Source organism: Gopherus flavomarginatus, chromosome 1 (genome assembly GCF_025201925.1).
Source record: "Gopherus flavomarginatus isolate rGopFla2 chromosome 1, rGopFla2.mat.asm, whole genome shotgun sequence".
In the NCBI taxonomy this organism is placed as follows: Eukaryota; Metazoa; Chordata; order Testudines; family Testudinidae; genus Gopherus; species Gopherus flavomarginatus.
This window is the reverse complement of record NC_066617.1, coordinates 83,821,342-83,965,520: the sequence shown is the minus strand read 5'-3', so window position 1 is coordinate 83,965,520 and position 144,179 is coordinate 83,821,342. Positions and strand designations below refer to the sequence as shown.

The 144,179-nt window shown below is 42.0% G+C and overlaps 1 protein-coding gene across 1 annotated transcript; it reads left to right on the top strand.

Annotated features, from left to right (window-relative positions):
- The first annotated feature begins 43,353 nt into the window (after positions 1-43,353).
- On the top strand, positions 43,354-126,642 carry KITLG (KIT ligand). The gene is made up of 10 exons (XM_050935852.1): positions 43,354-43,578; positions 80,192-80,305; positions 94,251-94,313; positions 103,305-103,475; positions 105,897-106,059; positions 108,091-108,174; positions 114,978-115,087; positions 120,745-120,821; positions 122,599-122,679; positions 123,919-126,642. Exons 1-9 carry the CDS (start codon positions 43,564-43,566, stop codon positions 122,636-122,638), a joined length of 837 nt encoding a protein of 278 aa, XP_050791809.1. The 5' UTR covers positions 43,354-43,563; the 3' UTR covers positions 122,639-122,679; positions 123,919-126,642.
- Positions 126,643-144,179: the final 17,537 nt, after the last annotated feature.

Below are 144,179 nucleotides of genomic sequence, written 5' to 3'. Positions count from 1 at the left end.
ATAATATCATATGTCCTAACTATGTGTCCGATCTTCAGCCCCAGTCAATTGCCTGCGTTCTGTGAACATGTGTGCCGACGACCAGGTGGCAACTTTACTTATGTCCATGATCGGTACATTGTTTAGAAAGGCTATTGAAGTTTACAAGGGTCTAGTGGAGAGGGTTCAGATCCCTGCTGGGGGTTGTAGATCCTTCTGATAGTAACAAAGATGGATGCACCCGGAAATCCATTTAGACATAGCGGAGCAATTAGATCATTCCGAGGTTGAAATAAAGAGCTTCGGTGACTTCCTGAAGGGTTTAGTTCTTTCAAGAACACTGGTGTATGTCTGATGTCTAGAGCGTGGGAGTATTGAGTCCCGTTTTCTCCCATGAAGTTTAGGGAAGAACAAGGGAAGGGGGACTGGTTGGTTCAAGTGGAATAAAGAAGGTATTTTGGATAAAAATTTAGGATGAGGTCTTACGGTGACCTTGTTCTTGAAAAAGATGGTATATGGTGGATGTGCCATAAGGGCCTCTAGCTCTCCCACTCAGCAGGGAGACATGGTAGTGACCAGAAAGGCCACCTTTATTGAGAGATATATCAGAGAGCATGTTTCTAATAATTCGAATGGAGGCCCAGTGAACAGTGTAGTCCTAGGTTCAAGTCCCAAGCTGAGGTAGGGACTCGTATTTTGGGATAGATGTTTCTGATATCCTTAGGCAAGTGTTTCATGATAGGCTGGGCAAGTATAGATATTCCATCCACCTTGTGATGAAAAGTGGTAATAGCTGTCAGGTGGACTCTGACTGAGCTAAGTGATAGGCTAGATTTCTTAAACTCCAATATGTATTCTAATACTATTGGTAAGCGGGTGGTAATGGCCCTAGCTTGTTTGTTCTAACACCATATGGTGAATCTCTTCCATTTATGCAAGTAAGCATTATGTGTGGTTGTCCTTCTGCTGTTTAATAATACGTCTTTCAAATCTTCCAAGCAGATCATTTTGTCATGATGGAACCACGGAAGAGCCATACTCTCAGGTGAAGCTTCTCCAGGTTTGGGCGGTAAACCTGTCTGGCATCCTATGACAGAAGGTTCAGCAGAAGGGGAAGAATGCACAGTGTACGTACCACTATCCTCAACACGTACGAGTACCAAGTTAGTCTGGGCCATGTGGGGGCTACCAAAATGACGCAGAACACAAGAACAGCCATAGTGGGTCAGACTAATGGTACCTCTAGCCCAGTATACTGTCTTCTGACAGTGGCCAAAGCCAGGTGCTTGAGAGGGAATGAACAGATAATCATCAAGTGATCCATTCCCTGTTGCCCATTCCCAGCTTCTGGCAAACAGAGGCTAGGGACACCATGCCTGCCCATCCTGGCAAATAGTCACTGATGGACTTATCCTCCATGAATTTATATAGTTCTTTTTTGAACCCTGTTATAATCCTGTAATAGTCTTGGCCTTCACAACTTTGGCCTTGCTGGTTCTTATTTTATGTATTACTCTCAATAGCAGGTGGGTAGGGGAAACTTGTATAGCAAAGGCGCATTCTATTTGAGGAGAAAGGCGTCACCCAGGGATCAGAACCCCAACCCTGCCCTTGAGCAGAATTATGTGCATTTGTAATTTTGGCATGTCACAAAGAGGTCTATGGATGGGTGACCACAGTGTTTGAATATACTCTTCAGGACTGTGTTGTTTAGCTCCCATTCATGGTCCTGAGAGGATTCTCTGCTCAGTGCATTTGCTGCAGTGTTTTGACATCCTGGGAGATACAAGGCTGATATGTTGACGTTGTGCTGGATACACCAGGTCCATAGTTTCATGGCTTCGGTGCATAGAGAGTGTGATATTGCTCCTCCTGTCGGTTGATATGCCTTATGGTCACGTTCCTTATCAAGAGCAGGAAGTACAAGCACACATTACAAACTGCACATAATTCTAGAAGGTAAATATACAACAATGCCTCAGAAGGGGCCTTCTGTCCCGATTTATATGGTGCTGTAAGTGAGCCCCCCCAAGCCTATCAAGGAGGCATCTGTTGTGAGTATCATCGAAGATGGAGTCTGTGTGAAAGGGACTCCAACACATACATTGTGGGGTTGAGTTCACCACTGCAAAGAGTCTTTGACTTTGAGTGGCATGATGAGGAACTTGTTCAGGCTGTGTCTGTGTGGAATGTAAATGCTTCTTAGCCATCCCTGAACGCAGCACGTGCGAAGCCTTGCGTGTCATACCATGAATGTGGTTGCTGCTATATGATCTAACAGTTGCAGGCAGGTGCTTGCCGATATATATGGGCTGTTCAGTACTGTTGAGATCAGATTGACTACAGTGATTAATCTGTTTGGTGGTAGTGATGCTTTGGCCTCCAGGGCGTCAAGCTGGGCCCAATGAAATCCAGTTTCATACAGTATCAGCATTTTTTTTTGTATGTTTATTTGTAGTCCCAGCCATGAAAATACGGAGATTGGCCCATGAGTAATATCCAGGGCATCTTCCTGGGTGGGGAACTTTAGTAAATAATCGTCCAGATAGGGAAATATTTTTACCCCCTGCTTGCGGATGTATGCCACCCCTACTGCAAGAACTTTGGAGAAAATCCTCAGTGCTGTCAAAAACCCAAAATGTTCTATCCCCAGAGTAAATCTGAGGACGCTCCTGAGATGGGATGTATGGTTACATGGAAATAGGCATCTTGAAGGTCGAGGGCCTAGAACCAGTCCCCCTGTTCCAGTGCTGGTATTGTTGTTGCTAATGTGACCATCCTGAACTACTGGACCTTTATGAATTTGTTGAGTTTTTTGAGATTAAGAATAGGTCTCCATCCTCCATACTTTTTCTGAGTTCATAAGCAGTGAGAATAAAAACCCTTCCCTCTGTGTTGTGATGGTACTGGTTTCACAGTGCCCAAATGTAGGAAGTGGTTTACTTCTTTTTGTTGAAGGTGCTCATGAGAAGGGTCCCTGAAAAGGGATGAGGAGGGAGGGTGGAGGTGAACAGTATCAAAGAACCCATTTGTCCATGGTAATGGTCTTTCACACTGAGTAGAAAAGGGTCAGATGGTGTACAAAACAGGAGATGATCAGTAATGGTGTCAGCACTGAGAATGGGGAAGGTCTCTCAGGTCCTCGATGAAACCCTCAAAATTGTTGTTTTGCAGAGGGTTGCTGGGATGCCAATGATTCAGCCAGAAGTGGTCGAAGCCTTGGAGGTCTCTGTCTATGCTTTGTCTCTGTTGTTGGGCATATAGAACAGAACTTGCATGCTGGGTCGAAGAGTATTTCCTGTTTTTTTCTCTGTGCAGGTGTGTATATAACAAGGGAGGGAAGGGTCGCCCTAGAGGCCTTCAAGGTGTGAAGGGACTTGTTGGTCTTGACAGCGAATGACTTCTGACTATCAAAGGGGAGATTCTCCACAGTCAATTGTACCTCTGCTGGGAAGCTGGACAGGTAAAGCCATGAAGCCCAACACATAACTATGGCTGTAGCCGAGGAACATGTTGCCATGTCTGCTGCATTTAGAGATGCCTGTAAGGCAGTTCTAGCTAGGAGATGGCCCTCCATGGTGATCTCTTTGAATTGTTCTCTTTTGTCCTCTGGTATGCGCTCAATAAAATTTGACAGTTTAGAATAATTTATATAGTCATATTTCACCATCAGTGCAGCATAAATGAGAATCAGAAGAAGAAGAGTGTCCGACGAATAGGCCTTGCAGCCAAAGAGGGGTAACTATTTCCACTCTTTGTCATAGGGGGTGGATCTGGAGTGGCGTTTGCCTTGTTCACTGATGGTGTTAACCAATAATAGGTTTGGTGCAGGGTAAGAAAATAAAAAGTCTCCTTTGAGGAGACATAATATTTGTATCTGCTCTCTTGCAAGTGGGTGGGATTGTTGCCAGGGTCTGCCATATGTTTTTAGCCAGTTCCGTAAGTGGTTTATTTACTGGAAGTGCAATCTTTGATGAAGATAATGTTTGCAGATTTGAAGAATGTCTAGTAATTTATGTTGGGACTCTGGAACTTCCTCTAGGGGGATCTCTAGGGAATCAGCAATACTTTTGAACCGCTCCTGGAAGTGTTTGAAATCATTTGCGATTGTGGGTAGTGGAGGCATTATGGCCTCATCTGGGGAAGAAGAGGAAGAGAAGATTATTCACCTTGTGCAGTAACTGAGATTCTTCAAGATGTGTGTCCCTGTAGTTGCTCCACTTTAGGTGTTCATGCACCCTTGTGCTTGCAGTCAGAGACTTTTGGTAGCAATGCCCGGTTGGGTCGCACATGCGTGGTCCCTGCCTCGCACTGCTGCAGGCAGTTAACCAACGCTACACAACCAACCCCTACTCAGTTCCCTCTCTACTACAGAGACTAATAAGGAAACTCTAAAGCAGAGGGGAGGAAGGAGGGTAGAGGAGCACCAACAGGGACACATATCTTGAAGAACCTCAGTTACTGCACAAGGTGAGTAACCTTCTCTTCTTCACGTGCTTTCCCTGTGGGTGCTCCACTTTAGGTGACTTCAGAGCAGTGCCCTCTGATGGAAGGAGGGACTTCAGAGTTGAAGTCATGACCTCCGATAGTACAGAGCATCCGAAGGAAGTATCAGATGTTGCCTGTTGCTCTAAGGCATAGTGCTGTCTAAAGGCATGAGCTGAGGCCCACGTAACAACTCTACAAATGTCCATGATAGGTACATTATGCAGGGAAGCCGAGGAGGCTGATAAGACTCTAGTGGGATGCAAGCGAATCCCCATGATGGACTGGCAGTCGCACTGATGATAGCAGAGTTTTGTGCAATTATGGATCTACTTGGAAAGTCTTATTTTAGAGATGGTGTTCCTTTTGGAGCATTCAGTGATGGATAGAAACAGTCTGGGTGATTTATGGGATGGTTTAGTCCTGTATATGTAAGAAGCCAATCCCATCCAAACATCAAGATTATGAAGTGTGTAATGTGTTCTATCTGTGTGGGGTTTAGGAGTGTGGTCTGAGGGAGGCTTTATCCACAAAGAAGACCATATATGGGGGTTCTGCCATGAAAGGCCACAGTTCTCCCACAGGTCTCATGGATGTCATTGCCACAAGAAATGCTATTTTAATGGAACGGTGTAGCAGTGATTATGTCATCATGGGTTCAAACAGGAAAGAGGTGAGGATCTGAAGGATCAGGTTCAGGTCCCATGGTGTAGTAGGCTCACGTAGTTCAGGGAAGGCATTATTGAGTCCTCTGAGGAAATATTTGGTCAGTACATGGGTAATGACGGGATGACAATCCACCTCGGGGTGGAATGTTTTGATTGTAGGTAGATGGACTTTTATTGAGCTTATGGATAGGTCTGACTGTTTGAGTTCTAATAGGTAATGAAGTATAGACGGTAATGTCCCTGGGATGGAAGTCATCCGTTTTAGTTGGCACCAGGCCTTATCTCGTCTTCCCTTCAGAGTGTATGGGCAACAGTTCATTTCTGTTCAACTGTGTAACAGTATATTTTGTACTTCCTCTGAACAGATCAGCTCAGGTTCCGTGAGCCATGGAGGAGCCAGGCTCTGAGATGGAGTTTCTGTGGATGTAGGACAGCCTGAGTCCTGGGACAGCGGGTGAGACAAAAGTGGGAGTGCGATTCATGGACATACGGTCATGCTGAAGGGGTAAGGATACCATAGTTTGACAAGAGCATGCTAGTAGACTTACTGTGGTCCATCCAGCCTGATCTTGTGGATCACTCAGTTCAAGAGAGGAATAGGAGGGAAGGCATAGAGAAGGGGAGCATTCCACTCAAGGAGGAATGCATTGCCTAATGACTGCACACCGAGACCTGCACTGGAACCAAAATGAGGGTGTTTGGTATTTTGTGCAGTTTGTAAAAAGGCTTACTGTGGGGAACCCCCAGTGTTGAAATACATGCAGGAGTACTGTGCTGTAGAGCTCCCTTCGCGGTCCTGAGAAATTTGTCTGCTGAGGGTATCTGCTGTGGTAGTGTGGATATTGTGTCTGATGCACCATCGTCAGGGTTTTATGGCTTGCACACAGAGCGACTGTGTATATAATACATACAAGCTAAGGCTTCAAATAGCCTTGTCCTTGATGAGTGGCAGGAATTGGGAGCAAGCATTGCAGACAGCTTGACGTTCCAATGGGTTTATATGTCGAAGGGATTCTGCAGGGGACAAGTGGTCCTGTATAGAATGTGGGTGCAGGTGTGCTCCACATCCCAAGGGTGAGGCATCTGTGGTTTGAATGGTGTTCCCATGCATACGTTGGTCGGGTTTTACCCACCAGAGAAGGGACTCCTTTATTTTGCCCGATATTGGGGGGTGCTTGTTTATGCTGTGCCTGTGTGGAATAAAGCTGATACATAGACTTCCTTGTAGGCAATGGATGTTTAATCTGGTGTGTCTGACAGCAAATGTTGTGGCTGCCATGTGGTTAGGGAGTTGAGGGCAAGTCCTGGCAGATACCTGTGGGGTATTTCGCATAGTGGGTATGAGGCTGGTGAGAGTGAGAGAATGTTGTCTTGATAGTGAGGCTATGGCCTTGATAGAGTTGAGGTGGGCTCTAATGAAGTTCAGATCTGGCACTGTTGTTACAGTGGGCAGATCGGTATTTATTAGGAAACCCAGATTTGTGAAGAGGGTTATCACCTGTTCGGTGGCTTGCAATGCTGCCTGCTGAGTTGACGCTTTTAGCAGGCAGTTGCTTATAGTGTGTAGTGTGACTATCTTGAATCATTGTGTTTCTGAGTATTGGTCTCCATCCACCGGAGTTCTTGTTCAGGGAGGTTGATGGTTGGGATGCAGCAACTTGAGAAGTAGATTGTTGTCCCCTCAGGGCCTGTGTCTGCGAGTCTGTGAGTCATATCACCACTGTTGCTGTGAATACATTGGCCAGTGGTATCGTTGGGATGTAAAGTAAATCCTTTGTTTTCTCTTGGGTTTGAGGTTATAGGTTCCCAAGGATCAGAGAGTCACTTGTGAGTCCGTGAGTGAGTGAGTGGAGTGAGTTGTCTGTCTTTTTGGCAAATAATTTGGGCTGGCAAGTATTCTACCATGGATTACACCTATTTGGGGAAGCCAGAAAGATAGAGCCAGGAGACCCTTCTCATTATACCACCATCGACACAGATGTTGCAGCCCTGTCCTCAGAATCAAGTGCAGTGAATTGTTCTCCCTTGTCCTTGGCAATAAAATTAATCAATTTGGATATTTTTGTGTAGCTTGTATAGTTGTATTTCATTAGTAATGTCGCACAGATGGCTATGCGAAGGTGAGGTGTAGCCAAGAAGTAAGCCTTATTGCCAAAACTGATCAAGTTTTTTCTAGTCCTTATCATGAGTTGTGTTTCTGGGCTGTTTTTGCATTCTACATCACTGGACTGCGTCTATCACTAAGAAATTAGGCGCTGGATGCGAACTCTGCGCCCTTTGTTGGTACACATCTACTGTCGGACCTCCCGCTGGCTGGAGAGGCAGCCACAGGGGTCCACAGAATGACCCTTACGGGGTCCATCAGTGCTTCATTCATGTGAAGGGCAATTTTTTTTTTAACAAAGCGGATGTATGCAAAAAGTCCACCAGCCCATGCTGTATCACAGGGACTTCCTCAAGGGAGATGTCCAGAGAGGGCCACCCTCTCAAATAAGCCATGGAACAGTTTGAAATCATCCTCTATATTAGCAGGAGGGGGCAAAAGGTGTCCTCTGTGGACAACAATGGCAAGTGGGTAGGTGATGTCTCCTGCAGGATTTGGGGTTCTTCCTCCTCATCCCCTGATACCAATGAGGCTGCTGGTAAAGAAGCTGTGAGGAATTACTATGTGCTGGGTCTGGTCATGGCGGGCAGTCCTTCTTGTGTGGGGCATATGACCCATGTATTCCAGTAAGCCCATTGGGATGGGAATGGCATAGGGGGTCCCCATACCACTGTAAGTACCCAGAGACAGCATAATATGCCCCAGGAAAGACTCCTGGGTTGACTGACTCCTGATGGATAGGAGTTGGTGGGGGAATAGCTCCCTGTTCTTCCTCATCTTCCTCCTTCAAATAAAGAGTGAGACAGCAAGTGGTGTTGGGGAGACTTGGTGCCAAGGGTGTCATTCTCGTATCAGTACCATGGATAGGGGATCAGGGGCAGAGCCGAATACCAGAACCCTCTGTCTGAGGAACTGCTGTGCTGGTTTGATTGGCTCCTGTGGCTGCCTCCTTGTCAGTGCCAGGGCTGTGGAGGAGGAGAAGGTGGCACTGCTGGCTGTGCCTCTTTGTGTGTCAGGTATGCCTTTGAAGAAGCCGCCTTTTATAGCGGTGCTACACTGCTGTTTGTAGATCATGGTGCGGAGGCATGGGATTTTGATTTCCCCTTAATGCCTGTGTCGGAGCCTGCTCTTGTAGAGTCTCTGGCTCTAGCAGTGCTGGCAGTGCCAGGATTTTCCACTACTTCGGCTCCCGGTGCTGTTATTGGAGCCTGCCCATGGAATGAACGTACATTGCGGTGCGGAGGCATGGGGTTTTGATTTCCTCTTACTGCCTGTGTTGGAGCCCACTCTTGTAGAGTATTTGGCTCTAGTGGTGCCGAGGTTTTCCACCACCTCGGCTCCCAGTGCTGACAGCCCAAGCGGTACAGGTACTGGATGCCTATCCACGGAGCAGCTGTAGATTGTGGCATTGAGGCACGGGGCTTTGACCTGCCTCAGCGTCTGCACCGGAGCAATCTCTCACAGAGTCTCTGTCTGCAGTGGTGCCAGAGCTCTGAGCCACCCCAGCTCCTGGCACTGACAGCACAGCTGGTACTATTATTATCCGCAGGCAGCTGTGTGTTTTTTTGTTTTTGTTTTGATTTTTGCTGATTCCTGCAATGTGGACCAAGGTCACGGGTGCTTCCTTGAGTAATGCCCAGCAGGGCACTCTGGTGTGGGGTTGGAGAAAGGACCCTTGTCCGAAGCCGCAGTTGACAAAGTGAGGGAAGGTGGTCCTTGAGCTTCATGCTCCAACGCACATCTAAGAGATTTCTCCACTATGTGCCGTTCTGGCCATGAGCCTGAGGCAATGCAACACTTTGTGGCATGCCTGCTTCGCCCAAACAGCAAACACACCGACCGTGGCTGTCAGGGACAGGCACTGCAAGCCTGGAGGCAAGGTGCTGAAAGCCCAGAAAACCGGGCATTCCCATTGGGAAGTGAAGAGGAGTGGACTCACCCCTGCGGCGCCTCCTGCTGGTGAATTCTGGGAATTAGCTCGGTTCCAGCTCCAGAGCGCCTTTTGCAGGCCAGCGATCTGCCTGTCCTCTGGCCCCCGTGTCACTCCCTGGACCCGGTGTCCTTTGACCTGGGGTTCTGCCCCTGGCAGTAACCCCTCAGTCTTAGGGTCTCCCTTCCCCAGGGAACCTCCACCCGCTATCCCCACCTCGCCTCAGGATAAGGCTACTGCCAGTCATCGTCTAGCCCCCAGACCCTGGGGCAGACTGCAGTATCAGCCTACTCATCACTGGCAAGGTTGGGTTTGGACCTGCTGCCTTGGCCTACCGCTGGGCTGCCCTCTGCAACCCCCAGTATCTTTTAGCCCAATGCTAGGCTGCAGCCTGGGGCTTTCCAGGCTGGAGCTCCCTGACTCCTCAGACTTTCCCCAGCCCTGCTTCATCCAGGTACCTTGTGTCTAGCCCCCTGCAGCCAGGCCCTTCTCCCTCTACAGGCAGAGGGTGAGTGCTTGCTCCTGGCTTCCCTGGCCCCAGCTAAAGCCACTTCCCCCAATCAGCCAGAGTTTTACTTTGCCCAGCCCCAGCCCTCTGCAGGGCTTTTCCAACCCCTTCCAGGCTGGAGCGTGTTGTCATCCTGCTACAGGAAGGGGGGGGGGGCTTTCATCCTCAAAATGGCTGTTTTTCTGAAGTTCTTAGCTGTGAGGTTTTTTGTTTGTTTGTTTGTTAATTTTTTAAACCAAGGAGAAAAGAAAAGGGAAACAAGCTAAGTAGCTGCTAACAAGGAAACTAAGTAACTGACTGTAACTAATTAACTACAAAGTAGTGAGGCATTGCTGATTGCTCAAGGGCAGTGGAGAAGGAACTGAATGGGGGCTGGTCACACAGCATCGGTTAACTGCCTGCAGCAGCGCGAGACAGGGTGACACAACTGGGCAGTGCTACCAAAAGTCTCTGACTACGAGCGCAGGGGCACATGAACACCTAAAGTGGAGGACAGCACTCAAAGAAGAAATGCTGTTTGCTGAGGTAGTTTCTCATATCAGGGTCTCTTTCTGTTCTTCAAAACTCTCCTCAGGAGGCTTTGATGGTGCAGCCACTGAGGGTGGTGCGGGAGATCTATTCCTCTCTCTGTAGGAGCTCAGGAGCCTGGTATTGTCTCCTGTATGCCCCCCAGGGGTCTCAGTAGGGACTAGCATAGGTGGTGGCATCCACAGTTGCCCATACCATGTCTGGGTGTCAGCCCTATGGTGATATTTGGGCTGTACAGGTGGACCTAATGTCCAACTAGTTTGGATGAGAGAGGAGTGGCGTGATGAGTTAGCATGCTCCTCATCATCATCTTCATCCTTGCTGGAAATGGAAGGGACAGAGATAAGGTGGGTTGACATGGTACTGTGCATACTGGAGTAACACTGCTGCCAAAGAGTGGTGAGTCTGGTGTTGATGAGACAAGTAAGTCTTTGTGGTGAAGGAAATGGTGCGGTACAGATGGTTGTCAGGATAATTGACTACTTAGCACTAGAACAGATTGTGCACAAGGACATTTTATACCAGGGCCGCTCGGGGGGGGGGGGGGAAGAGGGGCAATTTGCTCCAGGCCCTGGGCTCCGCAGGGGCCCCCATGAGAGTTTTTCAGGGCCCTTGGAGCAGGGTCCTTCACTTGCTCCGGGGCCCCGGAAAACTCTAGCAGGGCCCGGGCCCTCAGAGCTTCTTCCACTCTGGGACCCGGCGCTGAAGTGCCCCGAAGACCCGTGGTAGGGGGTCCTTCTGGCACTTCGGCGGTGGGTCCCAGGGCAGGTCTTCAGCAGCAATTCGGTGGCAGGGGGGTCCTTCTGCCCCGGGACCCGCCACCTAAGTGCCGAGTCTTTGGCGAAGACCCCAAGCCCCCTGAATTCTCTGGGCGGCCCTGTTTTATACAGTTAAAAAGTTATAAGAGTACAGTGGAAGGATAACCTTCACCAGTCCTCCCCCTCCATAGCACTCCTAAGAGGAAAATAACCCCAAGTTTCAGTTGTAATGTTCAAGTATTAGTCCCACAACCAGGGTACTTGAAGGTCGACAATCTAATATTTTGCCTGGGTCAGCCCCCTGATACACACCATAGTATCAAGCACAACAAGTCCTTGGCCAGGTAGGCAAGGATTGAGACAACAGTATCTGCTGGGTATCCTTTAACAGAGAGGTTCAGCAGATACATGGACCAGGCCACATAAGCAACCCCCCAAAACCTAATGATAACACTTATTAAACAAGATTCAATGGATATACGTGCAGTTCTTTGAGACCAGTGTATACCTTATACATATTTTGTTAACATTTGACATCTTATCAATACTGGCTTGTGAACAACTCAATGGGGGAAGGGAGGAAGGCGAGATGGGTGGTAGAAGGAAAAGTGGTCAAGTTTAAATACCATGCAGAGCATAGCAAACAGACATACAACTGTATGCACAGAAAGTCACTGAATGCACTCTATATTATGACTAGTTGATCAAACCATGTAAACAGCACTGTCAGGAAATAAGTACACCCAAAGAATCTGTTCTTTCAGCCAATGTGACCACACCAGAGTTTCACTGCAACCCTCTGTATTGTCCAGGTCTGTGGATATAGCACCAATGAAGAAAGATCAGACACTAATAAACCACGATGTTCATTTAAAAAACCTTACTCCAGGATCCTGATAGTACTCAGTCTAGCTACTGGGAAGTTCCTGCGTAATCTGCATTGGATTTTACATTGAGGGAGCTAGGCTTCCTGACAATGATGAAGCAGCTGAAGATCAAGAATCTCAAATCCTCCTCCTTAGGTAGTGAGCGATACAATTTAAACAGGGCATTTTAGTCACTGAGGAGTACTCAAAGGGCAAGAAGTCTTGAATTGGATTATGGTACCTAATGGATTATCCCTGAAGAGAGCAAGAAAAGAACAGGATGCAATCTTCGCCAGATGGCGATCTGCTGTGCTCTCTCTTTGCTAAGGTAAATTGCAGTACTTTCCCCCCATGGGTTTACAAATTAGAGCACATTAGACATTTAGACTTCTAGGAGCCCAACAGAATAAAGGAAATAGGGAGAGAAATTTAATCCACAGGCCATTAGTTCTGGATAGTTAAATTTGTTAAGAGTTCATTAGAGATCACAAATGTAGTTTGTTTTCTTTAAACTCAAGCAAGTACTGAGAGGAGGGAGCTAATCTTGTTGGAGCCCATCAAGCAAGTTTTCTACCTTTTGAGACTTTTACCAGTTGTGGTCTTCTCTCAGTGCTTTACGTGAGACATGGCTGAAACCTCCATATAGTATTTAAGGCCTTTTTGCTATATTTCTTGAATTATTAAAGGCAGCCCTGCACTCAACATCTCTAGTGAGAGTCTGAAAAATCATGATTTTAGCATTCAAAGCACCCTACCAGAGTTCTTGCCTCTCCCTAGCTTTTTGCATAACAAGCTCATTAACAATACCTTTCAGGAAATTGACAATACTAGCTCTTGGTTTATCCACAGGGCACACCAACAGGGAAGGGACCTTCACGCCCTTTCTTCAAAGGCATAATCCTCTGGCAAGTCCAGAATCCCTGCAAGAAACGAGGGTGTAAATTCCAGGGGTTTCCCGCTCTCAGCTCCCCCCAGAAACCCCAAATTCTCAGATTACTATGACAATCTTTTTTCAAAATTTACACTCTTGCAGAATTAGGCCTAACAATCGACCTGCTTGTTCCCTGACGTCATGCTGTATTGGTCTTCTGACATCTACTACTTTTAAACTGAAATTCTAGAGAAACCATGTTTGGAGTGGTTTTGTTCTAGTTGGGGCCACAGCTGAACACAAGCACTCTGAAAAAAGAGCCTTACCTCACCCTTAGGACAATTCACTTGTGTTAATTTCTTTCTCTGTTTGCTGACAACCCACAAAGGAGCAGACTGTTCTGCCACCTATGACTGCACTGGCATGATGGAACAACTGGACATCGCAGAGCAGATGTCTAGGTGAGTGCAAGGGCCTAGCCTGGGAACACCCTTGGAAAGAAACCCAGTGAATCAGGCATCTGCAGAAAGTTTCAACTTTTGCAAGGTCAGGCATTAGTCCATTTCAGAGTAGATAAAATCAATGATATAAAAAAATCAGATTTTTTTGATAAAATGCTTTTTGAGGGAAAAATCTATCTAAAGATACAGTAGTTTTAATAAAGATACATTATAACTCAAAGATATCTCATCATGGAATAGGGATTATAAATTCTAATTCTATAGTATGAGACAATATATTCATGTAATGTTTAAGAAAAGTCGTGTAAATGAGTTCCAATAGTTCATGGATTAGGGACCCAATCTTATGGGGTTCCAGGGCCTTCTTATAGACTATTTAGGTTAATCTTTCTATTTCCTCAATGGGACTCAGTGCTCAGTCTGGAAGATACCATCAGAGATACTTAGTTTTGCAGTTCTAAAACTGTGGATTTGTGTCTCCAGAGATAACATGCTTGTTAACAGCAAAAATGTTTTTAAATAAATAAATGTAGAGAGGTGAGAAATAACAGACCTCAACCCTATTGCTCCTCTGCAAATTTATGTACGCAGAATCAATCCCTTACCTCTCTCTAAAAGTGCAAAGTTTCAAAAAGTTCAATGAATAGAAGACTTCATTGTTACAGAAATAAAGGCTAATGTTGTTGAAATTGCAAAATACTTCTGTAACAACCACTTTGCAGCAGCTGCTCTGAAAAAAGTGGGAGGAACCAAGCTAACTCTCCCAGAAGACATGCGATGTAACTCAGTAGTGGACTGTTATAAGCACTATATCAAGAACTGGCCTAATCTAATAACAGTTTGTGAACAAAATTGTTAAAAATTAGATTGCACTGTCACAGCCAAAGTTCTCAACATTAGGCTTAAGAGAAATGTTGAACACATGCTGAGTACCCTGAAGCCTATTTCTGTAGCCCTGAACAAAATGCAGGGAAATAGCTGTTTTATTGCTGACACTGTTGAAATTTGGAAGGAACTGAGTGAGATCTTAAAAAGAGAAATATGCAATGACAGAGTTAAATTACAAGCATTAAAAAAATGAGTGGGACAAGCACTATCTCCAGTTCATTTTCTTGCAAATATTCTCAATACTTGGTACCAGAGTCAAACCTTAACTGCTGAAGAAGAGCAGTTGGCTATGACATGGACATCCAGCAATAATCCCTCCAAAATGCCAACTATAATAAACTTCAGAGCTAAGGGTGAATCATTCGAGAAATATATGTTTGCTGATGATGTTTTAAAGAAAGTCACATCAGTGAACTGATGGAAGTCATTTAAGCACTTGGATTCAGAGCTGTTGAAGTGATAATATCACTTTTAACAGCAGTAGCTTCTTCTGTCGGTGTAGAAAGAATATGCTCTTCCTTTGGACTAATTCATTCCAAATTTCAGGTTTGGGACCTGAAAAACCTTGTTTTTCTTTTCCAGATTATGAACAAACAGGAAAATGAAGGTGAAGACAACGGAGTTAGCTGCAGAAGCCCATATTTTAAGTTTCCATGTTGACCTGGCTGACACAGTCGATTTAATTTTTTTATATATATTTAATTTATCTATTTTAGTTAAAAACAATTTTAACAAAAACAAACCTGATTTTAAAAAACTTGAATGTTTAACTAAATTCAAAAATGTATATGCTAGTTTTGTTAAAATATTATATATGTATGCTTGTTTTGTTAAAATATTATATGTTTGTTGTTGAAGAAAAAAATCTAGAATACGTAACGTTGTTTTAGTTAAATAAAACAATTTAAATGTCTGTCTGGTGATGTCCTCCTCCTAATACAGCATGGCAAGAAAATCCTCCAAATATTAATGATTAATCTGTTGAATTGAAGATAATTCATCTCCCAAAGACTTCATAAATATCTGCTTCAATTACCTTTGGTAAATGAAATAACCAAACAATCATTCATTTTCTGATAGAACTGTAAAATAAATCTGAAAAGTTTTCAAAATAAATCACTTTAAAAATGTCTAGTGTGTACCTTCTAAAAATGAAACCTACATCTATCTCTGAGTTGTGAAGAATATATATTAAGGTTATAACAACCAACAAGAATGCACTTTTATGTAGAAATCTATGATTAAATCAAGTCTTCCTGACTAGTGATTTAAATCAAATCCATCCACCCTTTTAATCTCTCTTTTATGCTTTCAATATAATTTAATAGTTTTGTTAGGTAAAGGCCACTCTTTAGCAGCCAGCTATCGCTGAATATCACTTCTGAGTTATAGCTACAAACTCCTGGAGCAGATGATCCTACAAAGAACCTCACACATGACAGAACAACTTTTGAGTGATATGCAGGCAGCTTTCCAACCAAACTGAAGCACCTGTGATCAAATGTTAACATTTACTACATATATTGAGAATGGATTTCAAAAGAAGAAAATTGGAGCTGTCATTTTTGACTTTTCAGCAGTCTCTGACAACATCTGACACACTGGCATACTACAACATAAATAGGTTGTTATGGCAACTGAACTGCTGCTCTGAGGCAGATGTTTTCACGTGGCTCTGGGCCAAAAACAGCACCTGAAGATTCCAGAAAAACAGACTCTCACAAGACTCGGTGATGGCACCAATTTTATTTCATTTATTCATCTATAACTTACTGAACAACATCTGCAGGTGGTTCATATAGACCAATGATATCTGCTTGACCTCAAGGGACTGACATCCAAAAGGTTGAAGAGAACCAGAACAGTGATATGACTGCCTTATGTGACTATTTCAAGAAATGAGGACGGAAACCAAGTGCATCAAAGATCATATCAACATGGTTCCATTTACATCATGCTCAGAGCCAACCTGAGAATAATGTCTTTTTGAATGGTCAGTGGGCTAGCACATGATTCATAGCCAGTATATCTAAGGGTCATCTTAAATTGCATGCTCACATACAAATACTATCTCATTAAAGTATCCCAAGAGATCAAGAACTGAAACTGTCTCCTGAACAAACTGTTTGAATCCTCCAGAGGAGCCAATGAGCAAACACGGAGTAGTTTAGGACTCTTTCTGATACTCAGTTGGCAAAAACAGTGCCCCAGTTAGGTTGAACTCTGCCCTCACTGGACTAGTCGACACAGCTTAATCATACCATGAAAATCACAGGCACACTGAAGCCATCAGAACTTGTACAGTTACCAGTCTTAGCCAATATTTCTCCACCTAATATCCAGCATCGGAATGCAGCCAACAAACAGATCTACAAAGCACAACAATTGCCACAGTTTCCACTGGTCAGGAATACATAGAATGCATTCCACCACCAACTGAACAGTGCTGCACACTTTCCATCCAGATGATACTATGAGACCGCTATGGCAGACAGAACGGGAAGAGTCTCTGCCACTACCAGGAACTCATACATCATCATCAGGTTGGATGAACAGCTCCCTGGCTTTGAGCTCCCATGCCACCTCTGAAGCCAGTTTAACAGATTCAGATGTGGTGTGCTGGGCTGTACCAAGGCCAGACATGCCTGGGACATCCAGAACAGTCCCTGTGCATCTGTGATGCTGTGGATGATGCTACATACAAACTGGATGGTTGCTCTTTTTGTAGTGGGCTCCCCGGAGGTCTTCTAAAGTTGAGCACAGTTGATTCAGAGGCCATTGATTAGCTTGACACCATTTAAGCTGTTTGTTTGGGTTTTTTAAACCTAGCCCTGCTTGTTGTGCTCACACAGAATCACTAGATATAATAAATTTAAGAGTATTCCCTTTTTCTCCACAATTGTTTGCTCACTGCAGTGAGGTTCTACTGTGGGCCAGCTGCTACAGTTATCAGAATTTTAAAATCAAACAGATTTTTTAAAAATTACAAAAATAAGTTGATTTATTGGAGTACTATAGTTTTACTTGGATATGAAAAGAAATAATACTTGTAAGATCAGCAGCGTGAACTCATTGCCAAGGGGCAAAGATTAAGTGTTGTAAAACTACTGAAAACTGACATCATTAACATTCAGTACAAAAATATTGTGGTAAATTATGAGTGTATGAGTCAGTGTATGAGTGTCACCTAGACTGTTTAATTAAACTAAGAGCAAACAAATAATTTGGCCAACCTGTACAAATTGAAAAGTTTACTGGTTCTGAAACCAAGCACTGGACTTAGAAATATATTTTTTCTGATGATTTGTCCACCTCCAAGTTCCAACCCTATCAACCAACCTGATCCCAACAGCTAAAAGCCACAACTGTGGCAATCATTCCCTCCTCCCCCATCAGTATCTGAAGCCTTGCAGCATGTCATCTTGGCTTGTGGCCTGAAGGAACATAAATCCACACCATGTAGAAGTCAAGTATAGGAGGGAGAGGGATAGCTCAGTGGTTTGAGCTTTGGCCTGCTAAACCTGGGGTTATGAGTTCAATCCTTAAGGGGGCCATTTAGGGAACTGGGGTAAAAATCTGTCTGGGGATTGGTACTGCTTTGAGCAGGGGTTTGGACTAGATAACCTTCTGAGATCCCTTCCAACCCTAATCTTCTATGATTACATACAGTGCTGATGGTGTGTTACCTTGCTTATTAGGCTCAGAGACACTGTCAATCAATTGATTACAATGGAATATATGGATTTTCCATGGCCAAGGGAAAATGACAGGGTAGGCAGTTCCACAACTCTGGATAGGTCTAGCAGCAAGACACGATAGCATAGTAGCCAATGGTTAAAAGGTTACATAATGTCTCCACCCATGGTCTCAAGTTAACATTTAATTAATACTTTGATAAAATGTATTAGTATAAAATATATATGTTGAATTCTAATTTGGGGTCCACAGAATGAAGCAACTCCTCTGGTTGTCCAACAGATACATTCCTAGGGGTTAAAGCAAAGAAACAGTGAAGGTATATGGCAATAAAGATTGTCTCCTTTGTGTCTTAAGGCAGGCATTGGTCCCTGGGAACGGGAGGTGGCCATATCTTATACTGACAAGTTCCAACCTTTCATAAACTCAAGGTTGGATATGTGGGAAAAACATCTCCCTACAACAGAAACTAACACAATGGAAACGGGGCTTCTTTGTTCAATTTGCAACTCTGAATAAGATACAATTATTCAGTACTCAGCTCCAACACCTGGCAATTTGCTGACTAGGCTTATTTTAGCAAAGCAAGGTTATCTTTTTACCTCAGCTTTCTCTTAGCTGATCACTATTTGCTAGCCCTTTGGTCTCTTGTCCAAACTCTGGACTTTGGGTCTGGAAAAGAACTGGCACAATCCATATACCAAGTTATTACATAAAATGCACACGGCCTAGCTTATCTACCCCCCTGGTTCTCTGACTATAGATCATGTGCTCTCTGGATGTGCTTTTACTGCACTGTGCAACTCCTGATAATATTAAAGCACTGGGGTGAGATAAAAATCAATGACTTTTTTTTGTTTAAAATTAAATTTGTTTTAATTTAATACAGGTTCACTTTTCCAAACTAAATCCATTTCAAATTCAGTTTGAAAGTGACAACCTATAGTATGACCTAAACTTATTATAATCTATTAAAGTCATTTAAATACAAACAATATATTAATCAGCATATGATTGCTGCAAGTTTTAAAGAAAGTCAAACAACTGAACTGCTGGAAGTCACTCACTAAGCACCTGCAACCAGAGTTTGAAGTGTTTAACCAGATTTTGACAGCAATAGCCTCTTCTGCAGATACAGAAGGAAAATTTTCTTCATTTCAGTTTATTCAGCTACAGTGGAACCTCAGAGTTATGAACATTAGAGTTACGAACTGACCAGTCAACTACACATGTCATTTGGAACCAAAAGCGGAAGTACACAATCAGGCAGCAGCAGCAGAGGAGGGAAAAAAAGCAGATACAGTATGGTATTGTGCTAAATGCAAACTATTAAACAAATAAAGGGAAAGCAGCATTCTTCTTAGTAAAGTTTCAAACCTGTACTAAGTCAATGCTCAGTTGTAAACTTTTGAAATAACAACCATAACATTTTGTTTAGAGTTATGAACATTTCAAAGTTACGAACAACCTCCATTCCCGAAGTGTTTGTAACTTTGAGGTTCTACGGTAGTTCAATATCAATTGGTAGTTGAAAAAGCAAGAAAGTTTGTTTCCTACTTCTAACCTGTGAACAAAAATAAGATCTCCTAATTCTAGAGTTTTGATGGACATGGTGACCAGAAACAATTAGTTCAATTCATTAACCAAAAACAAAAAAATAAAAAACACCTTCCTTTGTTTTATAAATGGGTCAGTTTTAAATGTAACATGTTTTGATAAACTTTTTTCTTAAGTATCTAGCACTTTTAGGACCAGTTTAGTAATAAAATTAAAATGCTGTTTTTGTTTATTTAATTGAATTTTAATCCAAACAGCACTTGATACAAAGAACAAGTAAAAAAATGATCATTTAGTAAGAAATGCATCTGTAAGCAGTGTCTGAATGAACTATCCCCTGACAGTTAGTTTGGGACGAGAGAGGCTTCAGGAGCAAACTGTATTTACATGAACACACCTACTCTGTGCAGGCATCTAGCAGACAGGAGTTGCGTAGCTCCAAGTGATCAGCTTTGGCTGGTGTTGAGAGATACAAATCATTTTAGTATTGAATGCAGGAGTAGTGAAATGTTGTTATCTTCATTGTATGACCAAAGGGGAGCAGAACTGTGATGAACTTGTCCCGATTGAGGGGTTACCTTCAACTGAAAGGAACTCGCTAAGCCAGGGGCTCAAATGCCAGACCCCTGTGAAAGTAGGGGGTAAGGAGCAAGTGTTCCAGCCAGGAGGTGTGGACTCTTCCCCAAGGGTCCCCATCTGGTTAACATGTTCCTCCCCACTGTTCAAAGAAAGTAAAATAGGCTTCATTAGGAGCCTTTTATTACATTAAAGTGCTCAAATGAGAACCAAAACAACTGGGGGGGGGCAGTGTTTCTGCCCAGTCTACAAAGAGCTGAAAATCACTAAGAGATTGATGTGCAGAGGTCTCAGCAGAGAGGCAGGTGGCAGCAGATGACTGACAGTTGGCTGGTGAATGAGCGGTTGGTGAGGTGATGAGCAGAACAAGCAGCTGGCGAGGCGGCCAGCAGAGAGGAACCGCGGCTGTCGTGGTGGCCAGTGGACAGGAACCATGGCTAGTGCGGCAGCCAGATGGAGCAAGTGCTCAAGCAAAGTGCCTTCTTCCCTGGGTGGGAGGTGAATCACACAGATGCACTTCTGAATCCCAGGTCCTCACAGACCAAGGACAACCATTGTGATTGGGGTATGGTGAGGAATCAAGAGGAGCACAGAAAAGGAACTGTTGGTTGTAGAACTCAAGAACATGAGAATCCTGCTTGTGGCATTTTCCTTAATTAATGTCAGGTGACTTCCCTCCTTTCATTAAAAGTTTCTTTTCTACACTCAGAATCTGTGCTTGCGAGTGGGGAGGTATTGCCTCTCAGAGGCGCCCAGGGGTGGTGTGTAATTTTCCCAGGTCACTGGGTGGGGGCTCAAACTAGTTCTGTATTATAATGTTGAAAAGGAACCCCAGATATTGAATCCGGCCCTGGTTGCTGCCAGCTCCATTGGGCAGAATGGTTACACATCATTCACTATTTGCTAACATAATTTAAAAAATAAAAATTAAGAATTTGAATAAATGTAAGCAAAACTACAGAACTGCTTATTAATGTGTATAAATATATTGTATCTTCTATGTTAGCTAAAAGAAGCACAATCAGTGCAAAGGCTGTATTTAGTTACAAACATTCTATGGGTTACTCACTAATGAGAATCAGTTTTTCTTTAGGAAAATAACTAAAAAGTACAAATACAAAACAGTATGAAAACTGACAATTTGAATCAAGATTTCCTGGTTACTGATTTAAACCAGGATTAAAAACAGTGATTTAAATAGCTGATTTAAACCAATCCACTCCGTAAAGGACTCTGAGAAGGAGCAGAAATGGCTTTTCCCCTGACTGCAATCAAACTTTAAACACAGCCAAACAGTGCTACCAAAGGAAAGGTCTCTCACACTAATGTGTTTTACCCCTATCAGGAGTGGCACTGTACAGCACAAAACTATTGAAACCACATACAGAAAATAAAAAAAACCTTTTCCAGTACTTATACTTCCTTCCCATGTGTTCAGTAAAAGCATGTTAGAAAGGAATAGAAGATGAGACAGAAAAAAAGAGAGAGGAATAATGCACATAAATTGTCCAACACGCTCCCCCCACCAACCTCCCTATTCCCCCCCCACCACCACCATACAGCAGAATTTGAATTATATTCAGTAAATGTTAGATAATATCACTTGCAACACTGTCAGGCAACACAAATCCTGCAGTTCAAACTCATATGTTATAACCAATCCTCAACAATAGATGTTTCTGTCTGGAGTTTTACTGATTAGCCTTTATAATTTATGAGTCTGGCCTGGAGGTTTTGTGGCCTGACTTTTATTTTGCTAGTTTGACTTAGTCTTTTTAGCTGAGATTATTAAATCATGTACATATTTAATCTGAATACTGTATTTAGTAGAAAGTAAAAACAGAATCAGTTATTTTCAGTTAAATCAAAATTTAGGATGTGATAATGTGCATGTGAAATACATTACAGAATGCATATGTATGGTTGGTTCTGCATAATTATGTATAACAAAAATAATACTTAGCACTTATATAGCATCTGAGGATCTCAAACCAATGTACAAAAATGGACAAATACTATGAATTTATATTACAAGTGAGGAAAGAGTCACAGAAAAGCTGTGTTCAAAGTCATGCCACAAGTAAGTGGCAGTGTCTGTGGAATTAAGCATTATGCTCAGTACTATTCCCATTAATAACAGTTTTACAGGATTTGTCCCTATGTATGAAATACAGAGTGTATTTCAGAAACCTTAATATAAACTCTATTATATATGTTCACTTGAATATAATGTGAATTAGAAATCATTCTGAAGGACAGAAACTATTCAAATCACAGAGCCTAAGTACATATTTTTAAAAGACACTACTTCAAGCGAGACCACTATGTGTTACAATAATTTAGGACAAAGTTCCATTCTGTAATGTAAAAGGAGGTAGGGGATATCATCTCCCCCACCCCCATAAGTTAGCTATTTATTTACATGTGTAAGACCACAAGAGATGCCCCACCTTCCATTCCTTCCACCCTTGATAATTAATTAAAAACACCACCACTAATATAAACCATAAAAGCAGCAGCAGCAAGCCCATAAAATACAACAAAAATTAAACAAGTCATAAATTGTAGCAAAAATACCCCATCTTTTGTTAAGCATCGCTCTACAAACAGCCTTTCCCTCCCTAAAAGGTCCCTTAATAGATGAGCCTTGCAGTATACCCTCAAAGTCAACACATTCAGGTTATTTCAGAGAGGAGATGTCACACGGGCAAACTGCATATTCCAAAGGAAAGGCATCCTAGCAGAGAACATTGCCAGCAGCCCCCTTCTGTTTTCAGTTTGAGCCCCTCAGTTCTCAGCTGCAGCAATATGACACCAGGAGAGAGGCAGTCTTTCAAGTAAATAGATAAACCATCTACAGATTGTATAGGTCAATACCACTGTAAACTCCACCTGGAAATTCATAGGCAGGTAGTATGGATCCCAGAGCAGGGATGCTGGAAAAATTTGTATAGTGGGGATGCTGAGAGCCATTGAACCAAACTATAAACCCTGTATTGATGGAAAGCACTTCAAGCCAGGGGATCTGGAAGCACCCCCAGCACTCCCAGTTCAAGCACCTATGTCCTAGAGCAGTGCTTCTCAAAGCCGGTCTGCCACTTGTTCAGGGAAAACCCCTGGCGGTCAAGGCCACTTTGTTTACCTGCTGCGCTGCAGGTTTGGCAGATCGCGGCTCCCACTGGCCGCGGTTCGCTGTCCTGGGCCAATGGGGGCTGCGGGAAGCAGCGTGGGCCGAGGGATGTGCTGGCCGCAGCTTCCCGCAGCCCCTATTGGCCTGGAGCAGCGAACCATGGCTAGTGGGAGCCATGATCAGCTGAACCTGCAGATGTGGTAGGTAAAGAAACCGGCCTGGACCGCCAGGGGCTTTCCCTGAACAAGTGGTGGACCAGCTTTGATAAGCACTGTCCTAGAACATTGGCTTAATGTGTTAATAGCCACATTCTGCACTTGTTCCAGCGTCCGAGTGCATTTAAGGTACACCCCCAAGTAGAGTGCATTGTTATACGCCATAGCTCAAATCATAAGGGCATGAATCAGTCTGAATGAGAAAGTAAAGGCAGCCTTCTAGCCAGATGCAAAATAAAGCTATTTTGGTTATAAAATGTGATCCTCCAACAATAAGTGGATATCTCCAATGACGCTTTATGAAAACACACCTTCAGAGGGACAGATATGCCAAAATGTACATCTTCAAATTAATTTACTGGGCTCATCAACATCACCTTTGTTTAGACAGCTTGATATCATCTATGCCCCAACATTCCTTACTTTACTTAGGGTACGTCTACAGTACGGAATTAATTTGAAATTATTCTATTCGAATTTTCGGAAGTGATTTTATACATTTGGTGTCGTTTGTCCCTACTAAAGCATGAGAATTCGGTGGAGTGCATCCACAGTACCGAGGCTAGCATCGAATGTCGGAGTGGTGCACTGTGAGTAGCTATCCCACAGTCCCCGCTGCCGATTGGAATTCTGAGTTAAGCTCCCAGTGCATGATGGGGCAAAAACATTCTCGCAGGTGTTTTTGAGTGTGTGTTGTCACTCGCTCCTCCCTCTGTGAAAGCTACAGCAGATGCCATACTGCCAGCAGACAGTGCAGTATGGTGCACTGCCTGTCTCCTGGTACTATGAATCTACCTCGCATGTCCTCTCATCTTTCTATCTACTCTTTTATCTAACCATTTCCTGCCTTTTTTCAGCCACCGAGAACCGAGCAGCACAGCTTCTGTCACAAACTCTGCTCTCCTGCTCTTGCAGCTCTAGCGAGCTTCCCACCTCTGTGAAAGCTACAGAAGACAACCATTTACTGCCTTTTAATCGGTCATCCTGAACTGAACAGCTCTCCTACGTTTCGTGCCCTTTTTCCAGGATTACCCGTGCAGGTGCCATAGCACAGCAAGCATGGAGCCCGCTCAGATCTCCGCTGCAGTTTTGGCCATTGTAAATACCTCGCGAATTATCCAGCTGTATGTGCAGTACCTGCAAAAGCAGGTGCAGAAGCGACAAGAGCACGTTTACTACACTGATGAGGACATGGACACAGGTGTTCCTAGAAGCACGGCATGTGGCGATTGGGAGATCATGGTGTTGTTGGGCCACATTAATGCCTTGGAACACCAATTTTGGGCCCAGGAAACAAGCACAGACTGGTAGGACCGCATAGTGTTGCAGGTCTGGGATGATTTCCAGTGGCTGTGAAACTTTTGTATGTGTAGGGCCACTTTCATGGAACTTTGTGACTTGCTGTCCCCTGCCCTGAAGTGCAAAGACACCAAAATGAGAGCAGCCCTCACAGTTGAGAAGCGAGTGGCCATAGCACTGTGGAAGCTTGCAACACCTGACAGCTACTGGTCAGTCGGGAATCAGTTTGGAGTGGGCAAATCTACCATAGGGCCTGCTGTGCTGCAAGTAGCCAGTGCAATCATTGACCAGCTGCTATCAAGTGTAGCGACTCTGGGAAATGTGCAGACCATTGTGGATGGCTTTAATGAGCTGGGGTTCCCTAACTGCGGCAGGGCGACAGACGGAACGCATATCACCATCTTGGCCCCGGCACACTGGGGCGGCCAGTACATAAACCGCAAGGGGTACTTTTCCATGGTGCTGCAAGCACTGGTGGATCACAAGGGATGTTTCACCAACATCAACGTGGGATGGCCGGGAAAGGTGCATGACGCTCACATCTTCAGGAACTCTGGTCTGTTTGAACAGCTGCAGGAAGGGACTTACTTCCCAGACAAGAAAATTACTGTTGGGGATATTGAAATGCCTACAGTTATCCTTGGGGATCCAGCCTACCCCTTAATGCCATGGCTCATGAAGCCGTACACAGGCACCTTGGACAGTAGTAAGGAGCAGTTCAACTATAGGCTGAGCAAGTGCAGAACAGTGGTAGAATGTGCTTTTGGACATTTGAAAGCGTGCTTGTGCGGTTTACTGAGTCATTAGATCTCAGCACAACCAATATTCCAATTGTAATTGCTGCTTGTTGTGTGCTCCACAATATCTGTGAGACGTTTATGGCGGGATGGGAGGCTGAAGCAACTCGCCTGGTGGCCAGTTTCCCACAGCCAGACAACAGAGTGATTAGAAGAGTGCAGCAGGGCATGCTGTGCATCAGAGAAGCTTTGAAAGCCAGTTTCATGACTGGCTAGGGTATGGTGAGACAGTTGTGTTTGTTTCTCTTGAAGTTACCTGTCCTCTATATATATGAAAGGAAATAAAGTCACAATTATTTAAAAAGCCTTCTTTATTATTTGTTGCACAACATGTTGAGAGAAATCAGAAAGTAGACCGCAGGAGGGGGGGTATTGGGTTAGGGGGTGGAGGAAGAGGGAAGGACAAGTCCAGAAAACAAATCAAAAGTTTGCATATGCCAGCTTTCTGCTGCTTGGGAGATCCTCTGGGTAGGTGGGTCTCCATAGCCTCCCTCCTCGAGTTCTTGGGTGCCTGGGTGAGGCGGCTATGGAACTTGGGGAGGAGGGAGGGAGGCTATATAGAGGCTGCAGCTGCAGTCTGTGGTCTTGCTGCCTTTCCCGCATTAGATCCACCATACAGCAGAGCATCTCAGTTTGCTCCCCCATGAGCTTGACCGTAGCATCCTGCTTGCTCTCATCACACGCATCCCTCCTCTCTTTGTGTTCCTGTAAAGCTTTATGGGACTCCGCAATTGTTTGTCTCTACGCATTCAGCTGGGTGCTATCAATGGGGGAGGACTGCATGAGCTCGGTGAACATGTCGTCCCGAGTTCGTTTTTTCCACCTTCTACCAGAAGGTATGAAGCTATTTAAGAGCAGTCCCATCAACTCCTGTTAATGTCCTCAGGCAAGTTAGTATTACCTAGGGTGATCAGATGTCCCGATTTTATAGGGACAGTCCTGATTTTTGGGTCTTTCTCTTGGATAGTCTCTTATTACCTCTCCACCCCCGTCCCAATTTTTCACATTTGCTATCTGGTCACCCTAGTACTACCTCATGATCAAAGGGAGCCAATAGGGCTAATAATATCAGTATAGATACTTGATCTTCATCCATCGTTAGGAGGAGAACATCAACTAAGGCAACAAAAACAAACTCTGTACTATATCCACATCAGTACTCAGACACACAAGGAAATCTGAGGTATCCGGATACTGCAAGACTTGTCTCACCACAACTTTTTCAATTATCTTAGCCACAAAGGCAAGACTTGATACACGGTGATAATGGACAAGATCATCAATGTCAAGTGAGAGTTATTATGAGCTGAGCTCATACCAATGCTTCTTTTCAAAAAGCCAGCAGCCAGCCCTCCTTACAGGAGGCACTATCAATTTCTATTAATGCTGGGTCCAACACTTCCCCGTGGGCCTTCCCTTACCCAGGGAGGATATTCTTCTACAACTTCTGAGGTGGACCTAACACCTTCAGAAACTAAAAAAGATACTGTATCATTAGTCTCCTCAAGGCAATACACTATTTCCATAGATGTAGAAAGTTCAAACTGAAACTGAGACATTTCACAAAATACTGTTACCACCAATTTCTTCTTAATGGGAAATACTCGAATCAGCACCTGGGTCGAGACACCAGGTTTCACCAAGCTGTCTTTGCCCAAAACAACTCATGTGCTCACATAGGATTTTCAGGCTTGGATCTTTAGTTTGAATGGTTTATTCAAGTTATATATTCTCTGATATATAATGCAACACATGTGGCAGTGATATCCACATGTATAATTGCATTTATCATGTGCCTTGTGCACTCTGACAGCTAATCCATTTCTACTGAGTCTTCTTTTAACATGCAAAAGATTTGATCACCTTCAAACAGACACTTTTTTCTGTAAACAACCTGTCAAACATTTCCTTCCCCCTTACCTTTCCCCCCTCCCCCACAAAATTACACTTCCAGACACACTGGACAGGCAGTATTCAGTCCTGCACCAACGATAACTGGGCACTGAAAAGTAACAGATTTATGTAAAACAACAAACTCCTGAATGCAATCCCCTTCAGTTTGACCTCACCACCTTCCACAACCTCCATAAACAACCTGTTCCATTTTATAGGGATAGTCCCAATATTCAAGGCTTTGTCTTATATAGGCGCCTAATACCTCCACCTCCATCCTGATTTTTCACACTTGCTATCTGGTCGCCCTAGATTTAACCATTAGGTCTTATCAGAGCAGACTGATGTTTGTTCAAAGAGTGGGACAGGACCAGATTGTGACAATAGGTGTGTGAAAGTAGAATGAATTATATTGTAAAAATAGAAAGGATTAAAGAAATGCTGTCTGTACCTTTAAGCAAAATTGTTGGAATGCTGCAATCCAGGTGTCAGGAATACAGACATTAATATAGAACAATTGCACCGTTTAAGGGCAATTGGTGAAGTATTAGCCTTAAATCGATAAGAGTTAGTAAGGAAGTAGGATATGCATGCTGTGCCCCAGGTGAATTTTACTGTTTTGCTTTCTTTGTCCCTTTGTCTAATTCCCGCTTTTTTATCTGTATAAATAAGACTGTTTGGGTCTTGCATGGCCACTCACATTACCTGGGTGTTATTGGCGGAGCGCTGCGCTTATAAAACAGAGTGGTCTGACAAATTGTGAGTCCTGATTCTAACTTTGAAAGGTGCAAGTAAAATTGTTTTGTTTCTACATTGCATTATTGTTGAAGATGATCTCATAATATTATAGAAGTACAGTCATTTTTTCAATAAACAAAAGAAAGCACAATTTTGATGCACTAGAGATAGTTATATAATAAAGAAAACTTATTTTAAAGACAGGTTGCCTTTGAGACCTGTACATAAGATTTTTCCAGATAAGTAAGTGATGCTATAACAGTCTCTCTCAGCCCAATGACCTTAGATATGCATACCTATTCTATGAGAGCCATGGGTAACACCCTCCCAAAGGTTGTGAACCTGTCTCACTAATGGCCCTACTTGCAAAATAAAAAGTATGTGCAAACTGCAAACAAACTTCTCAGTCCTTCCCCTTCAAATGATTCTCAGTGTTTCCACCCATGAACATCTCAATCTTGTCTAGGTTTGCATTTACCCAGTTGTCTCTCATCCAATTAAAAATATTACCTAGACAATTTATTAGTTGAGAAACAATTAATCAAAAAAGAGGTATAAAGTTAGATGATTCCAGCATAATGATGAAACATCAAGTCATATTTTATATGGTTTTTCCCAGTAGCTGCATGAGCACACATAGCAAAATAAAAGAACAGGATATTACAGCATAGGATATTAGGGTATCCTAAGTGAGGACTAGGAAAGATAATAGTATAATCATGCTCCAAGTCTGCCTGTGATAGGGTGCTGAGAGGGCCAGATGGCCTAGAGATTAGTTCATTTGACCTCCAATTCCATTTCTCTGTCAGTCAGAGGGGGAAAGGAATGTTAGCAGTGCCTGGCTCCTGACCTCAGGCATAGAGTGCTTGGGGCCTCCTTCCCCTGCATCTGGGACTTTCCCCTTAAATGGGGTATAGTAGGGGAAGCAAGGCCCTCCCTTTCCACAAGGTCCCAGTTCAGAGCCCACTGAGAAGTACCAGCAGCAGGTTCCTCCGCACAGAGAGTCTAAGTTTGCTGACTTAGGCTACTTCCTACCTACATGCTCCTTCAGTTTGGGGCATGGCCCTTACAGTCCAAACAGTCAACAGCTTCACACAAAAAGATCCAAATGAGCAAGGCCATGAAAGACCTGATGGTTCTCAAAGTGGATGATAGTTAGCAAAGGCACTGCCTGGGGCCTTACATACTCTGAGGTCCCCTCTCAAGCTCTGTCTGGCTTCCATCTGTCTGGCTTCCCAGAGAAGATTCTTCTCTTCTGAAGCTTGTCCACCACCCCTTTCTTTGGTGTCTGAGTGTAATAACCTTAGTCCCAGATTTGGACCTTAGCGTCCAAAATATGGGGGTTAGCATGAAAACCTCCAAGCTTAGTTACCAGCTTGGACCTGGTACCTGCTGCCACCACCCAAAAAATTAGAGTGTTTTGGGGCACTCTGGTCCCTCTGAAAAACCTTCCCTGGGGACCCCAAGACCCAAATCCCTTGAGTCTCACAACAAAGGGAAATAATCCTTTTTCCCTTCCCCCCTCCAGGTGCTCCTGGAGAGATACACAGACACAAGCTCTGTGAATCCAAACAGAGTGAATCTCCCTCTCTGTTCCCAATCCTGGAAACAAAAAGTACTTTCCTCTTCACCCAGAGGGAATGCAAAATCAGGCTAGCCACTTCAACACACACAGATCTCCCCTGATTTCTTCCTCCCACCAATTCCCTGGTGAGTACAGACTCAATTTCCCTGCAGTAAAGAAAAACTCCAACAGGTCTTAAAAGAAAGCTTTATATAAAAAAGAAAGAAAAAATACAAATAGTCTCTCTGTATTAAGATGACACAATACAGGGCAATTTCTTAAAAGAATATTGAATAAACAGCCTTATTCAAAAAGAATACAAATCAAAGCACTCCAGCACTTATATTCATGCAAATACCAAAGAAAAGAAACCATATAACTTACTATCTGATCTCTTTGTCCTTACACTTAGAAACAGAAGACTAGAAAGTAGAACTACTTCTCCAAAGCTCAGAGAAAGCAGGCAGCCAGAAAACAAAGACCTTAGACACTCAATTCCCTCCACCCAAAGTTGAAAAAATCCGGTTTCCTGATTGGTCCTCTGGTCAGGTGCTTCAGGTGAAAGAGACATTAACCCTTAGCTATCTGTTTATGACACGCCCCCCAAATTGCAGACAGTGGGGAAGCTCACTGGCGGCGATTTCCTTCTAGAACTTGAAAATAAACAGATTAATACAACACATACACCTTTACATATACTCCTAAGTATATAACTAACAGACTTCTACATTTTAAGAACACTTTTTAACTACTGAATTCTGGGAAACTCTCACGGGAGAGTGCATCAGCAACTTTATTAGAAGCTCCTGTGATGTGTTGAATTTCAAAATCAAAATCTTGGAGAGCTAAACTCCAACGAAGAAGTTTCTTGTTGTTCCCCTTGGCAGTATGAAGCCACTTTAGTGCAGCATGGTCAGTTTGTAGTTGGAACCGCCGTCCCCAAACATATGGGCGTAGCTTTTCCAGGGCGTACACAATGGCATAGCATTCCTTTTCACTGACTGACCAGTGACTTTCCCTCTCAGACAGTTTCTTGCTGAGAAACACGACAGGATGGAAGTTGTGATCTGTTGCTTCCTGCATGAGCACTGCTCCTATACCACGCTCAGATGCATCCGTGGTTACTAGGAATGGCTTGTCAAAGTCCGGGGCCCTGAGCACAGGGTCAGACATGAGCGTTGCCTTAAGTTGGGTAAAGGCCTTTTGACACTCATCAGTCCACTTAACTGCATTTGGCTGGGTCTTTTTGGTCAGGTCGGTCAGTGGGGCAGCGATTTGGCTGTAGTGGGGTACAAATCGCCTGTAGTATCCGGCCAAGCCTAAGAAGGATTGGACCTGCTTCTTGGACCGTGGGACAGGCCACTTTTGGATAGCATCCACCTTGGCCTGTAGGGGGTTTATGGTTCCTCGACCCACCTGGTGCCCCAGGTAAGTCACTCTGTTTTGGCCTATTTGACACTTTTTGGCCTTAACAGTTAGTCCTGCCTGCCTGATGCGCTCAAAGACCTTTTCCAGGTGTAGTAGGTGTTCGGGCCAGGAGTCCGAAAAAATGGCCACATCATCGAGGTAGGCAACTGCAAATTCTCCCAGTCCAGCTAGTAGACCATCTACCAGCCTCTGGAAGGTGGCGGGTGCATTTCAAAGGCCGAAAGGAAGGACATTGAATTCATACACCCCCGCATGGGTGACGAATGCTGACCTCTCCTTGGCAGGTTCATCTAGCGGTACTTGCCAGTACCCCTTGGTTAAGTCTATTGTAGAGATGAACTGGGCACGTCCCAACTTCTCCAATAGCTCATCGGTACGTGGCATTGGATAGTTGTCCGGACGAGTTACAGCATTTAGCTTACGGTAGTCCACGCAAAAGCGTATTTCCCCATCTGGTTTGGGTACCAGAACCACTGGAGATGCCCATGCACTGGTAGATGGGCGGATTATACCCATCTGTAGCATGTTCTGGATCTCCCGTTCTATAGCAGCTTGGGCATGAGGAGACACTCGGTAGGGTGGGGTTCTGATTGGGTGAGCATTACCTGTATCAATGGAGTGGTATGCCCGTTCAGTCCGTCCTGGGGTGGCTGAGAACAATGGGGCGAAGCTAGTGCACAGCTCCTTGATTTGTTGCCGCTGCAGACGTTCCAGGGTGGTTGAGAGGTTCACCTCTTCCACGCCACCGTCTTTTTTCCCGTCGTAGTAGACACCGTCAGGCCACTCAGCATCATCTCCCTGGACTGTAAACTGACAAACCTGTAAGTCTCTGGAATAGAAAGGCTTGAGAGAATTAACATGGTACACTTTAGGCTTTAGTGAGGAATTGGGAAATGCTATGAGGTAGTTTACAGCTCCCAGGCGCTCTTGGACCGTGAAGGGCCCTTCCCATGATGCTTCCATCTTATGGGCCTGTTGCGCCTTCAAGACCATAACCTGGTCTCCTACCTTGAAGGACCGATCTCTGGCATGTCTGTCATACCAGGCCTTTTGCTCTTCCTGAGCATCCTTTAGATTCTCTCTAGCAAGGGCTAAAGAGTGTCGGAGGGTGCTTTGTAGGTTGCTTACAAAGTCCAGAATGTTAGTTCCTGGAGAAGGCGTAAACCCCTCCCATTGCTGCTTTACCAACTGTAATGGCCCCTTAACCTCGTGACCATACACAAGTTCAAATGGTGAAAACCCTAAACTGGGATGTGGTACAGCCCTGTAGGCAAACAGCAACTGCTGCAACACTAGGTCCCAATTATTGGAGAATTCGTTGATGAATTTTCGTATCATGGCCCCCAAAGTTCCATTGAACCTTTCCACCAGGCCATTGGTTTGATGGTGGTACGGGGTGGCAACCAAGTGATTCACCCCATGAGTTTCCCACAGTTTTTCCATGGTCCCTGCCAGGAAATTAGACCCTGAATCTGTAAGGATGTCAGAGGGCCAACCTACCCTGGCAAAGATGTCTGTTAGGGCCAGGCACACAGTGTTAGCCCTGGTGTTGCCTAGAGCGACTGCTTCTGGCCATCGGGTAGCAAAGTCCACTAAAGTCAGTACGTACTGCTTTCCTCTGGGCGTCTTTTTTGGGAAAGGGCCCAGAATATCCACAGCTACTCGCTGAAATGGGACCTCAATTATGGGGAGTGGCTGGAGAGGGGCCTTGACCTGGTCTTGAGGCTTTCCCACTCTTTGGCATACCTCACAAGACCGGACATACTTGGCAACGTCCTTGCCCATCCCCTCCCAGTGGAAGGACTTTCCCAACCGGTCCTTGGTTCTGTTCACCCCAGCATGGCCACTGGGATGATCATGGGCTAAGCTTAAGAGCTTCCCCCGGTACTTAGTTGGAACCACCAACTGTTTTTGCGGCTGCCATTCTTCCCGGTGTCCACCAGAAAGAATTTCCTTGTATAAAAGTCCTTGGTCTATAACAAACCGGGATCGATTAGAAGAGCTGAGAGGCGGTGGGGTGCTCCGTGCCGCCGCCCAAGCTTTTTGAAGGCTGTCATCCGCTTCCTGCTCAGCCTGGAACTGTTCCCTTGAGGCTGGGGTCACCAGTTCTTCCTCAGACTGTGGACTTGGGCTTGGTCCCTCTGGAAGCGATGTAGGTGATGGGGTTGTTTCCGCTGCTGGTGAACCGCTCTCCGCTGGTGCACCTGAGGGTATTTCAGGCTCTGGCTGAGCCTTTTGGGTATGGCTGTCTTTTGCTTCTGCCAGTTCTGGCTCGCTGGCGCCCTCTGGCGTTGAGTTTGAAGATGTAGTTGCACTTGCTGGTGCTGGTTGCTGTTCCAGTTCCGGGCCTGGGACTGGAGATGCTGTGGCTGTTTCAGTGGTAGGCATGGAATCTGGGTCCACTACCTCTGTCTGGGTCTCTGGTAACACAGACGGGGCCTCTGTGGACGGCTCAGGAACAGGAATGGGTCTGGAAGCTTGCCTGGTTTGGCTACGTGTAACCATTCCCACTCTCTTGGCCCGCCTCACCTGGTTGGCCAAGTCTTCCCCCAGTAGCATGGGGATAGGATAATTGTCATAGACTGCAAAAGTCCACATTCCTGACCAGCCTTTGTACTGGACAGGCAGTTGAGCTGTAGGCAAGTCTACAGCTTGTGACATGAAGGGGTAAATTGTAACTTTGGCCTTTGGGTTGATGAATTTGGGGTCAACGAAGGATTGGTGGATAGCTGACACTTGTGCCCCCGTGTCTCTCCATGCAGTAACCTTCTTTCCGCCCACTCTCAAATTTTCCCTTCGCTCCAAGGGTATTTGAGAGGCATCCGGGCCTGGGGATCTTTGGTGTGATGGTGGTGTAATGAATTGCACTCGCATGGTGTTCTTGGGACAGTTGGCCTTGATATGTCCCAGTTCATTACACTTAAAGCATCTTCCATCTGATGGGTCACTGGGCCGAGGTGAGTTACTGGAGACTGGTGAGGTTGAAGGGTAGGGTATCTGTGGCTTTACTTGGGTGGTATGTGGGGTCTTTGGCTGTCCTCGGTTGTAGGGTTTATGGTCTGTGTGCCCCCTGGGGTAATCGTTCCCCTTGACAGTAGCTTTCTTGCTTTCTGCCAGTTCCATCCATTTGGCTCCAATCTCCCCCGCCTCAGCGATATTCTTGGGGTTTCCATCTTGTATGTACCGCGTGATGTCTTCAGGAACACCATCCAAGAACTGCTCCATTTGTATGAGGAGGTTCAGTTCTTCCAAGGTTTGAATGTTGTTTCCTGTTAGCCAGGCCTCATAGTTTTTTGCAATGTAGTAGGCGTGTTTGGGAAATGACACCTCGGGTTTCCACTTTTGGGTTCTGAAGCGCCGACGGGCATGATCTGGGGTTATCCCCATCCTGTATCTGGCCTTGGTTAGAAAAAGTTTATAGTCATTCATTTGGTGCTTAGGCATTTCAGCTGCCACCTCTGCTAAAGGTCCACTGAGCTGTGACCTCAATTCTACCATGTACTGGTCTTCGGGAATGCTGTACCCAAGACAGGCTCTTTCAAAATTTTCCAAGAAGGCCTCGGTGTCATCACCTGCCTTGTAGGTGGGAAATTTCCTGTGCTGTGGAGCAATATTGGGCACCGGGTTGTTAGGGTTGGCTGGCACATGCAGCCCAGCTTTTGCCAATTCCAGTTCATGTTTTCTCTGTTTTTCCTTCTCTTCATTCTCTTTTTGTTGTTTTTCCATTTCTTTTTGTTGTTTTTCCATTTCTTTTTGGTGCTTTTCCATTTCTCGGCGGTGCTTTTCCATTTCTCGGCGGTGGGCCACCTCTTCTTCTTCTAGTTTTCTTTTGTGTGCTGCCTCTTGGGCCGCCTGTTCTCTTTGGAAGGCTGCCAGTTTGATGCTTTCTTTCTTTTCTTTCATCTCCATCTGTCGCCTGTGTTCAGCTTCTTTGATTTGTTTTTCGGCGTCAATTTTTGCCTTAGAAGTCATGGTTCCTGTTTTCTTGTGTTGGGGTGCCCTCCGGTGTTTATCTTCTGAACTGCAGGTTCTCTGTTGCCTCCTGAAGTCTGCCTAGCAACAGTGCTTTTTTCCCTTTCTCTCTCTAGCTAATGTTCAATGAAGGGAAACCAGAAAAACCACTTTATTTGCATGCATATAAGTGCCGGTACTTGCCTCCTAATGGGAGGGCTATTGCATGACAAAAGACCCTCAACAGTTTCTTAATGGCTTCTCGCTTAACATGCAAGCCACAAACTGCGAGAGAGAGCAGAAAAAAAAATTCTCTCTGGTTCCCTTTTAAAACCAACTGCTTCTCTCTGCTAAAAAGCCCTTAGCAGAGAAAAGAAAAATATAATATTTCTACTGGCTTCTGGGTTCTGTCTATCTCCCACCAGCTGCCACTCATGTAATAACCTTAGTCCCAGATTTGGACCTTAGCGTCCAAAATATGGGGGTTAGCATGAAAACCTCCAAGCTTAGTTACCAGCTTGGACCTGGTACCTGCTGCCACCACCCAAAAAATTAGAGTGTTTTGGGGCACTCTGGTCCCTCTGAAAAACCTTCCCTGGGGACCCCAAGACCCAAATCCCTTGAGTCTCACAACAAAGGGAAATAATCCTTTTTCCCTTCCCCCCTCCAGGTGCTCCTGGAGAGATACACAGACACAAGCTCTGTGAATCCAAACAGAGTGAATCTCCCTCTCTGTTCCCAATCCTGGAAACAAAAAGTACTTTCCTCTTCACCCAGAGGGAATGCAAAATCAGGCTAGCCACTTCAACACACACAGATCTCCCCTGATTTCTTCCTCCCACCAATTCCCTGGTGAGTACAGACTCAATTTCCCTGCAGTAAAGAAAAACTCCAACAGGTCTTAAAAGAAAGCTTTATATAAAAAAGAAAGAAAAAATACAAATAGTCTCTCTGTATTAAGATGACACAATACAGGGCAATTTCTTAAAAGAATATTGAATAAACAGCCTTATTCAAAAAGAATACAAATCAAAGCACTCCAGCACTTATATTCATGCAAATACCAAAGAAAAGAAACCATATAACTTACTATCTGATCTCTTTGTCCTTACACTTAGAAACAGAAGACTAGAAAGTAGAACTACTTCTCCAAAGCTCAGAGAAAGCAGGCAGCCAGAAAACAAAGACCTTAGACACTCAATTCCCTCCACCCAAAGTTGAAAAAATCCGGTTTCCTGATTGGTCCTCTGGTCAGGTGCTTCAGGTGAAAGAGACATTAACCCTTAGCTATCTGTTTATGACACTGAGCATGCACAACAGGACTGGGGCTGAGAACAGGGGGGTACCTGGGTCTAGTATTTTGCCTTTTAACCCCTTCAGACCCAATATGGAGTTTGTGTACCCCATCACACTCCCCGCACTTGAGACCTTGGACCACCAGGGACTGCTGTTTTATCAACAATTCCTGATGGCCAGTGATATCAAAGGCAATTGAAAGACTTATCATAATCAGTGATGGTAGTTTTTTATTATCCATTAGTATATGAGATCAATCCCTACATTCAGCAGCAGCACAAGGCACCAGCGATCCAAGCATGTGCTTGGGGCAGCAAGACATGGGGGGCACCCTGCTGGTCCCTGCAAGAGCGGCAGTCAGGCAGCCTTTGGCGGCTTGCCTGCAGGAGGTCCACTGGTCCCATGGGTTTGGCAGCAATTTGGCGGAAGGTATGCCGAAGCCGCAGGACAGGTGGACCTCCCGCAGGCAAGCCCCCGAATCCGCAGGACTGGGGAACTCCCGCAGGCAAGCCGCCGAAGACTGCCTGACTGCCGTGCTTGGGGCGGCAAAAAAGCTAGAGCCACTCTGACTACATTAAGGCTGTTTCAATATCATGAGACCATCTAAAGACTGATTGAAATGTGTCAAAATAAACTGATAAGTCCAAGGACATATGATAGTTTTGGGACTATCAATCATAGATATTCAAAAGTATTCATAGATTCACAGGCTAGAAGAGACCATTGTTATCATCTGGTCTGATCTCCTTTATAACATAGTCCACACAACTTCCTCAAAATAATTCCTGGAGTATATCTTTTTAGAAAACTATCCAATCGCGATTTAATAATTGTCAGTGATGGAGAGTGGTAAGTTGTCTCAATGGTTAAGTACTCTCACTGCTAAAAGTTTTCACTTTATTTCCAGTCTGAATTTGTCAGCTTCAGCTTCCAGCCATTGGATTATGTTATACCTTTTTCTGCTTGACTCAAGATCATTGTTAAATACTTGTTCCTATATACGTACTTAGAGATTGTAAGGTCACCTCTTAACCTTCTCTATCTTAAGCTAAATGGACTGGTTTCTTGAGTCTATCACTATAAGGCATGTTTTCTAATTCTTTAAGCATTCTCATGAATCGTCTCTGAATCTTCTCCTATTTTTCAACATCTTTCTTGAATTGTGGGCACCAAAACTGGACGCAGTATTCCAGGAGTGGTTGCGCCAGTGCCAAATACAGAGGCAAAATAACCTCTCTACTCAAACTCAAGAGTCTCCTGTTTATGTAATCAAGGATTGCATTAGTCCTTTTGGGCACACCATCACACTGCAAAGTCATGTTCAGCTGATGATCCACCATGATCCCCAAATCCTTTTCAGAGTCACTGCTTCCCAGGACAACATCCCCTGTAGTGCAAGGGCTTGTCTACATTTATAGTGCTGCAGCTGCACCAGTGCGGCTGCTGCGCTGTAGTGCTTATTGAAGACACCACCTACACTAATGTGAAAGCTTCTTCCATTGGCATAGACACTCCACCTCCCCAAGAAGTGGTAGTTATATTGATGGGAGAAACCTTCTTGTCAACATAGCTCTGTCTATACTGGGGGTTAAGTTGATATAATTATGTTGCTCAGGGGTATGGACTTCAAAACCCCTCAGTGATATACTTATACCAATATAAGATTATAGTGTAGACCAAGGCTCAGTATGGCCTACACTCTTTGTTCCTAGATATAGAGATTAGATCTACTCAACAGAAAAGAAAGACTCCAGATTTTGAAGAGTGCTTTTTTTCAAGACTTTTCACACCATTGTATCATTCTGGAACATTCAACTTCTTCACTGATTTCCAGTTTCTTAGTATAGCCCTTTAGCCACTTCAGGAATTTGTTTTGTTATCAGATAGCACAACATGAACCATTAGCAATGTGTTCGCTGCAAAATTTTGCTTTATCTTTCCACTTTTGCCTTTACAAAACCAGAAGAAAAATGACTATCTTACATTGTCTTTAGTACTAATCTTCCCCCAGGCAGATCTGCACAAGCTGTGAATAGACAATTATAGTGACTCCCACAATTATTATAAGTGAAAATTAAATATCAAAATGGGAAAGTGTACACTGCTGTACTTCAGCTGCCAAGGTGCCTAGCTACCTAGCCAAACAAATATTAACATATACTTTATTTTACAAACACTTAAGGATTACAATCATAAATACCCACAGCATGCCACAACCTTAAAACTACTGCACTGACAATCCCAGGATTTCAAGATGAAAAAAATTCTACATTCCTGGGCCCCAAACCGGCATTCCCATGAGCATAATGCCTTTCAGATGTTTGAACTAGGGATCCAGAAATTGCGAGGCTGAAAAATTGTTTAGGGGTTGCTTACCTTAACCATGATAGTGTCCACGCATGCTATGTCTATTAAGTACATGTAACTCTCCAGAATTTGTTCTGAAAAACCAGTTCTGCAGGGGACAAAAGAAAAAGATTGAAATCCGATAACATGTTATAAGGTAATCATTATGGTTAACCTGCCCTGCCTTAATGAGGAGTATCATGCTGTTCACTCACAAATAGAGGATAGTTAGTATCACATTTCATTTTTCCTACATACTGGAGGTCTGGGTCAAAGAAAACACAGCTGACTTTAGTTTTTTCTTATAGTTCATAATGTAAATGCATTCATAGGTTCATAGAGTTTAAAGACAGAAGGGACCATGAGATCATCTACTCTGTCCTGCAGTATATCACAGTCCTTTAAATTTCACCCACTTACAACTGTATTGAACTCAGTAACTTGTGTTTGACTAAATATATCTTTCTAAAATGCAGAAGGGATGGAGTGGTGCGAAGTAACAAGGCAAGGACAAGAGGGCAACAGTCCAAGGGGGGAGAGGCCCTAGGACCACCAGGTCCTTACTATTCCCTCTCTAAATCTAGGAGTCCTTGTGGCACCTCAGAGACTAAGGTGCCACAAGGACTCCTCATGGTTTTTACTGATACTGACTAACACGGCTACCACTCTGAAACCTATCTAAATCTAGAATCCCATCCTCCCCCCACCCCAACAAAATCAATGTTGTTATAGAGCTGTAAAGCTGGTGTGGAAGCAAAGTTCGGCCAGTTGTCTCCAAAGGGCAAGGTTTGAATTAACACCGATAGAGAATTTGGCCCACAGAAATTCTAAGTGGGAAAGATCTGCCCTTCTCCCTATTGGTGGGACTGGTCTTTACACATATTGTCAACTACTTTTCTTGGCTAACAGATGTATTGGAGCATACGCTTTCGTGGGTGAATACCCACTTCGTCTGACATTACATGCATCTGACGAAGTGGGTATTCACCCACGAAAGCTTATGCTCCAATACATCCATTAGTCTTAAAGGTGCCACAGGACTCTCTGTTGCTTTTTACAGATCCAGATTGACACGGCTACCCCTCTGATAGTTTTCTTAGGCTGCTTTTGAAATGACTTCCCAACAGAGCTGAATAGCCCCAACTTTCATAGCTCTATCTAGGTACTTATATAGCTCCCATCACCACGATGCTCAGAGAAGCTGCATGAACATTAATTAAAGTATCCTTGCAATACTTTTCAAATGGGAAACAAAAGTTATACAGGCAGTTTGTGGAATAGATATACTTCTCCTGAGTTCCAGATGAAGAAGGCAGACAAAATAAATACAGTACAGCACAACATGGTTTTCCTAACCTTGTCAGCTCAGAATCACATGGAAGCATGTGGATGACTCTATTGCAACATGGTCGTTCATGGTTTCTCTTCGCTTAGTAGCTCTAAGTACTGACAAGGTCCCCATCATCATAGACTCATACATTCCAAGGCCAGAAAAGACCATTGTGATAACACAGGCCATAGAACCTCCCCAAAATAATTCCTAGAAAGTCTCTTTTTGAAAAACCTCTAATCTTGATCTAAAAATGGTCAGTGATGGAGAATCCACCATGATGTGTGGCAAACTGTTCTAACAGCTGAAATACTTTCTCAGTTAAAAATTGTGTGCTTATTTCCACTTTGAACTTGTCTAGCTTCAGCTTTCAGCCATCGGATCATATTATACCTTCTCTGCTAGATTAATGAACCCCATTATTAAATATTTTTTCCACGTAGATACTTACAGATTGTAATCAAGTCAGCCATTACCCTTCTCTTCGTTATGCTTAATAGATTGAGCTCCTTGAGTTTGTCACTGTAAGGCAGGTATCATCATAGTATCCCAGTGCCTCCCAGGTATTTTGAAACAACCCTGCCAGGTAAGAGAAATAGCTTGATTAATTTAGAAGGGGGAAGGTGTTATATGTTTCATGTGTGAGATCTGTGTTGTTTACACTGAAACCTTGAAGAGTGGTGTCTTCACCACACTTTTGTTTTTTAATCCCAATCTCTTGTTCTAAAAGCTAAATTATGCCCTCTGATATACTGATGGAACTTTCATTGGTTTCAATGGGAGTGTAGTGGGGGGGGTGTCCCTCGCTCCTGCCCAGAAGGGCTTAAAACAGCCCTAGCAGAGGGCTGGGGCAGGGGAAAAGCTAGGCTGATTGGGGAAGTAAGCATAGCTGGAAGCCATGCCCCAATCAGGCCTCAGATGGCCCTATACAAGAGACTGTGAGCCAGGAGCTCACCAGTCTCTCTCTAGTGGTAGAGGGAAATGGACCTGAGCAGAGTATCTGAGTGGAGCAGGGCTGGGGAAAGGCAGAGCAGCTGGGGAGGCTCCAGCCTGGAAAGCCCCAGGCTATGGCCTAGCAGAAGGCCAATGGGTACTGGGGGTTGCAGGGGGCAGTCCACGAGTAGATAGAGGCAGCAGGTCCAAACCCTCCTTGCCAGTGATGAATGGCTTTTACACTGCAGTCTGCCCCAGGGAATGGGGGCTAGATGAGGACTGGCAGTAGCCCAGCCTGAGGCAAGGTGGGGATAGTGGGTGGGGGTTCCCTGAGGAGGGGACACCCTGAGACTGAGGGGTGTATGGCCAGGGAGCTGCACTCCAGATAATGGGGCACCAGGTTTGGGAGGGACAGTGGGGCCAAGTGGTAGTGGGAAGGTGCTCTGGAGGCTGGATGAGCTAACTCCCTGAGACAACCAGCAAGGAGTGCTGCAGGGGTGAGTCCTGAATCATTTACAGGGAGCAATATCTGAGTAAATCTTCCCTGAAACATTTCCTACACACACACACAGACAGCATGAGTGGCAAGATGAGCTAGCTACCTTGAGTACATATCTAGGGTCTCAGATGGGCTAGCCCATCCCTCTACTCATGCTGCCACAGCTACACACTATTTTTAGCATGCTAGGTTGATCAGAGCTAGCATGAGTATGTCTCCTCAAGCTGGGACTTACATCCCCAACTTGAAGTGTAGACATATCCTTAAAAACTGAAATCCTGCCCACATGGAAGTTGATGGTAAAACTTCTGTCAACTTCAGTGGGGCCAGAATTTCTCCTTAAGTGTTTCAAAAAATACAAAACTACCATAGTAAGAGCAAGTCTAACATGCAAAGGTCATTCAAGTCATCTTAATTACTTCTTTTCTTCTCTCCTAAATCTGTGAAATTTTCCTGCCTTCTCCTCTTCCAACTTCCTGGCTTGCAATATGCACTTCTAGGTTGTTTGTTCCTCTCACCATGTCACTCTGGTCAGTCTTAGCTCATTCACCTGTCTGTTATGCATCTGGTACAGTGCAGTAGCTGTAGCTCACAAACTCGCCATTTCCAGAAGTAACAGCTAAGGGATCTTACAGCCTTTGTGCATGTGTGTCTCTCTCTCTCTGGCTTCTGGAACTCCACATACAAGAATTGTTCTTTCCTATGTAGAAATACAGTAATACACCACAATCCAAAATTTTGTCCTTTCTAATTATTTTTTCTTTGCAGTTCTCTACAAGGTCCTAGTGCTAGATTTCTCTGTACCAAAGCCCAGAGGTTTTTAATTCTTTCATTTTTTACAAGTGTGCAGTTCATGGATTTTAAGGTTATATCCTATGCTACAACCTTAAGAAAGAAGCATTCGCAACTATTTCTCAAGATGCAGGTACATTATTTTCCCCTTCTTTTGCCTGAACCCTCAGCTGAACTGGAACTCTTCTTGACACCACTGAGGCAAGGGAGGAAAGAGGGCAAATATGGCTATAAGCGATCTCTGCACTCCCTCACTCCTCAGGGCTGCCTGGGTCTGGTTCAGTTCCCAGCATGATTTAAAGGAGCCTTAGGGCTGCTCTAATTTACTCTAACTTGTAACAGCTTCTAGGGACCAATAAGCCAAATGGGGACTGCCACTCTAGTCTTGACACCTCTCTCCAAACAGGTGTGTAACCAGTAAAGGCCCTGTTTACTGTTGCCCCCATACCCTGTGTGCAAAGTGGGTGTAAAGGGCAGGGCCACCCAGTGAGGAGGGCAATTGGGGCAATTTGCCCTGGGCCCTGCGGGGCCCCCACAAGAGTTTTTCAGGGCCTCTGGAGCTTCTTCTGCTCCCGGTCTTCGCTGGTGGGGGGTCCCCTGCAGCCGAATTACCGCCGAAGCGGGACGTGCCGCCGAAGTGTAGGTCTTCGGCGGTAATTTGGAAGCGGGGGGCCCCTGCCGCAGGTCTTCGGAGCACTTCGGCGGCGGGTCCTGAAGCGAAAGGACTCCCCACCGCCAAATTACTGCCGAAGCGGGGGCCCCCCATCGCCGAAGCCCCCAGGCCCCCGGAATCCTCTGGGCAGCCCTGGTTAAAGGGCTCCCACTCTGAGCTGTCAGCACCCTGCACTGACTTTGGCCTGCACCAAGTACAGCACAACGGTGTATACCCACTGCTGGAACAATTTGTATAGTGGGGGTGCTGAGAGCCATTGAACCAGCCCGCACACGCCCCATACCTGATGGAAAGCAGGTCAAGCAGCACCCAGGCCTGGGAATTGAACCCAATCAGCAGCAAGCCCCTGGCTAACGCCTGCCCCCAAGGGGAGAGTCGGGTTGGGCTTCCCGCCCGTGGTGGGAGCGGGCAAACTCAGCTTGGTAACGCGTTAAACTTCCCTGTCCGCTGGCGCGGCCTCTGCTCCCCACTCCCGGAGGCTGTGGGAGGAGAGGGAGGGGAAAGGCGTGTCTCGCCCCGGCTCGGGCTGCCGCTGCTCCTACTGCGCCTGCTGCTGGAGGCAGAGCGGCGCTATAAAAGAACTGGCGCGGCGCCGGCTCCGGCCTCAGTCAGCGCCTCTGCTCACGCCGTGGAGTCAGCGAGCAGCGCGGCTTGCGAGCCAAGGGGCCGCGGAGAGAGTGGGCGCTCGCTCCGGGCAACCCCAATGCGTGGACTATCTGCGGCTGCACTATGCTGGAGCCACAGTGCCGCTGAAGGGAGATTGCACGCGGCCGGCTGGGCTGGACTGCAGCGCTGTCGTTCCTTATGAAGAAGACACAAGTGAGTACATAGACCCAGCGCGCTTCAGGAGGCAGGGAGCATCCGAGGTGCTGGGGGGATGGAGGGCTCAAGGAGGCGCGCAGCTCAATGGGAACTTTTCTAAAAAAACAAATTTGCGTGCTGGGGACGAATCTGATCACTGGCCAGACCCATGCAGAGAAAAGCGTTCAAGATGCAGGCGCTAGAGGTAATTCGGGAGCCAGCTTGCCCTACCTGGCTGTGTAACTGGTTTTAGGTGAGATTGGCTGCTGTCCCTTAAGATCTGCTTCAGGCTCTGGAGTATTAAAGGGCTTAGTTTATTAAAGTCTCGATTATTAGAGAGACTCATAGCTGCTAGCACGTGGATTTGGGTGGAGTAGAAATGTAAACCCCTTTTCCACCACCTAAGCCTCGGCAGGTTGGGTGCTTCAGGTTCAGCTGTCGCTAACGCGAGACAGTGCTGGCATGGGAAGCGGGAGGTTCTGGACGCCTTGCAAGGGCAGATCGGTTCCAATGATTAATAATAACATAGCTATTTTACGGAGGAGGGGGGAGCTGAAGAATCCTTCCTATCGGCATTCTCACGTACCAAGCAATTTGTGGAAAAGTTCCAAGAAAGTAAAAATCTTATCATAGAAGATCTCAGAAGTCAGCTGGGAATGTGACCTCAATAAATAAGTTACATGTGTTGTGTGCGATAGACACATTAGAAACGTATGTTCTAAACACAGTGGACCCACAACATGAAATAACTCGAGGCGAAATATAGGTCATGGTCACTAGCTTCATTCAAGTAGCTTGTACTATATAGCATGTCAAATACATTTTAGATGGCTATTTGGCATTCTTCCCCTTGCCCTTTCCCACCCCAGTAATAAAGAATTGCTCTGTACATTTGGTGGATTATGTGCCATTATTTCTCCCAAGTTCTATGTGAGATTACAATTACTGTACTGTTTACATTTTAAAAAGGGGGTGAGGGAAGGCACAGTTGATAAGAAGGCAGCAGGAAAATAATCTTATTTCAAAAATCACTGGAAACTGTTTAAAGGCAAGAGTTTAGGGCCTGATCCTGCAAGGTGCTGAGTACCCTCAACTCCCACAGACATCAGAGAGAGCCAAGGGTATCTCAGAAGATCGTGCTGTTGGAGAGAGAGAAGGAATAGTGGAACTCCTGCCATGCCCTACTCTCACTGCTCCCTTTGGTGAGCAGCTGCTACCCTTCTGGTGACTGCTGGTTCCCCTTTCTCCTTATCTGGAGGCTCCCCACTTTGCTCCTCTCCTCTCTCTGTTACCGCTGCGCACACATGGTCCTTTTCCCTGATCATTCATTTAGAGCCTTGGTGTACATCTAGGACTAATGGGCTATGGTTTAAAAAAAAATCACGCTGAAAAAAATCAGGAAAAATTTCCTCCCTGTGATCTACTAAGAGGCTAATAGTCTTCCAAGAGCAGTGGTGGAACAGGAAGCCCCCATCACTTGGAATGTTTAAAATTGGCTTGGAGATGGCAGTAGAAAATATACTGTGTAGGGACCAAAACTTTCTGGCAGTAGCTCTAGGTGTCAGCACTAATTAATCTTTTCCATCTTTAATGTATGTGACATCCAACCACATGTTTATACTAAAATGATCAAGATGTAAATGGCCATGTCTTAACATTCACTTGTGCTGAATGGGGGTGGCTGACACCTCCAAACTATTGTTTCAAACCTTGTGAGCAAACTCAGCAAAGCAGCAGTGAACATGTTATTCACTAGTGTTGCTTTGCTATAATCTTTTTTTATACTTTTTGTTTAAAATGGGTTGGATACCGGGAGAGAGCCAGCATGTTGCTCTAACCCCTACCAGTTTACTTTTAAACTTGTTTATGGGGAAGAGAATGAAATTGTTCAGCAAGTAGTTAAGAATTATGGTAAAGTAATTTACAGTCCTAGTGAAAGGAAATGTTCAACTTTTTTAAAATATCAAAACATTTTTCCAAATTCACAAATACAGAGCAAAGCAGGCATAATGGATCCCACCCATTCAGCTGGGAAAAGCAGGAAGTCCTGGCATTCCATAGCATATGGTTTAGCTCAGGGGTTTTCAAATAGTGGCTTAGCTTTGTGGAACTGCTTCTGTCACTGATGTGAAGCAACTTGTCAGCCTTCAAGCAGTTGTGCTCCCCTCCCCCCCCCAAACTTAACCCATCCCCCACAAACAAACCACCAAACAACACAATAATTTGCATCCTGCAGAGCTTTTGCGTGTTCTTTTCAGAATTCAACCTGTGAGCTAAGGTAATGGGTTAGCAAACAGACAGGAGGAGAAAACCAAACTAATCATCACCCTGAAGAGATCAAAGCAGAGGGAACTGTAAACTGAAAGATTTTTTCACTAAAACTATCCATTTCTACATACAGAGAAAGAAAACTACAAAATGGTGTGTTTAATCAAATAGTGGAATTGCACTGAAGTGAGTTAGTGTTGTCTTGTTCCTCCCTATTTACATAAACATCCATTATGATTGCTGCAGAGAAAAGGAGGGGGATTGGAAGGCTGGGAAGGAAGTTGTTCACTAGATCTGTGTTAAGAAAGGTCAAGCTGAGCAAGATCAGACTGCCTTGAAAAACTACTTAAATAGAAAAAAAAGAATCTTGGTTTACGTTTAAGATAATGTTACACAAGACTGAGGCCATGGCTACACTGGCGGTTTACAGCACTGCAACTTTCGCGCTCAGGGGGTGTGAAAAAACACCCCCCTGAGCACTGCAAGATACAGCGCTGTAAAGCCTCAGTGTAAACAGTGCCGCAGCTCTGGGAGCGCGGCTCCCAGCGCTGCAAGCTACACCCGTAGAGGATGTGGAGTACCTGCAGCGCTGGGAGAGCTCTCTCCCAGCGCTGGCACTGCGACCACACTCGCACTTCAAAGCGCTGCCGCTGCAGCGTTTGAAGTTTCAAGTGTAGCCATACCCTAAGGTGTTTAACTATTTCAACTAACAGAGTGGTAGCCATGTTAGTCTGTATCAGCAAAAAGAACGAGGAGTACTTGTGGCACCGTAGAGACCAACAAATTTATTTGAGCATAAGCTTTCCTGGGCTTATACTCAAATAAATTTATTAGTCTCTAAGGAGCCACAAGTACTCGTTCTTTTTATTTCAGCTAAGGGACTAGTAGAGGGATACATATCTACAAGTAAAGTGCTGATGGACAGTGGAAAAAATATGTGCTGTTAAAAACTTGGTTCAAAAGAACACGATCAAGTTTATCATTTTATTTTCCGCAGTCATACAGTCTGTGACCTGACAAAATTAGGGATACTGCAAAGAATTGGTTCATCAATAATTTAAATGCTGAAACTGTTTCTTCAAAAACTATGCATTTTGGTAAAAAAATAAAATCTCTATTTTAAACACACCAACAGCTCCTGGCTATGTCAAAAAATGATGGTAATTCTCTTTTTTTTAAATATGGTTTAACATTTAGGGTCCAATCCTTTCCATTTTTACTATGTGACTAGTCCCATGGAAGTAATCTAATTGAAGGATTACTCTCATGAGAGGCTTTGCAGGATTATGCTCTTAGTAATTAAACATTAATACTGGAAGTGAGTCTATATTCTTTTATATTATTTTATATAATATTTTATAATATTACATAATATGAAAACAAACAATATCACTTATGGCAAAACAACCTTTTAAATATGAGAAAATATGGCGAGTAATGATGCTATAATACTGTTTACCAGAATATTTAGTAAATCTCTGACTTTCTTATTCTTTGTTTAATTAAAGGACAATCTAAATTGGTTCAGATTCATTAAGAAACAGTACAGGTAGGGGTCATCACACAGAGCTAACTAGAAAAACTGGAGCTAGTGGTAGTGGCACCCACTATTGAAATGGCTAAATGTTTCAGAATTTTGACCTGCAGCATCAGACTAGACACAACCTCCTGGAGACCTTAATAGTGGAAAAGAGCTTAAGGCAAAATGAAGCTTTTCACTGTTGAATGGGTGCATTCAATGCCAGTGGTTACGTGACCTTCTGGGCTTCGTTCATGGGACAGTCTTAGCTTTACTACATTCTTGGGCACTGGAGAGGAAGCCTGTGTATTAGTATGAAGTACAATCAAACTATATAAGAAGGAAGCTGACAGAAAGCGGAGAAGCAAATTATATATTTCTGTCCTGCATAATAGCATGCTAAAACAAAAAAGAAGATATGTGTCCAGTGCAAAACAATGTATTGTGAAAGCATTCAGAGGCATTCCCAACAAACAAAGGTTGAACTTCTAATCAGTCTCTCCTGCTCTGCACAGTTATTCAAATGGATTGCAGTGTGTAGCTCTTTCTCCTCTTGAAGTCCACAGAAGTAAAGTATGGATCTCCACAGATGCTGCTTGGGAGACAGAACAGAATGTCTAGGAGCTAGGAGGATGCCATACCATAACCAGTCCTCAGAGAACTGAGCTGAGAGTCCAGATAGGGCTTCCTCCCTACCCAGTTTTGATTCTGTCTCTAGAAGACTGGTTTACTTAATTTGTTGTGGACAGTGCATTATGAATACTCTGAAGGAAGGCTTATAAAGAAACACCAGCAGGATGGTCTAAAAGACTGCTGTCTTTTTTGGGGGTGTTTTGGATATTTAATATGGTGATTTGCCCTGCTCGCTTGCATTTCATGTCCATGGGTTTGTGTACCTGTAATTTGTGATCCAGTGTAGGGGGAAATTTCTTGTATAATATGAAATATGTCCCAATAATCTATTTCTGACATGTAAGTCTGACTTTATCACTGAAATTCACGTTGTCCTATTGTTCAACCAGTTAAAACTGAGATGCTAGCTAAAGTTACTGTTGTCCTATCAGTTTGATGTTATGTAGCTTAATGGTACACTGGCTCACGTAATCACCATATGGTGCGAAAGTTCAGTGTTGGCAAAATGTTCACTTTGGCTTGGGGAGGGCAATGCTAAGTATGTAGAATGTAAACATAGCACCCATTATTTAAAGCAAAGCATGAAAAATATCCCTCTATGCAATTGCATTTGAGTGGTGTGGGAACTGACAGAAGAAAATGGAAGCGTTGATTCTATATTTGGTCTTTGGTATGCCAGATTAGTTAACCTTCCAAATACACTTCAAACTGATCTGTTTTCCTGGGATTTGAGATGAAGGAGATGGAAGAATATAACGTGAGTGGAGAGAGGGAGGTTCACTTTTTTTGACTTTTATTGCTGGTAATTATCTGAGCTGGGGCAGTGTATTTAATTGTATTTATTAATTTTTATTCTGTGAGTTTTTAATATATGAAAACACATTTAATGTAGTAAATAAATTCTTGTATACAGCATGTATTGATTGTGGTGGGAGGTTTTAATTATTATTACCAGACGTAAGTGTAAATATCAGATATTTATCTGTATAAGAATGAAAATGGAAAACATAATACACTTAGGATCTGCCAGGAAAAAATAAAATTCTGGGTCAAGTGTTTTTAATTAAAACAATGTCCATGCAAAATTGTTGAGGTTAATAAAGGCTGATAAATTATTTCCGCTGAGATAAGAGTCTACTCAATTTACTAACTTGGATTAGCAAACACTTTGGGTCATGATAACATAGACCATAAACTATATTAGATGAATTGTGGTCATGGATGGGGAAACCATCCTAAAACTATCTTAAAGAACTGTACTCTAGGTTTAGATCTCTTTGGGTCCTTGCACACACCAAACCTCCACTGACTTTAATGACAGTTTCTGGACATGCAAGAACCATAAGGTTTGGCCCCTTCGCTCTGACCTCATCTGCTTTTCAGAAACTACTGTATGGCACATAGCAAGTTATACTACTTAAGTCTCATGACATAATTAAAGCAAAGTTCATTCTTGGAAATGAATACAGGACTGAACTGTGTTGCCAAATCATTCCACATGCTGAAGTCAAGACTCTGTAGCATAGATCAGGAAGATGGGTTTTGTTCTATTTACAGTGCAAGATTGACCATATTTTAACCCTGTTAATGAGCAATCATCACTGTAGTATCTGAGCACCTTATAATCTTTTACTGTATGGATCCTCACCAGGTCCTGTGAGAGATGGAAATACTATTATTATGTTACACGTGGGAAACTGAGTCACAGAGAGACTAAGGCCCAGAATTTTAACGGCATTGAAAGGCCTAAGTGACTTAGAGTGTAATCCCATTTTCAGTAGTGATTTAAGCACTTAGGCTCTCAAGTCTCATTGAAAGTCAATTACTTACCTCTAAAATGGGAGCCTAAGTGAATTACAAAGGGTATGCAGTGGAGCAGGGAATTAAACCCTGATCTCCTGAATTACAGGCTAGTGCCCCAAACACTGAACCATCTTTCCTCCCTCTTGAGGAAAATTCTGTAGTTTCTTCAGTATGAAAAAGACCTCTTACTTATTATGTTAATGTTGCATGCACAGGAATGGTTAAAAGATTGTATTTTTTAACTTGATTCAAATTAAGGGCCTGATTTCGCCATCCTTACTCACATCTAGTAGTCCCATTGATTTTTAGTAAGATATTACACATTGTGAGTAAGGGTAGCAGAATCTGTCTCTAATAATTTAGATATGTTAAACCTATTACTTTTTTTTTTATTTGAGAGTTTTCTATTACAATTTAATAGAAGAGTAATTTAAAACTGTTGCCTAAAGACCATACTCTGTTTCTTCCAAATATAATTGTAATTTTTTTTAAATAATGTGACCTAACATAGTAACTTCCCCAGATATAACTGGTGTTAATGATGGGTAGCTCAAACGATTTGGAAAATTGTTATAGATACTTATCTAATTATCTGATTAGTTTGTGAATTTTTCCAGCTCCCTTTACTTTACAATCTCACCTCTTGTCTCCAGCATTCCTTACTTGCCTTCTTACTTGTTATATTGCTCTCCTATTAGGAGAATGGACCTAGATCAATATACAGTGTACTCTCCAGAAATTATTCTTCCAATTGTGGGCTTATATATCTCGCTGTTTGTGAAGGTTTGAAGATCTCTGCAACTTATATCCTTATAAAAATTATGGCTGACAATTGATTAAAAAATGAATTGTGATTAATTGCACAATTAAAAAAATTAATTGTGAAATTAAAAAAATTGTGATTCATGCCATTAAACGCACTGTTAATAATAGAATACCCTTTATTTATATATTTGTGGATGTTTTCTACATTTTCAAATATATTGATTTCAATTATTATGCAGAATACAAAGTATACAATGCTCACTTTAAATTTATTTTTATTACAAATATTTGCACTGTATAAAAGAACAAGACAGTATTTTTCAATTCACCTAATACAAGTACTGTAATGCAATCACTTTATCATGAAAGTTGAACTTATAAATGTATAATTATGTTCAAAAAATAACTACTTTCAAAAATTAAAAAATATAAAACTTTAGACCAGTGGTGGGCAACCTGCATGGTAATCTGTTGGCGCACCGCGAGAAACTTGTTTCCATTGACCGTCTGCAGGCATGGCCACCAGCAACTCCCAGTGACTGCGATTCGCCATTCCCAGCCAATAGAAGCTGCGGGAAGCAGTGGCCAGCACATCCCCGTGGCTTCCTGTAGCTCCCATTGGCCGGGAGCTGCAGATGGCCATGCTGTGGATGGTCAATGTAAGCAAACTGCCTCGCAGCCCACCAGCAGATTACTGTGACAGGCCGTGTGTTGGCAATGGGCCGCAGGTTGCCCGACACTGCTTTAGATCCAACAAGTCCACTCAGTCCTATTTCTTGTTCAGCCAATCGCTCAGACAAACACATTTGTTTACATTTGCAGGAGATCATGCTGCCCGCTTCTTGTTTACAGTGTCACCTGAAAGTGAGAACAGGTGTTCGCATGGCACTATTGTAACCACCATCACAAGATACTTACATTCAAGATTCACTAAAGATTCATATGTCCCTTCATGCTTCACCCACCATTCCAGAGGACATGTGTCCATGCCAATGGCAGGTTCTGCTCAATAATGATCCAAAGCAGTGCGGACCAATGCATGTTCATTTTCATCATCTGAGTCAGATGCCACCAGCAGAAGGTTGATTTTCTTTTCTGGTAGTTCAGGTTCTGTAGTTTCCACATCAGAGTTGTTTCTCTTTTAAGACTTCTCATAGACTTTAAGGTGAGAAGGGACCATTATGATCATCTAGTCTGACCTCCTGCACAATGCTGGCCACAGAATCTCACCCATGCGCTTCAATAACAAACCCCTAACGTATGTCTGAGTTATTGAAGTCCTCAAATTGTGGTTTGAAGACCTCAAGCTGCAGAGAATCCTCCAGCAAGTGACCCGTGCCCCATGCTGCAGAGGAAGGCGAAAAATCTCCAGGGCCTCTACCAATCTGCCCTGGAGGAAAATTCCTTCCTGACCCCAAATATAGCGATCAGTTAAACCCTGAGCATGTGGGCAAGGCTCACCAGCCAGCACCCAGGAAAGAATTCTCTGTAGTACCTCAGATCCCATAATCTTAACATCCTATCACAGACCACTGGACATACTTACTGCTGATAATCAAAGATCAATTTTCAAATTAATTGCCAAAATTAGGATCCCATTATACTGTCCCCTCCATAAACTTATCAAGCTTAGTCTTAAAGCCAGATATGTCTTTTGTCCCCACTACTCCCGTTGAGGAAGGCTGTTCCAGAACTTCGCTCTTCTAATGGTTAGAAACCTTCATCTAATTTTAAGTCTAAACTTCCTAGGGTCCAGTTTATATCCATTTGTTCTTATGTCCACATTGGTACTAAGCTTAAATAATTCCTCTCCCTCCTTAATATTTATCCCTCTGATATATTTATAAAGAGCAATCATATCCCCCCTCAACCTTCTTTTGGTTAGGCTAAACAAGCCAAGCTCTTTGAGTCTCCTTTCATAAGACAGGTTTTCCATTCCTCGGATCATCCTAGTAGCTCGTCTCTGAACCTGTTCCAGTTTGAATTCATCCTTCTTAAACATGGGAGACCAAAACTGCACACAGTATTCCAGATGAGGTCTCACCAGTGCCTTGTATAACAGTACTGAAAGCGTGCTCCACATCTCATCCCTCTGAGATTTTGGAAGGCACTTCAGATTCTTAAATCTTGGGTTGAGTGCTATAGCTATCTTTAGAAAGCTCACATTGGTACCTTCTTTGTGTTTTCTCAAATCTGCAGTGAAAGTGTTCTTAAAATGAACATGTGCTGAGTCATCATCTGAGACTACTATAACATGAAATATATGGCAGAATGCGAGTAAAATAGAGCTGGAGACATACAATTCTTGCCCAAGGAGTTCAGTCACAAATTTAATTAGCACTTTTTTTAACGAGCATCATCAGCATGAAAGCATGTCCTCTAGAATGGTGTCCAAAGCATGAAGGGACATATGAATGTTTAGCATATTTGGCACATATATACCTTGCAATGCCAGCTACAAAAGTCCCATGTGAACATCTGTTCTCACTTTCTGGTGTCATTGTAAATAAGAAGTGATCAGCATTATCTTCCGTAAATGTAAACAAACTTATTTGTCTTAGTGATTGGCTGAAAGAGAAGCAGGACTGAGTGGAATTTTAGACTCTAACGTTTTGCATTGTTTTGTTTTTGAGTGCAGTTATGCAACCAAAAAAATCTACCTTTGAAAGTAGCACTTTCAGCCTAAAGAGATTGCACTATAGTACGTGTATGAGGTGAACTGAAAGCTTATGCTCCAATACGTTTGTTAGTCTATAAGAATGCCACAGGACTCTTTGTCACTTTTTGACAAATACTGTTTCTTTTCAGAGTGGTAGCCGTGTTAGTCTGTATCAGCAAAAACAACTAGGAGTCCTTGTGGGACCTTAGAGACTAACAGATTTATTTGGGCGTTCGTGAGCTAAAACCCACTTCATCAGAGGCATGGACTGGAAAATACAGAGGCAGGTATAAATACACAGCACATGAAAAGATGAGAGTTGCCTTACCAAGTGGGGGATCAGTACTAACGAGCTAATCCAATTAAGGTAACGAGTGCTATTCTCAACAGTTGAGAAGAAGGGTTGAATAGCAAGGGAGGAAAAATCACTTTTGTAGTCCTAGTGAGGCTGCTGTAATCAAGGTGGCTCATTTCAAACAGTTGACAAGAAGGTGTGAGTATCAGTAGAGAGAAATTAGTTTTTGTAGTGACCCATCCACTCCCAGTCTTTATTCAGGCCTAATTTGATGGTGTCCAGACCCCACACTTGATAAGGCAACTCCCAACTTTTTGTGTGCGGTGTATTTATACCTGCCTCTGTATTTTCCACTCCGTGTGGCTGATGAAGTGGGTTTTAGCCTACCAAAGCTTATGCCCAAATAAATTTGGTAGTCTCCTAGGCGCCACAAGGACTCCTTGTTTTTACTGTTTCTTTTGTTTATCATTTTTATAGTGCAAATGTTTGTAATATAAAGTGAGCACTGTACACTTTATATTCTGTGTTGTAATTGAAATCAATATATTTGAAAATTTAGAAAAACATCCAAATATTTAATAAATTTCAATTGGTATTCTATTGTTTAATGGTGCAATTAAAACTGCAATTAATTATGATTAATTTTTTGAGTTAATCATATGAGTTAACAGCAATTAATTGTCAGCCCTAATCAAAATTTCAAAGAGATTTAGATCACTGCCTTCACGTGAACCATTTCTTGAAGTATGAAGAAAGGACCTTGAATTTTACAATCTTGTAGCTCATGGAAGAGCCTTTTAAGGTATATGAGATAAGCAGGTCTGACAGAGATTTTCCTGCAATGAGTTATCCCTAAAGAGACTCTAACATGGAGAAATACAAGAAAGCAGGATGTTGTGCCATTATTTATTGCCTGCCTTTGCATTACTGTTCAGTAGCAATATCTTTCACTTCTGAAGATGTGATTGTCAAAGAACTGATACTGATTTTATTTTTGGCATATATTTCAGGTAATCTTTTTTGCTTCTTCCAGAGACAAATTACTACTTGTTATATCACAGCTGTGCTCATAGACTTTAAGGTCAGAAGGGACCATTGTGATCATCTAGTTCAGAGGTTGGCAACCTTCAGCATGCAGCCCATCATGGTAATCCGCTGGGAGACATTTTGTTTACATTGACCGTCTGCAGGTATGGCCCACTGCAGCTCTCAGCAGCCATGGTTTGTCATTTCTGGCCAACGGGAGATGCGGGAAGCCATGGGGACATGCTGGCTGTCACTTCCCGCAGCTCCCATTGGCCACAGAACCTCACTCATTCCTGAAATAGATCCTTAACCTCTGGTTGAGTTACTCAAGTCCTAAAACCATGATTTAAAGACTCCAAGTTACAGAGAATCCACCGTTTACTCTAGTTCAGGGGTCAGCAACCTTTCAGATTTGTTGTGCCGAGTCTTCACATGCCAGTAATACATTTTAATGTTTATAGAAGACTTTCTATAAGTCTATACATACAATAGTTTAGTTATATATTAAATAAGATTTTTAAAATGTTTTAGAAGCTTCATTTAAAATTAAATTAAAATGCAGAGTCCCCCCAGACCAGTGGCCAGGACCTGGACAGTGTGAGTGCACTGAAAATCAGCTTGCATGCCACCCCTGCTCTAGTTTAAATCTGCAAGTGACCTGTGCCTCATGCTGCAGAGGAAGGTGAAACCCCCCAGGTGCTCATTCTAATTTCCCATGTGTGCTAGTGGTTGCCAGTATAAAGTCAACATTTGCTAACAGTAACCACATTGTGGTATCTGAGATACCACAGTTTTTCATACACCAAGAATAAGAAATAACTTTAACTGTGTATTAACTGTTGCCAAAGGGTGATTTTTTTTCCCCACAGTGGTGACCACTGCACATTTACTCCCGTAGCATTTCTATTCTGTTGACAATACCAGATAATGTGCAATGATGCTTTAAACTCATGTAAGATGGAATTGTTCAGTTGTATAACAACTGATCATATGTGTAGGCTCGAGTGAAGGGAAAGTGTTCAAATTTCAAAGATCCGTCTTTTATTCTTTCCTTATTTTTTCCCCTCTAAGATATGAATCCCTGTAAGTACCTATCCTGGAATGCTAAATCTTGCTTGCTTTACTGCATAGTCAATTCTGTGAAAGTGCTGTTGGACTTCTTTATAGTGCAGGGACGTGCAAAATGGAAAGAGTGAACGTAGTGCTTAATTTATAATGAAAGAGGTACTGATGCTCAAGCAAATAGGTGCTGGGGCTCAAGCAGTTTTATACATTCATAACTAATGCAGCAATAAATTATGAAGCCTAAAGGTGCTGGGGCTCAGCCCTGCACAAATTAAGCACTGAGTGAATAAGTCTAAGGAAAACTAAAGCTAATATTTTTTCTTGCTGTTATACTGAAAATATTTTATCATGTGGGCTTGGCCCAATGGGAATACATTTGATATAGCACAGTTGATATATCAACAGTAAAATGACATGGATGTTGTACTGTGGAGGGACAGTGCTATTTGAAGCTCTGTTCAGATAAGTATTTTCCTCACTCTCAGGGCTTGTCTTCACTACAGTATTTGTTCCAGGTACAACTTGATTGTTGCCTGTAACCTAACTGCCATCCACACACACAAATCTCTAGCTCGTGCGAACTGATGCTTTAAATGTAAGCTAGTTAGCTCGTACAGGTTATGAGTTGAAGCTGGAATGCGGTTGAAGCTCCAGCTTGTAATGCCGTGGGAATGCAGCTACTGATTACAAACTTGAGTTAGCACAATGTATCAACTGCTTAACTAGTCACTTTGTTGCTGGAGTGATGTGGCTGCTTCTCATTGAAGCCAAGCTAGCTTGAGTAGAGTGTAGTAACTCAAGCTAACTGTTGAGGTGGAGACAAGGCTTCAGATGCAATCTGTTCAGCTACTGTGCTCCCTCTCTCTCCTTCATTCTGCTCTTCTTTCCTTCAACTGATTAATTTCAGGGCCCACATAATCTCTAAGTGTGAATTTTACTCCTTGTTGCACTCTGAAATAAGTAAGACAGAGGGCAATTTTTTATTCTTAACACAGCACAAACTTGGCAGAGTAGAAATTATTTACCTTATTTTGAGTCCTATATGATATAATCTTAAACCACTGTTTTCATTGGTTCTGAACATTTATCTTTGAGTGTCACTATTCTCACTGTGAAACCAGGAATATGGTCTCAAATTAAGACAGTTAAACTTTTTTGAGAAAGAGAATTCCAGTTTGAATGATTGTCAGGTATTTTAAAAAGAGGGGTTTAGGATGATACCTGACTGTAAGTATTAGATCACAAAATTGTTTGCATTGAGGAACAACATGGAAATAAAGTTTTCGTTAAGTTACAGATAACAATATTTCTTCCTTACTAAGAAAGCGATGCATGTTCTCTGCTTATGCGAGCAATTTGACACCCAGCAATTTCTCTGGATGAGTGCTTAGATTTACTAACACGGGATCTTTAATTATATAGTTCCTTTGTTTCTTTTTAATAGTTTAATGTATTTTCTTTATATTTTTTAGCTCTTCAATTATACGTGTAATATAACAGTCAAGTCATAAACTGAAATGGTAGCTATCTTGACAGATTACTACCATTTCAGCACATTACTAACTCTTCACAAACTGTATCCGTGTGTGTGTGTGTTTATGTATAAAATGGGACTAAGATGTCATGATAACTAACACTGACTTTTATGGCCTAACTTTAATAGACTACGGTAACATTGATGAGTCAGGTTTGGTCTACTTAAATGTGCTGCTGTCATAAACAGATAGCTAAGGGTTAACGTCTCTTTCACCTGAAGCACCTGACCAGAGGACCAATCAGGAAACAGGATTTTTTCAACTCTGGGTGGAGGGTTTTTGTGTGTGAGTCTTTTGTTCTGGGTCTTCTGCCTGTATGCTCTCTCGGATGAGGAGGGATTTCTATTTCCTGCTTTCTAATCTTCTGTTTCCCAGTTGTGAGTACAAAAGATCAGATAGGATTTATATGTTTTTTTGTATTTACATGTCTATAGTTGCTGGAGTGCTTTGAATTGTATTCTTTTTGAATAAGGCTGTTTATTCATATTTCTTTTAAGCAATTGACCCTGTATTTGTCACCTTGATACAAAGAGACCATTTTTATGTATTTTTCTTTCTTTTTTATATAAAGCTTTCTTTTAAGACCTGTTGGAGTTTTTCTTTAGTGAGGAACTCCAGGGAATTGGGTCTGCAGCTCACCAGGGAATTGGTGGGAGGAAGAAGTCAGGGGAAAACCTGTGTGTGTTAGATGTACTAGCCTGACTTTGCATTCACTCTGGGTGAGGGGGGAAGAGAGATTGACTCTCGGTAATTCTGTTCTCCAGGCTGGGAACGGGGAGGGTGGAATCCCTCTGTTTAGATTCACGGAGGTTGCTTCTGTGTATCTCTCCAGGAACACCTGGAGGGGGGGGAAGGGAAAAGGTTTATTTCCCTTTGTTGTGAGACTCAAGGGATTTGGGTCTTGGGGTCCCCAGGGAAGGTTTTTGGGGGGACCAGAGTGCCCCAAAACACTCTAATTTTTTGGGTGGTGGCAACAGTACCAGGTCCAAGCTGGTAACTAAGCTTGGAGGTTTTCATGCTAAGCCCCATATTTTGGACGCTAAGGTCCAAATCTGGGACTAGGTTATTGACAAAACTGTATCCATGTGTGTGTATGTTTATGTATAAAATGGGACTAAGATGTCATGATAACTAACACTGACTTTTATGGCCTAACTTTAATAGACTATGGTAACATTGATGAGTCAGGTTTGGTCTATTTAAATGTACTGCATATCTTCAAAGTAATTTAACAGGTGAAGAGAGGTGCTTGGAACTCACAGGAGCTAAAATTGAAACGTGAATGGTTTATTGTTTCTATGACTTAAATTCCATTCCTCAGTCACTAATTGTAAAGTAAAGCCAGGATGGTTTGTGTCATGCATTCAGTTATGCCATTATTTAATGCAAGTTTATTCGCCAAACCTTTTAAAACAGTTACAGATCTGGATGTCAGCTCCCATTTGAACTGAAGTGCAAGCGAACAGATTTTTTTTAATTCAACTTGGAGTCATATGTGGGATTATGAACAATAGGCAACCAATTTAATTTAGAAAACTTGTATAATACTACTTGGCACTCTCCTCTGGATAATATCTAAGCTCCCAATAGGTAATACTGGACAGAATTCCTAGGTTTGGACTATTTTAGAGAGACAAAAGTATCCCTAACATTCAGAATTGCTACCTATTTGAAATTATTAAATTTGAGTGATATACATAGCAGTCCTTTCTCCACAACAAAAACTGCCAGCACAAATTAGACCCAAATCTAACTGAGTCATAAAAATAGTGTTTTCTTCTTGTACATACATGCTTGGCTCTTTTATGTTCAAGGATGTGTGGGTCAAAGACTATCTATACTTTTAAACAGAGCATATTTATATTTGGTTTGGTCCTGTCTTAATCACAGTAAAATAACATGCCCCAGGTTTGACTTCTAGCCATTAAAGCACAGAGGTTTTTAACCTGGCTATACCATGATTAGTCCCAAACATTGTTGACTGACTGTTTCCAAATTGGTGTAATGCTGGACATCGAAGCACTAATCTTGATTCAATTAGTCCATGACACTCTTGCAGTTGTCATCAATGATAGCAGGATTGGGCCCTCCAATCATAGCCAATCTTATACTTAGCAACTGCTAGCAATTCTCTTCTTTTCCCAGTTCTCTTCTTTTCCCAGTGTGTCTTGTCTATTACTAGTTTCTTTTGCTTTTTTTCTTCTATAATATCACTAAAATTCCTTCATTCTCCTCTATCCCCATGGCGTAAGCCTTTGTCACAGATTGATCATCTCTCATTCAATTGCTGGAACATTCTTCTTCCTGGCATCTCCCTATCCATTTATACAAAAAAGCCATTATAAAAGTTATTTTCCTCTCCTGCTATTCCTACAGTATCACCCCCAGCTTTCTTGAATCCTTTCTCTGGCTTCTACCACATCCAGTACAAGTTTCTCATCTTCACTTGCATCTCTGCACCTCTTCTGGCAAATACTCTTTATTATTCTCTTCACTTCCTCTCGCTCTTAGCTTTATGCCTTTATTCATGCTGTCTACTATACTTGCAGTAGTCTGCCAATGACTTTCTCTCCTTCAAATTCCTCCTTTCAAATCCACTGCCATGAATTGTTCCTATGCTGATTTCCTCATCAATGAACTCTCAATATGTACATCAACAGAATTGTTGTCTTCCCTGTGTAAAATTAAGCTCTTTAGGGCAGGAATGATTCCTATGTTTTGTAGAACACTGCACATTACAGAATCATGTGCGTAATAAATAATGTATTATTTAATGCACTTATATTGTGCTCATTACCATTGTATCTGGATGCTATTTCAGTAGTTGACTTATTTCTTATCTTTATTTTTTACATAATATGGCATACTACATTCCAAAGAATCAATCACTTGCTAAGGATACACAAAAGTCTTCTAAGAGTCTTGTATCATCCTGCTTTATGTTACACAGTGAAGCTCAGAGATTCTGCAAACAATGGATTCAATTTTTTTCACACTATTGTTGACTCTACTAGAGTTAATTTCATATTTTCCTAAGGCTAACTTTTCCTTACCATATTCTTTAAAATCTCTTCTCACAAACTAGCTCTAGTGATGTCTTGGAAACTACCAGTAGTAACCAGACTGCAGCCTATACTTCTGAACATTTCTGACTATGCATAGGACACATAGGTGAACAAAAGACAGACACTGGAATGGATTTTAAGTGACAAGCTGCAACTTTATTATCTTTAGGTAGGGGCAATATACCCATCCCATCTCACATACCAGGCATTTAACTGAGTCCAGTTTGGGATTAGAGGGCTCCGAATTTATAACTGATAATTCAGAGTAAAACCCTCAGCCTACTCCCAGGATTCAGCTCAATTCTAAGTCCTCTCCTCCACCCCCTCACTCCCCTTCAAAGTAGATAGAGAGAACCAAATGGGGAGCTCAATCTGCTAAGACTTCAGGCCTTTCCTGTAGGCTTCCAGGCCATCAGCAAAAATTCTCGGTCTTATTTACCTCTGGAAGCTGGCCTGTTTAGCCTTTATTCGCACGGGACGCTGTCTGCAAGTAGTGACAAACTATACATTCCTATGTTATCTCTTAATAGACTTCTAAATCATATTCTTCCTTACCCCAGCTGCACCTCGACAATGCAGTGAGGAAGGTGAAAACCCACCAGATCTCCAGTAACTTGGTCCAACAGGAAAAAATCCTCTCTGATCCCAAAAAACATGCTTTTCTATAGATCAGATCCAAAGCAGCTTAGAAATGCAACTCCCTGCATTACAGGGAGGTAAGGCAGGGCAGCTGAAGAGGCAAGAGGCTTGAGTTGCTTCCCCACCTCAATCAGCTGTCTCCTCTGGTGGGCCAGTCAGATGCGTAGAAGCTGAGGAGGGGGACGGAGCATGGCCAGGCTCTGGCATGTGCTCTTTTCCCATCCCTCTGAGGGCAACTTAGCCCCTTTTTTGGACCAACCAGCAACATGCCCCTGATCCAAAGAGGCTGGGAGGAGGCATTTTCTGGGCATGGGCTTTACCCTCCGCTTCCCTTCTGGAGACAGTGCTTTCTCCCTGCAGTCCAAATAAATGTCCTCCCCACTAAGACAGGGTTGGGGGGGAGAGTTAACAAATGGTCTTGAGAATATGTAAACTTAATCCAGTTCATAGCTTACTGATTTATTTCTATTACTTAAGGGATCCAAAGTCCTAAATTGGAATGCCACCATCCAAGAACAATATCCCACCTAAAGCTGAATGCTCTATATGCTTAAATTACTAAACTGTTCCAAGTATATATCTCACTGTGAAGCTTCACATCAGCACTGAACAGGGTAACTCACTGTAACCTCTTCTTAACACAAAGGTTTCCAGTGCAGCAAGCACTCCTTAATTCAGAATAGTTGGGAAAAATCATAAATTTAGAACCAGGAAGATTATTTTTTCTTATGGCATTTACCATCTTGCAGTTGAGTAAACACAACTAGAAATTATTTCCTAATGAAAACATCTTAGTAACAGCTTTTGAAATCTTACAGCATGTACGTTGAAAAGTGCATTACATTCATATATTCAATGCATCTCAGTGGGTTTGTACTAGCCTTTTATACTACAGCATAGGCTCTCTGTAGGGCTATTCATGGGAGCCAAGGAAACTGCATGTTTTTGCAAGGCATTTGTTCTAAAAAGGCAATTATAGTTGAACAGTGGGAACCAGAGCTCAATAGTCCCTTGGTAGGCCACCTTACAACATGGAAAGGTACTGTTAAAACAAGATTTCTAGCCTGGGTTTTATACCAGTGGGTCTGTAAGAACAATAAGTCAGAGGACTGGCTTCAGTACATCTGGTAGCTGTTCTTTCTAGGTGTGATATGAATACATCTGATTAAGATGGAAATCTTATAAGAAGTTAGATCAGTAAACTAGTATCTCTATTACGTGCTGTGTACGCAGAACTAGTAGAAAACATTGGGTAAAATTAAAGAAAAAAATGCCAAATTTTTGCAGGTTTTTTTATTTTTGATATATATGACCATGCACCTCCTTTCTTAGTTACCTACCAAACTCAAGTTGCTGTAGTGTTAATACTCTAGAATGGCATAAAGGTAGATGCACTAAAAATAAGGAGCTGAGAAAAGGAGCAGCTACATGTTTCTGTAGCCACATCAAGCAGCAAAGTGAGAGACATGGACTTAGAGCTGAACTCCTATTTCAGTATGTCTACTGTACAATTCTTATCCTTAGCTTTTCTCAAAATTATTTATCTTTACTGCAGAGTTAACACAAGCTATCTATACTTAGGTTATTTCTGTCAAGTTTGCCTAGCTCAGGGGAGAAAAAACAGACTGTGAAATAACACTTGAGCTGCTATGTCTGCACTGGTGCTGTACTCACTCCTGTTTGGCACTAAAACTTTTGGGATCTTCCCCAGGGTTCTTTCCATGAATTCTTTCCCAATTAATTGATGGAGAACTTTGTCTGTCCTTTCTAGTCTTGTGAAGGGAATTGTAGGAAGGCACTGGATAACGAACTACCTTGAGTGGAAGTAGCCTGTGGCCACACTACAGAGTGATCGTGTTGGCAGCTGAGGAGTTGTGCTAGCTCCAGGTTTAGTCTAAGCCTCCTGATAAGTCACCCAACTCAAGTTAAATGTACACTTAGATTAAGGGATTTAATGTGTGGACGGTACTTGAGTTAGGAGCATCACTTGAGTTATAATTTGAGTTAACCTTGCAGTGAAGACAAGTCATTAGTAAAAAATGGTTATCATGGTTTGTGACCCCATTCATGGTTTGTTAAACAATTTAATAATCTTCCTGATAATGATCCTTGTCTATAGATTCATGGAATATGGCCTATGCTTTTTTTAAAAAGTTATACTTTTTTGCTATTGTTGTATTACCAATAAATCTTGCTCAATTTGTATCATGGTTAATGTAAGGAACATGAGAGAGAGCATAATATGAATCAATTATGGAAATAAACAAGCACAGCTTCTTGAAAAGAAAATCATGTGTCCCTAATGTACTAGAATTATTTAAATATGTCAAGAAAATAGTTAATAAGGAGAAACTGCTGAAAACTCATTTGGATTTTTCAAAAGACTTTGGTAAAGTCCTTCAAAAGAATCTAGTACGGTAAATAAGTAGTGAAATTATAGAATAGAAGTAAACAAAAGCAATATATTGAATGTAAATTGGCCATTCTCTTTTAATCCAATAACAAAAGAACATTCAAAGAAAGTGAAAGATAGAAAATGTAAAATAGTTAATAGTTTTCTTGCTGTTTTGTGGTTTCTGGACAAATGCACTACAAAACCAAAGAGATACCTGAGATACATCAATGATATTTTCATCATCTGGACAGACAAACTCCCTCATAGATTTCCGTCACAACTTCAGCAACCACCATCTATCCATTAAACTCTCTCAGGAACACACTCACACTTACATCAGCTTCCTGGACACCACAGTCAGCTTCAGCAATGGAACTCTACAGACAACTACAATACAAGACAATATACAAGAAATCCATGGATGATGCTCCTATCTTAATAGATCCAGTGACTACCCGAAACACACCAAGAAATCTGTTATCTACAGCCAGGCACTCAGATACCACAGAATATGCTCCAAGGAGAAAGTCTCAGATATACACTTAACACTTAAAACCACCTTCACCAAACAAGGACACTACACAAGAGAAATAGATTGCAACATGGAGTGTCTCAAATACCTGGAGAGAACCTGATTCAATAAAACCCCCTCCAACCGCACACTCCATGGTGTCACCTACTAACTCGCACTGAAACCCATACGGGATACATTCAAACTGCTACAATCTGTATTTGATGGGGACTGCATCTTGAGAGAAATCTTTCTTGAACCTGCTCTTCTGGCCTTCAGACAGTCCCACAACCTCTCCAAGCTTATCATCAGAAGTAAGCTCCCCACAGACCAGGACACATCAACTCAAAGAGCCACCAGACCCTGCCAGAACAACAGATGAAAAACCTGAAGACATATCTCCACTGCTGCAATGACACACCCTACAACACACCTTTCAAAATCCATTTGTCCATCCATGCCTATCACAACACTAAATGCCCCAATAATAACTATGTGGGTGAAACCAGACAATCACTACACTCTTGAATGAACTCGCACAGGAAAATCAGTCAAAAACACCATATCACTTGTGAGTGAATACTTTTCACAAAAGGTCAGATATAGAGTGATTGATCTGTCCTCATACTCAAAGGAAACCTGCACAACACTTTCAAAAGACAAGCCTGTAAGCTTAAATTCATAACTTTGCTAGACACTAAGGCCTTGTCTACAGTATGAATTTTTTGTCTGCAAAAGGCAGCTTTTATGGATAAAACAGTGGAAGTGTACACACTACAATACTCCTGCTGTCGACAAAACTCTCCTGCTTTGCCAACAAAATAAAACCAGTGTAGAGACTGCGTTCGTTACATCACTGTAGCTGGGCTACAAGAGTTATCCCACAATTCCTCCGTGACTGCTCTGCTCATTGTTCTGAACTCCACTGCTCTGCATCCAGCTACGCATGTGCCCCTCCACTTTCAAAGCCCCAGGAAGTTTTGAAACAGCTCAGCGTAGAGAGTTCACATAGCTACTGCCCAGGTCAGGATGGCAGCTCCCAACAACAAATGCACTCCTGGCTGGACTACGGGAGCAGGGGTGGCTCCAGGCACCAGTCCAGCAAGCATGTGCCTGGGGCGGCAAGCCGCAGGGGGGCGGCCTGCCGGTCTCTGGGAGGGCAGCAGTCAGGCAGCCTTCGGCGACGTTTCTGCGGGAGGTCCCCTGGACCCGCAGCTTCAGTGGTAATTCGGCGGTGGGTACGCCCAACCAGCAGATCACCGGCAGAAATGCCACCGAATCTGCGTGACGAGCGGACCACTCGCAGGAGTGCCACCAAAGGCTGTCTGACTGCTGTGCTTGGAGTGGCAAAAAACATAAAGCCACCCCTGTAAGGGAGGAGAAGGTGGTGATCTCCTTGGTCTGTGGGGAGCGGAGGCTGTGGGAGAACTCAGAGGGAATCACAAAAACAAAACATTAACACGGAATCCTGCTCTCTCAGGCACTAGGAATACAGCAGCTGGCAGGGCGAGGCAGGCTGCTGCTGGGTGGGTTGGGGTAGGGGAAAGAGATTTGTGCTGTGCAGAGCGACAGAGAGATGGGGGCTGATGTTGGGGTGTCCCCCTCTCCCTGCTTGTTTACTGGCCAGCTTCTGCCTCAGGATTGGTTGCTTCCAGCTTCTGTCTGAACTTAGAGACAGCATGCCGACACACTCTCTCCCCCATCACACACACTTCCACAACACACACACTCTATCTCTCTCTCCCTCCCTCACACATGTACACACTCCCCCCAACATTCTCTCTCGCGCGCACACACACACAATTTACACCCTACCTATCTCTGTGGACTTCTTTTAGTGTTGAGTTATGTCAATTTGATCATATTACCGAGTGCTACTTTAAAAAATGATTTAAAATGTGTTACTTTTTGTGCACATGCAGCAACCATTACAGGTTTCAAAGCACCATGCAAACAAGAGTTCATAGCATGATGCAAACAAACAACGTTAGGCTCAGCACACTACAGCAAACCACATTACTGTGGCTCAGTGGTAATATGCTCCTTCAAGGCATCCCTCAGCTTAATAGTCCCCTTTCCCCCACCCCACTCTTATAGCATTGTGTTCATAATACATAGCACAATATTGAAGATCCATATGGGATCCATGCTTTTTGGCAGAAATGGCTGGGTTGCAGGTTACCAGGGCAGTTGAAAAGCATATGGCAATGTAGTAGGATGTCCATGGAACAATGAGATTGAGAAACCTTCCTCATGTGACACTGTCCCTGCCCCCATGGAGCATTGAAAACCCTTCCTAAAGCACCCTGCAGCCAGTTGTTGCACAGGGGGATAGCTACCCATCATGTACTGCTCTTGGTGTTGATGTAAGAGCTGCTATTGTGCATGCGGTTCACCGACACAAGGAGCATAGTGTGGACATGCAACAGAGATTTAACTATAGCAGGGGCTTTATGTCAGAATAACTTGCATTAACAAAACTCTGTAGTGTAGACAAGGCCTAAAAATCATAGATTGAACAGAGACACTGGATTTATGGCTTATTACAACGATCTGATCTGTAACCCACTATTCCCCCTTTTTGTCCTATGACTACAGGGGTATTAATAGGCCACTTCACCTAGAATGTTCCCTTAGAATATGGGCTAACTACTTATGCTAAACTATCTGTTCAATCTTGTATTTAGCTGTGACACTCTTGGTACCTTTCCAGACCCGAGGAAGAGCTCTGTGTAGCACAGAAGCTTGTCTCTCTCACCAACAGAAGTTGGTCCAATAAAAGATATTACTTCGCCCACCTTGTCTCTCTAATATCCTGGAACAGACATGGCTACAATACTGCATAGATCTTATATGGAATGTGGCTTAGAAGAAACCTAAAAATAAGTGGATGTTTATTAGATAAGAATATCCATAGTTACAGTAGATTTTTTTTTTTTTAAATAGAAATCGAATCCTTCATTTTTCAGGACATAATGTAACCTCTAACTCATGGAGTCAGGATGAAATTTTTACCTATGGGCAGCTAGTCTATAATTGTAAATTACTTGGTTTCTTGCACCTTTCTCTAAGCAAAGGATACCAACCAGTAGCAGAATGGTAATGGGTATAGCAATTCTCATGTTCCTGATCCTACTCAGCTTAATTGCATAAGTGAGATTTGTCCTATAATTCTAAGCTCAATTTCGTATACTACCCTCTTCAAAAATTACCATCCATAGCAATTCAGTGTTTGATACTGAGGCAGGGAAAACCATTAGAATAATATTTCAGTCTGATCTGTTAAACTTAAAAATAAATTTGAAGTTTGACAGTGAAAGTTCAATTTAAAGTGTGTGTAAAATAAATAAATAAAGTCCCACAATATAGCTCCCACACTTCTGAAGGGACACTGACTGCTTGTTTAGGGTCAACCATTTAAAGAAAAGGAAATATTTCATGGTACATCCCTGGGATATGTTCATACATACAACTCTTTAAGATAACATTTGGGGGAAATACAATTTTTACAAAATCTTTTGAAAAAAGATATGTATTCTCCTTCTGGGATACTGAATAGGAAATTGAGCTAGATGGCCTGACCTCTATCTAATAAGACAGTAAGTGGCTTCTCATGTAACAGGGACTTTTTCTGATTTGTCCCATTCCCACCCATTTCCCATTGTCCTTTCTAAATTTACCATCCTATTCCAGTTTGTACAACGTTTTAAATTCCCCCAAAGAGCCGTTCTACCAATGTGCTTTCTTCAGGAGGAAAAGAATTGATATTTCTTTGGAAAGTAATCTTTTCTCTGAAGGTCTTAAATACTTTAGTCCAGACTGCTGAAATACAGAATAGTGTGGTACAAATTAGTAAATTCCCTCTGAACAAAAATGTTTATTAATTTCTTTCTGTGGTGTGGTAGTATAAATTGTTAGCATGTCTGGGGAGTGGGTTTTGTTTCGAAAGACTTTTTAGACAGGAAACATTAAAAAAAAAAAATTGCAATTGATCCATTCTTTCTACCATACAAGCTAAATTACTGTAAAACGTGGCATAATTTATTGGCAGTTCCAGGCACTAAGGTAAGGGGCTTACTGCCAGTCCAGCACTTGTATTACACTCAGAGGCGGCTCCAGGCACCAGCACTGCAAGCGCGTACCTGGGGAGGCAAGCCGCGGGAGGCGGCATGGCGGTTGCCATGAGAGCGGCAGTCAGGCAGCCTTCGGTGGCATGTCTGCGGGAAGTCCTGCAGACATGCCTGTGGGAGGTCCCATGGCTTTGGCAGCGGATACACCGAAGGCACGGGTCCAGCAAATCACCCGCAGGCATGCCACCGAATCTGTGGTTCAGCAGACCTCCCGCAGGCATGCCGCCGAAGGCTGCCTGACTGCCGGGCTTGGGTCGGCAAAAAACATTCACTGATTACACTTAAGTCTTGCTAGTAAGATTTGATGATTAGCCTTACCTTCGAGTGTCAATTACCTGGATTTCTGTGCTTGTCTGCATGTTCTAGCTTTATAGCACCTGAGATTACTCTCATCTATCAGTGTATCACTTCAACTAAATACTCTTTTCCCAAACTATTGAAGGCAAAGCCATTGGACAGATGTATGTGCACTTATGCCCATTTTCCATTTTTATTGATATAATTGTCTTCATACTTCTATCTTCATACTGTTACCCTAATAAACCATAAACAGACTAAATTGTCTCCCATAGCTCTCCCTCTTCATAGGAATATGTGTAAACACACTGACCTAAATTACACAACACTTAAAAGGCTATTTGAGAACTAAAGGTATATACAACAAGTAAAACTATTGCCTAGTCTTCTTCTATCAAATATGTAATATTGATAATTCAGAATCTGAAATAATTAAAAGGATCTATCTTTTCAGCCAGAAAATTAAGTTACAAATCCTATTTTGCTCTCATTTGTTTCATTTGGAAGCAGCTGAGACTAATTTTGAAACACTATTACTTAGTGCACACCTAACATGCAGTGTAAATGGTTGGTTATTTAAATAGTTGAAAAGAAAAAAGGAAGGAATCAAAATATTTGAAGTCTTAAAGATTAGTAGTCCATATTCTCCATAGTGCTATGTAAAACTTGGCAGTATCACTTCTCAGGGGCTCATTCAAACATTTCCTTTGTTTTTTTAACATGTGGGTTGGTACACTACCAAGTTTTGGGTTTAAACAACCCCCAAAAATCTAAGTAAAACTGTCAAACCTGCTGAGTTTCACTTGACTAGCTGCAGTACTATAGGAAGCTGCAGAGTATAACTATGAGAACGTAAGTTTTGCATTATTTTGACTAAATTGCAAATCATTTCAACTTGATGGAAATTTTCATGGTCTTTCTCACATCTTTTAACTATTCAGGATCTGGCTTTCAAGTGAATACCAAAACATAAAGCCAGAAGAGTTCCATGTGGCTTTAGATTTTTGTTGCAAACATCCTTAGCTTCAGTTACCCACAATGTGCTTGTTAATTAAATTGTCTGACTTCAGGATACTTTCCCTTCCTGAAACCTGTCGGAGGGGAGGCTATTATGTAGCAAGTGGCTATAAATAATGATTGTTGAATAGAATGCATTCCACATTACAAGCTCAATTCTGCCTAGCTAGTGTTCTTTAACAAAGCTTTTTTGCCATCTTAGACTGGCTATGGCAGACTAGAATCATTGTCGTGTAACACTTTTTTCCTTTTCACAAGGTGGGCATTTTTTTTGCTTGCTATGATTTGAATGTTTGAGCTATCAGGTAAACGAAGGCTTAAGCAGGAAATCAATTCTAATTACAAGACAATACAAATCCTCTTGCAAATTTTATCGCAGTAATTTTTCACCAGTGCAGCTCCACTAGTGGCAACAATGGGAAACAGGAGATGGGCATTTTTCATTTTCAGGACAAACGGCAGTGAAAAAGTCTGTAGAGAGGACACACTACAACTTCTGTGATTCTGTGAGGTGAATCATGGTTACAGAGTTTGTTAGCATAGACAATGTTTTGGGCACAGTGGTAAAAACATAGGCACCAAGGGAACTTTTATTGTAAAAATTTAGGGGCCAAATGAGTTTAGGTGCCTACACATTTAGGTAGCAACCAAGCAGGGGTTTTACAGATCATAGTGGTGCCTAAAAATAGGACTTGGGTGCCTAAAACTGAAGGTTAGGTACCTAGGTACCTTTGTGGATCCAAGCCTAGTGTTTACATCACTGGGTGATGCCTAGCATCTTATTCACTGCTTTTTGTAAAGTTATAACTACAGTTGATATAGCCAGAGGGCAACCATATTCTATTATTACCTAACCAAAAAAGTCAGTGTGTTCTTAGATAATATAGTGCTTTGCAAATCAGGTAATCTGTAAAATGTTACCCTAAAACTGTAAAATTCAAAATTTTAAACCATACACAAAAGTGGAGACCTCCCACACATCATAAAAAGATATATTGCCTAAATAATATATTGTAGGATTTAGAGAAATGGGAAAGGGGACCGGGGGAGGCAAAAAGAGTTGGGTATAAATCTTTGCAGTTTTAGTGCAGAAGGATATTTGCACATTTCCTGTAACTGAGTTAAGTGTGGAGAGTTACAATCTCCAATAGTGTAATTGTGGAATATTTTTAAGCACCGTTACAAGTTCCTTGGGAGACAAAGCCACATAGCTGAGACTAGGGTTTATAAATGTATTTTACAAATGCTCCAGGCATAATTTTGCAGCTTTTCTTACTTATTTAGGCATAAATATTCAAAAGTTGGCACTGATTATGGGAGACCAATTTCTGAGGGTTCCCAGTTGAAGATACTTAGTGTTTTATGTAGGGCATCCAAAACTGAGTCACTCAAAACCAGTAGCTGCTTTTAAAAAGGTTGTGTGTTAGACACTGCTCTGGTTATGTGCTAACTTGCTATGAAAACTCATTAAACTACTTTTGACAAATATCCAGCAAATTGAGCTGTCTCAAAATCTCTCCCCATCAAAAGCCAAAGTTTACCTATCAACCTCCTCATACAATTCATTGCTTTCCAAAGGGAAAACAAATGGCACCATGACCTGAAATTCTGCAAATTCAAGCTTTCATGAACCAAAGAGGAAAGCGAGAAACAAATAGTCCCCACAACTGAGGACCATTTGTTGAAAAATGCTCTACTACCGGCTTCTTTACAGTTAATCCAGTCCTGTTATGTAAAATATTTCCAGTGATGTCAATTGCTGTGTTATCATATTGGGAGTGCCTCTGATTATGTTAACTGCTATGTATTCTCACTAAGAGAGACTATCTCTGACTAAATGGGTCCACCCAATATAAAGTCAATGAGGAGTCCGGTGGCACCTTGGACTCCTTGTTGTTTTTGTGGATATAGACTAACACGGTCACCCCTCTGATAATTGACACAAATTTAAAGTTTTATAGTTAAAATCCAACACCTTATATTACTCCAGTTCTGCTGCAACCTCCTTTTGCCTCCACAGCAAATACATACTATGTCCAATGTATATTAGCAGCAGCATTTAGTAAAAGGTGTGGGAATCCTCTATTTACATTCTCTGTAGAGGAGAGGTAAGAGAAACAGAGGCACACTTTGAAGAACAAGTAAACAAAGACAGGATGGGTGAGGTAATATATTTTATTGGACCAACTTTTATTGGTGAGAGAGACAAGCTTTCTAGCTTCCACAGAGCTCTTCTTCCAGACCTGAAGAAGCTTTCTACTCTCTCAGCACAGCAGTGCAAAAAGACACCCCAGGTTGTAGAATTGAGGGGACACAGCTGTTCAACAGTCTAAATTGTATCCTGCAGAATGTTACACACACATTTCAAGGGACCAGTCAAGGTGAAGTGGCCACTTAACACTCCTCTAGTCAAAGCTTGTTTCTGTTACCAACAAAAGTTGGTTCAATAAAAGATATCACCTCACACACCTTGTCTCTAATATCCTGGGACCAACTTGCCTACAACAACACTGCATACAAGGAAACAAAGAGGAAAACACACACACATATATATGGAAGAAAAAAATCCTAGTGTAATTTTCCTGGTCAAAAATAAGATCTAGATGTGCAGGACAGTAGATTTGTGTTCATTTGACTGACCAAGAAAGACAGCTGAAATATATCTTTTAAAACATTTTAAATTAAATAAACTGTCCAGCATGGGGCTTTTTTATTCCCTGAGGGTCTTATCAGTCCATCCCACATAATGAGAACCTTATCCTTGCCACCAAGCTAATCTGGTGTGTTCATTAATTCTACTTCTTTAAATCACGTAACAGAAATATCACTGCCTACTTGCTAAAGAACTGAACTGTCTGAATTTTTGTTCCTTAAGCAACTGAAAAAGTGATCCTCTTCCCTTTGAGGTTATGCAAGGTTATGTTGAATGAACTAAACTCTAGTCTTCCATCCATTCCTTTTTAGCTCTTGTGGGCTACATTGTTTCTCAATCATTTTTGCCCCTAGACTTACATAGAAACAATGGTCTTTATCACATTTCAAGGTAATAGAAAAATGTATAACCTCAGTGCTACTCCTTCACAAAAGGAGCAATCATACAGAGATCCTTCCTGGTACTCTTAATCAGAGAGTGTGTTTTGCCCTAAGGTTGGGGAATGTTCCCTGGCTGTTGGATTCAGATGCCTCAGATCCGTAGGTTCAGGTAGAAGTTGTTCTGGCACTGGAAAGTCAAATTTTATCAAATGGTATTGCTAAGTAATGGTTAGCCAATATGGCCAGGGTATCCACAGTGGCATGGGCTAGTCCTGCCAGTTACCCCCAATCCAGGATCATATCACTTGTTTGATTCATAGGATCTATAGAAGTGTTCATTCAAGGAGTCCTTATGTCTTAGATCTGCCTGCTGCGAACAGTCCAAAGAACTAACTGATATGTGTTTTAATTTACCTTTCTTTTCTTTCTTCAGAACCGACATAGTTAGTTTCAGTAAGTTGTCCAGATCCTTAGGGTCTCTATCTGCTACAGGTTCCAATGGAGACCATAATATTTTTGGTTCCAGATCAGAGGATTTGGCTACTGGAAGCTCAGTTGTCTTGGAACTGGAGCTTGGTGCCAAGGCCAGAGTTTTCATAACTGATACTTTCTTGGATCCACAAGTGCCCGGAGCTAATTCAGGACTCCTATCCTTCCTTTTGCATCCCTTAAAATTATTGCATCACAGAGGCTTGACAGAGAAGGCCTCTTGTAACAGAAGGTCTTGAAGTCTGTTCTGTCTCTCCTTCTGGGCTTGAGTAGTAGATGTGCTGCAGGTAGCACAGCATGCCAGAGAATAATTTTCATATAGGCCTTTCAGGCACTGAACCTGCACCTCAGATGCTGGAAACACACCTGAGCACAACATGCATCTCTGAAACCCATGCTGCTTTATGCTGGGCTGTGCCATGTCCGTACCAGTAAATATTCCTACTTGAAGCTAAAGTGCTAATCTGAACTATCCTAAAAATCAACTATAAAACTTTCTAACGATAACTAGTCTAAAAGGTAAAAAGGCACTCTAGCTATGGAGCTGGGAGATCTAGAGAGGTTCACATCCTTTCACTGCTGCATTTGGAAGGAACTGAGGAGACAACAGGCAGCAAGCCCCCTTCTAATGTCTTGCCCTCAGAATGTGCTTGTATGCTGGGCATAGGAATGGGAAGGGTGCGTGAGCACTCTAACAGGCCCTGCTACCAGAAGATTCCATGGTCTCTGCTGGATGGTGCATCCCAAGAGTAGGGATGTGCAGAGGAGATTCAAAGAACTCTTAGTTCCTGACAGAATCAGAATGCTATTTGATGGATTAAAATCAGTAAATATTTAAATGAATATAGTTAACATGACCTCAAGAGACCAGCATCCAGGCCTAAGTATCTGTTTCTTGGTAACTAAGTTTCCCAATGTTTGAAAGCTAAGCTTACTGGCTGTCATCCAAAACACATTAAGGGACGCAAGGAAACTGCCTGCATCACAGATTGGCATGCAAGATTATGGAGCAGACAAAGAGTGTTTTTGGCAACAGTGTTTTTGTGGAGGACAGTGTAATATTTTGTATTAGTATCCCCATAGAAAATTAAGCTGAGTAAAAACATTGTATTGTAATATATTTAATGAAAAATTACTAGACTATTGAAAATTCTCTCTATTTCAAGATAAACTCGATCTTGGGCATGATGTATTATAATAGTAAATCTTACATGCCACTAGAGACACATACACTATACTGCGGGGCACAGGTACAATTCTGTATATCACTAAGTGCTGCAGTAACAGATTGGCTGGTGCTGCCTGTTGCTGCTGCATCTGTCAAGGAGAGCAGAAAGTGTAGCATGCCGCAGCAGTTCTACTGAGGCAGCATGATGTGAACCTGGAAGTGCAGAAGAGCACACTGATTATCCTGAGATCCTGAACTATGTGTAGAAGACGAATGGTGCAACACGGTGTTATTGCACTGACAGAGCGATGTGTCGCTATGATGCCCATTATGGGGAAAGGGTGAGGGGTGTCTGTATCTGCATAGATGTAGAGAAGCTAATTGTAGCAATAAAGAGGGAAAGGTATTCCACAATAAAATGTCATTTTCTATTTCCACTTAACTATTTGTAGACTATTGTAGTGCATTGACTTGAATTTCGTTACTCCTGATTTACTGCAAGTGTAACTGAGAGGAGACTAAGCCCCATAATCGCCCGGTTCATTGAGGTAACAGTATCTTCCTCACTACATGCAGCTAGTGGATTCTGGCAAGTTCCACTCCAACGTCACATTGACAAACCATTCAAAATACACTGCTTTTGTCCTCTCCCGTTAACCCTCCTAAGCACCTCAGAAATCTTCCAAAGGAAAATGAGTGAGATTCGACAAGGATGGAGGGAACAGTTTGTGGATGTGAAGTTTATGGGAAGTCGGAGGAAGACTGCTAGATAAGACTAAAACAACTACTGTAGGCAACAGAGCCTTCTGAACTAAAATTAGATACAGATTAGTTGTACCCCTCCCACTCTTAAATTTGTGACATTAGCGGACTAATTCCCATCACCACACACAAAAACATTAAGTATATTTGTGTTACGTGTTAACTATTTTAGATATCACACAAAAATACTATGGATATAAAAATAACGTGTGAAATGTTTACATTTGTTTGTTTACAGAAAGCATGTGAGTACCATAACAAAATTACACAGCTTAATGAATACTTCTGTAATCCTGCTATTTGTCAGAGTTCTAAATAAATCTTATTATTTCATAATTAATTATTTAAATTAGTTTTGTTACCCTTATCTGCACTCCCCATCCATGTTAAAATATACCAAAATAAAAGCAGTCACAGTTGCTGTGGAAGTGTGTATTTGCTTTTGAAATCCACATTAACAGAGGATTTAATGTTACATGTGTTTACTGAATACAGTGGAATTGGAAAAGGGGTCTATCAAATAAGCATCTTCATCTTCCATATTTTTTAACTCTTCAAGGCTGATTATAATTTCCTGAGTTAGAAATTACTTCAGTATAAGTAATTCACATTTTCTGCAGTAAGCATTGTCTACAGCAGGGTTTCTTAGATGACTGGGGATGCCCTGGAAGTGGGTCACAAGGGGTACTCACTAGGTTGCATCCTTTTCTTGAGAAAATAAAAAAATTGTAAAATCCCACAATTGTTAAGGCTCATCAGGAGCGGAGGCAAGAAGGAGCTTGCTCCTTCCTGCTGATTCTGTAGCTGTCCTGCTCCTGCCTTGCCACCTCCCTACTCTTACCCAGACTTACTGCAGCTTCTGCCTCTCCTTTCCTACATCTCGCTATACAAAGGCATGGTTCTGCGCTGATGTAGAGAAGCAGTGCTTCAGGAGGCTGTGAACGCTTGAAGTTGTCCTGTGTTTGCTGGTGAATGTGAGTGGATGAGAAGATGGGAGAAGCCCCATCAAGCACCTGCCACACACCCAGTGTGCCAAACAACTTGCAACTTATTGCTATGATCCTAGTCTTTCAATCATTTGTTGCCTGCGTAGACTCTGGAGAATTTTATGTTTTGCTGCAAGGAACTTTGGTGGTTTTGGGATCCTGGGAAGGAGAAATGGTTGAGGATCTCCGGTCTACATAATACTGTGAACACAGTTCAACCAGTGGCGTGGAGCAGTGCTTGAAGGGCAGGAGTTAGGGTGTCAAATATGGCTCCTTCTCCACAGAATACACAGTCTTGGGTGCAGATTCTAAACTGGTTAAACCAGTGGTTCCCACTGCAGTGTTCCAAAGTCCCTCGCTTTGTTTTTTGGACTGAGACTGGGTTTCTTACCCTTTTCTGCTTTGGGTTAAACAGATTACCTATCCACCACACCCATCCCATTTGGCAGGAAAAGCTGTGCACATGAGCGCTAACGGCAACAAAACTTATGTCTCTCAGGGCTGTGTGGTTTTTTTCACACCCTTGAATAACATAAGTTTTTTGCCAACATAAGTGCTAGTGTAGATGTGGCCTTTGTTTGAACACTATAAAATTTTGTAATGTAGAACAGCGGCTCTCTCTATTTGTTTTGTTGCTATTTTTATCTGGATTCTTTTGTCTTGCCAGGTGGTTGCTACCTCCTTTCTTATAAGTAATTTATTACTAAGCAGCAACAGCTTCTCTATAGTTAGAGTTGGAACCACGCTATCACTACAAGCTAGACTTTTGGAAAATGTCCAAGCTTTCCAGTGTATGTTTTAAAAAAAAAACTTTGGTGTTCCCCTAATTTTTTTCCCCTTATGAAATTGCTACATATTAACCAGCATAACTCACATGTTATATTGTGAAACGGAAGTCTGCTGCACTTTGGACCTTTAGCCAAGTCTCTAAGTTACTGTGCACTAGTTAAAAATGCAGATGCTTTATAGCATGAGAGCAGTCAAATTACCCATTCATGAAATTTGCTCTGAACTAATCTCTCGTCGTCCAGTTTCAACCTCTCCCTTTTTCCTGGGATTATATACATTTTCACTATTCAGTGGGCTTCAGAATAAGGAAATAAATGAGTACATCCCTATTCCTAAAATAAAAATAAGGTGAGGCCAACTAACCATGCATAACAGAAAGCAAGGGAGGAGGCAATGTTGAAAGTGGTTTTCCTTGATTATAGATTTGTCGTTTCAGAATATTTTTCTGGCAAAAAATTGTAGTTAGGAAAATCTTTTTTCCAGACAGTTAGTGGTATGTATTCATGCTTCTCCTGGCATACACACCTGTCATTTATTCCTGTGGCATCCCTTCCACTATGAAATTGTCAGCAGGTACCACGTAGCTTACAAAGCAGGGAAGTGGAGATTTTGCAAGTAGTGCAGGTGATTTGTCACACATCTTCAGTTAATTTTGACTTTAATAGAATATGTATAGCTAAATCCCATGCCCTGCTTTGAAAATATCACCCTCAGACTGTTTGTGGAAATCTGTACATTTTTCCAATATAAATTGAAATATACTGTACTAGTAACTTTATGCCTGTTTAAATGTGAAGCTGGAAGCACTGTTTATAAATTTGTGAAGTTCACAGTGGCTCATGTTCTGCTATCCTTGATTGATGCTGGCAGGCCAGATGCCAACTTTTGTCAAGACTGAAAAACTTGGCTAAGAACTAACAAACTCATAGCTGGAGACCAGACCAGTTCACCTATTGTGAGCAAAATTAACATACAGGTATTTGTTGTATAAGAATGTATTTAGTGTTTAGACTGTGAAATGCTTGTAAGTTTCTGCATGCATTAATCTCACTTGAAATGTCTGTATTCCATGCTATGAGAAAATATGTAAGTTTTGCTTTATAATTTTGAAAACCCAGGCATGGGAATCGTCTTCCCCCCATCCTCACCCATCCAGAAGCGCTGTCAAAATCAGATGGGCCTGAGGTTAAAATCTCAGTATAATGGATGGGTTAATGGCCTTATCTCTGTAGAGAAATTCTACATGTAAGGAAGCTCATTCTATGGATTTGGAAGCTGAGTGAAGAAAATAAAACAAACTCATAGGAAAATTTTCCATCTTTTTTGGCTGTTTGAACTCTGACAGGGCCAGACACTCAGCTGAGGCAGAGATCCCCAGGGGTTACCCTAGGTCTGCCCTTTGAATTGATAAATACAACTCTGTCACTCTTAGGATTTAGATGGTAACTCATTTGTGTGTATATGTTTGCTTGCTTTAATTTGTAACTAACGCTTATTCCTTTTTTCCTGCTTAATAAACCTTTAGATTGGCTACAGACGTTGTCTTTGGTGTAAGAGCTAGGGTACCAATTGATCTGGGGGTAAGTGACAGGTCTCTTAGGACTGGGAGCAACCTGACCATTGTATGATTTTGGTGTAAGTGACCGTTTATTCACTAAATCTAGTTTGTCTGGGTGGCAAGATAAACTGGAGAGTCTAAGGGGTCTGTCTGTGACTCCATGGTAAGACTGTTATAGTGATCCAGGAGTTCACCTTTCTTACTGGCTTGGTGAAATCTAATTATAGAACACATCACCAGTTTGGGGTCTCTGACCTGTTTTCTGATGGTCTGCCCTGAGGTAAGCATTCACAGTTGTGAGGCACTCCAAACAGCGTGACAGTTCACAGTGGCTCATGTTATGCCATCCTTGATTTAACAGAACTGCTATTGATGAAACCAGAATGTTGGCTCCAGATGAAGAATGAATAACACAAATATTCTTTAGCTCTCTAGTCTATGCAGTCATGTGTGTGCGCACGCACGCACTTGCATATGCACATGCACATGTGATATCAGTATGTACATATAAATAATCAAAGTATTTTGATAACTTGTTCAAAGCAGCAATAGTTTAGCAGCTTCTCAGCAGCTGTAGGATGGCATTAAGTTTAAACATCCCAGATCACCTACAATAGGAAATAAATGAACAAGAAAACTTCCATTTTGATATTTCAAAATCCACAAAGCATATGTATTTTATAAAAGTTACAGATGAACCACAACTTTCTATCTGATTACTTACATTAGATATATAGCTATATTTTAACTGTTGCATATGAGTAAGTTTATTTTTGTTCTCAAAATTTATGTATGGCCTACACCTTTAAGGTATTACCATATGAAGTACAGTAACTAAGAAAAAACCTCGAAGTCCAGTTTGTTGTCTAATATGTGGTACTACTTTTATTGGACCTTCTAATTGGTTCAGATCTGTTTGGCACTTGAGATAGCAAAACACCTTTCTATATAAAGATTCAATTACTTCCCTGCTCATTAGACATGTGAGGTCAAATTCTGCCCTTAGTACACTGATATGACTCATTGCTATACAGTATGTACAGAACAGAATTTGGTGCACTGAGCAAGTGAGTAAATAAAACAATGCTTCAGCAGTCTGCATTTCCAAAGAACGTGTTTGGAAACAGCCCTGAATCTTACAGCTTGTCTACATAGAGATTATTTCTTATTAGCTATTCTTTGTCTTAAATCTGTTAAGCTAATTCAGTTTACAGCACTCTTATTCCAGGAAAAGGCGTATCCATGCATGGAGTTAAGAATAATTAATTCTGAAGTCACACTCTACCTTAATCGTGATTAATTTTCATTTGTAAAGCTCTTGGTACCTGCAATGGGAGTTACACTATTGCAGTAGAATTGGCCCTTTTACTTTGATAGTAGAATTGGTGCATTTTGAAGCCAAATGCCACCTATTGCCTGTTTGCGGATTGTCATGTGGATGGCGAATAAAGAAAACTCTGGCTGACTCTATAGTAAGTTTAGTATCCAGGTTGTTTACTGGCTTGTTGAAGATGTTGCATCTAATCTTCACATATGAAAGCCACTATTGCCAAAACACTTGATTCTATCACGTTAGAATCTGTTCAAGATACTGTTGCACAAAAATCTGTTTATGGCACTTAAAGCAATAATTTTTGTCTATTTTTCCATGCTAAATGCTCACTTCTCAATTAACGTGTTCATAGTTTTTTTCCTTTTTGAAACTGGTTAGTATTATCCATATTTTCTGCGCTTTATATGAACATATATGTAATTATTCAATACATATGACGGTGTATTATGTTTTGCTACATTTTGACTTCCATAAAGAGTGTTGTTTTCCACAGATTTCAGTTCTATGGCTAGTTATTACTGGAATTTATCTGTTGTAATAGAATATACGGTACATTTTAATGACCCAGGATGAAATTTAATGAAAATATCTGACTAGTCAGCAATAACCTAATTATGCTGCTAATTGTGTTAAACTGTTGACTATCACAATCAATCAAAGTTTTTGTTGGTATGTGTTCTTGAAGCACGAAAGCCACTATACTACCATAAAGAGCTACTGTCACCCTTGTTTTGTTTTTTTTTAAAGTATAAACAATGAGGCAAGTAGTCTTTTCTTCCCATCTTTATAGCCAAAATTATAGTTTCAAAATTATCTTGTTTTTCACATTACTGTCTGTATTCGGTATGATTTTGAATATGTTTATCAGATAAATATTCTCTTTTTATATAGACTTGGATTATCACTTGCTTTTATCTTCAACTGCTCCTTCTTAATCCTCTTGTCAAAGCCCAAAGTCCCTGTGGGAATCCAGTGACAGATGATGTAAATGACATTACAAAACTGGTAAGTGACTTTTTAAAAACCACTCTTCTTAAAATATTAAACAATGGAAGGCAGTAAGGACACCTAAGTTTTAAGGAGAGATTAAAGTAAATATTTTGATACCTTTTGGATAACTGACACCAGAATAGTGAACCAGATTGGTGACCAAAAGTGTTTACAACTGAAGGATGTTTGGACTACCTGAACTAAATTGTTGGTATTGGCCCAGTTTCTACAATATCCCTGTTCACTTAATTTAAAAAAAAACACCTTTACATTAGATGCTTTTGTTAGCAGGCTTAGCAGAGTTCAATAAGGATTCCCTCTTCACCCTTAGATTTGGTCCAGGTAACAATTGAAGCGGAATAGGGAAGAGTGATCGTGTAGGATAACTTATACTATCTTTTTGTATCAGTTTGTGTTCAATAAGACTTCATTCTTCAGGGTTGTCAGGCTGGCACCTACTTATTAGAATTAAATTCAATTAAACATAAAAAATGATTTCTTAACTGTTAATCACATGAGTGCAATGTTCAGCTAAGTATAGCTGTAAGGCCTTATCCTTGACTAGTTTCATCTGGTGCAGCTCCATTGGTGTAATTCATTGACTGGAACTATGCTGATTTCCAGCAGCTGAGGATCTGGTCCATAGCTCTTAAGTGTTCGGTAGTAAAAGGCAGTAAATATCCCTCAACAAGTCCTATCATTTAGAACTTCCCTTTAGTCCACATTATTGCTCTGATATGCTGAAATGGTTGCAAGATCATTTTTAAGGCTGCGTTAAAGACTTCAGTATGATGTTGCTTGCATGTAGTGCCAGCACATCTCAGATATCTTTATCTTGTTTGGGCAGTTCTCATATCCATCAGGCACATAGTGTATTCTCCTAACTCCTCAGTTTGTTTTCTGTGGTCCTTCTCAAAAACTTAATGTTTCACCGTAGTCCCCTTCAGCTTAATTCCAAAATATTTAAGTGTTTATTCAGGATAATAGCTTCTGTTTGAGGAATATTCTGCTTTGTTTCCTCAAATGTTGTAAAAGTAACGTTAAATAACAGTACCAGTTATGAGGGTTAGCTAAATAAAGGACAAACTATTTTGAAAGAAGATCACCACCAATTTTATGAATTGTCATATTTTCAGATGGAATAAATCTGTTAGCTCTTCCAATTTAACAGTATATGGCTTAAAACTGAATCAAGCATAAACGGAGGGAGCAATAAATTTGCATGCAATATGAGCATTCACACTGTTTTCCCGTGATAGCTCATCTTAAAAGGACACTTAGTTTAAAAAACTTCACTCCTATATGAATTTTATTACCTACCTCTGTTACAAGAGCTAGCACCTACGGACTAGACCCTGCAGGTGGAGCCATAGAGCAGACAACTGTGCCTTTGTGGTGAATAGAATTTAGGCCTGGGAATAATACAGAAACTAGAAGGGAAATGTTTTCTATTTTTTCCAGTTTGCTTACTTGTGTATTTTCTCCATTGTATGCTCAGTTTGTGTGGGTATTTCACATACAAGTCATCTCTATAAAACCACAAAAATGGGGAGCAGGACTTGGAGATACGCGTCGTACCTTAACCTACTTTGACTCTTTTTAAAAATTAGACCATTACAAGTTGACGGTGCCCTTTTCGGTAAACTGCACTGTTGACAGCTCGTCACTGGGAATGGCATATGGAGCTATGTATAATGGGGCTTAAACTGCAGTGGTTTTAGAGCCTAAGGTCTTGTCTACACTACCGGGGAAATTTGACCAAAGTTACACTATTCCAGCTATGTGAATAATGTAATCAGAGTCAACGTAGCTTAGTTTGACTTACTGTGGTGTCTTCACTGTGCTGTGTCAATGGGAGAGGCTCTCCCATCGACTTACCTTACTCTTCTTGGGGAGCTGGAGTATGGAGTCAACCAGAGAGAGCTCTGGCATCGATTTAGCGGAACTTCACTAGACCTGCTAAATTGACCCCCATTGCATCAATTGCAGCAGCATCTGTCTCTCCAGTAGTGAAGACAAGCCCGAAGTATCATGGGCCTTATTAGTAGTGTATTTACACACACACATACACAGACACACCTGTATACAAGGGTGGAGAGTAATTCATATTGAGCACTGATTGTTCAGACTAGAGCAATAGCAAAGTACAGTATTACACAGAATACTTCAAAACTGAATTGATTTGGCAGGGTTTTCAGGTTTCTATAATGAAATCATGGCTCCACTGAAGGCAATGAGAGTCATGCTACTGTCTTCAGTATGTCTGGATTACATGCTCTTCATAAATGCTATTCCTTTCCCCTCCAAAGAAACCTTTTAATGCTTAAATTCAAAGAGGGTATTGCCTTTATTTTGAAAATGATAGCAGTGTATTTGAAAACACAAGCTTTTATGTTTGACTTGTTGCATTTATTTTATATTCATTAACATTTTATGATCTAGAGATAGTGTATCATTAATGCATACAAATGTAGATACAGTACTCCAAAGAGTTAAGTGATCAAACATTCAGTTCCAACATCATTAAAATATATATAAAGCTTTTAACTGTAAGCATTTTGGCAACATTTATGCACTTCAAAGCAAAATATATGAATCAAAATGAAAAATGGCTCTGGTTATCACTGGTTGCAGGAGATTGAGTTACAAGGATCAATCATGTGTAAATTGGGAGCATAATAAAGTCTGTTATTATTTATTATTTTTATTGCTGAAGCACCTAGAAGCCCCAGATATGAGCCAGGGCCCCATTGTGCTAGAAGTCTACATAGTGAGTTTCAGTTCTGATGGCACAGATTTGCCTTATTTCCCCATTAGCCCCAAGGGACTTGTTTTAAAAGTTCCACATTATATACCTTAATTGTTCTTTTCCACTAAAAAAAATTGTAGATCCCGGGATGCCACAGGAGCTAATGCTAAATGCACAATTATATCTGTTTTGCCTTTAGTTACTTTGCTGTTTGTGTACAAGGGCCAAATTCTGCCTTTTAGTTACATTAAATGTAACTATCAGTAAGTGTATGCCCGTCCGGGCTCGGTCCTTGCCCCCCTAATCATTTCCCCCTATGTTCTACCTCTGGGTGCTCTTATCAACAATCATGGCTTTAACTCAGTTTGTCTTTATGCTGATAGCTCATCAGTACAGAGGTAGATTTGTAAATCCTCTTACATCATCCAATCTAGTATCTTGACCGGTCGTTCTCACCTCTCATCATGAATGTCCAGACATCAAATTAAACTCAATATGGCGAAAACTGAGTTCGTGATTTCTCCCGCCTGCCAAACCCTCTAGTCTCTTCCTTATTCTCACTCACTGTGGAGAACAATGCTAGTCATTCTGCCCATTGCTAGGGTGTCATCTTTGACTATGTCCTCTCACTGAATCCTTGTATTCAGGCCATAAATCTTGCCATTTTTCCCTAACATAGCACCTCTAAAATCTCTGGTTTTTTTCCCCTCTGTTCACACAGCCTAAGCTCTTATCCAAGCCCTTATTCAACACCTTGATTCCTGCAACCTCTTCTTTCCTGGCCTTAACTACTGCAATCTCTCTGCTCAAGTCTATTCAGAATTTTGCTGCTAAAATAATCTTGGCTTGATGTCCTGACCACATCAGCCCCCTCCTTGAGTCTCTCACCGGATTCACCTTCATCTCCAAATCAAATATACACTTCTTGGCTTTGCCTTTTAGAGCCCTTCATAACTTAACCCCACCCAGCCTAGTTGTTCTAATAACCTATTGTGATGTCAGTCCCTGCCGTGGCTCTGCCAGCGTTCTCACACTTTACCATCCACAAGTCAGTTTCTGACTTAATCATCTCCATGGTTTCTTTCATGCTGCCCCTTATGCATGATAAAAATGCCCTGTTAAAATCTAAACAAGCTCTTTTATCTTCCTTCTACTCTCGCCCAAGACTTATCTCTGCCATGATGACTACAAATGTACATCATGGCTAGGCAGGTGATGAACTATGACTATTCCTCTTCTCCTTCTTTCTTTTTCCTACTCCACACCTCTGCCTCAATTAGATGGAATACAAATGTAACTAATTAAGATGTGCCAGTTCTTCACTGGATTAATTTGCTTGTATGTTGCTTCCCCATCCCCTACAGTTCATAAACTTCTGTTAAATTCTAAACCCTTCTGGGCAGGGATTGCCTCTTTTCTGTGTTTGTAAAGAGACCAGCATAATGGGGACTTGGTCCCAAATGCGGTCGTTTGGCATTACCATTACATAAAAATTTAGTAGTAATAATTTGGAAGACAATAGAGTTTCTCAGGTGTAAAGAGAGTCAAAATGCATGTATAAAGCACCTTGAGCCTGGCTGTTGTTCTATAAAGCATTGTTCTAGTCTACTAAACCATATTTTATTCTATTAACAAAAATATAACATGCAGGTTGGATATCAGCATTTTAGTATTTATGCTATATGCCAGCACTCTATTATCAAAGTAAGGAATGAGGAACTTCCTGTAATCTCTGATTATGCGTAATGTTGGATTTATCACGTTTATTTTGAGTAATAGACTGAGGATCGCATTTTGCTGTCATAAAGTGATGCAACCACTGGATTTGCTGGATTTACGCTAGCATATCAGAGCAGAATTAACCCCCCCCCCCCCGCTTTTTTTTTTCAGTCTATAAATAATTGCATGGGAAACATTTACCAGAATTTAGGTCAGTGGGCATATATCGCCGTTGACTTCAGTGACAGCAGGCTCAAGTCAAAAGAGATAGTATTTCTTGTGATTTAGATATACTTTTGAAGTCGCTATAATCAAGTATTGCAACATGAAGAAATACTCTATAAAATGCTCCTAAAAGCACAGAATTTAAATGAGCGAAAGTGCTTCCTTTTTAGAGAAATCTTATCAACAGATTTTTTAAAGCTTTTTATTAAAGTTTTCTCTGAGATTTGAGTGACAATTTTAACATAATATTCAAAATTTAATCTGTGGGAGGAGAAATGAGTGTTAGAACCAGTTCAGTCAGCCCTTTTTCAAGGGCATTCGGAAGCCATAATTTCATTGCTATAGAAGTAATTTTTTTAGAGAGAATTCTTTCTGCACTGCCAATCATCTGGGCTTTTATTTTTTCTGTATCAAGACATCTTAAGGGAAATGCACTCTGTGGAGCAAATATTTCATGTTACAAAATATAATTGCAGCACCCATCAATAGTGGTTGTCAGTGTCACTGTTACTATGGTAATTTTTTTTTTCAATAGAATTTTCATCAAGGTCACTATACAGCACAAATAGAATTTATTTATGCAAATAAGATGCTCCTTCTGTTAGGAATATAAATCTTACATTTTCTTGTCTTATGTATTCTACTTATTTTAAAAGTTTTCCTTTAGACTGTTGGAGGCACAAGTAATATCTGACTTTTATAAGACTCCAACCATTTAAACAAGTGGCTTCAAACACCTCATCTATGGACTCTGTTTTTTCTATTTGACATACTTATGAGCCCTGCATGGAGTTTTCAGACTCTGCAGCATCTAAGATTTCATATTTTAAAAAATGTTTCCTAGGCCTGGTCGACGTAAGGCAGCTTACAGTGCTAGGTCAATGTAAGGCAGCTTACGTCGATCTAACAATGTCAGTGTACGCCCTACAGCCTTGCTCCAGCCAATGTAGGTGCCCTACTACACCAACATAATAACTCCACCTTCACAAGAGGCGCAGGGCTTATGTTGGTGCAGTTAGGGCAATGCAGTGTCCCTATAGACACTGTGTTACTTACATCTATTGGCTGTCATTTTCATCAATTTGGGGCTCTCCTAGAGCTGTGAAATTGACAAGAAAGCAGGCTGCCCTGCTGGGCTGCTGCCCTTTCTCCACCCCAAGCTGGGCTGCCACTCAGGATCCCAGCTCAGTCTGCCACCTGGACTCTCTGTGCCCCAGCTCCCCACTGGGAGCATGGCAATTGACCAAACTGCAGGCTTGGACCTCCTGCTGGGAGCTCGGCTGCCCTTCCCTCCTCCCCTCTCCTCCCCCCGGCTGCATCCCGCGGGGAGCTCTGCACCTGGAGTCAAATGTGGCTGCCTCGTTCCCAGTGGGGAGCCAAGAAGCCCAGTGTAGCTGCCCCATTCCCGGCGAGGAGCCGAGAAGCCTGATGCAGCTGCCCCATTTCCGGCAGGGAACCAACTCCTGGCAGGGAGCTGAGTGCAGAGCTGAGCCTTGACTTTCTGTCCCCCACTCTGTCTCTCTTAAGTCGGTGGAAGTGCTCCTGCTGAGGACATGAATCACCGACAAGAAAAGGGCAGTGTGGATATGAACCACTGCAGTAATTACTGCGGTGGTTGTAAGTCAACCTAAAATAGGTCGACTTAAGTTTATAGTGTAGACATGTCCTAAGTCCTCATGAGTGAGAATAGTATAATTAATCTAGTATTGTCTTCATGAATTTCAGATAGCCATAAATGATGAGGTTTTAAAAAAAAGTCTGCATTAACTATTTAATTGCTGATCATTTTTACAGGTAGAATGCAGAAGGTGGCAGGAATAAAGCCCCAGGGGGTGGAAAGTAAAAGCTGCTGTGGGCAAGGAAATGCAGAAGGAAGCAGGGAGGAGAGATGGAAAGGCAGGAAAGCAAGGAGGATGGGGTAGGAATAGAAACAAAGGACAGAAATGGTGTCCTTAAGGGGAGCATATTTGCCCATTGAATGAGACAGTAAGATACTGATCAAATGATGACTAAGTTACTACTTCAATGACCTACTTTACTTTTGATCTTTCTGATAACCTCCATTTGATATTCTTCTCTGAATTCAGAATATTAAAATCCTAAATGTATACCTTACCCCATGGACTGAAAAAAGTGGAATTTGGCAATCTGAGAAAAATGAATTTGATACCCTGGAATTAAACCATTCACATTCATGAAACTAATTTTGTAAGACTGCCATATTATAAATCCCTAATGTGGTACAATATGTTCTGTGATTACAAGTTATATTAAGGTTATTGAAACTATTTCATTTTTGCCTTTTTGATTAACAGGGCTGCAGATGAAATCATTTATATTGCACCATGAGACCATTTGCATATTATTATAAGGATTTCTTAAAGGTCAAGGAGATGTGTCTTGGAAATTCACAAAAACTAAAGTTCTTGGCCTTTTACAGAGATTAACATCTAATAGATACAGCTGGTCACAGAATTTTGCCCCTCCAAAAATAGTCAGATGAGTCATAACAAACTTGATAAAATCAGGGGGTTAAATCCTAGGCCCACTGAAGTCCATGGCAAAACTCCCATGGACTTCAGTGGGGCCAGAATTTCACCAAGGATTCTTGACTCCTCTATGATCTTTACAAAATGATACATACTTCCCCCAACTCCCCTCACTGCCTTGGCCTTCTGTGTCCCCGATAGTTAGGAAACAGAGGCAGCTTTTGAGCTCTCTGCTGAGGCAGCATTTCCAGTATTTGCGAGGCAGGGCTGGCTTTAGGAAGTGCGGGGCCCAATTCGAACATTTTCCACGGAGCCCTGCAGGGATGACTAAAAAAAAAGTGTAAAAAAAAAAAAAAAGAAAAAAAGAAAAAAGCCTTTTATTTCTTCCATGTATTATTTACTTTCCATAACTATATAAATAATACAATTATATATTATGTACATTGCATCATATATGCTGTTGATTGCTTATTAATGACCGCCATTTCACATGTGTGGGGTCTCTGCCACTCCCTGCGGGTGTGCACATGTGTGGGTCCCAGCTGCTCCCTGCCCCCCTCATTGAAGCAGGTATGCAGGGTTACTGCCCTGGGAACTGCAGGGCAGCAGTGGACATGAGGCTGGTTGGAGGCAAGGCAGGGGCTGACTGGAGGTAGGGTCTAGCTGCAGGCAGGGCAAGGGGTGCAGGGCTGCCTGGAGACAGGGGTGTGGGGTGGGCTGGCTTCAGGCAGGGACGCAGGGGGATGCAGCAGGGGTTGAGAGGGCTGGAGACAGAGGAGTGCGGAACTGGCTGGCTTCAGGCAGGGGGGTGCAGCAGGGATGGGCTGGAGACAGGGCAGGGTACGGGGCTGGGTGTGGGAAGGGCAGGCAGGGCTGGTGCGGGCAGGGCTGTGTGTGGGGCTGGATGGCTTTGAGCAGGGCCACAGAGGTGTGTGGCAGGGGTTGGCTGGAGACAGGGCAGGGGGTTTGGCAGGGGCTGGCTGTGGGCACGGGGTGCAGAGCTGGCTGCAGGCAGAGGGGGCAAGGATGGTGCGGGCAGGGCAGGGGGTTCAGCAGAGGCAGCTGGAGCCCCGGCCCTTTAAATAGCCCCTGGAGCCCCCCGCTATCCCAGGGCTTTGGGGGCTATTTAAAGGGCCCAGAGCTCCAGCCGGGAGAGCAGAGCTGCAGGGTAGGGCTTGCGCTCCGGCCGGGAGAGCAGGGCTGCAGTGGGGCTTGCCCTGCTCCAGCCAGGGCTCCGACTGGGAGAGCAGGGCCATGGAAGACCCTGGAGCAGACCGCAGCCGGGGTAAGTAACAAAAATTTAGAAGGCGCTTAAGGCGTGGGGCCCGATTCCGGGGAATCAGCTGAATCAGCCTAAAGCCGGCCCTGTTGCGAGGGACCCAGACAGCAAGAGAGGGTGCTGTAAAAACAGAAAATTCTGGAATTGGTGATGTCACTGACCTCTGACAAACAATCATCCGAATTATAGAGCTTGAGCTGAATTCTTTTTTGGATCATTCTTATTCCAAGATATTTTCAGCATGTACAAACAGTGGGTGATCTATAAATGTCTTATGTTGCAAAAGATACTCCACGTGCATCAGGATTATCAATCAAAGGAGTTTCACCCCAAACTCTGAATTTCCTGTGTTATAATATTAACATTATTTCAACAAAGTTTCTGTGTTTCCTGTGTGTTTCCTTTGAGTTTTTCACACAAAGAATCATGAAATATGTGAGCTACACTTCCCAATTTTATGGGTCAGTCATTTGCAAACAATTTTTTAAAAATTAAAGTAATTTTAAAACAGGAGCTAAGCAGCTAATACATGTTTTTCATTTAGAATTTGTTATAAAATCACTTTAGCCTTTTAATGAGTACCAAGATGAAAAACTTTCAAGTTCTTTCCCAAAATGAACTTGAATCATAATGTTTATTATGCCATTTTCTTGCCCAAAGCAATACCACAGGGAGCACAAATTCATTAGTCTGATAATTTAGTAACAGAGCTAGATCTCACTTTATTTTCTGGTAGATTTTGATAAATCTAATTATGGAAATAAATTGGTATGAGGAGGTTGACCTTCTGGAAAGGAGGCTTCCAGTACAAGTGGACAACGTGGTTTCTGCCAACGTAAAGGGGTGGTGCAGGAGTGTCTAAACTAGAGTAGGGTTAAAAAGCAGAAAACAAAGCTCAGAATGCTTGCATATTCAACTTAGCTGTTTGCTTATCACAGCCATAACTTCTGTGGGGAAAAAAATGATTTTTTTCAGGCTTTTGTAAGGAGTCATAGTTGCTGAGCAGCAAGTTGGCTGGACTGACAAGACTACCATAAGTATTTATAAATTTTGCTTTAAATCCAGTCCTAAGTAGTGGATTGTGGGGAGAGTGACAAGTTTTAAAATAGTTTTAATTATTTTTGGAATGGATAATATACTTTATCAAACAAGAAACGTTAGCTAGAATTTTATGAAAATGTTCATGTTTACATTTGGTGCTTTGTGATCTCTTTCTGCTTTTAAACTATGGCTAATGGCTATTTAATACTTTTCTAATATAAAATCAGTTTAAAATATGGTATGTTACGACTTATGTTTTATTTAAAAAGGAAATGGCACATTTTTAATTTTTTGCCATGAACAACAACCAGCCTTAAGTATGAGCAGTAAGACTGCTGCTCTTGATAATCTATGTGGCCACCAGAAAACAACAGCTGAGTTTTCAGGTATAATTGCAGTATGAGGTGATAAAAATTCTTGGAAGATGGTTCTGCAGTATCAGCACTGTCAGTTGAAATCACTGAGGAGGAGTGTAGATATGTGTAAACTATAGAAGTGTGAATTTATAGAGAAATGTAAATAGCTACTATGCAATTATCAGATGTGTAAAAAGTTGCCATTTAGGTCCATTCAGGGTTTTCTTTTTCTTTGACATCAAAATTCTCAAAATAGCTCATGATAAAAGTACTTTTCAAAACCAAAGCTCTAATATTGGATCATTTCATTGCAGAGATGCACATAACATTCCATCCTTCTTGTACTCTGTTTTTCTGCTCTGTGTTGCAGGGTACTGGAATTTGTATAACTTGTACAGCATTTCTATCCCTTTTCCTATATTTATTTTTAACTATATTTTTAAAGACAACTTTTCGCTTGTCATTCTTGACAGCATTCAATTGAATATTGAGACTCCCTATGTGACCTGATAGTGTCCATCACAACCGCCAACAGATGGTGTCTTTACTTGCTTAATTTATATAAATAGGAAGCTTGGGGCAGGTATTACAACCTGGCCCTGTATCCACTGTATGGCCACCAATCTATAGTGAGTTGACTCCCATTGCTGTGCTTCGAAGCCAACTGGGTTTGGCCTAGCTCCGGGTCCCTAGGACACACTCAGACATCTTGCCTACTGTCCTTCTTTCAGATGTGCAGTGCTGCTGCCCAGTCATCTTATATCCCAAAATCTGTCTGAGTCTCCTGCGTCCCCCAATAACTTTCACATGCACTCCTAGAGTTCCACCATTCTGGGCCTCCAGTTTAACTCCTTCAGGGACAGCATGACAGGAAAGCAAGGAATACAGGCTTAGTAAAGGAGTTTCTTAATCAGAGAGTATTTTTAAAAGCACATGAGAGTTACACAACTCAAGTCCTGAAATGCACCCTCCCCTTGTCAGATCTCATCACTTCTGTGAGTCTGAGATTTGTCACCATTTCAGGCTAACCAGAGTCACTTCTGCAAGTCCTCCTTATATGTGGTGATAGTTGCTTTCCCCCTAACACATACCTGCCAGACCAGCACCTATTTCAGGGTAGGTCTACACAACAAATTTACAGCAGGGTAGCTGCACCAATGAAGCGGCGTTACTGTAGCGCTTCTGGTGAAGATGCTCTAAGCCAAAGGGAGAGGCAGTAGCTATGTCTACACTGGTGCTTAGTTATTCTGACAAGTGTTGCTCAGAGGTGTGGATTATTCACATCCCTGAATGACATAGTTGTACCAAAGTAATTTTGTAGTGTAGACCAGGGGTCAGTTTCCTTCTGATGTGCTCCACTGGGATGCTCCAGCCCCTCCACCAATCATACGCACCTTGCATTTGGATCCCTATGTGTTTTTTAAAAAACATCTCTTGAGAGTGGGTCAGCAGTTCAGAGGCAATCAAGTTGCTGGTTCCTCACTGACAGTCCTTCAGTGAGGTATCAAACACCTTTCCTAGACAGGGCAACTGTCTGGAATGCAATTCCATAGGCTTGCTTTGGGCAAGTTGAGACAGGTGTTTAACACACAATACAAAATGGAATTAATAATTCAATAAACATATCCTACCCTATTTTAGCAGGGAGCTTGTCTTCTCATATATTTGTAAATTACCATGCCAGCCTGGGGCAGAGCATAGCTCCATTGGCTTCAACTCTGTTATGCTATTTTAGACCAGTGAAAGATCTGGCCCAGGGTGTTTAATAAATAAATCTTAGTAAAAGCTCTTTCTGGTTAGAGTGAGAATGTATGCTCTGATTTGGCAATCCCCAAATTCCCTTTTTTAGTTACAAATTCTGCAATATTTTTCTGATCTACAATCAATTATAGATAAAAATGTCTAATGATAACCTGGTATCTCTAGGGGGCGTTTCTTAGGATGTGAATTCTCAGTAAATCTGTAATCTTGGCCCTTTATTTTTTTTAATTGTGCATGAAAAGTGCTTGACAGGCTTTGATGCCAGTAAAGTAGACTGTATACATAATGCATGTCAATTCTTGTACTGTTCATTGATGTGGAACAAATTTAATCTTGAACTGACCTTTCTTAAAATAATATACTATTGCTGACAGTGCTAAGTATCACCCTATAGATTACGTATGGGAAATTTTGCACCAGCAGAAATGTCTTTGCTGTTTAAAATGCTGCTAATGCTGTATAGCATTCAAATAAACTGGAAAGGAAACTAGAATATCTGTTAATGTGGCATGATGTGTGGGTGTGCTATTAGAAAGGAAAGCATAAGATATAAAAAATGAGTGGGAGAGGGTTCACAGTAAGTAAATCAATTTTAAAGAGGAAGTAAAAGTACCACCGTTATCTTTAAAAATATATCGAGGGCAAATATACTGCAACACTGTTTTTCTAGTCACATTCTTCTTTGAGTGATTGTTCACGTCCATTACACTGTAGGTGTGCGTGTGCCGTGTGCATGGCCATCGGAAACTTTTCCCCTTAGCGGCTCCCATCGGGCTGGAACAGGGGGCCCCACCAGAGCGGTGCCCCGCTCTGGTGCATATATACCTCTACCGACCCGACCCTCCCTCAGTTCCTTCTTACCATCCGTGGCGGCGTTGGAACAACTCCTATCTCTCGACTGAGAGTGTCCGTTAGCATTGTTAGCAGTTATCAGTGTTAGTTTTTAGTAGTTAGCAGTATCTTAGTAGATAGTTAAGCTTCCTTTGTTCTAGGTTTTGGAAAAATTCCGGCACCAGCCCTGGGTGGCGGGCCATGCCGTACGCCCAGGGCTTCAAGGCTTGTGCCATGTGCCGCAAGCCTATGCTGATTAGCGATCCCCACGACTTGTGTCTCTGTTGCCTGGAGGAATCGCATCAGACAGAGCGCTGCAAAATCTGTAAGGCCTTGAAGCCAAGAACTAAAAAAGAAAGAGACTTTCGACTTAAGCAGCTGCTCATGGAGGCTGCATTGCAGCCCTCAACTTTGTGGCTTCTCGCAGGCCAGTCCAAGGACGAGGTCCGTTCCCACGTGACGATGGCACTAGACGTGTTCCACAAGCTAGGTCTCCTAATCAATGTGCCCAAGTCCTCGCTGATACCTATGCAAAGACTGGACTTCATGGGGGCAGTCCTGGACTCGGTACAGGCATGAGCAAGCCTACCGGTTCCCAGGTTCCTAGCCATCCAGCGAGCCGTAATCTCTATGCAACGGTTCCCCACAACCGCAGTCAGATGCTGCATGCAGCTCCTGGGGTACATGACAGCTTCTATAACTTCAAGTCTTTAAAACATGATTTGAGGACTACAGTAACTCAGCGAGAGGTTGGGGTCTGTTTCAGGAGTGAGTGAGGTTCTGTGGCCTGCAATGTGCAGGAGGTCAGACTAGATGATCATAATGGTCCCTTCTGAGCTTGAAGGCTGAGTCTTAAACTGTATTCACAGTATTACCATCTTAGATTCTGCCTTGAGATGATCACTGTGAATAAGGTCAACATGGATCTGTGAAGAGTAGGGAGATAATGGAAAAGCAAACAAGGGGTCACAAAATGAAATGAATAGGCAGCAGGTTTAAAACAAACAAAATGAAGTATGGTTTTTTTTACCCAACGCAGAGTCAACTTGTGACACTCTTTTCCAGAGGATGTTTTGAAAGCCAAGACACTAACAGGGTTCAAAAAAGAACTAGATAAAGAGGATAGGTCCTTCAATGGTTTTTAACCGGGATGGGTAGAGATGGTGTACCTAGCCTTTGTTTGCCAGAAGCTGGGAATGGGCAACAAGGAACAGATCATTTGATGATTACCTGTTCTGTTGATTCCCTCTGAAGCACTTGGCATTAGCCACTGATGGAAGGCAGGATACTGGGCTAGACTGACCTTTGGTCTGACCCAGTATGGCCATTCTTGTGTTCTTATGTACACAATCCCTAAAAACTGACTTAAGTTATTTGCAACTGATAAGTAATTTCTAGAAATTGTGTTATATACTTTATAAACTGTATATTAACTACAGAGACTAAAACAAAGCCTTCATTTTCTTACCAAACACTAATATATTTTTTATTACCTGTTTGTTTGTTCTAGGTTGGAAATCTTCCAAATGATTATATGATAACCCTTAGGTATGTTCAGAAGATGGACACTCTGGTATGTACAATCACTTGAAATCAATCCCAATAAAATAGCCAGTCAATGATGGCTGCAGTTCTATATGTCTTGGACATCAGTGCTTCAGTCACATGATATCTTGCTAGTTACAGAAATCTTGCAAAACCTTTCTTTTTTTAGACCTTTTCTTTGGGAAATAGTCAGATTTCAATCATTATCCACTTTGAGTGGGAATGGGGAACATACTGTTCGTTATTTGGATAAATGACTCGTTTTTATTTATGTTGGAGAACATACTCTAAAATGTTTTGTGGCAAGAGCATGTGCTTTATTAGCATTTCCACAATATGTACGTAAGAGGCTGCTAAAAGAAATAGTTACTGAAACAATCAGTCTCTGTATGTTTCTATTTCCTTAATGAAGCTGCTGAGCTATTAGGACAGTATCGTATTTCACTCACGTAATGTTTTGCATCACTCTTTTTCCTGCATAATACTGCAGTTTATAACCACTCTTAAAATATGCTTTTTAAAAAGTTTACAAATTGTTTGATGATCTAAAGAATACACACTTGGAAATATTGCCTTAGGGTGATCTGATGGTATTAGTTCTGATTTTAAAGTTTCCCTCAAATGGCCTACTGTTCATTTTATGAAGGATTACATTTGAAAGATTGCTACACTGACACAAGCTCAACATTTTTAAAAATAAATATAATTATTTGAGAAAGCCCTGGTCTAAAAATCTTTAGAGTGGAAGAAGTGCCAAAAGTATAAATTACTTTGAGCAAAATACCAAACTAGTGCCTGACTAATGGTAGTCCAATGACCATATGATCTAAGCCATTACTTGCATTAAAAGAGGATATAGCAATGGAGAAAGGAACAAGAGAGGATTGGAGAATGGACAACATGAAGAACGATAGCATCAGTACCACTGGCAGTAACAGGCACATAGGCAATACTGGCAGTAAAATGATTGTACCTAATTAGGCAAGAAATCGAGATGAAGCCAAGCAGAAACAACTAAGATGTCTGTGTACCATGCAAGGAGCTTGGGTAACAAAAAAAAGGAAATAGGAATCAGGAAGTGAAATCAGATCTTATAGAGATAACAGAAATATATATGGTGGAATAATAGTCATGACTGGAATACAGATATTGAAGGGTATGTGCTGTCCAGTAAAGACAGAAATAAAGGTACAGGGGGAGGAGTAGCATAGTATATTAATGATGAGGTAGTTTATCCATCACTTCTAATTTCATGATAAAACAGAATCTGTTGGGACAAAATCACTTTGAGGAACAAAGGTAACTGAGGCTCCAATGGAATAGTGCTTGGGGTCTGCTACAGACCCCCAGGATCTGATTTGGATATGGATAGAGAGCATCTCTAAGGTTTTTAATGAGATAATACTGGAAATTGTGTGATTATGGGGCTTTCATTTCCCAGATGTGTCGGAGAACAAGGGCTGCTAATAAAAGGTAGGGTCAGATATTCCTGGATGTGATAGCTGACAGATTTCTTCACCAAACAGTCATTAAACCAACAAGATGTGATGCCATTTTAAATTTATTATTGGTAAGAAACAAGGACCTCGTAGAAGAACTGGTTGTAAAGAACAATTTTGATTTGAGTTATCATGATTTTATTCTTCCATTTAGTTTAAAATGAGAACAAAAAATACCTCTGCAACCAGGATCCTTGATTTCAAAGGGGCAAACTTTAAAAAAAATTACAGATTTAGGGAAGTGGACTGAACTGAAGAACTCAAGGATCTGAATGTGGAGAAGGCTTGGAATTATTTTAAGTGACAGTTACAGAAGCTATTTGAAGCTTGAATCCCAAGCAAGGGGGAAAGTGTAGGTAAGGGCTGCAAACCATACCGGATAAACAAGCATTGCAGACTACTTATTAAGAAAAAGCAGACGACCTGCAAGGAATGGAAGAAGAGATGGATCAGCATGGAAAGCCACCTGTTGAAGATCAGAAAGCATAGGGAAAAAGTGAGAACTACCAAAAGACCAGGAGAGCTGGACCTTGCAAAGGAAATTAAACCAATATTGAAAGGCTCTTTAGCCATATAAATAAAAAGAAAACAAGGAAAGAAGGGGGACCACTTAGCACTGAGGATGGGTTTGAGATTAAAGATAATTTAGATATGGACCAACACCTAAATGAGTCTCACCTCAGTTTTTAATAAGGGTAATGAGGAGCTTGGGGGCTGTGGCAGGGTGACTAATGGGAACAAAGATATGGAAGTAGAAATTACCACATCCAAGGTAGAAGTCAAACTCAAACAGATTAATTGAACCAAATTGCAGGGCCTCGATAACCTCCATTCAAGAATATTAAAGGATCACACAAATTAATTTAAGCCCAATAGCAAGGATTTTTAATGATCTGTAAACTCAGGGTCATACTCTGACTGGAGAATTGCAAATATGGTACCTCTATTTAGGAAAGGGAACAAAAGTGATCCAGGAAACTATGGACCTGTTAGTTTGACCTGAATTGTATGCAAAGTCTTAGAACAAATTGTGAAAGAAAGTAGTGATATATAAGTAAATGGTAATGGAAAATGCAACATTTTTTTACAAAAGGTAGATTGTCATCCCAACCTGATCTCTTCCTTTGAGAAGATAACCAATTTTTTACCCAAAGAAAAATGCAGTAGGTCTAAACTTCTTGGGTTTCAGTAAAGTATTTATCAGAAGGGTAGCTGTGTTAGTCTGGATCTGTAAAAGCAGCAAAGAGTCCTGTGGCACCTTATAGACTAACAGACATATTGGAGCATGAGCTTTCGTGGGTGAATACCCACTTCATTGGATGCATGTGATCTGGACATGCATCCCACGAAGTGGGTATTCACCCACAAAAGCTCATGCCCCAATATGTCTGTTAATCTATAAGGTGCCACAGGACTCTTTGCTGCTAGTAAAGTATTTGATACAGGTCCATGTGGGAAATTATTAATTAAATTGGAGAAAATGGGGATTAATATGAGAATCAAAAGGAGGATAAGGAACTGGTTAAAGGGAAGGCTACAACAGGTCATGTTGAAAGGTGAACTGTCAGGTTGGAGGGAGGGTACTAGTGGAATTCATCAAGGGTCAGTCAGGTATCTCCAGACAGAAGAAGGGGAAAGGCTCTGAGTTACTACAGAGAATTATTTACCAGGTGTCTGGCTGGTGGGTTTTGCCCACATGCCCAGTGTCTAACTGGTCCCGATATTTGGGGTCAGGAGAGAATTTCCACCCAGGTCAGATTGGGAGAGATCATGAGGAGGAGGGGATTTGCCCTCCTTTGCAGTGTAGGGCATGGGTCCCTTGCTGGTTTGAACGAGAGTAAATGGTGGATTCTCTGTTATTTGAATTCTTTAAATCAAGGTTTGAGACTTCAGTAACTCAGCCAGCGGTTAGGGGTCTATTACAGGAGTGGATGTGTGAAGTTCTGTGGCCTGCAATATGCAGAAGGTCAGAGTAGATGATCATGATCGTCCCTTCTGGCCTTAAAAGATCAAGTCTCTAAGTAATTGCACACATTATATAATATATAAGTTAATCATAGGAGTGTCCATACTGGTTGAGACCAGGGGTCCATCTAGCCCAATAGCCTGTCCTCCGATAGTGGCCAATGCCAGGTGCCCCAGAGGGAATGAACAGAACAGGTAATCATCAACTGATCTATCCCCTGTCACTCATTCCCAGCCTCTGGCAAACAGAAGCTAGGGACACCATCCCTGCCCATCCTGGCTAATACCCATTGATGGACCTATCCTCCATGAATTTATCTAGTTCTTTTTTGAACCCTGCCATAGTCTTGTATTACCTATGTATTATTCAATAGATTTAAAAAGCAACATTGTTGGCTATCCTACTTGTAGCTAGAGCTGTGTGAAATTTTCATTTTGAAAACTAAAATCGTGGACATAGTTCAGTAAATTCTCATTATTGCTGATCTCAAAAGATCAAAAAATCATGTGACTTGCTCAAAAATCCATGAGGGTTTTGGGGGTTTTGTTTGTCTTGGGGGAATTTTAGACTCCCAAAATACAATAGTCTTTCTTTTGATTTTTTGAACACCCCATATCGAACCTGAATATGTATGTGGCATCAGTGTTGCACTGTAGTAAAATAGATGGTTATGAATTCTATTGAAGCTTGGAGGTTTGCACGAACCAAAAATCCCAATTGAACCTCAAGGAGTGCAAATTATACCTAATATCTTAGGCTAATTAAACTCAGCAGAACAAAATATTTTCTTTGCATCAGAAAGGAGTCCTTTCTGAATCCTATATGGTCTAAAATATATTATAGATTATGATTTTTGATGAGTCCTGAACAGCAATCATCCAGAAGCAAGGAAATAGTAACAGGCTTCTGTAGCTGCACATGACAAACCGGACAGTCTCTACGCAAAAGAATAAATGGACACAAATCAGACGTCAAGATTTATAACATTCAAAAACCAGTTGGAGAGTACTTCAGCCTTCCTCACTCTCACTCAATTACAGACCTCAAAGTCACAATACTCCAATAAAAAAACTTCAAAAACACACTCCAACAAGAAACTGCAGAATTACAATTAATTTGCAAACTGGACACCATTAAATTAGGCCTGAATAAAGACTGGGAGTCGAAGGATTTACTTTGTGTAATGACCCAATTTCCCTATGCTAATTTCCCCCCCCCCCCCATTTTTACTCACACCTTCTTGTCAACTGTTGGAAATGGGCCATCCTGATTATCACTACAAAAGTTTTTTTTTTTTTTCTCCTACTGATAATAGCCCACTTTATTTGATTACTCTTGTTATAGTTAGTATGGCAACACACCCATTTTTATGTCCTCTGTGTATATACACCTTTACCTCGATATAACGCATTATATCGAACTTGATTTGATCCACTGGAGCGCGCAGCCCCGTGCCCGCCCCCAGAGCACTGCTTTACTGCGTTGTATCCAAATTCATGTTATATCAGGTGTTGTTATATCGGGGTAGAGGTGTCTATCTTCCTACTGTATTTTCCACTGCGTGCATCTGATGCAAGTGGGTTTTAGCCCACGAAAGTTTATGTTCAAATTTTTGTAGTCTCTAAGGTGCCACAAGTACTCGTTCTTTTTGCTGATACAGACTAACATGTTTCTGGTCACCAGTTCCTTCATGATTTTAGAGCTAGTAGAGCTCATCCTCTCATGCCCATTTATTCATAGATTGAAAGAAGAAAATAAGGTTTCCTGCTTTTTCAACTCCCATTGGTTTTTACTTTTAATGAACTGGACTGAAGAAAATATTCTCTCTGCATCTGCGGAAGAGACTACTACTGTTAAAAACTGGTTTAGCAGTTCAGCAAACTCTAGTTTCAAGTTCTTAACCAATGGCTTCCACCAATTTAGTGCTCTTAGTTTCTCTAAAACTTGGCAGAAAACATGTACAGCTTAGTATTATTTTTATTTAGTATAAAATTTTAATAAAAATTTAAATCTAAAGTAATTTAAATTTTACATTTAATTTTAAATTTATTTAAAAAGAATAACTAATGTTTTTAAATCTGTTTTAAATTGAAAAAATATTGACTTTTTATCCATCCCAATTCCTTGGTTTATAAAGTGAACAAGAATGTGACTTTTGTAATCACCAAAACGTCATATAAATACCTATTATAGGCTGTCATAGTAGTAATCTGATTCAGTCTAGTTTGCATCCTACATTGTTTAGTTGAATATAGTTTAGATGTAATGGAGTTTTGATTTGACCCAACAAGTTTCCTTTCAGCAGTATTGCCTTTAGGAATTGGTGCCTATAAAACATGCACACTTTAGATGTACAATGTATTTCATTAAAGTACAGTGCTTTCATTGCCATGGCATCTGGCGGTATCACATCTAAAAACTAACATCCATGTGTATTCACAATGAGCAGCAATACTAACTCACCAAGACATACATAGGAAGAGACAGTGCCTCAGTTTAGACCCTTTTGGCAAAGGGTTGGCTGAATAAATGGGCTTTGATTTGGGTTCTGACAGATTTCTGCAAGCAAAGAAACCCACAGCTGGAGCCTCTCCAGCAAATGTCCTGCTTTCAGGCCTGAAAAGTGCACATCTAGAGATTGAGGAAAGTGCCTTACTTTATCAGACACTTCATATGGTGCATGAAGTGGGAAATGGTATCTATTGTAGCAGCTCCCAAGCTTTATAGATTAAAAGTAGCAAGGTAAATTGCATATAAAGCAGATGGGAAGTGAGTGCAGTGCATGTAGTGTTCAAGCTGACCAACTCCATTAAGCAGAAGGGTTCTTGCATTATGCACTAGCTGAAGTGTCTGAATAGCTCTAAAAGTAGATCCAAATAGAGTACATCGCAGAAGTCTAACCTGGAGGTAAAAGGCATGGTCTAAACCAATGAAAAGAAGCTGCAATCTCTTAGCTAAATGCAGAAAGATAAAAAGCTTCTACAGCTACTTCCTTGGAGTATAAGAGCAATCAGGTAAAAAGTACCCAAAGATGTAAATCTCTTTGTCAGGGGCTGAAATAACTAGTACAGATGGAGCAATGGTAAATTCCTCAGTTCCATTAGCTATTTCTCTCTGTCAACTTTTATCACATCTGTGTTTTTTAATACACTTCAGCCAGCTTATTCTCATCCCTATCTTTGATCTTCCCTACTGAGAAAGCAAGGAAAGTGCACAGCTTGACTCTGATGAGGAGGAAATCTAGAGCTGAATATCATCATTCTGCTGACAGCACTATAAGTCAGAGCCCTTTCATGACTCTCCTAGAGATCTCACTTATTGAGCAGAAAGGGCAGCAAAATAGAATCATGCTGGAAACACAGAATTTTTGTATTCTACACTATAAGATATTGCTTGTAGTGCTGCTCTAGTGGTAGCAGAGTCAGTGCAGGTGATGAGCTGTCTGTACACTGGGTATATGTGGAAGGGCACAGTATCAGGCCTGTTCCTCCTACAGAATAAAGGTCAACAAGGCTTCTATTCTTTGCTCTTTCTACTGCCCTCCTGTTAATGCTCTTCTACAAAAGGAGCCGAGATGCAAGACCAGGCATTATCAATTGCACAATGCCCAAAATGTCACGGTTTGTTACACGTTTCCCATTCCCTGAGGGAAGGGCTCTGTGTAAGCTCAAAACTTCTCTCACCAACAGAAGCTGATCCAATAAAAGATATTTTCTCACCCTCCTTGTCTAATACCCTGGGGCCAACACAACAACAATTTTACATACTGCTTGTTACATGCTTACATGGGTACTCAGACCAGGAGGTAATACTGTAATGCTAAATACTGTAATACTACTTTATGGTTTCTTTTACACAAAAATGACAAAGTTAGTGAAGACTGTAAGGTACAGCTAAACTATAAATGTGAACTTGTTCACTAATCATGAAGACTGCTCAGTAGTTTGTTTAGTCTTAGAAGGTATGCATGTCTCTCCCCCATAAAAATGTAGAAAGGTGAACTAATGGTAAGGTAAATGGTAATGAATAGGAGGTAAACTAGGCTAGAAAAGCATTCAGCCCCAAGTGATGCTGATTGAACACAACAAGAAATTTTGGCACATATAAGGAATGCCAAATATAATACTTAGTATGGTGATCTATCTCACAAGGTGAAGAAAATCAGGGCATGTCAGTATTTGGATGGAAGAACTCCAAATATCATGCAAAGTACTGCAAGAGGTATTGTAGACAGGCACTGTGCTGCTGAAGGCATATGTTTCATATGAAAAGCTAAACAAAAGCTTGACCACTTGTGGTCACTAAAGATGCCATGGCAACTTTATAAAGAGCTGGGATAATAGCTTAGTGTTCTAGACAAATTCCAGTGTTTGACTTACTGTACTGATGTCTATGTTATTCTTCACTTTTTAAAAAATCTTTCCTACAACGTGTAATAGAGCATTGTGTGACGAAGTCATGGTTTGTTGTGAACAGATTTATATATATATATATATATATATAAAGTTGTCAGTATATAAATCTGTCCCTTTCTCGTTGAACAGATCTACTGCCTGGGTATATATTCAGGCATGTCTACTTAGCATAATGACTTAGGTTTTCTCTACTTTTTACTCATGTTAGTCCTGCAGAGCCAACACAGGTAAGTAAAAGTGTGATGTATTTTATTACTTCCTGCACATCAACAGAATGATTTAGTAGGTTCCAATTACAGAAGCAATCAGCTAAACCTGTGCAAACCCACTGACTTGTGGTTGCACAGGTATCACTTGGGGCATGATATGAAGTGTTTGAAGTACAATACTGCACAGCTATAATTGAGGTCATAACTTGGCCTCTTGATTCTTTTTATTGGTAAGAGTACATGAGAAGGAAAAACCTCAGGTTGACTTTCATACCCACGGTGAGTTTGCAGAGCAGGCATTTAGTAAAAAAAAAAATGACTTGAGGGGGAAGCAGTTTCTTGTAAACTATGCAGAGTTGCTCAGAAATTAAGAAAACAATAGTGGAATCCCACAATGCGAAGTTTAGAAACTTATTTTTCAGAACAGAACCTTAACTCAAAGATTCTCCTGGATTTAAGGTGCTTGTAAGTGTAGGGTAGCAACAGTAGTGAAATGAAGATGAGGAGCATTTTGAAGATTGTCTGGAAAACAATCGTCAGAGAAAGTCATTAAAAAAATGGAAGTAGGTATGATATGAAAGAGTAGGAATAAATGGCCAGTTTCTGCGTGGAAAGAGGTTAATACTTGAGTAGCTCACAGAAGTTTGACATTTTTTCCCAAACTAGAAGAAGGGGTAACATTATGCTGACAACCTTTTCTGATAACATAATTAAGTCAGCCAAGATCAAGGAGGATTGCAAGGTGCACCATAAGGACTCAAGAGAACAGCAGGCAACATAATATTAGTTGAATTTCAATTTAGACAAGTGCAAGATGATGCAGATTGGAAGGAACAATTTAATCTACTTTTACACTCTGCGTTACTTATGCAAAAATTGGTTAAGTGTGGTGTTTAATCTGCCTCTCTTCTTTTTTATCTTCCCTGACAGCCTAATCACTGTTGGTTGCATTTGATGGTGCCTGAGTTTTCAAAGAGTCTGCATAATCTTCTGCAAAAATTTTCAGATATGTCTGATGTTTTAAGTAACTATTCAATCATCAATAATCTCACGAGGATAATCAATGATATTATGTCATGTCTAGATTCTGAGAAAAATAAGGTAATCTTTTCAAAGAGAATTTTTCCCTTTTATACTGCATAATTATATCTGAATTTTTGTAGCAGAATACATGGCTTGATATAGTAACCAAAAAAAAAAAAATCCTTACGACCAAGGCTACTTTAGGTTCTATATTCTTTCCATTCCTATTCAATGCAACTACTACTTCCCCTTTAAAAATATATTGAGTACAATGTAGAGATGTTAGCTATTGGCTACATCAAGTGGGAAAAAAGGTATAAGATAAGGCTAGTATTTTGTCACACAGATCACAAACTCATGGAATCTGTGACTTCCGGAGACCAATATGACATCAGCCGTGGGGCAGTGGGGCTGGAGCTGTCAGCCAAGACCCACAGCTCCCAGCCGCCTCCACAGTGGGATCCTCCAACAGGAGCTCCAGGCCACCGCAGATCAAGGGGCCCTCCAGGCTCCAAGCTGGGGCCCCTGCAGCTGCCCCACTACTGCTGGCCATGTGGGGACCTTAGAGCCCCAGCAACGATGCGTGTTAGACCCTTCTCCCTACCCAGACCACAGGCTTCTTTGAATTTTTGTTTATTTCTCGTGACCCATCCATGACTTTTACTAAAAATATCCATGACAAAATCTTAGTTTTAGGTATAACCACTTAAAAAATGTCAGAGGGATTACAATGTATAGGATGACCAAACAGATATATTCAATATGTTGTCAGTGTGTAGTGCAAACATTTAACTCTCATTCTCAAGGTAAATCAAAATGGTCTATGTCAAATAAGCATGAATCATTTTGCATCTAACTTACACTGGAATCCTGAGCACAATTACTAATTTGAATCCGAAAATATCTGAGAAAGATTGTGATAAACTAGTAAGATGATATTAATCAATCAGTTTCAGAAACCTTCATATTAAATTAATGGATATTTATCCAAGAAAAATTATACATGATAATGGACCTTCGTGATTCCAGTAGTTGCTCGAAGTGTTCCAGGAATCTCACTCCAGGAGTCTAATTCTAACCTTAGTAGGAATGAGAGTAATAAAAGAGTTAAGTTAGTTAATAACTTTTAGGTATAAGCCCTGATATCTCTAATTGCATTCTGAGTAACATTATCGAGCTATATAATTACTTAATTAAAAGTACTAAGTGTGAGATCCTGGCCCTGTTGAAGTCCAGGATTTCACCTTCTTTGTATAATTACCTTTGATCAGTAGATCTTAAACAGCTTACAAATGTGGGCAAGTGCAATTATTCCATTTTACAGAGAGGTGAAGTGACTTGCCCATTATCAAACAGCGAGTCTATGGCAAACCTCAGAGTAGAACCTTATCTCCTGATCTGCAGTCAGGTGCATTGTTTAGTTGCTGTGATGGTGAGTGTATGTTAGGGTTTTAATTACCTTTCCATTACAATCCTAATTTTGTGCTTTAGCACACACCCAAAAGTATCTATCTCTCAGCAAATTCAATCTATGAATTTCCCATGGTCTGCTGGTACAAGAATTTTACTGGAAATCTTTGTCTTAAAATAAAGACTTTTAGATAAATAGAAATAAGAAAAGTAATCTCTGTAATTTGAGGGAACTACTAGATAATTTTGTTTCCTGGAAGAAGAATGAACCTAGATCTATCCTTGTAACAAGAAAAATAAAACAAACTGAAGAACCACCCACTAGGAAGCTTTTTCTTGGTGCATGATTTAAAGATGCTCTTGTCCCTGCCACACTTACTAGAACCAAAAACTATCCCCTGGCCAAACTTGAATTGCTGGGATAAATAACTGCTGTCATTAAAGATAAGGGTAGGTTAAAAAAAATAGCATTAACATGGATCTCAAAGTCTTCAGTTAGTTTGGCAGAACATATTATCCATCGGGCTTCACAATTATGGAGTCCCTCTCTTATTTTTAGATGCACTCCGGAGAGGCAGGCTGATACCAATAGTGGAACTTGGACCACAGTTACTTGTTTCAATATCCAAAACAGTTATGATAATTCTGAATGTATTGTGTTCCTGTTTCACGTTAAAATGGTCAAGCACAACCTTATAAAATTCCACACACCCAGGAACAAACAACTTTTTTTAAAATTAAAAATTATAATCTCATTGTTTGTTTTTTCATTATTAGGGTAAAATGGGTGAGGAGATTTCAAGCCTAGGCTTGACATTTTTGTGACAATTTTTCAAGAGTGGATTAACAGTGCTAACTTTGCAAAATGAAATAAATTAATTCAAAATCCTGGGATCAGAGCTTTTGGTATTTTTAAGGTTGAGATCTCTTGAAGTAAAGCAGAACTCTGCATCTTAAAAGTTAACTTCATTTCTGTGTCACCTGTTGGTATTCCTTGGTAGAACACCCACTGTCTATCTCTTAGACCACATATACCAAAATGAGTATTTGTCTGGACTTTTGAAAAATGGAATTCTGTATTTTTCCTAGAATTTTAGAAAAGAAAATGTTCATCTTTATGAAGAAGGCAGGTTCATTCCTGAAGAATTTTTTAGGCGCTTTAATAGCACCATTGACGCCTACAAGGATTTTGCAGAAAAATCAGATCATAGTGACTGTGTTCTGCCATCAACAACAGAAACACCAGAGAACAGTAAGATCATAAAATTGTTCCCAAAAATTGTTTTTGTTGAGCCGGATCTTCAGCTGGTGTAAACTGGTGTAACTCCTTTGAAGTCAATAAAGTTATGTCAGTTCAGAATGTTTGAGGATTTGATCTATTAGCTTCATATTTCTTACTATCTGTGACAGTGACTACTAATGCCAAGGCTGAAGTCCCACTGCTAGTACTATAGATTTAAGCCTGATAGCAAAACTGGCATCATTAAATAGCATCGTTTATTAATACAGCCTACAATTATTTCAGTGTATGTGCTCAAGCTGTTTTTCACATCAACAAAAATATCCCGAGTTGTTCTTTTACAATGTTCTTAGTACTGCATTTTATCTTACACTTGACTTTTGCTTAACCATGACCATTTGATCTTTGTGAAAATGTCTTTGGAGATACTGGGCCAATTCAGAGGGGATGTGTAAGGTGCTATAGGTTAAGCATTTGTAAGCAGGTCTAAAGGTATTTAAGGTGGCATAGTTTATAGGCTGAGTGTCTGGAACTAAGTGTAAATAGCACCAGTAGAAAGTCATCTGTGAATTTGGCCCATTCCCACTAAAGAGTATAGTGAATTTATGATATAGAGAGGTTAGATTCCTGTGGTTTCATATACTTGTTCCCATTACAGTCTTTAAAATGAATAGATGTTTTGAATTTCTTAAATTTTGTTGCCACAATGATTCTTAATTAGTTGTTTTAATTAGAGCAACATGTCCAGTTGCACAGTTGCACCAACAAGAACTGGAAGTACTTTAGGTCTGGATCCACACAGAGGCTGAAGTGATGCAACACCTAACTTTTTTAGACACCTAGAAAGTCACAGGAACATCAATGCAATCTACAAAGCCTGAGTTTGCTACTAGGCTCTCTATATAATGAATGGGGAGAGATAGGCACCTAAGAATAGGATCCTGCATACACTAGCCAATGGGAGATGCTGACAAGCGGGGTGTGCCCTAAGCCCTGCCCCTTTCATGGTCTTAGGCACTTATTCATAACTGGGAACCCCTCTCTGGAGTAGGTGGCTTTGGCGCCTAAGTTTTTTCTTGTGAGAATGAGTTAGGCACTTGCCTCACTCCATGCAAAGTGGCCCGAGGTGTTGGTGCCCAAATTATAACGTTTAGTCATTAGAGTATTCATCTGGGATGTGAGAGACGTGCAGGTTCAATTCCACCCTCAGTTAGAGGGGGAGAAAGGATTTGAACAGGGGTCTTCTGTGATTCTCAGTGATTACAACACTCTCCTGAGAGATGGAAGATATAGAAGTGGATAGGGTCCCCACTGCTTCCTCGGGCTCCCTACCTATCCAACCGCCATTGCCCCTGGCCCCTGCTGCCTCCCTGAGTTCCCCACCCACTCCATGACCCTTACTGCCTCCCCCAGCCCACTACCCAGCCCATCACCGCATCCTGGTGCCTTGCTCCCACACCCATTGCCTCAAGCTCCCTGACGCAGCTTTGCAAAATCTCTCTCCCCTCCTGTATGTGAGCAGGTGAAATGGAACATGGGTTCCCCACATCCCGGGTGAGTGCTCTAACCACTGGTATAAATATTATAAGGTCACTACCGCCTCCTTCTCTTCCGGACAGATTTTGAATGGGACCCAATCCGGTAGTTGGCCTCTGAGCACACCTACTAGATCAGGCTCCGCAGGGGAGATGCACACTCCAACTATCTTTCCCTGGTTTGTGGTTCACTCTGAGCATCAGGCAGGAGATAGCCATCCAGGTGCTTAATCAAGGCAGTAGTGTGCAAGCCCAGAAGCAAAAACTTAGGTGCCTACAAGGTAAGGCAGCAGCCAGGCAAGGATTTAGTGAATCACAGTGACACCTAAAATGGGATTTAAGCACCTAAATCTGGGGTTTAGGTGCCTAAGTACCTTTGTAGATCCAGCCCCTATAGCCATAATCAACATCATATGTTAGCAGATCAGAGTAGTCCTATAGCCAAGTGCCTTATGTAGGGGAAACTGTATTTTAAGTTGCATAATACTGACACTCATTTTCTATTTAGATCCAAGAGTCAGTGTAACAAATTCATTTTTGTTACCTCCTGTTGCTGCCAGTTCCCTTAAGAATGACAGCAGTGACAGTAACAGTAAGTACAAATGATATGTATATGAACTGATATATATATATATTTCCATTTAACACTGGTTTTTATGAGCACTTAGAGGAAAATAGCCTTAATTGTGCAACGCAATGGGATCATTCTAATGTTTGATGGTACATTGTATAGTCCGTAATTACATCAAAATGAAATGACCTGATTCAGTCAGACTCCAGGGATGCCGTACAATTACAACTATGTGGTGACTTTCAAAAATGACAGAATGCAAATCTCTGTACAATGATTTTCTAGTGTCTTTAGAACTCACGATTCATATGACCTCAACCAACATGCCTGCCCCACCATTTAATTCTAATGGACAGAAAATGAAACAGTTACAAACTACCACTGAAGTTTTCCTGAATTGGCATCATACTAATTCTGTTGCTTTACGACATCAATTTTGATAATCCTGAACTTGTGATTATTGGGATACAGCATATTCCAATAGGCCACATTCAGATGGACTCATTTTCCTCTCTTCTCAATCTTTGTACAACTCCCAAGTTAATGGGTGCATTTTTAAGGGATGAAGTTACACGTATTTAAAAGTAGATGTTCTGTAGTTTTTTAACTTAGTTAAAATTGCTGCAGACTGAGAAAGTGCTTCTTAGTCTTTACAGTAACTTAAACAAAATAAATTTTTGACCTAGTAAACCCTGAGCTGAGGGGATTAACACAAAACCAACAAACTCTTAGTATGTTATTTAATTCAAGTGTTTGGTTTCCCACCTCTGGAGAATGAGGGGTCTGTCAGAACCTGATGGAGACTGAGGTGTTGCTCTAATATTTGTGGCAGAAGTTAGAGCAGTACCTGGGTGGACATCCACAGACCTGATTTCAATGTCCTTCCTATCGCAGAGAAAGATGTTTCTCATCTCCTGCCCTAATAAATTTATCTGTGGAAGGCATTGGGAACATCACCAAATCTGCCAGCTGCTGCATTGGAATGGAAGGTGAAGTCATCAGGTATTTGCAGGAACTGCAGTGAGACTGGAAATGGAAAGAAGAGTTTACACTGGGAAACAAAAGTAACTCTCCATTAGTAACTTCTGGCTTGATACCAGGAACTACTTCTTTCTTGCCAGCATCCCAGGTTGTAACAGTATTATTTCCCCAACTCCTTTTCTGCATCAACAGCCGTGCCATGCTGTATGTCTTTCCATATACATCCCATATATCTGGGGTGACTAAATATGTGGTACGGTGGGGAAGCTGGTGGAATGAATGGTGCTGCTCCTGCTGAGGAAGGCACAGGGAGAGAGAAGCCTGTGGCAGCCTGCCTTGCTGATGAGCAAGAAAGCAACCCCTGGCTATGAGACAGGAGAAGTTACTAAGTGAAAGGCACTTAGACTCATAGGTCAGAAGGGACCAATCTGATCATATAGTCTGACCTCCTGCACAAGGCAGGCCACAGAACCCCACCCATCCAATTTTATAACAACCCCTATCCCCGGACCGAGTTATTGAAATCCTCAAAAATGGTTTGAAGACCTCAAGCTGCAGAGAAACCACCAGCAAGCGACCCATGCCCCACGCTGCAGGGGAAGGCGAAAAACCTCCAGGGCACCTGCCAATCCGCCCTGGAGGAAAATTCCTTCCCGACCCCAAATATGGCGATCAGCTAAACCCTGAGCATGTGGGCAAGAGTCACCAGCTAGCACCCAAGAAGGAATTCTCTGCAGCAACTCAGTACCCATCGCATCCAACATCTCCCCGCAGACCATTGAGCAGACCTGTCTGGTGGTAATTCAAGATCAATTGCCCAAATTAACGATCCTATCATAACATCCCCTCCATATACTTATCAAGCTTTGTCTTAAAGCCAGGAAAGTCTTTTGCCCCTACTACTTCCCTCGGAAGGCTATTCCAGAACTTCACTCCCCTAATGGTCAGAAACCTTCATCTAATTTCAAGTCTAAACTTCCTAATATCCAGTTTATACCCATTCGTCCTCGTGTCTACATTAGTACTAAACTTAAATAATTCCTCTCCCTCCCTAACGTTAACCCCCTTGATATATTTATATAGAGCGAGCATATCCCCCCTCAGCCTTCTTTTGGCCAGGCTAAACAAGCCAAGCTCTTTGAGTCTCCTTTCATAAGGCAGTTTTTCCATTCCTCGGATCATCCTTGTAGCCCGTCTCTGAACCTGTTCCAGTTTGAATTCATCCTTCTTGAACATGGGACACCAGAACTGCACACGGTATTCCAGATGGGGTCTCACCAACGCCTTATATAACGGTACTAACACATCCTTATCCTTGCAGGAAATACCCCGCCTGATGCATCCCAAAATCGCATTTGCTTTTTTAACAGCCGTATCACATTGGCGACTCAGTCATCCTGCTATCAACCAGTACCCCAAGGTCCTTCTCCTCCTCTGTCGCTTCCAACTGATGCGCCCCCAACGTATATCCAAAATTCTTATTATTAATTCCTAAATGCATGACCTTGCACTTTTCACTATTGTATTTCATCCTATTTCTATTACTCCAGTTTACAAGGTGGTTCAGATCTTCCTGAATAGTATCCCTGTCCTTCTCCGTGTTAGCAATACCCCCCAGCTTCGTGTCATCCGCAAACTTTATTAGCACATTCCCGCTCTTTGTGCCAAGGTCAGTAATAAAAAGGTTAAATAAGATCGGTCCCAAAACCGATCCTTGAGGGACTCCACTGGTGACCTCCTTCCAGCCTGACAGTTCACCTTTCAATACGACCCTCTGGAGTCTCCCCTTTAACCAGTTCCTTATCCACCTTACAACTTTCATATTCACTCCCATCTTTTCCAATTTAACTAACAGCTCCCTGTGCGGAACCGTGTCGAATGCCTTACTGAAATCTAGGTAAATTATATCTACCGCATTTCCTTTATCTAAGTAATCCGTCACCTTCTCAAAGAAGGAGATCAGATTGGTTTGGCACGATCTACCTTTAGGAAATCCGTGTTGCAATTCGTCACAATTACCATTGACCTCTATGTCCTTAACTACTTTCTCCCTTAAAATTTTTTCCAAGACCTTACATACTACAGACGTCAAGCTAACAGGCCTATAATTACCCGGATCACTCTTATTCCCTTTCTTAAAAATAGGAACTACATTAGCAATCCTCCAGTCATACGGCACAAGCCCCGAGTTTATCGATTGCTTAAAAATTCTCGCTAACGGGCTCGCAATTTCACGCGCCAGTTCCTTTAATATCCTCGGATGGAGATTGTCCGGGCCCTCCGACTTCGTCCCATCGAGCTGTTCAAGTATGGCCTCTACCTCAGTTGCGGTAATATCCACTTCCCCCACTCCCTGCAGCCCCTTAGACAGACTGACTCTTGGCTGCCTATTTCTGCTCGGCTTGTGGCTCTGCATACCAGCCCCTAGTTTCCAGAAGAGTCTCACCCTCACCCACCATTGCCACTTTCAGATATTAGGCCCTCCCTGCTCTATTGCTGTCTCTTTCGGAGGTGTGGTTGGGGGAGATCTAGGGTATGTCTGCACTTCAAGCTAGGGGTGTAATTCCCAGCTCGAGGAGACATATTTTCACTAGTTCTCATAGAGCTAACTGACTAAAAATTGAAGTGTAGCTTCTGCAGCACAAGTGACGGAAGGAACTCGCTGCCCTGAGTACAATTCCATCCTAGACACTAGGCACAGAATCACATGGCTAGCCCCTCCTGCCACTCATGTCTACGCTCTATGTTTAGCCACTAGTGCAATCTGTGCTAGCACAGGTATGCGTGTCTCCTCAGCCTGGGACTCAAACCCCTAGCTCCCAACTGTAGACAGACCCATTGTGTAAGCCTTCATTCTCTAGATCTGTAATTAAGTAGGGGATTGGGACAAAATCCTACCCCTGATTTCCAGCGGCCAGCCCACCTCTCTTTGGAAGAGAGGAATGTCACTCCAGGACAGAAGCTGAGCCTTGGCCAGGTGGGGACAGGAGGTTAGCCCAAAGCCAATCAGCTGGCATATGGGTAGGGCTAGAGAGAGCACACACATAGCTGAGGCCTAAACAGGTTCAGTTTTTTGCTGCAGCTGCTGGGGGGAGTAGGCCCAAATGCATCCTGTACCTAGGGCTATGGGGTTGGCCCAGAAGCAGGCCGGGGCACAGCTGGAGGAGCAGCCTGCACCCAAAACAGGAGCCTGGACCAGCACAGTGACCATGGGATGGATGCCAGGCAGTGCAGTCAAGATGAGGATTCCTCACACCATAGCTAAGTACCAATGACTAGTGCAAGGGGCAGAAAATACACTATTTGTGACCGAGACTCCGGAGCTGGAGGTAGTTTGGACTCAGATTAAATCTATCTGCTTTAGTACTCTTTAAAACCAGCATCTCCAAACACAAGTTTCAAACAGGAAATGAAGTTCAAGGGTAGAAAGAAATGTAAAATAGGCATTTAGCTATCTGACATACCATTTTTTGCCCATAGGTTAAAATTGAGAATCATTTTGTGGGTATAATCAGGTATTTAGATTTATGAATGATATTACTTAAGCCTTTCGATATTTGGGCCCAGAAAACTGGACTAGAAACACTACAGACAGGGAGAAAAGCAGATCATTAGGCATTCCCATGCCACAAAATATCTAAAGTCTGTTGGAGTCTGAGCCCATTAGGAATTTTTAAATGGTGAGTGGGTGTTGCCCAAAACCTGCTGAAACTGAAGTGTTGTCTTTGGTGACTCTTACCATATTTTGGGTTTGAAATTTCTATTGTAAGGAAGTAAAATGAGACAGAATATTTTTTCAAAGTGAAGTTGGACAAGATTCACTATGATGTCATCAATTCCCCTCTCTCATTCTGTACTGCCCTCTTCTCCTACAGTGAGCTTTGTCAGCCTTTGTCAGCTTCTCACACAAATGCCTCTGCTTTCCTCGATGGCATCCCCTATCAACTGAATGCTCTTCCTGAATACATCTGTAAGGCCACTAACTTTTTTGGCATAGATTCCCTCTTAAAGACCTATCTGTGCTGTGATTCCAACAGAAAACTTACTGACTGACAAGCTTGAGAAGTCCTATGGGAACAGTGTAAATATAATCTATTTAGAATATAAACATCTGAACATAATTGCATATATTTTACCAATCCCCATATATTCTCTCCAGGAGGGGCAGGGATCATGTAGTAGGGTTTTGTGTTTTGTTTTTGGAAGTACCTATCCGTCTGCAGACATTGCCAGAAAAAAAATAGGACATAATAAAACCTGCCATGACTAGATTTAGTTTCTCCAGGTCTCTCAAATCCACCACTATAAACTCAAAATTATCTTAAACAAATTTACAAAAGAGTTACAATTTTTCATTTCCTGACATGTACTTAGAAGACTGTCCCATATACCCCGCCTTCCAAGGTACAAACCTAACTGAGTATTCCTTTCAAGTTTGTGTAAATGCTAAATAAAGGCAAAACTGAATGCTGAGGCCTTATCAGAAATGAGACTTTCCAATCAGTAGTGTCTAATTTTAAATCAAGCTAATTTATGGTCCAAAGACTCATTGAAATATGTACATTAACACATGTGAAAATGTAGCAATTAACTAGATAGCTGTGTATCTAGCTGAATACTTTGAATAACGTGCTAAGTGTTTTATGTAAAAGTCGACACACTTGCCATTGCACGCTGAGACTGGCATCGTAGAGTAGGTGGAGAATTTGTGGTAGGTTATATATGCTACCTTAGGTAACATGTTATTTAATAACTTTTCTGCTCTCTGAGATCTGCAACAACATACACACCTTCCTTTATTATTATTCGTTTTTCCTGGAGTATACACAGGTTTTCAAAAATGGGAACGCCCATAGCTTTGGGTAGTTACATACTCTAGTTGTATAACCGTAAAGTGTCCAAGAAGGAAATATGGCTAACGAACAACATAAGGATTTATTTACCTGGGCAGAAGCAATTCTCCATTCTTCCTGAGTAAAATTCTGCATTCTGCCTGAGTAAACTTCTAAAAATAAAATCTTGTATTCAGTGTGTATTCAGCAATATGAATTATGATAAAAGATGTGAATAGGGAAAATAGCCAAAGACAGCAGATTAACCAGTTGATTCTGTGTTCAGTGTTCCCCTCTATTCCACAACTTACTTACTTTCTCCATAGAATATCTACTCTTTCAGTAATGTAATAATCAGGTATCTGTTCTGCTTGACTAAAATTTCCCTTTAGTGTTTACACACCTGCAGGATTCTAGCAGAGTTCAGTCTTGATCAGCACACGATTAAAGAAAGGACCTATATTTTATAAACAGCATATTAGCTATCTAACCACAGCATTTCTTTTCCAATACTCAACGTAAGGTTTTCATATACCCTGATAATGCACCATTTGAGCTGAAGCTCGTGGTACTAAGTAAAACTAGATTAAAGCTGTTTAAATCAAGTGTCCTGTATCTCAATTTGCAGTTTAGAAGGTTCAATCCTAGGCTTCTCCCATAGGATTTTCATATCCTGCCTTATCTAATTAACCAAGGGTCCAAATTCTGGCCGCTGCCTACACATAACTCCTGCTGAGATCAGTGGAAATTTCTTATGTGCATGAAGGATAGGACTTGTGCTATAGCAACAGAAAAATTCCTGTTAAGTTTTTGGCATGAATATCACTGACAACAACAAATAAAAAAAACACAACACAAACACCACTTTGAAGGTATATCTCACAATATTTATCTCAGTTACCTGGGATGCTGAGAGCTGTCATATTTTGTGCATAAATTAGCTATTAACAATGGTACCTGAAAAATTTTTTCCGTAAAATCTGTCATCACTAACCATGCTTTTAATTACAGAAGAGGCACTCGACTTCATTAGCAGCCCCAGCCTGAAAGTGATAAGCATAGCCCTGCCATCATTGTTTTCTCTTCTTATTGGCTTTACTTTGGGAGCCATCTGCTGGAAGGTGAGAAATATTAAACTTACCTGGTTAGGCAGAGACCAGTTACATTTTATCCCTAAGCAAACAAGTATCTTGATTTTAAAAACTAGGGGCATATCATTTGAACCTCATTGAATTATGTAACTCAAATGTATATAATCTGTGAATCTGTTTTTTAATTCCTAACTCACTCTTGCCCTTCCTCCCAAATTTAAAAAAAATCATGCCTGTTGGTGTACTAACAAAATAACTCTAGGCCTGAAATGTAGGAACTAGAAATCTCACAACTTCCCAGTTGTCCCAATTTATGTCTTGATGTGGCTGTGCTTTTCCACTTATTGAGGCCTTGTCTACACTAGAAAGGGTTTACTCTTCTTCAGCGCTTAGCTGAATAGCCAGCAGTAGCAATTGTTAGCCCTTTTTGGTCGGTTCCTGTGCGGCTGCAAGAGTTTGATGGCCCAAGAGTCCAACATTGGAACAGACTTGATGAACCCATGTAATAAGGGGGCTGCCTCTGGGCTTTCTCCATCTCTCATTGGTGGAATTTTATCCCGGATCTTACAAGCCACTCAGAGAACAGCATTCATCGGAACATCTTATGGCATTCTTGAGATATGTCTGAAAAGCATAAACCACTGTCTGTGAACAGTGGTTCCAGTAGTCTGTAGACCAGAGCAACCATAAATGTCTGCATTACAAATGAAGTCATTCCACTTTATGCCCAATATACAATGCTGGCATTTTGTGTGGAAAGCCTCCAGCTTTGTCCAGTCTGAGTAGCATACTGTCCATGTTTCGCAGCCGTACAACTGTATGGAGCGGATAAAGCTCGAATAGATCCTGAATTTGGTGGTCATGCTGAGATGATCTTGATTCCATATTTGTAGTAAACGACCCATGACAGGCACTGCAATACCAATCCAATGGAGAACCTCTGTGTGAGAGTTAGAGGAATTGGTGAGTATAAAACCCAAATAGCAAAAGCTGGAGACTGCTTCGACAATTTCATTATTCAAAGCGATTGGAGTCACGGGTGGAGCTGGTCCTAGATTTTGCAGCTTTGTCTTTGACCATGAAACATGGAGGCCAACCTTAGCTAACACTTCTCCATTTGCTCAAGTGCCTCATGAAACCTGTTGGGGCTCTGTACTAGATGACCAACATTATCAGCATAGTCAAGGTCTGAGAGCGAGAGATCACCAAGCTTACTGCCTACTGACCTGATTGAATGTTGCATTATGAAATCCATGGCCTGACAAAAGAGTGCAGGGGTCAAGATGCAGCCCTGTCTGCCACCAGATACTGATTTAAAAGGTGCCAACATCTGATTTCCCAGATGTACATGGGCAGTGGTTCCAATATGCAGCTCTCTAATCAAGTCCACCAGAGTGGTAGGAACATGTACGCCCTTTAAGGCCTTCCATAGTGTGACTTGGGTCAGCTGAATCAAACGCAGCCTTAAGATTAATATGCGCAATGTGTGTGGGCTTCTTGAATTCATGGTGTAGCTCCGACAACAAGCAAAGGGCCAAAATAGTGTCTAATGTGGACCTGTTCCTTGTAAAGCCTGACTGTTGGGGGCAATGCTTCTGCTGTAGCAGGAGCTCCAAACGCTCCAGCAGAACATGTGCAAACACCTTCCATGGACAACAAGGTGATTGGCCTACAGCTCTTACATTCACTGTGCAGTCCCTTGCCCTTACAAAAAGGAGATCACAATACTGTCCTTCCAGGCAGTTGGAAAAGTTCCACTTCTCCACACCAGACAAAAGATGGCCAGAAGTGATTCTGCTACAGGGTCAATGGCACATTTTAGCATCTCTTTGTGGGGGGGAAATGCCATCATACTGGCTGCCTGTCCATTTTTCAGTTTACAGATGGCATGCTTCATTTCATCCAACATTGGTGCATCAGTACAAGTGTCTGTGTCCGAAACTACAGTGGCTGCCAGATTGTCTATCTCTAAACACACAGCAGCTGGAGGGTGGTTCAGAGTGCTGTGAAAACATTCCACCCAGCTTGAGAGGATGTCGTCATCCGATTTACATGGATGGCTTTGGCTGTCCATTTGTATCGACTACCTCTTGACCACTGAGGTTGCAGATTGTGCAGAATGCCTGCTTTAAGTTGAATTTGGCTTAGCCAGGGGAGACGTCATCTGCCTCTTGGTTTATAATATGCCTCACGATCGCGGTGTGACAGGGTATTAAACTTTTGCTTCAGCTGAGTACGAGTGCACTTATCACAATGCTGGTGGGCTGTGGCCTTCAATTGAATTGTCTGGAAGGTCTGCTCTGATAGCCATAGTCGGTGTGCTGGGCACCTATAGCTAAGGTGACCAGATGTCCTGCTTTTAAAGCCATTCTTTAAGCCCCAGACCCCACCCCTCATCCTGTTTCCGGCCAGTACTGGCTGTGTGCTGTGAGCTGCGGTGGCTGGTGATTATGGGCAGGTGCCAAGTGGTGGCCAGTTACATGTCGTCTCTGATGCCCACACATTGGCCCTTTATGTGCATCCCCTCTTGCTGTCCTCTCACTGCTGTGCTCCTTCAATCCCCAGCCCCGCTGCTCCTCCATCTCCCCCCATCCCCCCAGCAGCAGGGTGCGTCTCACTCCAGGGGCTGTGTGGAGAACCACCCCTTGGTCGGAGCTCCAGCTCATCAACAGCATGGCTGGCAGGCTCCTTCCTTCCCCCACTGCCTCTGGCTGGGCAGGCACCCTGAGAAAGCCCAAGATCCTTCAGTCTGGGGTGCTGACCAGGAGGAGCCACGCCATGCATGTGCCAAAGCCCCACACAGTGCTGGCACAGGGAAGCCTCTTGCCCGTCAGCTAAGCTCTGGGAAAGTTATTTCCAGCCTGTTCGTGCCCCAAATCTGCACAATCCACAGCAGCTCCCAAAGCAGGGGTTTAGCACAGTCCTCACACACCCCCACCCTAGGTCTTACTCCCAGAAGCGTGAGGCTGCTGTGTCCCCTTTGTCCACCCTCTCCTGATGATCCACCTCTCTGGCCAGATTCACTGAAACCCCTGCAGTCAGGTTCCCTGGGCTCTGGAGCACAATGCAACCTTGAGGCTTAACCCTTCCTGCCCTACTGTAGCCAGGGGACAGGAGGCGGCTGGGTTATGTCAGTGGCCTGCAGCAGCCTGGAGGTGTTAGCTGCTTTTTGACATTCTGTGGGCAGTAAGAGACAATCTGCTTCCAGCCACACACGGGAGGGAGAGGAGGGAAGAAAACAAGAGATGAGCTCTGCAAAGACACAGGCCAGGTCATCCCTCCCCCCGCACAGTGGTGAAAGACTGCTGCTGCCCACATTCTGGTGTGAATCCTAGCAGAAATCTGGGGTGGTGGAGCATGTGACTCTGCGTGCCCTCAACCCTGTGTTGCCCCAGGAAGACACGATCCCAGGTACTGGGAGAGGTGGGTCCATCCCGGGAGGGCCCAGCCAGGTGTGGAGGGTGGGGAGCACCAGGCAGGGAGGGTCAAGTTGATCGGTCGCTCCCCCTGTATGAAAGAGATGTATCGGCATGTGTGTGTCACCTCTTCCTATGTGAACCCTAAAGCCTTAGAGATAAGAAGGTAAAGAAAAAGGAATAACTGTGTGGCTGGATTCTTTTTAACAGGGGCAGAGTCAACTTGATGTTAATTTGAATGTTTGTACAGATGCCACCCGGGTTACACAAACCCGACTTATGCAAATCCGCACTTATGGAAAAAGTTCTGTAAGTTAGAAATAGGATTGTTAGGGTTTTTTTGGCATAATGATCAGGTATACATTTCCAACTTATGCAAAATTCAAGTTACGCAAGGTGTTCCGGAATGGAACGCTTGTGTTAGTCGGGGAGCATCTGTACTGCATAGTTCTGATTGATTGCCATTGAACACGAGTAATTTTACCAGGTGTCCTATATTCAGCATAGGGAAATACGATCATCCTACTTATAGCCAATCGTTGGCTTAACAAATTGGTGGAGTATGGAGGTGAGCAGAGAGCAACCTCTATGTCATCTGGAAGGTCAGCTAGAGAAGAGACTATTGCTGACATTGCTACAAAACCTGTTGGCTAAACCGGCTCGTGGAGAAATGCATCCATGTCAAATTTCTTCATCGCAGAGGGCTTACCTGCTCATCAGAGCGTCACTGCCATGTGGGCAACCACTAGGTGGTGATCTGTGTTCATGGCATATTCCGCACCACAATATACTCTACAGGAGGTGAAGAGACACCCGTCACATGCGGGATGATGTGGTCCAGCTACTTCTGAGAGATGCCATAGCGAGAGATCCATGACATCTGGTATATGCACCACCACTTGAACCATGACCCAAGAATGGAAAGGTTCTAAGAGGCACAGAATGTGAGCAAGCGGCAAGAGTTATCATTGGGTGCACCTGAACCGTAATGACCATGCACAATTCGCAGGGAGCCAATAACTGCGTTTAGGTTTCCCAAGATCACGAGATTATTATGTGGAGAGACGCTGCGTACTAGAGATTCCAACTGATTGTAGAAATGATCTTTGACTGAATCAACAGATTCCTTTGTCAGTGCACAGACTACTGTGACAGCGGGGTGACCATGCTGATGTTTAAGACGTACAATAAGTAATTAAGATAACACAGTCATCCAGGTTATCAAGGAGGACTTGGCCTCACCTCACAGTAGTAGTGCTACTCATGCAAGTGGTTAGGGCCACTGGAATACAGAAATAAAGAATCTTCCACCTCATGGCTTCCATGATCTATCAGCCTTGCTTCCGTTAGCCGTGATTGATATGCCAAGATGATTAATTTCATGGGAGACAATGACCTGATGACACTACCTGTGAAGAGTTGCAACATTCCAGATTGCAATTTTGATGAATTAGTGGAGATCCCTGCTACGATTGAATACACTATCACGGTATACTGCAGATATGCCTGCTGACATCAGAGGATGCATTTCCCCTGGGGGGCTTTGACATGAGCCAGTCATATTTGCACCGAAGGAGGACAACACTGGCAAGGCATCTACAGCTGAGAGTAGAGCAGGGGCTATAACTCGTGCTGAGTGCCAGGTTATTCAAGTTGGTCAAAAAGATATACCTGCAAACCCCCTAGCAGAGGCACAACATTATTTTACCAGTGTAGATGATGATAGTTCCCAAATGATGTAAACTTTGCTGGCAAAAATGTTCTTTTGCCAGCAGCACTGTGTTAACACTGGGGATTGTTGCCAACGTAGCTACATCAGTTAGGAGATGATTTTTATCACACTCCTAATGACATAGCTGTCCCAGCAAAACATTTAACAGTGGATCAGACTTAAGCTTCTATAGGTTCCAATCCTGCTCAGCTATAGAGGAGTAATCTTGCTCACACAAGCAGTCCAAGTTGTTTTTTTAGGGCTGGTTCTCATACTCTAACAATTAGGAGATATTAAGCTGATATTGTGCTTGGTTAAAAACATAACATTCATTGCATATAAAATACATATAGTTAAATTCTGCTCTCACACTTGCATGCATAACTCTGCTTGACTTCAGTGGGATGCATGTGTGCATCTGAAAGCGGGATTTGGTTTATTTTGTACAAGAACATATTGATACTGAAAATAGAAAGGGATACTTAAATGAATAATCATCATTCATTTATTTTTTAAAGTGTAACTATACAGTAATTATATCTGATGCACTTTCCTCTTAGAAAACACATCGCACACCCAGACAAGAAAGTGATGAAACAACACAGTGTAATAACTGTCAAGAGGATAATGAGATAAGGTATTTTGCTTCACTGAAGTCTTTACATATATCTCATCTTTGAAAAATCAGATTTTTTCCATTTCTTAATGCTTTCTCTTGCTGTCTGAAAGATGCACTTGGAAACAAAAAAATGTGCATATTACCAAGATTCTTGTCATAAAAATGTATTGGATAGAATTTGTGTCCAGAGTATGTTCCTTAAAGTGTGGTCCTACTCTAAATGTAAATATTTTTTTTTGTATACCAAAAAGAAGCCTCCATTAGGAGAACATTATTGTTGCAAAGTTAATCGCTCAGAAGCCAGGGAGAAGTTCCATACTTCTAATGTCAAGGGAGAGAGTTCAGCTACAGAACTCTCAGTAAATGGCAAAATCTGCTTCCTGTGGCAGCAGCTTCCCTTCAAAGGAGATCTTTTGCAGGATTTAATATTCCTTCTGCAGCAGATTGAAAATGAAAGCCTTGCAGGTCGAAGGGATACCACCTGAGATCACATCTCTTCCTCATATACGATTATCCTTCATCTTTGCCTCTAGTTTTCAATACTGAGACAGAAAAGGCTCATCTCTTCAGACTAACTTCCCCTTCTTCCATCAGTAATTTTCCCTCTTTGTAGTAGAAGTTGGTTGTCTGCATGTTAGCTTTCCCTGTGGAGGAGAGATGCCACTGTCAGTTTTCCCCTATCCTATCTGTTACAGTAGGAGGCCCCGATGGACTCCTCACAACTTCCTGCCCTCCTGCTGCTGGAGTGAAAGAGCCAAATGTTCCAGTGTTTCCTAGTATGGGGAAAGGAAAGGCAGATTGTGGTGGCCTCTCTTCCCCTAGGGAGTTTTGGTAACAGCAGTAGTTGTAAGGGGAGGTTGGTAAATAGCAGTAGATGACTTTATTTCTTCCATCTGTGCTTACTCCACAAGGGAGGTGGAATTTGCTAATGAGGGGGGAAATGATCAGTCCTACAAAATAAGACTGTGCTGAAAGACTGCCATACAGGAAGAGGAGCAGCCAGGTGGTATCGAGCCAATCCCAAAAGATGATTGGATCTATGTGGAGACCAGCAATTGGAAACAGATTTTGCCATTCACTGTGCTGTGAAGCACTGGACTAATATTGCTAAAATTCACATGAACCAACTTCAAATGTAACATTCATGTGAATATTCAGGTAGATGTGTTCATCTTGAAATCTTTGCCCTCTTCTCACTGATTGGACAAAAAAAATTGTAAAAAGAGAAGAAACAATTCCACATGACTTTGGCTTCACAAACTGTGATTGGTCACCTTAGGCTGAAATGTTCAGAGTACTCAAACAAACATTCATAAACATCAGCCTATTCATGGAGGACTAGTTAATATATTAAGGCTTACATTAATGTAGATATCATTCGCTATAAATAACTCATCCCACTTTAGTACGGTGACTAATAAAGCTGAACATTTTCCCTTTGACACCACAAGTAGAATGAAACCTTGTCTGGGGGGCGGAGGGTGGGGGAGATAAGACAGTTCAATGCAAGAGACTACCTCTCCAAGAAATTAATATTGGTTATTTTCCCCATCAAGTCGTCTTGAACATGTACAATATTTTCTCCTACCATCCCATCACAAGAAAGTTTTGAGCTTCTACTGTAATTAAGCAGTACTTATTAGTTTATTACAGATTTTTGTTACAGTGCTCTAACACTAACACTGTGGTGATGCTTGTTAATGTATTTATTTTAATTAGCACATGCGGCCTTTAATTGCCACCATTCCCAGGAAATATTAGCACAATGGAAATAAATTTATTTTGTGTCTTCCAGTATGTTGCAGCAAAAAGAAAAAGAGCTCTTACAAGTGTAGCTGTTGCTTTTTTCCAAACACTGTTACTGTTTCATGTACTGGTAAGTCCTTAAACAGTATGACAGATTCCAACCACAAATTTCATAATTTTGTCAGCTGAAATTCAGTGTCTATTCTGTGAAGCCACATCTAGAGCTAACTTTGTATTAGTCATCTTAGCCACATGTAAGACAGTCTTATTGCACATATAATTATCCTGTGTTCTGAATGTAGTCATTTTGTCTTGCAGCCAGTCCTCTCAATATCACAGTGAGAGACAAAGATCCCAAAATGAAGGACAGCTCTAGGGTGACCAGATGTCCCAATTTTATAGGGACAGTCCCGATATTTGGGACTTCATCTTATATAGGCTTCTATAACTCCCCACCCCCGTCCCAATTTTTCACACTTGCTATCTGGTCACTCTAGACAGCTCTTGCTTCCTCCTTTGGTGTGACACTCAATTGAAGAGTCAGAGGCCCTTCATTGAGAATTCCCAACCCTCACTCCCCAGGGCCCTCTTCAGCTGCAGTGCTTATCATGAAGAGACAGGCTGTCTCAGAATAGTTTGTAATGAAGATATTATCCTGAATGGAAGAGATGAGTGGGGGAGATAACAGAAAGTATGGGAAACTTTCCACAGGGGAAGAATATTTACAGAATATACTGATGTGATTCTAGATATGAAATACTATATTACTGCGCTATTGGACTGTTCTGCATCATTGTCAAACTCTATATTTATCCGGGACCTTCATTCATGATACATTAGTATCATATTGATATTAACTTGGCCACCTAGTTGTGTGGGAGAAAAAAGCACATGGATTTTATTTTCAAACAAAAGAAAATGCCAACATATTTTGCTTTGACTATATGCTTTTCATAACCAATGAATTTACTCTAGTAGACCAGCTCACTTTTCTGGGAATCATCTTAACTTTTTTTTTTAAAAGCTCTTTTGTTAAGGCTTCTCTGTACTGCAATTGTACAACAATCCTGCAAATACACATATGAGCAGTCCCATTAAATTCAACAGGACTACTCGTGTGTGTATGCAGGAACAGAGTCTAAATGTATTCTGTGCCCAGGATTGGGAAGCTAGAGGAATTGTCGGTGAAACTGCAATTGGGCCCCTTGCCAAACATATTTTTTAATGTGCTTTGGGATGAAAGAATGTACATGCAAGTTATTTATTTCATAAGTTATTTCTATAAAGAAAGTATTATATTTGTCTGCTAGGCTTCTGCTACTGAGTAATGAGTGTGAGAAACCAGCAAATTTCTTTTGTTTCCCTGCAGGCAGCCAACAGTTCCATGTTTGCTTCATAAATGAAGCAACTTTAAGCATATTCATATTCCTTGTGGAGTGACAGACTGAGTCTGCATTGATTGAATCAGTATGGATCCTGGGCAGCAAAGATATGAGAATGAAGTGTGTGTTTGTTACTGTGAAACCAGCAGTGAATTGAACAGCATCAAGAAGAGTGTGCTCTGACCAGGACTCTATTTTATTCAAATACCTACCTTGTGTGGAATTGGGAGTCATTGAACTGTATAGTCCTTAGAGCTGATTCTGGCAAAGGAAACAGGTGGCCTGAACAAAAAAGACATCTTTCAAATGCCTCCAGAAACATGTAATCTTTGAAAGTCATAAGGAAGTTTGTATTCTTAATTTACATCCTGTGTCCTCTTGCTTACCCTGATGCCTACAAATGGAGTTCTCTGAATTGGAAAAAAAAATGCAGAAATGGATACAGAAACACACTCTTCAGTATTGTTATATAAAACTTGCAAGTCAGATGGTGCACTGGACCAGCGTGCTAGCCTTTCACTTCTAAGGAACTGGTTTCATATCTAGCAAAGGTCATATGTAAAATGAGATGTGGTCTCTATCTTGTGCCAGGTAGATGTATGTCCACCTCAAAAACCTCCACAGAACTTGGCTTGGCTGGTGGTCTCCATTTAGGAGAAGCAAAGAATGAATCAGAAAGAAGTAAAGCGGAAGTGACAGTAGCAAGATGGAGCTTTGACAGCATTAGGAGAAACTGTTCTATGTGTGAAGACTCCAATTAAAATTCCAGCCACAGAATGGGGAGGGAAAACAAAGTTTGAATTGCATTCAACATCTGGAATAACATTACACTCATGAAACCTTTTCTAAATATTGATGATGCATGCCACTGATTCCTTAGCTTATATAAGATGTAGGAAATGTGGAAGATACTGAGACTGAATTTATTAATTACTGCTGACATACAGTAAAAGCTATTTGCATTGTGTTTTAAATGACTAATAAGGTTTTCCCCTCCCCACCCTTTTTTTAAGATGAATTCTAGTCAAGGTATGGAAGCTTTATGTCCAGTTGTCCTCAGTGTCTATTGCTATTATTAAATACATGAACTACAGAAACAAGACTGATAATAAATTAAGACTTTGTCAGACATGCATTTTTAAGGAGGCACTGAAAATACTATACTGGAACTTGCAACTTGTGTTTTATGCATCCCATTTGTACAGGCTCTTTCCAGAAAATGGACCCTACTTATTTATCTATTTTAATGTTGTTTGCTGCAGAAAGAAGGAATGTCTCACCCCAAATGACAAACTGACTAACAGCTTACCATTAACCCAGTAACAGTTAATTAAAATATGTCTAAAATATTTTGTTTTAATGTCTTCATAAAGCTGACTATATTTTAGAGATACTTTTAGAAGAACTCTCATGGATGCTTTAGTTATTTCCTTAATCTGCTATGAACTATATGTCAAAGGAATTTACTATATATAGGGTAAATTAATTATAAAGACATCAGAGTGTCACAATGTACAAAAAGTATTATGATCAATGATGGAAATTACAGATATGTATAGACAATTTGAGTGGAAACTTGGCAAGTCAACGGCAAACTCCTATTGATTTCAATGGGATCAAAATTTGCCCTTTAGAGTCTTGTTTTCAGTGTTCTAGCAGTGATCCTTGGTGTAAACTGTCATAGCTCCATTAAAGTCAATCGAGCTATGATAATTTACACCAATTGAGGATCTGTCCCTAGAGCAGGTCAAGAGGCTTTTGTGTAAGTCAGAATTGAACCTTAATATCCTGACTTTCATAAGATGCTGGAGCACCCACTACTTCAATTGAAATAAATGGGAGAAGCTCAGCACCTCTAAAAATCAGACCCTTAGCAACTTTTAGCACTACAGAAAACCAAGCAGTAGAATTCTCCATCTCTAGCAGCTCAGTCTGACACAATAATGTATGTCTGTATTTCTTAAACTAGTATTTCAAGCCTACTTTAAAAGTTCCACTTTTAGAATCTCAGCATGACCTAATGTTTGTTTGTGAACTTGCACCCAGAGCCCTGCAGTGAGACTAGGATCCTGCAGAACCTGCTGCCATAATAGTGGGAGTGGGTAAAATGTACTTTGTTGGCAGGATTGGGTGGGCAAAAAAACCCCATCAAAACTGGTAATTTGCAGGAAAAACACTAAATATCTCATCAGTTTGTCAAAGAGAATTTCAGAAATGTAAAGCAAGTTTTTTATTTTAAATAAATGTTTTAATGCTTATATTTAAGCAAGGGATAGAAAGATTTGATGTCTATTATAACAGGAGTTAAAAGTATTTTTACATGGTTTTAAGCAAGATTTGTTTATTCTTTTAGTGATAAAAATTTTGTGTGTGTGTGTATTAACCGACTGGTGTTTGGTTTTAATAGGATAGGGGGATCGATCTCTCTCAGACAGGATTTGCAGAATCTAAGGTTTTTGCAGGTGGGAGTGGGATAAAAAATACAAGAAACAATGCGGGAGCAGGTGAGAGTGGGTATTGCAGAAGCAGGATTAAAAAAAAATAACCCCATGCAGGGCTCTACTTACACCTTACTGGTTGTGTTGAGATTGCTTGAATACATGTTCTGACAAAGAGGAAATATGCCCATAATAAACTAACAGTAAAACACTAAGCATTTGCAGTAATGAATCCTGATGCGTCTAAAATTAGGCTTTGACATTCAAATTACAGGTTTGGGGTTTTTTTGTTTAGTGCATATTTCACCCTTGAGAACAATGAATAATGCATTTATAAATTGATATAAAATTTGCCCATAAATGCAATGCTACTAAACAGTAACAATCTCCAAGCTTAGTTATAATACAGGGTTTATAACAATGCCACACATTCATCGTCGAACAAGTTTAAATTTAAGGCTGAATGACATTCATCTATCTCACTGAAACAGCTCCCATGTATAATCCTTCTGAGAGCACAAAGTTTACACAATCATAATTGTTCTCATTTGGAATGTAAATAATGTCCATTAGCACAAAGTGGAACAGCATCACGTGAAGTGTGTGAGCTGGATAATCAATTTGATGGCTCATGACTTTTCCTTCATTTTTATCCAACTTAACAGGTTTAAACTGAGTGTTTGGGCCGCCTTAGAGGAGTATCACAAACCTGAATATATTTAAATATTTCTAAATATCGTAGATTGTTTGGCATTTGGAAATCTAATAAGAATGTAAATTTTTATAAAGGGCCTGATTCTGCTACCTGCTGTGTAGAATTTACTCCATGCATAGTGTCTGCCGATTTACAAAAAGCAGTTGATATCTCTGGGACCACTGCTGGAGTAATGGTGGCAGAATGAAGCCCTTAATTACTTGGTCCTATCTTGTAAGTAGTTGTGCAATTCCTGAATACAAATCAATTTGAAAATCCTTCATTTTTGGGAAGGGTCAGGCCATGCATTGTTCTGATTTGAAAAATAAGTGTCCATTTGTTAAAATGGACTGTTTTTGTTATATTAAGGTCAACCTAAATTATTCTCAGATCTCAGTGGATTTTGTAAGGAAGAAACATTTGAAAGTTTCCTTGGGAGTAGCTGAACTTTGCATGCTATTAATAGCAGCTTTGTGAGAATAAAAAGCAGCTAATGGTATACTGCAAAATTCAATGTGCTCTTTTAGAAGTGTGTTTACTTGAATAAACTAATGGTACTTATTTAGTCATGAAGTCGTTTTATAAGAAAGCTTTTAAAAATTAATGTGCTATATCATGGGACATGTATAAAATCTTAAAACTTGCACATTTTCTAGACTCTGATCTTCACCAGCTATGTATTTTCTGTTGCTATCCCTTTGTAATATGGTGAAACTGCTCAGCACACACAATACAACTGTTAAATTGAAAAGTTAACAGTGTACTACTATAGCTATTTTCAATGAGATTTGCATTTAAGAATTATCCAAAAATTCTCTCCAGGTAAAAGTTGATTCAACTATGTATTAAAAATAGATGTACAGTAATAGTGTCAGTTGCTATTATATTAGCAAATGGAAGGGATGTGGAGATTTCAGACTCTTTAGAGACAGAGGCACAAACATTGGCGGTTGCATCATGTGAGGGAGTTTGTATATTTTGATGTAAATAACAAAATCTTGTATATTTACATTCTAACTGAAAGGTTAAGCAACAAAGTTTATAAAATGTGATGTGTATGTATATATATGTCCTCTTAAAAATAGATGTAAGCCCTGATCCTTTTTTATACTGGTTTGAAAATGGAATTACATTATATACATATACTTTATTGTTCTAAATAAAGATTTTATGCACTGCCATGCTATGAGCAGAACCGGCGCCACGGTTTCTCGCGCTCTAGGTGCACGGGCATTTCGCCGCCCCCCCCCCTGCGCTGATCCTGCGGCTCCGGTGGAGCTGCCGCAGGCATGCCTGCAGGAGGTCCACCGGAGCCGTGGGAGCAGCTGACCATCTGCAGGCATGCCTGCCGCCCCCCCCCTCCAGCAAAATGCCACCCCCTCAATAATCCTGGCATCCTAGGCAATTGCCTAGGCTGCCTAAATGGTAGCACTGGCCCTGGCTATGAGTACATTGTCTTGACTCAGTCATGTTCATGATCGCTCATAAATCTCGGCATACTCTTAAATGGATTTAATGGTATTTGAGACCCTTTTACATGAAGACGCTATAAAGTTATGTGCAGATGTTTCTGAAATACAGTTCTATGAAGTCGTAAGATATGTTATACCCATTATCAAGCTTCTAGTGCCAACACACATTTTTATTTGTGATTCAGGACACTACACCCAAACCTCAAATTTAAATTAAAAATTATTGTAGCTCCTTAAGGGTATGTCTACATAGCAATTAAACACCCGCAACTGGCCTGGGTCAGTTGACTCAGGCTTATGGGTTTTGGCTGTGGACTGTAAAATTGCAGTGTAAACCTTCAGGCTCAGGCTGGAGCCTGGACTCTGGGGCCCTCCCTCCTCACTGGGTCTCAGAGCTTGGGCTCTATCTTCAGCCTGAACATCCACACCACAATTTTACAGCCCAGGCCCTGTGAGCCTCAGTCAGCTGACCCAGGCCAGCTATGGGTGTTCAACTGCTATGTAGACATGCCCAAAGGAGGACAAATACAGATCTCAGACACTTAGGGTAACTTTCCTAGTCCCATGTAGATATTAATCATTTGGATCCAATGCTCGTACTTTGGTTTCAATTGCCATGAAAAAAAATTGTGAACGCAACCTATTTTACAATGTCTATTTTTGGAAAAAGGTAATTTATAGTCTAAGACCTGAAATGTTCTATAGAGTTGAGAGAATCCCTTACTTGATGTATTTTGTGCTTTATTTTACATAATTGTAGGTCTCCAAAAAGATGCAAGTCATATTATAGTCAAAGATGAATAAGAAAAAAATTGTTTTTTCCTCAGAGGAAGGATTTCTCCCCAGAATCGAAGGCAACTGAGTATAGGTTTCCTAGCCTATAGCTAGCAGAAAAGCAACACTTAGCACTATAACAATATGAATTGCATTACAGCAAGTTTAACAGTTTAAGGCCAAATGGAGCTACACTGATTTACACCAGGTGAGAGTGTGACCCACTGGCTCCAAGATCATTTTAGTTTGTGTTAGACATAATTGTTTTCTGCAGAAACTACTTACTTTATATTTTTTCAGAAAGTTCCTGAATGATAACAATTGACAATTTTTATTTTTAATGAATATGGTTCAGGATTTCACATTTTACTGCAGCTAATAACGTTCCAGCTTCTTACTCCTTCCATGTAACTATTGGTGGTAGAAATTCTTCCAAAGTTCAAAACTATTCTAAAAGACCTCAAGTTTCCCCATTAACTGCACTGGCCATGTGCTAACACAATCAAAATTTTAGATTGTAGAATGTATAAAAGAAATTCACATGCACTGCTGAATCCTAGAGTTATGGAGAGTAAGGACCCCCCACCATACTCCCAAAAAGGTTATTTCAACACAATACAGGAACATTTCCCATAAGCAATTACTGCTGTCCTGATTTGTGGCCTCTTCTGTGCAATCCCATGAAAAGCAAGCAGGAATTAAAAATACAGATATGATTTTTCTCCAGGCTTGGGCCTCTAGCCAAATACAGGCCAATTATCTTTCTTTTTTTGTCACAATGTGACATTTTTCTTGAGCTCATGGAATAATATTCCACTGAGATCATAAAAACTTCTTTCTTTATTTGTTACATATTTGTGCTTTTTAGAATAGTAAGATCTGCCCAATTAAAGTTAAGAAGCTGGAAGGTAACCTGTAGCTTTTATCAATTTAACTATTACAAGCAACAAAATATCAAATTACAAATTTCTCCTGGTCATCACTTATATTGAGACTGATGATTATTAGGGCTCATTGGCTATTTAACCCTGAAGTTACTTAACCGTCATTGACTAAATAACCCTGAAGTTAAATATTTTAGGCCACCCTTCTATTAGACCAGGGGTCCCCAACGCGGTGCCCGTGGGCACCGGGCATCTAAATGCACCCGCGTCCTGGCCGGTGGTCGAACATCCGCCGAAATGCCACCGAATTTCAGCAGCGATGCCTCTGGATGCTGCTGCTTGTTGAATTTCAGCGGCATTTCGGCGGATGCTCAACCACCGCCACGGTCCTTCGTCTGGCGGGCGCCAGATGAAAAGGTTGGGGACCACTGTATTAGACTATACTGTCAGCATTAACAAAACAGGTAACAACCTTCAACTTTGTAGACAACAAAGCCAATTAACAGAATGAAATAAGGCAGAGAGGAAGTGTCTAAACTCTTGAATGACTCCCTGAGAACAATAAGGCAAATTTTCTTGGGCAATTGCCTCTTTGCCAAAGTTTGGATGAAAAGCATCCCAGTGAAGTAGTTAAATTGCTCTGTAGCATATGGACATAGATTATTACTTGTTTTGTACAGTTACACAATTTTCTGGCACTGTAAAACTTGCAAATGTTTTCTAGATTTATTTATAATGCTGTACCTTAAGTATTAGACAAGTGATTGATCAACTTCACTCCAGTACAGCCTGCGGCTATTTAAGTAGCTGCTTGGGGGGAAAATATTTAATAATACACTCTTCAATCTAGCAGAGAAAGGTATAACACAATCCAATGGCTGGAAGTTGAAGCTAGATACATTCAGAGTGAAAATAAGGTGTACATTTTTAACAGTGAGAGTAATTAACCATTGGAACAATTAAGCATAGCATACGTTTGAAATACAGTATAGAGCCAATATTCATAATTTCAACTACAAAAATGATACACATATACAGATAGCATAATCATAACCAGCAAACCATAACCCTGTCTTAGACACCTTATTTGATCTCCTTTATACAAGATTTGGTGCCACTACAGGACCTTGGTTGCAACAATGATCTATACGGTCCCAGATTATGTCAACATTACACCATCAATGCAAAAATTGATGCAGGAAGGAATGATACAAACATCACTGACTGCATTCCAAGAGCTCCCCATCCTTGGTTCTGTCTTACTAAAGCTAGTATGGGGTTAGAAGCCGTACTAGTGTATAACAGAAATGGTTTATCAAAATCACATTGAATAACATGATTGAATCTCTTTACAAACTCAAGGTAAAACTTGGTTAGAACAATAGTGGATTGGATCTGCTCTTGCAGCATGGTTCCTGTATGTCTCGTGTGATTTTGCCAAACACTAAAGAACATAGCTACTTTATCTATACAAACTCTGGCAAATGTTTGGAACCCAATTAACATCAAGAGAATATAGATATTAATGTTGTCCATAGTACAGGAATTTTGGCATTCAGCTGTGAAAGCAATGCGGTAGTGTGCCTCAGTTTCCATTTTTTATACAGCACATTAGGTCTGGAGTGTCTTTTCCCCTGTGAAAAGTTCCAATACAGTTAACAGGGATTAACTAAGAAACATGAGTATAAGAAGGTCTTTTAACATAAAGTATGTTTTTATGCATTACTCTTAACATGTTCAAGGGATTTTCCAAAAGCTTAGGCACATTGTACATTTTTACATTTTTTGGTAATAGCAACACAGTTACAAAAATTACCATTAGCAATAACAGCAAATTCACTGAAATGTCCATTTACATTCATGTTTGTCATGTCACACCTTTGGCTCAATGCCACTGAGGTTTGGGCATTTTAGGGTTAACCTGTGGCTTCCCTTTGCAAAAGTAAATTCTCTCTTTCCTGCTTGTCTTGAAGGATCAAACCCTGATTTCTCTTGCTTAAACAGTTCACTGGCTGATTGGGTGTGCTCTCACTGCTAACGGCTATTCACAAGTCTTTCTTCTCCCTGCCAGCCAAGTAATTTGCATCAACACAGAGAGGAGCCAGTTCACCAATTTTCAGATCCTTAACTGCTACCAATTCCAAGGCTAGACTCTGTCTTAAAGAGATACCATCCATTTTCACTAACAAGCTAGACTTAAAGTTCTGTTGTCCTTCCCTTAACAACCTTTGCTTCCACATGGAATCAGATGTTAACTTCACTGTGAAACTACAAGTCATATTCAAAGTGTCTAGAGATGAGAGTATGCCTGCCATCCCCTGCATTCTCAAGAGCTTAACTACACAGCTGTTCTGCTCTGCAGACTCAGCTATGCAGTCTTCCCTCTGAACCTGAGACAGACTATTCACTTAGGGCTGGTCTACACTACGGGGGAAAATTGATCTTAGATACGCAACTTCACCTATGTGAATAACGTAGCTGAAGTCGAAGTATCTAAAATTGAATTACTCACCGTCCTCATGGCATGGGATCGATGTCCACGGCTCCCCCTGTTGATTCTGCAACTCTATTCGAGTTGGTGGAGTTATGGAATCAATATAAGCGTGTTCAGGGACCGATATATCACGTCTAGATGAGACGCGATGTATCGATCCCCGAGCAATCGATTGCTACCCGCCGATACGGCGGGTAGTGAAGACATACCCTTACAGAATCAGCTTGGAGACATTCCTCTCTCAATAACTGTCTCCTGAACAAGCTGGCCAAACACAGTCACTTGGTTATAGGATTGTTCAACTTTCTTAACAGCTTTTATTGCATATGAGACCTTCTCAAAGCTATCCACACTGGATCTTTCAAAAGGAAAAAGTCAGTGGATCCATTCACAACAGAAATTTTCTGGCTGTTAGGAACTGAAACTTCCTTGATTAAATTATTTCCACACCCTTCAGCTAAAGTAACCTGCTTCCACCAATTCCATGAGGATTCCTTTCTCTAGGGCAGGGGTCGGCAGCCTTTTAGAAATTCTGAACAAAACTGGCCCCAGGACCAACCCTTGGGGCACTCCGCTTGAAACCAACTGCCAACTAGACATGGAGCCGTTGATCACCACCCGTTGAGCCCAACAACCTAGCCAGCTTTCTATCCATCTTATAGTCCGTTCATCCAGCCCATACTTCTTTAACTTGCCGGCAAGAACTGTGGGAGACCGTATCAAAAACTTTGCTAAAGTCAAGGAATAACACATCCACTGCTTTCCCCTCATCCACAGACCCAGTTATCTCCTCATAGAAGGCAATTAGTTTAGTCAGGCATGACTTGCCCTTGGTGAATCCATGCTGACTGTTCCTGATCACTTTCCTCTCCTAAGTGCTTCAGAATTGATTCCTTAAGGACTTGCTCCATGATTTTTCCAGGGACTGAGGTGAGGCTGACTGGCCTGTAGTTCCCCGGATCCTCCTCCTTCCCTTTTTTAAAGATGGGCACTACAGTAGCCTTTTTCCAGTCATCTGGGACCTCCTCCGATCACCATGAGTATTTCAAAGATAATGGCCAAGGGCTCTGCAATCACATCTGCCGACTCCTTTAGCACCCTTGGATGCAGCGCATCCAGCCCCATGGACTTGTGCTCATCCAGTTTTTCTAAATAGTCCCAAACCACTTCTTTCTCCACAGAGGGCTGGTCACCTCCTCCCCATGCTGTGCTGCCCAGTGCAGCAGTCTGGGAGCTAACCTTGTTTGTGAAGACAGAGGCAAAAAAAGCATTGAGTACATTACCTTTTTCCACATCCTCTGTCAGTAGATTGCCTCCCCCATTCAGTAAGGGGCCCACACTTTCTTTGACTTTCTTCTTGTTGCTAACATACCTGAAGAAACCCTTCTCGTTACTCTTAACATCTCTTGCTAGCTGCAACTCCAAGTGTGCTTTGGCCTTCCTGATTTCACTCCTGCATGCCTGAGCAATATTTTTATACTCCTCCCTGGTCATTTGTCCAAGCTTCCACTTCTTGAAAGCTTCTTTTTTGCATTTAAGAGCAGCAAGGATTTCACTGTTAAGCCAAGCTGCTCGCCTGCCATATTTACTATTCTTCCTACATATCAGGATGTTTTTTTCCTGCAACCTCAATAAGGATTCTTTAAAATACAGCCAGTTCTCCTGGGCTCCTTCCCCCTCATATTATTCTCCCAGGGGATCCTGCCCATCAGTTCCCTGAGGGAGTCAAAGTCTGCTTTTCTGAAGTCCAGGGTCTGTATTCTGCTGCTCTCCTTTCTTCCTTGTGTCAGGATCCTGAACTCGAACATCTCATGGTCACTGCCTCCCAGGTTCCCATCCACTTTTGCTTCCCCTACTAACTCTTCCCTGTTTGTGAGCAGCAGGTCAAGAAGAGCTCTGCCCCTAGTTGGTTCCTCCAGCACTTGTGCCAGGAAATTGTCCCCTACACTTTCCAAAAACTTCCTGGATTGTCTGTGCACCGCTGTATTGCTCTCCCAGCAGATATCAGGGTGATTAAAGTCTCCCATGAGAACCAGAACCAGTAATACATTTTAACATTTTTTAGAAGGTCTCTCTCTATAAGTCTATATATTATATAACTAAACTATTGTTGTATGTAATAAAGTAAACAAGGTTTTCAAAATGTTTAAGAAGCTTCATTTAAAATTAAATTAAAATGCAGATCTTATGCCACCAGCCCGCTCAGCTCGCTGCTGGCCTGGGGTTCCATTCACCTAGGCTGGCAGCAGGCTTAGTGGGGCCTGTGGCCAGGATCCCGGGTGGCAAGCGGCTGGCAGTCAGAACCCCAGACCAGCAGCGGGCTGAGCGGGACTGGCAGCCGGGACCCTAGACAGGCAGCGGGCTGATGGGCTGAGTTGCTCAGCCCACTGCCGGTCTGGAGTTCCATCCACCGGCTCCTGCCAGCCAGGATCCTGTCTGCTGGCCCTGTTCAGCCCACTGCCGGTCTGGGATCGTGGCCCTGCCCACACAGAGTGAGCACCTACCTTCTTCCTGGTTTTAGCTCACTCTCTTCCTCTCTCTCCACACTGAGAGGAAGGTGGTAGTGCACTGAGAACAAGGCTAGGAGTGAAGGAGCAGGCTGGGGGTTGGGGTGCAGGGTCTGGGCAGGAGCTAGAATGAGGGATGGAGCTCAGGGTTGGGGCATGAGGGAATGTGGGGTGGGTGGGTGCAGGAACTTCCGTTTGGTGCTCAGGGTGGGGGTGGGGACATAGGGGGTGCCGGAGTCAGGGCATGGAGTGTGGGGGAGCCAGGGCAGAGGGCTGGGCATGTGCAGGGGTCAGGGCAGAGGACTAGGGGGGTTCAGGAGGCAGGGCACAGGCCTAGGGGTGTGGGGTGGAGTCGTGAGGATGCTCCCAGCCCCCTGCCCTGAGCGGCTCACGGCAGGGGGCCGGAGGGGATATGCCCTGATTCCACCCTCCTTCCCCAAGGCCCCATCCCTGCCTCTTTTCTGGAGCAGCAAGCACCCTGCTGCTGTGGTTTCTGCTCTGCTTCTCCCCCTCCCTCTCCAGGGCCATCAGCTGTTTGGCAGCAGGGAGGGAGAGGAGGAGGGGCAGGAACCCAGCATGCTGGGGAAGAGGTGGGGGAGGAGGGAGCTTGCAGCAGCAGCCGGAAGGACCAAGCTTCTGCCCCCTGCCCCCACAGGAGAGCGTGGTGGGTGGGGACTCACCTCCTCACTCTGAGCACCAGCAGCGCCCCCACCCCAGGCATCTGTGGTGTCCCCCAAAGCACCTGTGGTGCCCCCGCAAGCTGCAACTCCCCCCCCCCCCCCCCGAGCACCAGCAGCACTCCCGGAGCTGTGTCCTCCTCCACTCTCCCCGCCTCCAAGCACCCACGGCACCACCCTGGAATATCCCCCCAGAACCCACAGTGCCCCCAGGGCCACCCTCCCAAGCTGCCACCTCCCAAGATTTTAGTTACGGGTATATAGTAAAATTCATGGACAGGTCATGGGCCATGAATTTTTGTTTACTGCCTGTGACCTGTGCATGACTTTTACTAAAAAATACCTGTGACTAAGACATAGCCTTAACTATTGCGCGAATTACCCCTTCCCATTTACAGTCACTTAATGTCACTGTGGCAATTACTTGGAAAAATTACTTGTGTAGTTTTTAGCTCTCACAAGTGCAGCAAGTTTGTGTCTGTGGAAGAAAGGTAATTGCATTGTCTGCTTCAGGTCTTCTTTACATCTCCACACCCCTACCTGTACTATTGCTCCATCCCTTCAAACAGTTCCTATATCTTCACCTATGTAGCAGCAGCGCCTTGTAGGGGCACAACCTGTTCTCAGCTGTTTTTACAGTCTCCAAGCTCTATTGTGCAATGAGAAACTCAAACATCTTTTAGGAGTCTATTAGAAATCAGGAGAATCTGTACTATGTGACCAACCACTTCTCTGCAGGCTGCCAGCAGGGCTTTCAGACCACAGTTTTATAACATAATCAGTGCTCTAAAGAAGGGTATTGAACTTAACTTAGAGGAAGCAGAATATGTAGCAATGTATTTATATAAAGGCTACTAGAGTAATGAACACTTTGTTGCTTATGTAAGCTGAGCTATACAATCAGCTAGGCCCTACAACCCCAGTATACACTGGGGGAGGGCAGAGTTGTGGGGACAATATCCCCAAGGGGCAAAGGTTCTGACCAGAGTGGGAGGGGTGAGAAGTTTCTAGCAGCCTCATTTCCACAAAAGCCAGGCCCACAGAATGCCCACTGGGTGCTACAGGCAGAGGAGGTTCTCTGCCCCCTTCCCCGCCCCTCCGATTCTAACCCTAAGCCTCATGCCTGTGCTCAGAATGACTCTGCTCCAGGCTCCCACAGGCCTCTGTGAGGTCATTGCCTCACTCTTGTATCCAGAGCCCGTATAATCGTAACACCATGGGCGGCACGTGATGAGGAGGCGGCTGGGAGTGCCTGGACTGTGGCCCTGTCCCGAGGCCCATCCCTGCTCGGCCCCCTCCCCCGAGACCCCCCGCCCTCTTCTCGCACCTCTTCCCCCCAGGCCCCTCGCTAGGGTTGCCAACTTTCTAATTGCTGAAAACCAAACACCCTTGCCCTGTCCCCTGCCCTGCCTCTTGCCCTCACTCACTCCTCTCCCACATCTCCATCACTCACTCACCCCCACCCCTTCAGCCCCCTCCCCTCTGCCAGCCCCCTCCCTAGCCTCCTCCCTCCAAGCCCCCCTGCGCCCTGGCCCCTCGGGGCAATTGGGGCATGGTGGGGCACAAGGTGGATGGACAGGATTCCCCCTCCCCGCCCCCGGTGGCAGCATCTACCACTGGAGCCTGGTCCAGAAGCCAGCCACTGCTCTCTGGCACCAGCAGCTGAGCAGAGAGCAGCTCCTTCATGTGGCTCCAGCCACAGTTGCTGCTCTTTCTGTCCCACAGTTGTGGAGGCTGATTACTGCAGCCAACTGGACTTTTAGCCTGAGGTCAGCTGTGCTGATTGGACACTGCCAGATTCCCTTTCTGACCACATGTTCTGGTAAAAAACTGGATGCCTTGGCAATCCTACCCCGGCCCCTGCTGCTCGTGCCTCTTTGCCCCTCCCCGAAGGCTTCCCCCCCCCCAGCCTTCGGTCCACCACTCATGCTTCTTTGCCCCTCCCCAAGACACCCACCCGTCCACTGCTTCTGCCTCTTTGCCCCCTCCCCCGAGACCCCCATACGAATGAAGCAGGGATGGGAAGAGGCAGATCAAGGGCAGGGCCTTTGGGGGAAGAGGGTGAGCGAGGCCTCAGCATGAAGCATGGGCACAGCTATGCCAGGGCGCACTTTCAGCAGCAATGCACTCCAAATGTGGTGTGGGTGGCTTAGCCTCCCCAGCCTCTTATACCCACCGCCCATGCATAACACACAGATTAGTGGAAATCAGAAACAATGGGCAAATCTCATTGGGAACTGGGCATCTGGGTGTCGGAGACAGGAACACTTCTTAAGCTGTTTTCAATTAAGCTTGCAGTTTTTGGGGGATGTAGTTCAGACCTGGGTCTGTGCTTGTGGCTAGCATGTCTGGCACAACCAGACAGGGTTCTGAAGTGACAAGGTTCCAGGGAAAATGGGCTTGGGTTAGTCTTGGCACATCAGGTGGCAGTCCCAAAGGAGGTTTCTGTGATCCAACCCATCACACAGGAGCAGCAGCAGTGTTTACTGAAGTGACAATGGGCTAGACCCACAAAGGGATTTAGCCATTACAATGCTTAACATAGCAATCTCTAACTTTTAGGTACCTTACCACACACTGGAATCCACAGACCCAAAAAGACCCAAAAAAGGTGTCTAGGTTCCTACACAGAACCTAGGGGGAAGAAACATGTCTAAGAATAGGATTCACAAAAGCCAGTATGCTGATCAATGAGTCATCTAAGATAGTCAATAGGAAATGAGGAGGAGAGGGGTGGGTCCTAAATCCTGCCACTCAAAGGGACTTGGGTGTCTAAATCCAGACCAGAGGTAGCTACCTGTCTCTGCCTGGGATTCATAGCCATGAACCCTCTCTTGGAGTTAGGTGCCTAAGCCGAGGGTTTTGTTTTTTGTTGTTATTTTGTTGTTTTGGTTGGGTTTTTTTGCAAGAAATACAAGAAGAATAGAAGTAGGCAGAGACCATAGGACTAAGATATTCTGATATGGATTTCTCAATCTCTCCCGAAGCTGTTCCACTATGCAAAAATAATTAAATATGTATTGAGCCAAACAGAACATAAGAATTATTCTATAGCCAAGTAATTAAGGCCCCCACCTAAGAAGTGGGAGATCCAATTTCAAATTCCGTCTTCGTTTCATACATAGAAGAGACTTGAACTGCTGTCTTCTATAGCCTGAGTGAGTAACCTGACTACTGGCCTAAAAGTTATAAGATAGTCCTCTTCTCCTCACCTCTCTCTCTGCTTTGAGTGTATTTAGGTGTGAGCCACCACCTTTCTTGGAAGAAAGGCCTTAGGCACCTAATTCCAGGTGAGGGACAAAAGGCTTGTTGCATCTAGCCCATCACTTAAGGTTGAACTAAGTATATCTTGTTAACATTATTTAAATCTCCAAGCCTGATTTTTTTTAAAATGTGTTAGAGAATTTGTCATGTAATGTGGAAATCTTTTCCAATGGCCTATTAGCATCACTATTAAAAATTTACATCTCAATTCCCACTTTGAACATTCTGCCTTCAATGTGCAGCTACTGATAAAAGATCTGGATGTGATAATAGTGTCAAATGAGGGCAGAGTTCAACAGTAGAGCAAACAGAGGCAGCCACCTTGGCAAGTTGGTAAAATATTTGAGCTAACAGGGACTCTGCCTACATGGTGTGATTTTTACTCATGCCCAGAAACCAAGGACTCCGCTTGAGGACGGAATAATACAATAAAAACACAGATTTTCCCCAGGAGAGTACATGATAATAGCTTTTCTTTGTTCAACTGCCAGCATTTCTCTGACTACAAATAAGATTTCTTCAGTAACAGCAATATTTTTTCCTTATGGAACAGCTTACTTTCAAAACCACCATAATATGTTGCTAAACTGAGCTATGTACTTGATTGATTCTCCCTGCGCTGTTCCCCATAGTACATGTAACATTTCCAGGTTCCTTAGGACATGTTTTGGAATTGTGGATGTTCAGCACCTCTGAAAATCAGGGCCCTTGATACTATAGGTTACAGTGAGCCAGGAGTATAAAATGAAGACAGACCAAGCAAACAGGACAGCATGGATAGCTGGGATACTCATCTCCCATCGACAAAACATGTATGTGTCTCCAGTACTCCAGCACAAAGATGACGCTTGGCAGGCTATACCAGGACATCTCCAGGACACTCTGGAGGTATAAGCAGTAGTTCAGAGGCTGCTCACTGAAAACCAGATTTACCACAATAAACAGGTCCCCCAGGTCTTTTCTTCCTGCTTACACCCCCATTATGTCAGAAGCAAATTTGATTCTTCAGTCGCTCCAGGTAGCATTCTACAATGGTATTATAATTGGGAAACATTTTTCTAAGTAGTTACTTCTCTAGACTAAGCCAATTATCATGGTTTGTTTGGTGCAAACACTGATTCCCTGAATTTTCCTTTAATCTCTTTCATCCTTCAGGATACTGAATCAATTCTCCAACTTTGAAAAGTCACACCAGTTGCACTTTATCCTTCAATGCAAGTATTTGCTCATACGTATACCATGGTGATCAGTCTGTGTGAGAAATCTTCTGTGAGAGCACTGCCAAAGATGGAGTCATCTTGGCCTGCTCTTGAAAGGGTTGTGCTTTCCTTGTTTCTTAGGAATTTTGAAGTCTCCCAAATGTTTTCACTAGCTGTTAGATATCTGCTTCCCTGCCTCAAAGCTCAAGCTTTTGTTGGAACCTATCTTTATGGCTGTGTGTGTGCTGTTGAATAAGTCATATTGAAACACTTCACTTTTTCCATACAATTTCAAAAATGTTTTACAAAGGTGTTCACCAGTTTTGTCCAGCTGTAGTAATAACCCTTACTGGATTGTAATGCAGGTTTAAGCTGTTATAAAACCAATCCTGCTAAAACAATTATACTAGGGATCTACTACAGTGAGGATCAGGCAAATGACTACGCCTAATTATTACAGAAGGGAGATTCCAGCATCCTGAACTTTTGGCCTGTGTGGGATTATTTATTTATTCTTCTCCACTTTCAGCCAGCTGGAAGCTCTCTTCTTCTACGGGACCTCTAGAAGTACCACCCAAAGTGTTTTATCAGAAGCCCATCCTGGCCTGCAGGCCTTTGTCCTTTCTTTACAAGAAGTTTCCATCTACAAGTTAGCAGTTCTTTCTTGAGTCTGTTGGTGTTTGAAATAGGATTAAGGTGTGTCTATACTTGACAATAGATCAATAGGTTTTCAAAGACATAAAATAAAGTTACTTGTTTCAACATCTGAAACATTTCACTTGTCCTCTGATACAATATGGTTAACTTGCCATTGTTTTCATATTTTCTGTGTCAAGAGTTCTTTCTTTGAACCAGATCACCTTTAAAAAATGTATAGCAACATTAAATCCTGTTTACCTGTACTATTCAATGGTTTGAAGCTTTTATGCTTACAAGTAGCTGACAGCCTGGCACAAAACAATCCAGGCCTTTAGCAGAAACTGATGGGAACAGAAGATGAGTTGAGAAATGATAGCCCATAGGGAGAGGCAAAGCCCCGGAAAACCTATGGTGAAGGAGGATTGAGGAGGTGCTTGAGGACGTGGGTGACAGTAAGAGTTTTAGTGGGGAAGGGAGATACAAAAATTGGCTTTTTGAGGTGGATTGAAATTTGGTAATTCCCAAATTCAAAGTTATACAAAAATGAACAAAATCCTCAGTCCTCACTTGGAAAGTGATAAAACTCCTATCGCCTTTTGGAAACCTGGAAGTATGAAATGACCCTAGAAATAAAAACACACAAAAAAGGGAGTAGTCTGCATGCAGTCGGAAAAGATCCACACAATAAAGAGCTCACAGAAAAAAAAAGTGCACTTTGTATTCATTCTTGTTAATCACTGCAAATCCATGAGGTAGGAGCGTTTTACTATTTTAAAATATTCTCTCCTCTTTAAGGTAGAAAATAAGATAGGAGACAAGTCGATATATTTTAGTCTGAAAAGGGGAGAGAAGAAGCAGGGAGAAGACATGGATTTTTGATGAATCCTCTATGTATCTGCACTTCTTAACCTAACTTCACAAAGGGACTTGGGCACTCCAATGGCCCTGAATTAGGCATATAGACTCCATATACAATGTATGGGGAGAAATAGGCACCTAAAAGTGGGATCCACAAAAAACAGCAGGTTTAAGCCTGACTTCAGTACAGGACAAACTGGTTGAAACTATACTAAAGAACAAAACTGTCAGACACAGAGATGAATGTAATGTGTTGAGGAAGAGGCAACATGTGTTTTGTAAAGGGAAATCATGCCTCATCATATACTAGAATTCTTTGAGGTGGTCAGCAAGCAGTGGATATAGTGTACTTAGATTTCCAGAAAGCCTTTGAGAAGGTCCCTCACCAAAGGCTCTTATGCAAAGTAAACTGTTATGGGATAAGAGGGAAGGCCCTCTCATGGACTGGTAGTGGGTTAAAAGATAGAGAACAAAAGGTAGAAATAAATGGTAAGTTTTCAGATTGGAGAGGTAAATAGTGGTGTCCCCCAGGGGTCTGTACTGGGACCATTACTGTTCAACATACTCAAATGATCTGGAAAAAGGGGTAAACAGTGAGGTGGCAAAATTTGCAGATGATACAAAACTACTCAAGATCGTTAAGTCCCAAGCAGAATGTGAAGAGCTACAAAAGGATCTCACAAAACTGGGTGACCGGGCAACAAAATGACTGATGAAATTCAGTGTTGATAAGTGCAAAGTAATGCACATTAGAAAACATAATCCCAACTATACATATAAAATCATTGGGTCTAAATTAGCTGTTACCACTCAAGAAAGAGATCTTGGAGTCATTGTAGATAGTTCTCTGAAAATATCCACTCAGTGTGCAGCAGCAGTCAAAAAAGCAAACAGAATGTTGGGAATCATTAAGAAAGAGATAGATAATAAAACAGAGGATATCATATTGCCTCTATATAAATCCATGGTATGCCCACATCTTGAATACTATGTGCAGATGGGGTTGCCCCATCTCAAAAAAGATATATTTGAATTGGAAAAGGTTCAGAAAAGGGCAACAAAAATGAATAGGGGTATGGAATGGCTTCTGTATGAGGAGAGATTAATAAAACTGGGACTTTTCATCTTGGAAAAGAAATGATTAAGGGAGGATTTAATTGAGCTCTATAAAATCATGACTGGTGTGGAGAAAGTAAATAAGGAAGTGCTATTTACTCCTCATAGCACAAGAACTAGGGATCACCAAATGAAATAAATAGGCAGCAGGTTTAAAAGAAACAAAAGGAAGTATTTCTTCACATAACGCACAGTCAACCTGTAGAACTCTTTGCCAGAGGATGTTGTGAAGGCCAAGACTATAACAGGGTTAAAAAAAGAACTAGATAAATTCATGGAGGATAGGTCCATCAGTGGCTATTAGCCAGGATGAGCAGGGATGGTGTCCTTAGCCTCTGTTTGCCAGAAGCTGGGAATGAGTGACAGGTAATGGATCACTTGATGGTTACCTGTTCTGTTCATTCTCTCTGGGGCACCTGGCATTGGCCACTGTTGGAAGACAAGATACTGGCTGGATGGACCTTTGGTCTGACCTAGTATGGACATTCTTATGTTCTAAACTAGTTGACAGCTGAAGCTTAAGAGAGGGGTGTGGCCTAAGCCCCATCCTTCTGCTGGAGTTAGGCCCCTAAACCATTTCTTCCAAGAAAGACCCACACAAAAGAGCCAGGGAAAAGGGGAAATCCCTTATAATCTTTATTCCATTCATTAGGATACTTGCTCAAGTCAATTCTTCATCACTCCCAGTGTGGAGCAGGAATTTTAATTTGGGTCTCCCACCTCTCGGGTGAATGCCTTAACCACTAGACTACAGAGTTATTTTTCACTCTTTGTCTCGCCCAATAGATATTTAAATTATTAATATACAGTGGAACGATCCACAACAGAATATTCTCCACAGCACTGGTTGGAGCAAGTCCTGAACAATGCAAGCCTAGGGTTTGTCTGCTGGGAAAGTAGTGTCTCAGAGTCCGTGCCACTTTGTATCTAGACTACAGACTCTCTTTATGCTGAGGATGTGGGCGACTATTGACTCTATGAGGCCTGGTCTACACTATGCATTTAAACCGAATTTAGCAGCGTTAAACCGATTTAACCCTGCACCCGTCCACACGAGGCCTTTTATATCGATATAAAGGGCTCTTTAAACCAATTTCTGTACTCCTTCCCGACAAGAAGAGTAATGCTGAAATTGGTATTGCCATGTCAGATTAGGGTTAGTGTGACCGCAAATCAATGGTATTGGCTTCTGGGCGGTATCCCACAGTGCACCATTGTGACTGCTCTGGAAA

Bases quoted from the DNA above. Each gene is read 5' to 3' on its own strand.
- KITLG (XM_050935852.1), top strand. The intron at 94,314-103,304 runs GTATGTACAATC...CTTCCCTGACAG, and splicing joins TTCAGAAGATGGACACTCTG to CCTAATCACTGTTGGTTGCA. The intron at 115,088-120,744 runs GTGAGAAATATT...CTTTCCTCTTAG, and splicing joins TGGGAGCCATCTGCTGGAAG to AAAACACATCGCACACCCAG.